Source organism: Capsicum annuum, chromosome 8 (genome assembly GCF_002878395.1).
Source record: "Capsicum annuum cultivar UCD-10X-F1 chromosome 8, UCD10Xv1.1, whole genome shotgun sequence".
NCBI classification, from domain to species: domain Eukaryota; kingdom Viridiplantae; phylum Streptophyta; class Magnoliopsida; order Solanales; family Solanaceae; genus Capsicum; species Capsicum annuum.
Genome location: NC_061118.1, coordinates 157,612,847 through 157,737,913, shown reverse-complemented (window position 1 = coordinate 157,737,913; position 125,067 = coordinate 157,612,847). Strand labels below are relative to the sequence as shown.

General features: G+C 36.1%; 10 protein-coding genes across 12 annotated transcripts; 2 read left to right on the top strand and 8 right to left on the bottom strand.

Moving 5' to 3' along the window:
* Positions 1–3,427: 3,427 nt before the first annotated feature.
* On the bottom strand, positions 3,428–19,113 carry LOC107879384 (disease resistance protein RPP2B). Its single transcript, XM_047395592.1, has 11 exons — positions 18,153–19,113; positions 14,925–16,026; positions 14,618–14,830; positions 10,740–10,970; positions 10,456–10,645; positions 7,352–7,976; positions 6,125–7,226; positions 5,644–6,045; positions 4,626–5,555; positions 3,849–4,536; positions 3,428–3,763 (listed from the first exon to the last, which is right to left on the bottom strand). The coding sequence occupies exons 1-11, from the start codon at positions 18,659–18,661 to the stop codon at positions 3,651–3,653; spliced, it is 6,105 nt and encodes a 2,034-aa protein (XP_047251548.1). The 5' UTR covers positions 18,662–19,113; the 3' UTR covers positions 3,428–3,650.
* On the bottom strand, positions 9,834–11,568 carry LOC107839802. The gene is made up of 2 exons (XM_016683435.2): positions 10,740–11,568; positions 9,834–10,645 (listed from the first exon to the last, which is right to left on the bottom strand). The coding sequence occupies exons 1-2, from the start codon at positions 10,863–10,865 to the stop codon at positions 10,430–10,432; spliced, it is 342 nt and encodes a 113-aa protein (XP_016538921.1). The 5' UTR covers positions 10,866–11,568; the 3' UTR covers positions 9,834–10,429.
* Positions 19,114–19,991: 878 nt separating the features above from the next.
* On the bottom strand, positions 19,992–27,807 carry LOC107839801 (NADH dehydrogenase [ubiquinone] 1 beta subcomplex subunit 3-B). 2 transcript variants are annotated; one of them, XR_001665134.2, is made up of 3 exons: positions 27,482–27,807; positions 21,301–21,354; positions 19,992–20,140 (listed from the first exon to the last, which is right to left on the bottom strand). XR_001665134.2 is itself a non-coding variant. In XM_016683434.2 (2 exons), exon 1 carries the CDS (start codon positions 27,706–27,708, stop codon positions 27,502–27,504), a length of 207 nt encoding a protein of 68 aa, XP_016538920.1. In that variant the 5' UTR covers positions 27,709–27,803; the 3' UTR covers positions 19,992–20,140; positions 27,482–27,501. The 2 variants fall into 2 exon arrangements, 1 of the variants encoding a protein (XP_016538920.1); XM_016683434.2 differs by lacking the exon at positions 21,301–21,354 and having other exon boundaries at positions 27,482–27,803.
* Positions 27,808–34,571: 6,764 nt separating this feature from the next.
* LOC107839798 (2-C-methyl-D-erythritol 4-phosphate cytidylyltransferase, chloroplastic) lies at positions 34,572–39,746 on the top strand. The gene is made up of 11 exons (XM_016683432.2): positions 34,572–34,966; positions 35,055–35,129; positions 35,551–35,606; positions 35,922–36,001; positions 36,164–36,246; positions 36,956–37,033; positions 37,258–37,326; positions 38,394–38,462; positions 38,534–38,580; positions 39,317–39,407; positions 39,513–39,746. Exons 1-11 carry the CDS (start codon positions 34,736–34,738, stop codon positions 39,570–39,572), a joined length of 939 nt encoding a protein of 312 aa, XP_016538918.1. The 5' UTR covers positions 34,572–34,735; the 3' UTR covers positions 39,573–39,746.
* Positions 39,747–39,988: 242 nt separating this feature from the next.
* LOC107839799 (protein STICHEL) lies at positions 39,989–46,176 on the bottom strand. Its single transcript, XM_047394811.1, has 6 exons — positions 43,465–46,176; positions 43,140–43,356; positions 42,023–42,541; positions 40,621–41,341; positions 40,373–40,439; positions 39,989–40,288 (listed from the first exon to the last, which is right to left on the bottom strand). Exons 1-6 carry the CDS (start codon positions 45,646–45,648, stop codon positions 40,187–40,189), a joined length of 3,810 nt encoding a protein of 1,269 aa, XP_047250767.1. The 5' UTR covers positions 45,649–46,176; the 3' UTR covers positions 39,989–40,186.
* A 4,149-nt stretch (positions 46,177–50,325) lies between these two features.
* LOC107839797 (histidine--tRNA ligase, cytoplasmic) lies at positions 50,326–61,899 on the bottom strand. Its single transcript, XM_016683431.2, has 7 exons — positions 60,334–61,899; positions 54,772–54,951; positions 53,441–53,698; positions 52,838–52,972; positions 52,328–52,606; positions 51,562–51,702; positions 50,326–50,799 (listed from the first exon to the last, which is right to left on the bottom strand). The coding sequence occupies exons 1-7, from the start codon at positions 61,732–61,734 to the stop codon at positions 50,500–50,502; spliced, it is 2,694 nt and encodes an 897-aa protein (XP_016538917.1). The 5' UTR covers positions 61,735–61,899; the 3' UTR covers positions 50,326–50,499.
* Positions 61,900–81,259: 19,360 nt separating this feature from the next.
* On the top strand, positions 81,260–84,004 carry LOC107839795 (pentatricopeptide repeat-containing protein At1g14470). The gene has a single exon (XM_016683429.2). It carries the CDS (start codon positions 81,406–81,408, stop codon positions 83,680–83,682), a length of 2,277 nt encoding a protein of 758 aa, XP_016538915.1. The 5' UTR covers positions 81,260–81,405; the 3' UTR covers positions 83,683–84,004.
* A 101-nt stretch (positions 84,005–84,105) lies between these two features.
* Positions 84,106–88,716, bottom strand: LOC107839796 (PHD finger protein Alfin1). Its single transcript, XM_016683430.2, has 5 exons — positions 87,881–88,716; positions 87,693–87,725; positions 85,687–85,915; positions 84,663–84,783; positions 84,106–84,570 (listed from the first exon to the last, which is right to left on the bottom strand). Exons 1-5 carry the CDS (start codon positions 87,966–87,968, stop codon positions 84,295–84,297), a joined length of 747 nt encoding a protein of 248 aa, XP_016538916.1. The 5' UTR covers positions 87,969–88,716; the 3' UTR covers positions 84,106–84,294.
* A 2,491-nt stretch (positions 88,717–91,207) lies between these two features.
* On the bottom strand, positions 91,208–95,828 carry LOC107839794 (PHD finger protein Alfin1). 2 transcript variants are annotated; one of them, XM_016683428.2, is made up of 5 exons: positions 95,150–95,828; positions 94,948–94,980; positions 93,200–93,428; positions 91,757–91,877; positions 91,208–91,681 (listed from the first exon to the last, which is right to left on the bottom strand). In XM_016683428.2, the coding sequence occupies exons 1-5, from the start codon at positions 95,235–95,237 to the stop codon at positions 91,400–91,402; spliced, it is 753 nt and encodes a 250-aa protein (XP_016538914.1). In that variant the 5' UTR covers positions 95,238–95,828; the 3' UTR covers positions 91,208–91,399. The 2 variants fall into 2 exon arrangements, with proteins under 2 accessions (XP_016538914.1, XP_047250766.1); XM_047394810.1 differs by having other exon boundaries at positions 91,208–91,877; positions 95,150–95,554.
* A 12,077-nt stretch (positions 95,829–107,905) lies between these two features.
* LOC107839793 (NAC domain-containing protein 35) lies at positions 107,906–110,696 on the bottom strand. The gene is made up of 3 exons (XM_016683427.2): positions 110,270–110,696; positions 109,648–109,916; positions 107,906–108,947 (listed from the first exon to the last, which is right to left on the bottom strand). The coding sequence occupies exons 1-3, from the start codon at positions 110,526–110,528 to the stop codon at positions 108,222–108,224; spliced, it is 1,254 nt and encodes a 417-aa protein (XP_016538913.1). The 5' UTR covers positions 110,529–110,696; the 3' UTR covers positions 107,906–108,221.
* Between the last annotated feature and the right edge of the window lie 14,371 nt (positions 110,697–125,067).

Below are 125,067 nucleotides of genomic sequence, written 5' to 3'. Positions count from 1 at the left end.
TGGGAAATTTTGAGTGGACAAGAATGTTTTTTGATGTAGCCAATCGACATTTCCTTTTTTCCTTTTTTTTTTTGTTTGCTAATTGAGATTATTGGGATTTGAGAAGAAATATTAGTACTACCTCCAATTTAATATGGAGAAGGACGATATTTCAAATTAAACTATTTCCATAAAAATGGTTATGAAATTTAAATTTTACTTTCTAGTCATTTCAATTTACTAGCTTGTTTTATACCGTTTCTACACACCTTTTATACAGTTTCTATACAAATCTTATACATATAAATATTCTATACAAAAATTATACAGTTTTGATATACAATTTATACAATAACTGTACATATTTTTTACATATTTTATAAAACAATTATATAATTTTCATACACTTTCGATATATTTTTTTTATATACTTTATACATATACATATTTGATAGAACTATACAATTTCTATATGTATATCTTATATAGATACATATTCTATTTAACAATTATATTATTTTTATATAATTTAATTATTATTTCTAAACAATAAAAAAAACAGAATATTTGATAAGTTAAAAAATTTATAGCAAAAAAAATTAAAATATTTTTAAAAGGATCGAATTGTCCAAGTTGAATATACTGTATCGGTATTGTATATAGACTGTATTAGTATTGTATATGGACTGTATATGGACTACGTAGACCCAAATGACCCAAATTGAAAAAGAATAGGAAATGACCATAAAGTGATATTTTTTTACCGACTGGACATTATATGTCCATTTGCCCAAACTTGAGTTATTTTTTTTAGGGAAAAGGACACCCCGTAGCTCTTTTAAAAAATAATGGACAATAATGACCCACGTTTCACTTTTTGGACAAAGCTAACACTTCGGCTGTTTTAAATGCCATTTATTAGCCCTTCATTTAATAAGGCACATGCTAAAGGGAAAAGGCTTACAGTTGTACACTTTCCTTTTTGAAGTTGGTTTCCGAATAGGGTTTTGTGACTCTTTACTCTTTCCATAACCAATCTTCTTTCTTCTTTCTCTTCTTTCTCCAATCTGTGATAGTTAAGAACCCAACAAAACTCATATCTCTTTTCTTCTAGTTTTTAATTTTTCTACTAATAACCCAACAAAACTCATATTTTTTTTTCTTCTAATTCTTAATTTTTTCTATTTAGGTTATCTAAATTGAATTGAGTTTGTGAATTATGTGGGTGGATGAAAAATGAGATAGAGGAATGAAAGAAGAAAAATAATGCAAAATCTAGAAGTTGATCGGGATGGAAACAAATGGCTATTGTGTTGAAGCTAAAGTAATAGTGGATAGGTATGTGACGAAGAAATTTGAAGGAAATGGATTGTTTTTGAAAAAAAATGTATTTATGATTCGAGATTGCATAGGATTGATTATATATGAAGATTTCAGAGAAATGAAGGTTTGTATATGATGTGTATAAAAATTGTATTTTTAAAGTTTGTGTATGATGTGTATAAAAACTATATAAAAAGTGTATATTTAAAGTTTGTATATGATGTGTATAAAAACTGTATGAGAACTGTACATTTAAGGTTTGTATATGATGTGTATAAAAATTATATATAAACTGTATAAAAACTGTATACTTAAGGTTTGTATATGATGTGTATAAAAACTGTATAAAAAACGTATATTTAAATTTTGTATATGATATGTATAAAATCTGTATTATATTAATCTGTATCATTATTGTATAGAATATGTATATCTATAGGATGTATATAAACTGCATAAATATTGTATAGAATATGTATCTAAATAATTATTTTACCTAAATAGTGTACAGAATGTGCATAGCCTCTCGGCAAAAATAAAAGACACGAAAATAATTTTAAAACATGTATATGTGTCATTAAATTATGCTATTTCAAAAAAATTATATTTCAAAAAAATATAAAATTTTATTTGCTTACGACATTATAAATTAGTATTTGATTGTTTTAAAAGAGAACTACAAAATTTTATTTGATTGTTTTGTTTATTGATAGAATTAACAAAATATATAGAAACATCAATTTTAAAAAAGAAAAAAAAAGGAGCACAACCAAAATAAAAGGGAAAAGGAAGAAAACACAACTACCAGAAAAAAAAATATATAATGTTTACACTTTATATAATAATAATAATAAAAGAAGCAAAAGGAGCAACAACAAAAGTAAAACAAAAAAGACAAAATCAGCAAAATTAAAAAAAATAAAGTCAAAGAAAGCGGCTTAGCTAGCGAAATTGCCAAAAAGTGGTATTTTGAAACATGGGGTATTTTCGTATCTTTTATTTTTGCCAAGAGGTTATTTTTGTCCTTCTCCCTTTCTTTTAAAAGGCTACACAATGTCTTTTTTCCTTTAAAATAAGGGATGTTTTTACCGTTTTGATTAAATACATGTAAGTCATGCATTTGAATTTAGAGTTGATGTTACATAATTATGATTAATTAACATATATTTTACTTAATTTAATTGCTTAATCATGATAAAGAATATTAATTTAATGTATGCACAAGTATGTGTAAGTTTTTACATTTCCATTTTATTTCAAAATAAGTACTTTCTCTCTATTTTTACTTATTTATTATATAAATATAAAAAATAGTTATTCAATTTTACTTGTTTAATTTAAAAATTTACCATATTATGCCTATTATAATCTTCTTATTAAATACTACGTCATCTTTTAATACAGTAAAGTTACTCTTTCATTTGTTATTTCTTTAAGGAGCGTGTCAAGTCAAACATGAACAAGTATAAATAGACGAAGTGAAGAGTATTTTACATAATCAACATAATATTAACGATTTTCTTTCAATTTACTCCGTGTACTAAAGAGATAAGTTATTTGTAAGTGTAAATTAGTAAAGTTACATCTTACCTTTCTAGAATGAGTACTTTTCTTAAAAGGGCATGTACAAGCTAAAAATGTTATTTCCTCTTTTTCTAAATAAGTGATGTTTTATCCTGTTTATTTTATTCATAAATTTGGAGTACCTTACATAATCAAGGAGAATTAATCTCTCCAAATTTGTTCTTCCTTAAATAAATAGAGTTTTATATAACCAAGAAATTACTAAAGAGTTATATATACTCTTTCGGTCCTTTCGTTTGTTTTTACTTGTCACTATTTTTTTAATTTGATTTTCATTTTTATTTATCATTTTTGACAAATCAAGAAAAGATAAAAAAGAAAATTCCTATTATACCCTTAGCATTAACTATGTTTTTTTCAAATTAATTTCAAGACACAATAGCAAACATCATTTAATATGGGTACTATGATAAAATAATAATTTTCTTAATGGATATCAAAATGTAACAAGTAAGAGCGAACGAATGGAGTATTTTGAGGTATTTATTAGGTATAATTTAGTAAAAACAATCTTTATTATACTAGTAGTTTCTTATGAGTATGTCGAAGCTAAAAACACCATTTATTTGATAACTGAGGAAGTACTTTACAAGACAATATTTTTGAAATTTGAGATGTGAAACATTCTTTGACCATTTGCGTGACTATAAATAATCGAAGGCACCAAGGAAGACAACCAATGCGTATGTCTTTCACCTCCAAGTATAACAAATCGTTTTAGCTCGTCAATGTGTAATCACTGCTGCAGCATTGTTCCATTTCTTTCACCAAGATCTTTCTAACAGCTCCTCTATCTCTGCCAGTGTAGCCTCGTCGTCTTCATCATCATTGGAATCAAAGATGCTATCATCATCATCCTCTTCTTCTTCCCCGGCCCCTACATTGTACGTGATTATCCAATAGTACATAAATGAGTAACTATCAAGATAAAGAGTTTGATATGCAAGATGTGAAGCACAGACCTGAACCTGCAATCTGCACATAATAATCCTCAAACAATTTCTCCTTCAAGATTGACCTCACAACAAAATCTGCATTGTCGTGGAACACATAGTAGTCAGGGTGAGAAAGGTAGTAATGATTAACCGCCAACTGATATGAAGGCATAAAGCCTTCCATGACACTTTCTTTGAATTGATAATCATGACTAATTGGAGTATGTCGCGTTGCAAGCACTCTTGCTTCACTAGGAGATGCTGAAGACTGGTCCGGTTCTGGCTTGTCATATGCAAGTGCAACTCCAAACTCTTTCATCTTGAAAGTTTTACTCCAACAAGGCAAAGAAACATTAATGTGATCACCAGCTTGTAAATACTTGCCAAACTTCCAGTGGCATAAAAACGTCAACTTGTTGTTCTCTCCTGGAATGCCAATGAATGATGGGGCATAAATCCAATTAAGACCCTTTGTAATGTTTTGGACATTGATATCAATTGTATGCGTACCCCCATATTTACTGTCACCAAAAAAGCGAAATATACGAGGACTAGAACGTGCATAGATGATGCAAATGAGCAGTCCTGTTATCTTGATATTAGGAAGTGAATCCACATTCAATGTCAGCAACCTCCGTTCACTTTTGTGACTGAACCAGCTTGGAACCTCATTTCCTGGAAAATAAGTACTGAAGATGCCAAATTCATAGAGTCCCTGATGTCAAAAGGGGAAAAAAAGAAGTAATTTACATTGGATTAGCTCAACAGGTTGAAGAGAAAGTTTACAGTAAGAAACAAACTTACCTGCTGTACTGAATATATCCTTTTTGTGCTAGTGAACCTATTAAATATTTCAACCACTGTATCTGGCGTGTTGTCATCTAGGTTAAGAAGAAGGCCTAGAGTATTCAATATTTCCACTTCAAAACTATCAATGGGCTTTAGTTTGAAAATTCCTGAAATCTCGCTTAAGCTCTCACTTTCCATGACATCTAAAAAGAGAGTTGTCATTAGGTTTGGTAGATTTGTAACTGTTTCCAGTGATGCGCATCTAACTGCCTTCAGCGTAACAAGGCTTGGCGGAAGCTCTGGCAGAGATTTGAGTCTCAGACATCCATCTAACCAAAGGTCACGGAGCATACCAAGATTTTTGATACTCTGAGGCAAGTTATAAATCAAGTTTTCACTTAGATTCAAGAAGCATAATGAAGGAAGGTTGCTGAGGCCAAAGGATAGAACGTCATCTGTTAAGTTGCATTTAGCAAGACTTAATCTGACGAGCGAAATTGATAAGGAAGAGAATGAAAACTGGTTAGAGCCTGGGGATCTTCTCAACTTTGATGACCAATTTTTCCAGAGGGCCCTCCAAGAATTCTCATTACCACCAACCGGGGCTAGCTGACCAAAATTCATTCCATCAGCCTGCAGGATTATCAAAGATTCTAGCTTGCCTAGCTCTATGGCTGTCGTAACTAGTCTAGAACATCCAGAGATAATAAGTTTTTCTAAGGATTTGAGCATACAAAAGCTTCCAGGGAGCTTCCTTAGATTCTTGCAGTCTCTCAAGTTCAGATAGACAAGTCCGTCAAGGCATCCAATTGATTCGTGAATCTTGGCCAACTTGATGCAGTCTTTCAGGATCAAAGTTTTCAGGTGCGGAAGTCCAGAAAAATCAGGAGTTGTTTTTAGAAAATGGGAATGACTAAAGTTGAGGATCTTTAATGATTTGAGAATCTGCATCATGAAGTAAGTGGTAAAGTTTAGCCTGATTCAAAAGTCATTTTCCTGCAGTAGATGGAAAGGGAACACATTCATAACATACCTTGATTCCCTCCCAGGCTTTTTCCAAGTAACTTTTTTTCATTTCAAGGGAAACCAGGCTCTCTAGAGGGAGATCGTCAGGGATGATCTTCATGTGAAATCCAGACCAACAGAGTAATCTTAGACTTTTTGGAAGCAAACTATAGAATCCAGTTAATCTTACATAACTAAGCTGGAGTATCCTCAGCCTCTGCATTTTCGAAAATGTATCAGCTTCGAATTCTATACCGTTTGAACCTTCTTCATTGGCATCATCAAAATGCTTACGGCTTTTTCTTGGATATCCATGACCTAACAGATCAGCATCTTCACTGAAGAAAAATGATCTGAAAGATTTGACTACTTTGGACAATTTGTTGGACATTCCCTTATCAAGAACTAGGCCTTCAATTTTTTCAGTTCCCTGTTAGAAGAACAACAATTGTTTATTTATTATAGATGATCATAACACATACAACAATACCAAAGAGCTAGATTCTTACTGTTTTTGCACTCAATACATTGACGGAATCTCTGTATCGCCAAACTCTGCTTCTTTTCCAAGGCTCCCAAGGGGATTCTTGGCGGATAATTTCTCTTCCCATATCTTGAATCAGTGAATGCACTTTCAATCTGTCCTCCATCTCGATCAAACATCTATCAGAAAGAATCTGAATTCCTATGACTGAGAAAAAACCACATCCATCGAGTATGGTAATTACATAATTTTTGTCCTTTCCAACAAAGAAACAAACAATATCGAGGAATAGTTTTTGTATATCATCATCCAGCAGCAAATCGTAGCTGATTCTGAGTTTTTCCAGGATCTTATTGTCAGGGATTGCCTTTAATTTCCTTAATGCACTCTCCCACACCTCTATACTTTTGTCACAAAGAGAAGAACCTAAGACTTTGAGAGCCAAGGGATTCCCTTTACAATGAAGTATCACCTTTTCTGAAAGGTCCTCGTGATCTTCTGAAGGTTTTTCTTTTCCGAAAGCATGCCAGCTGAAGAGTCGAATCGATTCTTGAGCATTCAATGGCGTGACCTTATACATCTTACAACTGCAGACCTCACTAGCATCAAACAGGTGCTGATTTCTTGTTGTTATGATTATTTTACTACCTGGATAAAACCATTCTCGCATCCCAAGAACAGCATTTAACTGATCTCTATCATCCACATCATCGAGAACAAGAAGAATTCTTCTGCACTGGATGGCCTCTTGAATCTTGATGACTCCTTCGTCGACATTGTATATCTTTTCAACCTTCTTCCCTAGAACATTTGAAAGAAGTTGTCTTTGTAGACTTACCAGACCATCATGTCTTTCGGAAGTTTTGCTCACATCAGCAAGAAAGCTGCTGCCATCAAATTTGTCAAAGTTAAGATTGTAAGCAGTTTTGGCAAGTGTAGATTTACCTATTCCCCCCATACCATATACAGCCATAATATCAACGCTTGTTGATCCATCCTGCAACCAGAGATTTATGTCTTTAACTCGAGAATCTATTCCAACGGGGTGGACAGCAACACTCAAAACTGCACGATTTAGTTTTCCTGCAACCACCTTCACAAGCTCTAGAATAAACCTTGACTCACACCTGAAAATTACAATCAGTTCCATTTTCAATCGCATGAAAGATCATCTTAGAGAATGGAATGAAACAATTTGATATCCACTATAGAAAATTACCTACATAAACATCGAAAGCTAGTAAGAGCTTACCCATCAGATTGATTCTGTAAAACCATTCCTCCCAAATCAGCAACTTCTGTTAGAGCAGCCTTCCATTCCTTCACTTTCTGCAACCATTCCAGTCTCCTTACTTCGATACCGGATTTATATCTCTCTTCATACATTAAAAAAGCTTGTTCAAAACACCCTTTTTGTTTCCTAACTTCTGATGGATCCACATCATAAAACACAGGTAGAACAAAACGTCCAAAAGCTCTCTTGCTCTCAACTATAAACACAAGTTCATCAAGGCACCTCTCTGAAGAGGGATAGTCTTCTGAGAAGACAACAATGAGAACTCTTGAATCTTGAATTGTTTTCTGCAATTCTTTGCACCCTTTTTCATCTATATCAAGTTCATTAACACTGAATGCGCGAATACCAGCATTTGATAAAGCTGAATGAAGATGATTTCCAAAGGACTTGTCTATCTTTGTTGCTAGACTCAGAAATGCATGATAAGCAAACTGAGACATTTTTCTTTTGCTGTTGTTTTGATCAATCACTGATAAAAGACTCTTCTTTGAGAAACAATTTTTTAGAAGCCTTGAAGAGATAAATAGGTGATTTTGAATCTGCAGGCTGTCTAAGAAGTAAGAAGGTACATGCATTGTTTCTACATGTCAAAATCAACAGTAAATATATATATTCTAAAGTTTACATAACCTAAGGTCTACAGATTATTATTATTAACTAATCTTGCACATGACAGCAAATTGGCAATACATTATACATAATGTAGTTATTATTATACAGCTTATCTCTTATTAATTGCAACTAGATTTGGACAACCAAGGTAAGAGGATGCTACTGCCTCTGTACTTAAATATTTGTCAAGTTTCGCTTCTCAAGAGTCAAATTATATGGACTTTTACCAACATTTGCAATGCATTTTTCGTCATATTAATACGAGAAGCATTGCTATTTAGTAGTACTTTTTATATATTTTTCGAATATCTAAATTTTTTATTTTAAAATACTAAATTAATTCCATCACCTAACCTCCACAAGTATTTTGGGATGGATGGAGTAATTTAAGTACATCTCAAATTCTCAAGAACAGGAGAGAGGTTCTAGGATGAGACTTCCTAGTTTCTACCTCCCATGTTCAAGCTTTCAGTGTGAACCTTATGAAAAAACAAAAGGCTTAAAGTTAACAAAATGAAAATAAAAAATTACGTTTACTTTTCAACTGATCCAGAGTACTTAAATTGGAAAAAATTATCTTGTTTGTTTTTCTTTCTTTCTAGTAATAACACCTTAGAGACCAAACGTGTCTCCCCCATTTAAGCTAATTTTGTTCCAACTCAAAACAGATTTGTCCTTCTAAGGAAAATTAAGGGTTCACCAATATTGGAGATTTCTAAATCACATACTTAACCTTATATTGACATTTGTAGATTAAAGAGGCTCTTTACAAGGAGCAAGAAGTAAAAATATGAGTAAGGTGTAATCCAACTAGTTGGTATCACCTATATGAGTTTATTATCTTCCATTGTGTTTGGTTTTTGAACTTTGAAAATCAAAGTATTGTTGTTAGATGATTTATAGTATTTATAATTTGTTTTAGATTATAATTTTTTTAAAAAAAATTGTTCATTCCTAAACTCTGTGCACAGTGAATCACAATCATTTAAATTAGGACTTTTAATAATTTCTTTTGACAAATATATAGCATCATTGAAGACACCAGTACATGTTACTTTGAGTGCAAAATTTTGCTTTTGACTTATGGTTTTTTTATATTCCACATTTAGATTTGGATTTTAGCTTCAAAATTCAAAAGGCACACCTTCTTTTTTACACTGTTGCTATTTTGGAGAAATTCCTGTGTCACAAATTTCAAAGTTTGTTAAAATTTGTATGATCTTCACATATATCTAGTATTGTGTGTAATACTAAATTCAGTTGAACCCATTAAAACAGGTTCTAAGCTATGAGCGGAGCTAGGGTATCGGAAGGGTTCATTTGAAACCCTTTGTCTAAAAACTACACTATATATATGATTATGATTATTTTTTTAAGTATACTCTATATATAATAGATAGTGAATCTCATTGACTTGTTTATATTTTGAATCTTTAGTAAAAGTTCAGATTCCGTCTGAATGTCTTTTGTAAATACTTTTGGATTGAAAACAGTCTCTTGTAGAAATGTCATGTAAGATTACGTACAATAATCCATGTAACTGGACCCTTCCCAAGACCTTGCGCATCGCACCGAGCTGCTTTTTTTTTTTTTTACTTTTGTATATTAGACTTCAGAGTCAGGAGGACAATTATTAGTGAATCCGATTCTGATAATTGTATTGTCATTTCAATATTGGCATATTATTATTCCTGTAATCCCAATGTGTGATGTTACTCGTTTGCAATAACAACTCGAAATTCCCTTTTTGTTTTTGTATTACCCTGGTGTTCTGAATTAGCTAGGTGCATATGCATTAATTTCATGGAGTATCTGCTGTCTCCCACTAACACAAGTACCGAATAATTTTATTCACGTCATACCCTTGGTAACCAGAGCCATCACTATTTCCCACTAAAAGGTAAAGACCGATGCAGAGTAAATAACTAATCAAATGATATATTCACCATGAATTAACTTCATGGAAAAGTTGGATATGGCTTGAAGCTCAAGAGCACCATTCATTCAGAAGCTTATTCCACCTATAAAATGGAAAATACTCTTGAGAGTACATGAAAGGTAATGTTCTGCTGTTTAATCAGAAATATGAATGAGGTAAAACTTTAGACATTTTTGGAGAGAATGGTTAAAGGTTACATGTTTAGTGAAACTATGCAGCTAGCAAGAAATGACCTTATGACTGTACAATAAGTTAATGAAACATAATTTACACCATCGCCGAGCTGAAGCTGATAAAAAAAGAACAGGACCGAATGCAACTCTATAACTTACAAATTTGTGCGACTAACACAGAATGTCGCTCAGATATTATCAGGAAATAACTCTGAGTGAATCCTGACTCTCACAACACTCTAGTATACCTTCTACCTCAACGTGATTAAGCAGAACAATGTTGGTTTCTCCAAAAGAAAGAAGGCATCTTCATGGGAAGAATCTTTTGATGCCACCAGATATTGGGAACGTCGAAAGAAGTCCTACAAAGCGCCTTTTCAACGAATGACCGAGGTATGGCAGAATGGCTATTTCTGGAAAACCTTGATAATATGGTCTTTTTGCAACATTAGGACCAACTGCTGGAACAAGACCATCTTCCGGCAGATGTGCACTTGGGAGTTCTCCTCCATCTGCATCACTCTCCTGTTCAACAAAAGATTCTGTGAGAGACAAGAACACTTCCGGAATCTACTAAGACAAGCTAGCTAATGTGAATAGAGAAGTTAAAGACTCTTACATTGTTTTCGGTCAAGTAATTTGACAGACCCCATTGGTTCAACAAGTTACACAATCTCTCGGGATCATCCGGTGATTCTCGACGAACAATTTCTTTCCCCATGTCCTGAATAAGTGGAGGCATCATCACTTTGTTTTCGTCATCAATGCTGATGAGGGATCTGTCAATGAGGTTCTGATTTCCAACCGTTGGGTGCAAATCGCGGTCCTCTAAGATGTGATAACATAATCTCTGTCCTTCCCAACAAAAAATGAAGCAATAAGGAGGAACAACCTCTGGTCATGATCATCTAGAGACTTGTAGCTTATCTCAAGATTCTTTTGAACTTTGCTATGAGGGATTGCTTCCGATTTCTGCAGTTTACTTCTCCATATAATTTCCATATCTCTCCGTGAAAGAAAAGAACGCAAATCATAGAGGGCTAACGGAAGCCCACCACAATGCTGTATTGCATCTGTTGAGAGCTCCTTCGAACTCTTTTAAAGGGTGGTCTTGTGCAAAGTCATACCAACTGAAAGAGTCTTAAGGATTCAACACTGAATGCGCTAATACCAACATTTGATAAAGCTGAATGAAGATGATTTCCAAAGGACTTGTCCATCCTTGTTGCTAGACTCAGAAATGCATGATAAGCAAACTGAGACATTTTTCTTTTCTTTTGTTGTTGTTTTCATCAATCACTGATAAAAGACTCTTCTTTGAGAAACAATTTTTTAGAAGCCATAAATAGGTGATTTTGATTCTGCATGCTGTCTAAGAAGGTACATGCATTGTTTCTACATGTCAAAATCAACAGGAAATATATAAGTACATTTCTAGAGTTTACATTACAGATTTATTAACTAACCTTGTAAATGACAGCAAATTCGCAATACATTTTACATATATAGAGTTATTATTATAAAGTTTTATCACTAAGTAATTGCAACTAGATTTGGGAAAACCAAGGTAAGAAGATGTTACTGCCCCAGTCACGTAAGTATTTTATCACATTTCGCTTCTCGAGAATCAAAATATGTGAATTTATAGCACTTTTATATACTTTTTGAATATTTAAATTTTATTTTTAAATTGCTAAATTAATTCAGTCACTTTAATTTCGAAGATTAATCAAATTTAATCTCGAGAAACAAAGCATGGCAAATATTTTGGGATGGTGAGAGTAATTTAGTACATCACACAGAGCTTCTACAATGAGATTTCATACCTCCCATGTGCAAGCTTTCAGTGTCAACCTTATGGAAAACAAAAGAGTTTAAATTAGAAAAAACATGAAAATAAAATTATGTTTACTTTTCAACTGATATGAACTTACATTCTAGAATACTTAAATTGGAAAAATTTATCTTATTTGTTTGCTTTCTTCTTTCCATGATTATGACCTTAGAGAACCAACATGTATCCTCTATTTAAGCTAATTTTGTTCCAACACAAAACAGATTTGTCTTTTTTAAGGCAAATTAAGGGTTCACTCATAATGTTGATTTTTTTAAAATCACATACTTAACCTTATATCGACATTTATAGATTAAAAAGACAATACAAATAGCAAGAAGTAAAATATTGTAATTACAACTAATTAAGGTGTAATCCAACTAATCGATATCACCTATACCAGTTTATTCGTTAGCTTCCATTGTGTATTTGTTTTTGTTAAATCTTGAAAACCAATTACTGTTAGTAGACGATTTGTAATCACACAAATATCATATGACTTGTTTTAAACACTAAGGTTTAAAAGTGTTCCTTTTACTTTTAAACTCTATGCATAGCGAAACACAATCATTTAAATTAGGACTTCTAATATTAAGGGTGGGCATGATATGGTATATACCGCAGGTCGAAACTGAAATTTTTTATATCGCGGTATGGATGTTATGGTATTTGATAGAAATTTTAAATTATTTTGATATTTGGTACGGTATTTAGTATTTATGCAATAAATACCGAAATACCATATACCGCATCGAAATTTTTAAATAACATATAAACCCCCCCCCCCCCCCCCCACACACACACACACATATATATATATATATATTATATTTAAGATTATTAAATATATTTATATATCATCCATCAGTCAATTGAACACAAAAGTAACTTTTTATTAAGAAATAAATTTTTTGGGAAGCTTATTATTTAGGAGTATTATGCTTAAACTTAGGTAATGTTGTTCAGAGTTTGCATCCCGCACTATTCAATAGTGATTGAAATGTTCTTTTTGTGTAATTGATTAACAAAGATAGTTGTTAGTCTAATATGATTGAGACCTTTTTAAAATTTAAAGTTATAGTTTTTTTTGTATGAATATATGTAAGGAGAAATCAAATAAAGTATGGTTACCGAATTACTATACCGCAAAATACCGAAATTGAATTTAAAAATACCGAACCATACCGAATTAATTTGATATGATAATGATATTTTTCTTTTAAATACAGAAAATCGAAATTACCGTACTAAAGTTTAAAATATTGTACCGTATCATACCATGCCCACCCCTATCTAATATTGTAGTTTCTTTTGACAAATAGACAGCATCATAGGAGACAATACATGTTATTTTGAGTGCACAATTTTGCTTTTGACTTATGGTTTTTTACCTACTACATTTAGGATTTTGGCTTCAAAATTCAAAAAGCACAGACTCTTTTTTACATTATGTCTTGCTATTTATCCTCGATGGACCGGCACCCATTAGTCCCTTGTCTTTCCAGGCAATTATTTTTCCAACTTTTTTTTTCTTGCTATTTTGGAGAAATTCTTGTGTAACAAATTTCAATGTTTGTTAAAATTTGTATTATTCACATATATCTTGTATCAGTTAAAAAAAAAAAAACATATATCTTGTATTGTGTCTAATATTAAATTCAATTGAATCCATTAAGACAAGTACCAAACTATGGGCGGACATCGGAAGGGGGTTTTTGAACACCTTTGTCCAAAAATTAATTTATATATAAGATAATAATACTTTTTAAGCATATCTTATAAATGATAGATGGTGAGACTCATTGATTTCATTATATGTTTACTTCTTTATATTTTGAATTATCTTAGATTTCTAAATGTTTTTGGTAAATACTATTGGATTTTAGACTTCACGGTCACTAGGACAATTATTAGTGAATCCGATTCTGATAATTGTATTTTCTTTTCAATAAATATTGGCATATTATTATTCCAACTCCATGTGAAGACACAAATTCCTGAAATTTCAATGTGTGATTTTACGCCTTTGAAATGACAAGTTGAAAACCCCCTTTTATTTTCAATTATGGTGGTGTCCGGAATTAGCTTGGGGCATATATACCAGCACAAAAGTACCGAATAACTTTATTCACTGTTGGTAACAAGTCGATATCCTCCTTACGCATTTAAGTTTTAGCCATAACTATATCCCACTAAAAGCTTAAGACCGAGCTTTTATTCCTAGTTCCTACTTACCATGATATATATTCACTGTGAAATAACTCATGTAAAAGTTGGATATGGTTTGAACCTGTATTTATTTCCTATAAAAATGAAAATACTCTCTGAGAGTAAATGATTAGAAATATGAAAGAGGTAAAACTTTAGACATTTTTGGAGACTAAAAAGGAATGAATGGCAAGGTTATAGTTTTTGTTCCTTCCAGTGAACTATGCAAGAAATGACTTTATGACTGTACAATGAAACATAATTTACACACATCGCTCAACCGAAGCTGATCAAAAAGAACAGGACTGAATGCACCTCTACAACTTAAAAATTTGTGCAACTAACACAGTATGTCGAAAGCATTAATCGATATTATCGGGACAGTTATTCTGATTAAGACCTGACTCTTCTAGCAGTACAGTGTTGGTTTTTCCAAAAGAAAGAAGCCATTGTCATGGGAAGAATCTTTTGAAGCCACCAGATATTGGGAACGTCGAAAGAAGTCCTACAAAGCGCCTTTTCAATGAATGACCGAGGTATGGCAGAATGGCTATTTCTGGAAAATCTTGATAATATGGTCTTTTTGCAACATTAGGACCAACTGCTGGTACAAGACCATCTTCCGGCAGATGTGCACTTGGGAGGTCTCCTCCATCTGCATCACTCTCCTGTTCAACAAAAGATTCTGTGAGAAACAAGAACACTTCCGGAATCTACTAAGACAAGCTAGCTAATGTGAACAGAAAAGTTAAAGATTCTTACATTGTTTTCGGTCAAGTAATTTGATAGACCCCATTGGTTCAACAAGTTACACAATCTCTCGGGATCATCTGGTGATTCTCGACGAATAATTTCTTTCCCCATATCCTGAATAAGTGGAGGCATCATCACTTTGTTTTCGTCATCAATGCTGATGAGGGATCTGTCAATGAGGTTCTGAATTCCAACCATTGGGTGCAAATCACAGTTCTCTAAAATTTTGATAACATAATCTCTGTCCTTCCCAACAAAAAACGAAGCAATAAGGAGGAACAACCTCTGGTCATGATCATCTAGAGACTTGTAGCTTATCTCAAGATTCTTTTGAACTTTGCTATGAGGGATTGCTTCCAATTTCTGCAGTTTACTTCTCCATATTTCCATATCTCTCCGTGAAAGAAAAGAACCCAAATCATAAAGGGCTAACGGAAGCCCACCACAATGCTGTATTGCCTCTGTTGAGAGCTCCTCAAACTCTTCTAAAGGGTGGTCTTGTGCAAAGGCATACCAACTGAAGAGTTTTAGGGATTCATCATCCCCAAGTTCCTTAATCTTGAATAGCATGTGCCTCTCATGGGCCTTCAACAATTTCTCACACCTTGTCGTTATGAGAATCTTACTCCCTGGATAAAACCAATCCCTTGTCCCAATAAGTGAATCTAAGACATGCAGCTGATCCACATCATCAAATACAATAAAAACCTTTTTGTTGCCAATAGCATCTTTAATTTTGACAATTCCTTCATCAGCATTGTATATTTTTTCCTTTCTGCCTTTCAAAATACTTTCAAAAATTTGTTTTTGCAAATAAACCTGACCATTTGGATGTTTCTCTAAGATTTCTCTGACATTAGCAAGAAAGCAACTGCCCTCAAATCTGTCATAGTTAGAGTTGTAAGCTACTTTAGCAAAAGTAGTCTTTCCAACGCCACCAAGTCCACAGATCACCCCAATGCCAACTTCACTGGATTCATCCTGTAACCATGAGTTAATGTCCTTCACTCGAGACTCTAACCCAACTGTGTATGAAGGTACACTAAGTACTGTGCGATTCAATCTTTTGAGTATCTCCTTGATGATCTTTTGTATGAACTTTGCCTCGTGCCTGAGATACAGTGCAAATGTTAGAGCTGAAACAAGATGAAAATTCAGTAAATCACTGCAACTTGCAAGTACTGGCAAACAAATAAAGAGAGTTCACTAATATAATACTAATACTTCACATACAGAGCAAGCATAACACTTACCAGGATGATCAGTCATGCTAAGCATCAGCGAACTACATAACCTGGTTAGTTGCCCAGGCACAATTCAGAACGAACGTGAAAGCATACCTTTAAAGCAATTTCTTAATGCTAAACCAATAAAACTTTTACATTTCCCAGGAAAGGAACAAAGAAGAAAATATGAGTGATATTAATTTAAATTATGTACTGTGGAGAATTTGACAATATTGTGGAGCAACAAAGAGGGAAATGGACAGCAAAATAAAGCGAGTAGTCGTACAATAAACAGATAACCATGAATTTTTATAGTGAACCATTCCAGTTTGGAAAATGATCAAGACAAGGACATGTTTAGCCTCATCATAACTGAATGAAGTATATTATACATAAATTTACAAAACTGATATAAAGTGCATCCATGCTTAGAGAATGGAATGTCATGACAACATTTCGTTCTTTTGTACCTTCGGACTTGTCTATTCAGCTATTTTGTATCCTTCCTTTATATATCGTTCACTATTTAAACAGATTATTTTGACATTGATAAGTTAACAAATAAATGAGGACAGAATGTCTTGAAGAACTGCTGACTGGTAAAGATAAAAACACATATAAGTCTAGAGCATTCACAGATGTGAAGGAAGATTACATCAAACACAAGAAACTATTGCTTCCATCTATCATAATGAGAACAATTTGAGAACAAGGTTTAAATCCAAGAATCCCTAGTTGACCAAGTTTTTACTTCAACTAGTCAGAGAGAGATCTTACTAACTTCTGGCATATGATAACCAGGAGAAGGAGGGAAAGAAGGGAAAAGTAATGATAATGGAATCTCATCTATGTTGTCTATGAGGACTACTTTCAAATCAGCATAAATCTAATAGGGAAAAGATCCTCTATTTTCAGTGGTTTGAGCCTTTGAGGTTGTAAAAATTGAGAAAGGATCAGTAATGAGACATCTCTAATGGAATCCACACAAAACACATTTAATAGCAACAAAAGACGCCGGAAGACAACACTCATCTGTCTCTAGAGTGAATGGCCAGCAATAAATTCATAGAAAAGGAATATATATGAAATCTAGGAATTGCTATCTTTTAGGGAAACCCCACGAGGTTCAATCGCTAATGGTTTATGCACAGCATTTACCATTTGGAGTACTCACACGTGAGTTTTCACATTTCTCTAGAATCTAACCTGATATAGCGTTTTATCATCTTTTGCTTTGAACTTTGTGTCTTTCATCTGATTAGTCTTTCAAATTAGATTTATGCCAACTTCGTTACACTTTTTAGCTCAAATTTGCTTCGATCTCAATGTACTATCTAAGGTATTTGCCATATTAAATCTCTTCCAAGGGGCTGTTCATAGTTAATTTTTCATGTCCTTGGTGGAAGATTCCTCAATCCTTCATTTAAATTTTTCCCATTTAGCATTTCCAGTATATCCTTGACTGAAATAACTATATGATTTTGCATGGACACATTAGTCACTTGGACATATATGACAGTCAAATGCATAGATACTACTATAAGTTAAGATTATGCTCTTCACTAGCAATTGTGAGAAAATAATGTTTACAACTGATCTGTTTACTCGTGGATTTTCAAACTGGCACAATTATGTCATTCCAATTGTCACAACTCACAACCTAAAATATAGGACAACTAGTACCGAGTGAAAGGATAATTTACGTTAGAACAAAACATAGTTCTTGACTATTATCTATAGTACTTCACTAACATCATCAGCCAAGTTTCTCTTCAAGTAAAGATTACAACAACATACCCAGTACAATCCCACACAATGGGATATGAGGAGGGTAGTGTGTACGTAGACCTTACCTCTACCTTATGGGGTAGAGAGGCTGTATCCTATAGACCCTCGGCTCAAGTAATTATTACCCTACCAATTTTGCAATTTCTTATTAAGTACAACTTTTCTATCACAAGAGACAATTAGAACTAAGGGTTTAAGGCTTTGGATAATTTAGGAAACTCACCCGTCTGCTTCTTTAGCTAAACACATCCCTTCCAAACCAGCAACTTCTTTCAGTGCTACTCTCCATTTCTCCATCTTCTCCATCCATTCCCTTCTTTTATCTCCAGTCTCGGTCTGTGCATTTCCTCTCTTTTCATGATTCACAAAAGCTTCAGCAAAACTCCCCGTCTGGTTCTCAACATCCTCAGGGCTGACAGTGTAAAAAACAGGCAAAACGGTATGACCCTCTTTCTTCCTTCGATCAAGAATGTTGAGAAGCTCATCAAGACACCATCTTGAAGAAGCGTAGTCTTTGGAGAAGACTATGAGAGAAATCTTGGATTCCCGAATACCCTTTTGCAGTTCAGATTCAATGTTTTCTCCCCTCCGGATTTCATCATCGTCTCGGAAAGTTCGAATTCCGGCGTTGATGAGAGCTGTGTAGAGATGATCTGTGAAGTTTCTTCGGGTATCTTCGCCTCTGAAGCTCAAGAAAACGTGGAAAGAATAACGGGGCTGTGGATTTGTCATTGGAAATGGTCCAAGAAAATGATGACCCAATTGAGAGATGTTAACGAAAGTGATAGCAGCTTGTGCAGAGACAGAGAGGATAATGATCCAATTGAGACTTTTGACAATTTGTGCTACTAAGAATGAAAACAAGAGACAGACAACAAGGGAAAATTCAGAGAGTAAAGTTTCGAGAGCTTTGAGGACTTTTAAGTCAATGGAAATGCCCGTGTGACTGAAGGAAAATAGTATGTGCAAGTTGTATACGCGGTTAGGTAGTAGTACTAATGTTTGTTTGTTTGTTTGTTTGGGTTCGGCAATATCGAATGTGGTCGGTAGTTTCTCTGACACTGATATTTCTTTCCAGCTTCCTTTCCCCCCTTAACATACGTCACAAGTCTTACATCAGAGTTTCACAAAATGAGAAAATTTGGCTAGTAAGCCTCATCAAGTTTTAATTCAGCTAAATGATCTATCCTTTTCAAGTTTTTAATTAGCATCAGCAAAATGATCTATTCTTTTCAAGTTTTTAATTAACAAAATGACCTATTCTATTTTCTAATTTATCAAATTGATAATCGATCTATCTATATATAAATCAAATCGATAATAGATCTGTCAGACAGATAATAGATCTGTTTAAAAAATGGTATCTTCCTAAATACAAAAAACCTATGATTCATTTTATTAAAAAATAGACTTTAAAGATCTATTTAATAAAGAGTACCCCAAAATAAATAAGGAAAAACAAAGGATATAACCTTTTAGAATTTATGGTAGAGGGGGCAACGTACATTATTTTTCTTTTTACGGTATATAGCCCTTTATTTATTTACGTTTTGGAAGTGACTAGCATTTGAGTTAACATCCCATGTTCTCTTTGACAACTTGCACACTATAAGTAGTTCACAAATGTTCGAGAACAAATGTCAAGTTTTGGAAGTTTTTTCTTTTCTCTTTTGACAAAAAAAAAATAAAAATCGGTTGAAGATGGTCATACTCGTTTTTTCAAATACTCTGAAGTGAGTATAGCTTATTTGGACGCTCTTCTGCGTAGTAATCTGAAGCTGCGTAGGAACGAATTAACAACAGGCAAGTCTCCAACATGCATCAAGGGTAGTATGCAGGACTAAATGACAGCAGGGCTACCGAGAAGGAGGTATAAGCAACAACTAATTTTATTACGGAACAGCTCATGATGTTCATTTTCATCTAGATTTCTACCCATAATTTGACTGGAAAACTTTCATACACTAAAAAATACTCGGTTTAATGTTTTCCCTACTGGACGTGAATGCTATGGAGAAAATAAATTGTGTACGAAAACCACAAAAGTGAGAGTAACACATTGTAAACCACAAAACAGCTCATTGATCTTGTTCCAACACAAGTCTCAACAAATTAGAGGCAACAAGTACATGTTTGTTAAATATCTTATTGATGACAGAAAAACAACTAAAGGGATGCATTGTCATCCCCGTTCTTGCACTGCCACTTCACCTGCACAATAAGAAGCTCGTAACTCAGTTTTCAATTTGCAAATTCTGCTACCAATTTATAACAAATACCACATTCCAGGAAAAGTACGATGAGATACAAAATATTCCAGATTAGCAGCATTGGCAAGCAATTTCATCTTGCTAAATCTTGTTTCTCAAAAATTAAACGCTCATGTGAATAGTTAGATATTGCTTCAAGAGCCAGGCTGTTTCTTCCTCCCCATTTCCTGCCTTGAAAAAAGCTCACTACATAGCCGAACAGTGGGGGAATATCTGGAGAAGCTATACCCTTTCTCAGTAGTTCATTAATTATGGTAGAAGGTTAGTAGATAGTCGAGCATCGTCCAGTTTACCTTATTAGTATTGCTATTATTACTCTCCTACTTATCTTTGATTTTATTATTACCTGTTGTTTCCTTTACTGTTCCCTTCTCCTTTAGTTTAGCATGACATCAGCATTATTGTATTTCCTTCCACACTTGTTTTTGGTATGCTTCACTTGAGCCGAGGGTCAATCGGAAACAGCCTACCTACCTTCACAGGGGCAACGGCTGCGTACACACCACCCTCCCCAGACCCAACTTGTGGGATTTACACTGAGTGCCTAATTAGTTGGAGGGAGGTGATTAGGCATGATATGGAGCAGTTACAGCTTACGGAGGACATGACCCTTGATAGGAAGGTGTGAAGGATGCAGATTAGGGTAGAGGGTTAGGGGGTAGGAGTGTGTCGGTTACAGTAAGGGGGCGTTCTTTATTTGTTTCTGAAGTTTCTCGTTCGTGGGTGGAGTGTTGTCTATGGTTTTGGATATATAGTTTTTTAGTAGTATCCTATGGCACTAGTATTATCTTGTGGCTAGCGTTGTTAGTTTATTTTGCTTGTACAAGTTTATATGCATTTATGTTTTGTGTTTGCTATACTATTATTGGTTCTAAGCCGGGGGTCTATCGGAAACAGCCTCTCTACTTCACCTTTTCCTCTCTAATTCACCTGAGGTAGTGGCACGGTGAGGTAGTGGCACGGTCTGCATACATACACTCTACCCTCCCCAGAGCCCACTAGGTGGGAATACACTGGGTATGTTGTTGTTGTTGTCGTCTTGTTGCATAAGTGAATTGAATGAAACAATGCTTAGATGTCATTTGATTCATGGAAACTTACCAGCAACTGTCTAAAACATTATGCAACTGAGATTGCAGCCCAGCAAATCAAAACCTTCAGAAAGTAAACTAAATCTTTCAAATCTTTCGCATGAGAATTTTTACAGGAGCAGACCATAGAAAAGACTATGAGCAGAGAATGTGAGTATTTCAGTTTAGGGAGATGTCCTATTGGAAAAAAAGTGCAGCACACTACAAGCACAACATAAAATTAAGAAAAAAGGTCCAGAGCACATACAAACTGTGTATGCAATGAACCTGAAAAAGAGTGTGGGTCAAAACACTAAGGGGAAGCGCTTACACACTTTGATGTAGACAATTGAGAGGAATGCTATAGGAGGACAGAATGGACTTTGAGAGCACTGAGCTCTCTTTAGCCCTCATTTACGTGTCATGTACTGGCCAACCGGAACAAGATTATACAACTCAGACAGATGATTAGAAGACTTATACAAGGAAAAGAGGTTCTTTCTAGATTTCTGTTTATCTTGAGAAGAGGTTATTTCAGGAATTGTGCATAGAGAACAACAGGAAAACAAAACATAGAGAGCTCGAAGGAAGTAATAGCAAACCCTGGACACCCTTTGACTCATACACCAAGCAAATCTAAGACACAGGCAGAGACAGTACTTTGCATAGGAGAAAACATCCTCAATTTTTACGACATGGACACATCTAACCACTTGAGCATATCAACTCTAATTGCACAAGAAGCAGACGTCCAACCGTTGGGTGAGATAAAGGACAAGTGAAAACTGGTGTACCCAGTGAGACAGTTGGGGATTTGAGATAGTTTTCAAGATTAATACTAAAATTGGTGGCCCTAGTCTTTTATCTTAAGCTATGCATTCGACACCTTCAGGACATAGTATAAGAGAAAATTTAACAATGAAACAAGTAGAGACCCAAGAGAGCTCACAGTTTAATTTTTGACAAGATACTCAAAAAAACACGCAGTCTATATTAAACATATCAAAAGATGCACTAGATTAAACCATTGTACTATAATCTATACACCTAGAACAGAAAAAAACACAATTGGCATAAGTATGGTACTTGAAAGCAATATAGAGAGCATAACACCACTTTTGGGAACACCAACCTCACCCCCTAATCACCTACTCAAATCAAATCAAGCATCCATTGAGCATCACCAAAGACATCTCTTAACATAGGATCATATGATTTCCACTCTATAACAACCTGAACGCATTCAAACACTTGAACTCTTTCACATCACCAAACGGAGCCAATTTCTATCACTTCCCTCATTTAATGACCATTCATGATTTCATTCTTTTTTATGACTCGTGGTTGAAAGATTGGGCATTTTTTCGCATCACCAAAGACATTTATTAGCATAGAATCATACAATCTCCAATCTAGTACAACATGAATGCATTTAAACACTTGAACTACTTCGTATCAATAGGACCCAATTCATCAAAATAACAAAAAAGTGACCCCCTTTCGGGTCAGCAGCATATCAGAAAATCAAGAAAAATCACAAACCCCACCTCATTCAAGCATATCAAATCAGATTCCACAAAACACAGACTTCAAACATTTGGTAAAACACCACAAACTCACAAAGGAGTAGTACCAAAAGAGAAAATTTGGTTTCGGATCAGTAGCATATAAACGAGACCAATTTCAACAACAACAACAACAACAACAAACCCAGTGTATTCCCACCTAGTGGGGTCTGGGGGGGTAAGATGTACGCAGTCCATACCTCTACCTCTGAAGAAGTAGAAAGGCTGTTTCCGATAGACCCCCGGCTCAAGACACGAGATACCACACAAACACATAGTAAAGCACAGCACAAGATTACATAACATAAATACGACACCCATAAGTAATATAAAACAGAGGAAAGCACACAGATTTATAATAAAACATGGAACACGGACTCCTAACAAGAAAAAAACCCCACCAAGTAATTCCCTACACTAGCGACTCAAACTGGCCCTAGTCCTCTGCCCTAATTCGCGTCCTCCAGACCTTCCTATATAGGGTCATGTCCTCGGTGAGCTGTAACTGCTCCATGTCCCGCCTAATCACCTCACCCCAGTACTTCTTCGGCCTACCCCTACCCCGCCTAAAACCATCCAACGCTAGCCTCTCACACCTACGGACCGGGGCATCCATGCCCCTCCTCTTCACGTGTCTAAACCACCTCAATCGGGCTTCCCGCATCTTGCACTCCACTGGAGTCACACCAACCTTCTCCCGGATGGTCTCATTCCGAACTCTATCCCCTCTAGTCAGCCCACACATCCAGCGCAACATCCGCATTTCTTCCACCCTCATCTTTTGGATGTGCGAGTTCTTAACTGGCCAACACTCCGCTCCATACAACATGGCCGGACGGACTACCGCCCTGTAGAATTTGCCTTTAAGCTTGGGCGGCACCTTCTTATCACACAGCACCCCCGACGCGAGCTTCCACTTCATCCATCCCGCCCCAATACGGTGCGAGACATCCTCGTCAATCTCACCGTTACTCTGGATCACGGACCCGAAATACTTGAAACTCTCCCTCTTACCTACCTCCTGTGATTCCAGCTTCACTACTACCTCATTCTCCCGCCTCACGTCATTAAACTTGCATTCCACATACTCTGTCTTGCTTCTGCTCAACCTGAACCCTTTAGACTCAAGGGTTTGCCTCCACATCTCTAATTTGTCACTCACACCCCGTCGAGTCTCATCTATCAGAACTACATCATCTGCAAAAAGCATACACCACGGCACCTCCCCTTGAATACGCCGCGTCAACATATCCATCACCAATGCAAACAAAAAGGGACTAAGAGTAGATCCCTGATGCAACCCTGTCCGGACAGTGAAATGCTCTGAGTCTCCTCCCGCCGTCCTCACCTTAGTTTTCGCTCCATCATACATATCCTTGATTGCTCTGATATATGCCAGCGGTACTCCACTCACCTCCAAGCATCTCCAAAGCACCTCCCTGGGGACTTTGTCGTAGGCCTTCTCCAGGTCGATAAACACCATGTGCAGGTCCTTCTTCCTCTCCCTATACTGTTCCACCAACCTCCGTACCAGGTGAATTGCCTCCGTCGTCGAGCGGCCAGGCATAAATCCAAACTGATTTTCTGAAATAGACACTATCCGTCTCAGCCTCACCTCGACCACTCTCTCCCAGATCTTCATAGAGTGGCTCAATAACTTAATCCCCCTATAGTTATTGCAACTCTGGATGTCCCCCTTATTCTTATAGAGAGGTATCATGGTGCTCCACCTCCAAGCCTCGGGCATCTTTGCCGTCTTGAAGATTTCATTAAACAATCCAGTCAACCACCTAACACCAGCCTCTCCAACGAACTTCCAAAACTCCACCGGTATCTCATCCGGCCCCGTCGCCCTACCCCCTCGCATTCTGCGAACAGCCTGTCTAACCTCTTCTACCTTAAAACGTCTACAATAGCTAAAATTCCGACACTCCTCAGAGTGCTCCAGTTCCCCTAACACAATAGCTCTATCCCCTTCGTCATTCAAGAGCCTATGAAAGTACGACTGTCATCTGTTCTTAATGTGGCCGTCCTCCACCAATACTCTACCGTCCTCCCCCTTAATGCACCTCACCTGATCGAGGTCACGACCCTTCCTCTCCCTAGCCTTAGCGAGTCTAAACAACTTTTTCTCCCCTCCCTTCCCCTGTAACCCTGCATACAAGCTCTCAAAGGCGACCGTCTTAGCTGCCGTGACTGCTGACTTAGCCTCCTTCCTCGCTAGCTTGTACTCTTTCCTGTTTACCCGCTTCTCCTCTTCGTCCTTACTCTCCACCAACTTGGCATACGCCCCTTTCTTGGTCCCCACTTTCTTCTCCACCTCTTCATTCCACCACCAATCCCCCTGATGGTGCCCGGCCCGGCCCCTAGAAACCCTCAACACCTCACTTGCATTCTCCCTGATGCACCTAGCCGCCCTATCCCACATACTATCCACGTCTCCCCTACACTCCCACACCCCCATTCCCGCCAACTTCTCCCCTATCTCCCATGCATTCACTGGCGTCAGGCCGCCCCACTTAATTCTAGGTCTACACTCTCTACTCCTCCTCTTTCTATTCTTCTTTATACCCAAATCCATAACCAAGAGCCTATGCTGGGTCGAAAGATTCTCACTCGAGATGACCTTACAGTCCTTACACCACGCCCTATCCCCTTTCCTAAGCAACAAAAAGTCAATCTGGGTCCTGGCTATCGCACTTCGAAAGGTGATCAGGTGCTCGTCCTTCTTCGGGAAGCCCGAGTTCACCACCACCAGCCCAAAGGACCTTGCAAACTCCAATAGGGTAGCCCCTCTTCATTTCTCTCCCCAAAACCAAAACCACCATGCACATCACCAAAGCCTCCCGGTAGCGCCCCGATGTACCCGTTGAAATCTCCTGCTACAACAATCTTCTCCGAGCTAGGCACGCCTCTCACCACCTCCTCCAAAGCCTCCCAAAACCGCATCTTCTCCTCCCCCTCCGATCCCACTTACGGCGCATAGGCACTACACACGTTCAGGGTAAACCCCCGAATGACCAACTTAATAGTCATCAACCTATCGTTGATCCTCTTCACCTCTACTACCTGACCTCTAAGCTCTTCATCTACTAAGATGCCAACTCCATTCCTACGCCTCTCGCTCCCAGAGTACCACAGCTTGTAACCATCCACATCCCTAGCCTTAGACCCAACCCACTTGGTCTCCTGAACACATGCAATGTTGATCCTCCTCTTCCTAAGGGTCTTCACAAGCTCTATGGACTTACCCTGAAGGGTCCCTATATTCCACGACCCAACCCTCAGCCTACCGTCACTACCCGCACTCCCTCCACTACCCCCCCCCCCTGCGGCCAAACCTTGGCCTCCCTCCCACTCCCACCCTTTCCTCATCCCCCGCCCCCACCACGGCCCCACGCCCCAACCCCCTCGGACATGCCCCTATCCACCCATTACCGCCCACAGCCACAGCTACACGAAAGTATACGAGAATATAAAGATAATATAAAGATATAAAGACATAAACGATGGTAATAGCAAAGCAGCAGCAAGTAATAAGTAATAGCAAGTAACAAGTAATACAAGGCTCACACAAATTCAAAGAACTACTCCAGCAACCAAACTATACTCAATTACTAGTATAATACGAAGCATGAAAGAATGCAGAATGAAGAATGAAATAACAAAGGTTAGAAGTCACCGAGTTTCGCTTGTAGACCGAGCCGGCAACCAAGCCCCGCGTCGACCTGCTGCCGGGGGATTTCGCTGCTGAGATGGATCTGCGGCTGCTGGCGACCAAGCGGCGGGTGCAGACGGAGTTGCGGCTGAAGACCGAGCTTCGGCTGTTGTACCGGCGCCGGAAGAGGGAGGGTGGGGGTGGGGGGTATGGACAGAGAAGGGTGGGGGGGTGACCAGCGGGGGGGAGGGGGGAACCGACGGTCGGCGACGGGGTCGGCGCCGTTGACCGGCGGTCGGGGCCGGAGGTCGGATCGGGTCGGCGCCGGCGACGGGGCCGGGGACCGGGGACCGGGAGAGAGAGAGGGTAGGGAGAGAGAGAAAGCCGTTCGGCCGGCGACGGCGGTCGACGCCGGGGACCGGTGGTCGGGGCCGGAGGTCGGGTCGGGTCGGCGCCAACGGTCGGCGACGGCGCCGAAGGCCGTGGACCGGTGCGAGGCGAGAGAGAGAGAGAGGGTAGGGAGAGAGTGAGAGAGCCGTTAGCACGTTTTATGACAACAAACTTTCTCAATTGGATTATCAAAAATCCACAAACCCCACCACATTCAAACATATCAAATCAGATTCCACTAAACACAAACTTCAAACCACACAAACTCAGAAAGGGGTAGCACCAAAAGAGACAATTTTGGTTCGGATCAGTAGCATATCAAGGATATCCATTTCACAAAATCACAAAAAATCCACAAACCCCACCTCATTCAAGCATATCAAATCAGATTCCAAAAAACACAGACTTCAAACTACAGAAAGGGGTAGTACCAAAGAGACAATTTGGGTTCGGATCAGTAGCATATGAGCGAGACCCATTTCATAAAATTACGAAAAATCCACAAACCCCACCTCATTCAAGCATATCAAATCAGATTCCACAAAACACAGACTTCAAACAGTTCGTAAAAAACCACAAAATCAGAAAAGGGATCGTACCCAAAAGAGAAAATTAGAGCTCAGTGCGAGTGAGAAGCAGAAGTGGAGTGAGAAGGAGTAGACATCTTGTTGTAAGCAAATTCGCCGACACAGTAAATGCTGAAAGCTACAACGGCGATGCCAAGTCCAGGGAAAGCGTGGCGGAACTGATTAGTCAACATAGGATGCTTCCTCCATTCGTCCCTTCTCCTGAAAAACTCTCCCGTATTTCCCAATGGCTTCCCCATTTCCCGATTGATGATTTACCCCCAAATTGATACTCCAATTGACTGATTGATTGCTGAAATGAAGTGGAGGTGGAGCACCTCCTTTTTGGACTTCAAGATTTGCTTCTTGAGCTTGGGCCTCTATATGTACACAATAATTTTGTAAGCCCAAATTGTTTCAACTTCTTCTTTCTTTTCTTTTTTTTTTTAAAAAAAAAAGTTACATAAACATACACCTTAACTTATCATATTTTCACAAATATCAACTAACTATGTATCTTTGTTGGATGTATCGGTAGCTAATTATGTATCTCGACAGACTCAAAATCAAAAAAAAAAAAATATCGGGAGTTAATTATGTGTCTTTACAATGAAAAAAATGTATCTTCGTTTGATGTATTATGTATCTTGACCTCAAAATTGAAAAATGTATCGAGAGCGAATTATGTATCTTTATAAAAGAAAAATTGTATCTTCATTTGATGTATTGGGAGCTAATTATGTATCTTGACAAATCCAAAATGGGATTATTAGTTATTATGCAAAATGTCAAAATTTTCTGTAACTAAGCTCCAAATTGTCCGGATTTATGTTATTTGCCCTTTTTTTAACGAATACCCAATGTTAGACAACTTTCAAGTGAAATAATATGTGACTGAAGCTTTTACCTTTCGACGTCATATCTCACTTGATGTTTAGCATATTAGGAAAGACGGGCACACAATCAAAGAGCCCGATGGGGTAGCAGCGGAAAATACCCAAGACTAAACTTTCCCTTTCAACTTGAACCAAGAGGAGACAAGCAAACCAAGTAAAACAAAGTAATATGGCAACAAATGAATTACCGCACACATACGATAGGGTAAGAATAAAGACAACCACACAAGACATCAAATTTACGTGGAAAATCCTTCGGTGTGAAGAGTAAAAAACTACGGGACCAAACCTCCACTATAATCACCAAAGAGTTACATTATTGTCCTCCAAAATGGCCACCAAACAAGTGTCAAACAACAAGAAACAATACATAAACCACAGCACCAAACACTAGAGAAATAAAGGAGTGAAAGCACAAAAAATGCAGATACTGTTCGGGAATGAAGAACAGAATCTAAAGGACACCAAATCAAGCTCCATTAGTTCCTAATCAAATATTGAGATTAGAGAAACAAGCAGTCCAAAAATCAGCTCAATCGGACAAGAAACGAAGCGAGAATCACAATTTGAAGTTGACAGCTGTTGCTGAAATTTAGGTGCGAAAATCAGTTTTGTTTTTCTCTCTTTGGCTGCTGAAAACTCTCTTTTGGTGATGGTGAATAAGACCTAAAAAGATCAATATATATGCCCCATAGTAATAGGCCTATGGGCAAAAGTGGGTTGGTACAAATTGGACTTCATTTATCCACATAGGAAGGGAAAAAGACCCAATAACCCAATAATTCTCCCCCTCCCAACTATGTGGAGGAGACCGCCATCCCGGCGATCATGCAATAATATTCAAACTTCCCTCTTGGCAAAGCTTTAGTCATCATGTCAGAACCATTATCATCTGTATGAATCTTCTCAAGTTCAAACAACTTAGAATCCAACACATCTCGAATCCAATGTTATCTCACATCAATGTGTTTAGACCGACCATGAAATGTAGAATTCTTGCCAAGATGTATGGCACTTTGACTGTCGCAATGAAGCACATACCTCTCTTGAGCACAACTAAGTTTCCCCAAGAATCTCTTCATCCAAAGCAATTCTTTACAAGTTTCAACGGCAGCAATAAGCTCAGCTTCTGTAGTAGATAGAGCAACACATTTTTGCAACCTAGATTGGCAACCAAATAGCCTGAAGTAGACTTGCGAGTATCAACATCACCAGCCATATCTGAATCAGTATAACCATAAAGAATAGGCTTCCATGTACCAAAACACAAACTCAGACTAGAAGTGCCACAAAGATATCTCATAATCCACTTTACAGCATTCTAATGTTCTCTTTCTGGATTAGAAAGAAAACGACTGACAACACCAACAGTATGAGTAATATCTAGTTTTGTGCAAACCATTGCATACATTAAACTACCAACAGCTGAAGCACAAGGAACTTTCTTCATATCTTCTTTCCCATCATCACTGGAAGAACATTGATTCGTGCTCAACTTGAAGTGCATAGCTAAAGGTGTACTGACAACCTTAACCTTGTCCATGTTAAACCTTTGAAGTACTTTCTGACTATACTTCTCTTGTGATAACCACAAATTCTTGGCCTTTCTGTCACGGACAATTTGCATGCCAAGAATCTGCTTTGCTGGTCCTAAGTCTTTCATAGAAAAGGACTTACTCAACTCTTCTTTTGAATCCTGCAAGCATTATGACCAACAACAAGCATGTCATCAACATAAAGCAACACAATAATAAAGTCACCATAAGAGAATTTTTGCACAAAAACACAATGGTCTGAAGTAGTCTTCTTGAAGCCCTGCTGACTCATAAAGAAACCAAACTTCCTGTACCACTGCCTAGGAGCTTGTTTCAAACCATAAAAGTTCTTCTTCAATTTGCAAACATAATTCTGTTTTCCCTTGACTTCAAAACCTTCGGGTTGCTCCAAATAAATTTCTTTATCTAAGTCACCATGGAGAAAAGCAGTTTTAACACCCATTGCTCAACCTCTAAATCTAGACTTGCAGCTAAGCCTAGAACCACACGAATGGATAACATCTTTACAACCGGAGAAAATATCTCATCAAAATCAACTCATTTTTTCTGGTTAAATCCCTTCACAACCAATCTAGCTTTGTACCGTGGAATTGGATTACCATCTTCATGCTTCACCCGAAAAACCCACCTATTTTTCAAAGCTTTTCTATCTTTAGGCAGCTTAACCAAATCAAAGGTATGATTATCTTGCAAAGATTTAATTTCATCTTCCATAGCATCAAATCACTTTTCTTTTTCTTCACTTTCCATGGCCTCATCAAGACTCTCAGGTTCTCCCCCGTCAGTCAAGAGTACATACTCACTGGGAGAATAACGAGATGAAGGTATTCTCTCTCTTGTAGATCGTCTGAGAGAACTCTCTGGAGCATCAACAATTGATTGCTGATCAACCATATCAACTTGCACTGGAGCATCAACAACTTCTTGCTGGTCATTCTGAACATGATCATCATCTTCATTATCAACTTGATTTTTATCATCATGAAGATTTTCTTCAAGAGCAATAGCCAAAGGAACTGGATCAACATCAACTAGGCTCTCACTATTCTGAGAATCAACCTTCTCAGCTTTGTCAAAATCTTCAATTATTTGGTTTTCAAAGAACACAACATCGCAGCTTCTAATAAGTTTTTTCTCAACTGGATCATAGAAACGATAGCCAAATTCATCTTGACTATAACCAATGAAGATACACTGCTTAGTTTTAACATCCAACTTTGACCTTTCATCCTTAGGAACATGCACAAAAGCTTTACACCCAAAGACTCTAAGATGATCATAAGAAACATTCTTACCAGACCAAACTCTGTCAGGGACATCACCATCCAAAGCAACAGTAAGAGATAAATTGACAACATAAGCAGCAGTATTAAGTGTTTCTGTCCAAAAGAAATCTGGCAGGTTAGCATCTGAAAGCATATATCTAACCCTCTCAACTAGAGTTCTGTTCATCCTCTCTACTAAACCATTCAACTGAGGAGTTATTGGAGGAGTTTTTTGATGCTGAATACCCTGCTCTCTGCAATATCTATCAAAAGGACCAATATACTCTCCACCATTATCTGAAAGGATGCATTTTAATTTCTTCCCTGACTGTCTTTCAACTAAGGCCTGAAAATCTTTGAACACATCAAGTACTTGATCCTTGGACTTTAAAGGAAATACCCAGAGTTTGCGAGAATGATCATCAATAAAAGTCACAAAGTAAAGTGCACCACCATGAGACCTTACTTTAAAAGGACCGCACAAATTAGAATGCACAAACTCCAGCAAATCGAGCTTTCTTGAAGGCGGATGACTCTGAAAAGAAACTCTTTTCTGTTTATCGGCTAAGCAATGAACACACTTCTTCAACTTTGCTTGTTTTGCTCCAGAAAGCAAATTTTTCTTAGCCAAACTATCAATCCTCTTCTCACTCATATGACTCAACCTTCTATGCTACAACTCTGATGAAGTATCATTCTTCACCAAGTTTATCAAGCCTCTAGAAGTAGAGCCCTGAAATACGTTCAAGTTAGACAACTTGTCACCTCGAGCCACAATCATCGAACCTCTAGTAAGCTTCCACTGGCCAGCACCAAGGGTATTAACATAACCCTCGTCATCAAGACTTCCTACAGAAATCAAATTCAGGCGAACATCTGGAGCATGCTTGACATTATTGAGAACTAGTTTGGAACCATTGTTACTTTCCAAACAAATCGTGCCAAATGCCAAGTACTTTAACTTCATCATTATAGCCCATTTTCAACATCTCAAAATTACCTGGAGTATAAGAAGAAAATAATTCCTTCTTTGGCGTAATATGAGATGTAGCACCAGAATCCACAAACCAGTTAGACTCATCGCGAACAAGATTAATGACATTCTCACCACAAGCAACAAGAAGATCATCATTAGCAACAATAGCAACACGATTTTCATTATCGCCTTCTTTCTTTTGCCGTCTTATATCTTTCTTATGCTTGTAACAATATTTTATGATATGCCCATTTTTGTTGCAATAGTCACATGTAACATTCTTGAATTTGGACCTTGACTTGCTTCTACTTTTATCTCTATCATTTGAATCTTTGGACTTGTTTCTCCCCCTCTCTTCAGTAACCAAAACTTCAGAGTGTGAAGATGAAGAAGATGAGGCCTGAGATCTTCTTCTCATCTCTTCATTCAAGACATCACTCTTAATATATTTCCTAGTTACAATACACCGGGAGCAGAATTAGTCAAAAAAACTCGAAGAGTTTTTCAAGAGTCAGGCAGAGTATGAAGAAGCCAAAGTACCTGAATTTCTTCATCGAACTTTACACCCATTCCGGACAGCAGGTCAAGGACACCCTGAAAATCATTAATATGATCAGAAATAAGACTGCCCTCTTTATACCTGATATTCATCAATTGCTTAAGCAGGAACAATTTGTTATTGCCAGTCTTCGAAGCATAAAGTGTCTCGAGCTTGTCCCACAAACTTCTAACATGTGTCTCATTCACAATATGATTTCTAACATTATCTTCAACCTATTGTCTGATATAGCCACAAACGTGTAAATGCTCAAATTCACAATCCTCATTTGTCATGGATTCAGGTTTAGTAGATGCAAACACAGGTAGATGCATTTTCTTGACAAATAGAAGATCTTTCATCTTGTCTTTTCAAGTATGATAGTTATTACCATTCAAACACAACAGCTTGCTCATATTTGCCTCCATCATTCAAATCTACAATCAACAACAATCAACTCTCTGATACCACTTGTTAGGAAAGACGGGCACACAATCAAAGAGCCCGACGAGGTAGCAGCGGAAAATACCCAAGACTAAACTTTCCCTTTCAACTTGAACCAAGAGGAGACAAGCAAACCAAGTAAAACAAAGTAATATGGCAGCAAATGAATTACCACACAAATGCGATATGGCAAGAATAAAGGCAATCACACAAGACACCAAATTTACGTGGAAAATCCTTCGATGTGAAGAGTAAAAAACTACGGGACCAAACCTCCACTATAATCACCAAAGAGTTACATTATTGTCCTCCAAAATGGCCACCAAACAAGTGCCAAACAACAAGAAACAATACATAAACCACAGCACCAAACACTAGAGAAATAAAGGAGTGAAAGCACAAAAAACGCAGCTACTGTTCGGGAATGAAGAACAGGAGTTACATGCCACCAAATCAAGCTCCGTCAATTCCTAATCAAATACTGAGATGAGAGGAATAAGCAGTCCAAAAATCAGCTCAATCGAACAAGAAACGAAGCAGGAATCGCAATTTGAAGTTGACAGCTGTGGCTGAAATTTAGGTGCGAAAATCAGCTTTGTTTTTCTCTCTTTGACTGCTGAAAAATCTCTTTTTGTGATGGTGAATAAGACCTAAAAAAATCAATATATATGCCCCATAGTAATGGGACTATAAGCAAAAGTGGGTTGGTCCAAATTGGACTTCATTTATCCAACATAGGAAGGGAAAAAGACCCAATAACCCAACATAACATTCATAAAATTACAATTTCAAATGCGACTGTCTATAGTTATAAAGTTTTAGACACGATTATTTGACTTCTTGAGGAAAGTGAATATACTTGCAAATAAAATTATGAAATGGGGTATTAGTTGAATGGCGGTATCAAAAGTGGGTATTAGTGCACTTTCTTGAAAATGTTGGCTGTTTTGGTCAAATTTCTAGGAAATTAGAGGACTTGTTTTTCAAAAGTATTCGTTTGGAAAGTTAAACTCAATCATATTATATTATATTACACACAAAAAAGGAGGATTTTGAGTAGTAACTCTTTAGTACTACAAATAGATACAAATACAGAGAGGGAGAGGTCAGTAAATAAGATGAGGTGGCAAAGTATCATTTTGTAATTTCTGATATGTATAGATTAAAGTTTAAAAATAGAAAAACATGGAGATCATCACATCAAATTCAAGAATTGAAACATTAAAAATTACGTCAAAACATAAGAAATAGATCAAAACTAGCAAAAAATTATTTCAAAAACTAAGTTGCACATCAGAAATAGACCAAAAATAGCATCAACAAAATGGGTCTGAATTTTTTTCTCTCCAACTCTTCAATTAAATATAACCACTAATATTTGAAAAAATGAAAGGCTTTCAATTTTGACAAATTTAATTGGGTAAAAGGTAATACTACTAAAATGGATTATTTTAATATCACCACAATCAGAAGAGAGCATTTTTCACATTTTTCTAGTACAAAGTCATCTCCAATTCATAAGTTTTTGTCTTTATTCAATTTGAAAGGATCACTTTATTTACTCCCTCTTCAGTCTTTCCCTCTTTGAGCTGAGGGAGTAAAGTACAACAAAATGTCTACTCTTCAATTGGGTGTCACCCTTTCATCTTCATCTCCAATGTTGTTGCCAACTAATTCTCATATACCCAAATATGGTTTTCCCTCACTCTCACTTTTTCCCACTTCAAATACCAACTTTTTAAAGAATCCTTTCCCCTTAGCTCACAGAACCTATAGTCATGGTGAACCAAGAATGGGTCTTTTCCAGATTATTTGCTCTGCCACCTCACAAATTCTTAACAAGGTTATGTAATGTAATTTTTAAAAAATCTTTATATTTTTTTTTAGTGAAAAATTGGGTCTTGAAAATTGGCACTTTTTTGTATGTTCAGGGGTCAGATGTTGTGGTGGAGGAGAAAAGTGTTTCTGTCATTCTTCTTGCTGGAGGGAAGGGAAAAAGAATGGGTGTAAGTACTCTGCACTTCTATATTTATGAGTTGAAAGAGGGAAATAAATTATTTCTTGTTTCCTTGTACTTGTAATTCTATCTTCAGTAAAGTTGTGGAAATAGCCTCTTGCAGAAATGCAGGGTAAGGCTGCATATGATGCAGCATTTTGGTATGCCCTTTCCCGGACCCACGCAGAGCAGAGTTTTAGTGCACCGGGCTGCTCCTTTTTTTTGTTTGTGTTGTTTAGAATTCAACATGTTATTGTCAGTAGCTTTCCTATCCCTTGGATTCATATCTTGAGCATCTAAAGATTGATGCACAATGTTGCTAAAGACTGTTCTTTTCAGGTTTTTGCATCTTTTATTCCCATATCGTCAATACCTACAGTGTTATACTTTCTTCTACCGGATGATGTTTTTATTATATTTTGTTGGAATAGGCAAGCATGCCAAAGCAGTATCTTCCACTTCTAGGCCAGCCAATTGCATTGTACAGGTAAAGTAAAACTTGGTCAACTTGATTCAATTATCATAACCCTTTTAAGTAATATCACAGTACTTGAAATAAGTTACATCTGTAAAGTTTGCACGAATTCACATTGGAGATAGATGAATATATAGCAGCATGGTTTAGCTAGTGAAGCCACAAAATCAGTATCCTAGGCATTGACCACCTGCAAAAACAAAATCCACTTAATGTAGAAAGTTTGCGGTGTTGAGACCACAGTTTGGAGAGAAATTTTTTGTATCCACTCAGCCAAGTTCAATCACAATTTGCCTTTGTGGATGACAATTTATTGGAATGTTGCAGTTTCTACACTTTTTCCAAGATGCCTCAGGTGAAGGAGATCATTGTCGTATGCGATCCTTCTTATCAAGACATATTTGAAGGTATGGAGTTCAAATGTCTTATAGTGTGTGTGTGCAGCCAATGGGAAAATGTCCAAGAAAGCAATGACCATGCAGTTACCTTCTTTATTCCGGTTGCAATTTCTATAGGAATTTGTGCAGAAGCTAAGATAATTATATAAGAATTCTTCATTTATTTTATAGATGCCAAAGAGAATATCCAAGTCGACTTGAAATTTGCATTGCCTGGGAAGGAAAGACAAGATTCTGTATACAGCGGACTTCAGGTACATGCTGTATGCTATCTCAAATTGTATAAGTCTCATAATTCCAACTTTCAAATACAAACTCGGTTGTGTTCAATAACTTAATTTCTCTATCTTTTACCAAGGGCCCTTTTTCAGCCTTCATTCTCCAGAATATATAGTTAGCCAAATATTCATTCATATCATGGTAGGTTATAATTAGTAGATCAACTTTTTTGAAGGTAGTTGAACTGATGTCTTGTAAACTTGGCTTCTATTGCTGATTTCATACCAAATAGGTCATGTAGCAAAGTTATTTACTAGTTATTTAGTGGTTCCTGTTTCATTTGGTCTTGTCTAAGGTGCTGAAGTGTCAGGCTCTTATGTGATCTGTCCTTGCTGCTCAGTTTTTGGCGTTAAGGTTCTTTTATCTCTTTTCCAAACCGAATAGGAGTGATACGTTGATCTCATTCCAAATGCGATTGAAATGTTTGACTTATTTAGGGAGAACAACAAGTGGCTAAAAATTTGAATTCAAGATTTACCTTTTTCAGTTAAACTTCTGATTTAAAGCTTTTGCATTCACTCCGTAATTAAAGCTGAACTTGTGAAATATCTTCATCTTAATATGGTTCCACATATTGTTTAGATTTGTGTCGTTATTATGTTATGCAATAAGACAATGTTATGGCCACGGTATTTCTCAGTAGTGGTTGTGAGTTTTTGAAAGTGATGATGCTTTGCATGTCAGGAAGTTGATTCAAACTCCAAACTTGCATGCATCCATGACTCTGCAAGACCTCTTGTACTAACTGAAGATGTAGAAAAGGTTTGATATCTTCCTCTAATCCTTTGGCTTTTGCAAGAGCTTTCTGGTGTTGTGGGGAGTACTTCTGCCGAATATAATATGAATTCTGCAGATATCATCGTCTTTATCTTTAATTCTTCATCACATAATATGCCGATCGTTGATATTTTATATAGGCCATGCGTATGTCTAAGATTCTGAAGGACAAATCTTCCTTTACTCTTTTCCAAGAATCTTCTTTGCAGGTCCTGAAGGATGGTTGGCTGGTTGGAGCAGCAGTACTTGGGGTTCCGGCCAAAGCAACAATCAAAGAGGTACCTCGTAGTTATTGTTAGTATCCTCACTTTATCTGATTCGTATTAAAATGAAGCTTCAGGTGTCCGACTTCTCCCATGAGACAATAAAATGATGGCAAGTTGAAGCATGTTCTTAGTTTTATCTAGTTTTTCTGCAAACAGATATTCAAGCTGATAGTTGCCCATTGGTGACTAATTGCTTCAGGCTTTTGCTCTGGAACTATTAGGGTGACATGTTACCTGTGTTTTATTTCATCTATATAAGTTTGCATAATCTCCTAAAAACATTTCAGGTTCTTCTAATTTGTAGCATGGTACAAAATCTCAATTTGGTCAAAATCTTTTTCACTTTTATTATTGACTACCATGTGTTATCACCATATGGTTATTTCTGTTTGATATTTGTCTAATAAGAATTATGAAGTATTTCAGGCTGTCCTAAAGTTGCTGTCTAATACGGATTCTCCCTTAATTTCTCTTGTTGACAGAAACTTAGGTGTATAGTTCTACTAAACTTTTGGAGAGAGATAAAATGCATATTCATTTAATTTAACAACAACAAACCCAGTGTATTCCCACATAGTGGGGTCTGGGGATTCATTTAATTTTTTTTTTAAAAAAGGGCAACCTGGTGCACTAAAGTTACCGCTATGCGCGGTGTCCGGGGAAGGGCCCCACCACAAGAGTGTATCGTATGCAGCCTTACCTTGCATTTCTGCCAAAGGCTGTTTCCAAGGCTTGAACCCGTGTCCTCCTGGTCACATGGCAACAACTTTACCAGTTACTCCAATAAAGAAGTAAAACCACATTTTGTAAGACCCAGGACCCTCATTATCCGTGCTGTAAGTTCAAATATGATAGTCAGATAAACTTAAATTTGGTTTGCTAGGAAACTTAAATATAGCCCTCCATCTGGCTCCTGCCCTGTTTGATCTGACTGGCATGGACATAAAACTGCTGACAAGAATGCTGATAAAGCATCTTATTTAGTGCATTGACATTGCACATAAGATTTTCCTCCTTATGTTATCTCTTTTTACTTGGTTCTGGTATATCTCAAAATTTTCTTGTCAATTCTGGTGCAGGCAAACAGTGAATCATTTGTAGTGAAAACTCTTGACAGGAAAACACTTTGGGAAATGCAGACACCTCAGGTAGTAACCCTTTCTCTTTTAGAATTTCTTCTGCATTTGCAGAGACCGTTACACAAATTTGTTTGGCACAGGTAATCAAGCCTGAGTTGCTTAAGAAGGGTTTCGAATTTGTCAACAGGTAATCTTAAATTCATGTCTCTTAACAATTTTTGACATTCAATATTCAACAAGCTCATGCTTCTTTATTAGAGTTTTCAATGAAACCAAATGTATAGGATATTGCCCAATACTTTTACCACAATTATGTGAAGAAGCATAAATTTTATTGTCGAAAAGTTTGAGAATGACAGGCAGTTTGAAACAGGTCATTTATATCTAGGCGGCATGATATTTCAACTTTCTTTGATAAGCCTGGGACAACTGGGGTTAGAAACAAATTAGTTCTCAAGACTTTCACGTCTTGATTAGGGACGTCATTTTTTCGCAGCCCTGTTACATATTTTCTTTTTATTCATCAAAATCCTTCTGATTTTCAAAGAAGCAAAAATGTTGTAATGTTCTTTTGATTGAAGGTGGTACTACATTTTCTTTTTCTTTTTTGGCAGGGATACCATAGTTATTTAAAGAATAAAGATTGTACTACATTTTTATCTTAGAGAAACCTTTGTCATTTGAATAATATCTGGATTACGTTGAGTTTGTTGCACTTACTCTCCCCTCTCCATTCAGTTGAGTTTGTGCGCGTACTCTCTTGACCTTTCAAAATACACCCATAACCTCCTCTGCTATGATGGACCAAAGTACCATTGTTAGTTTTCGCTTGAGTATCAAGTGGATATCTCTCGTCAAACATGAAAAGAAAAAGAAAAATGGAGGACTTGATTGCTTATTTTCTGTTTCATGTGGTCTTTTAGGGAAGGACTTGAAGTAACAGATGATGTATCAATAGTGGAGCACCTTAAACATCCTGTATATATTACTGAAGGCTCTTACACTAACATAAAGGTAGAAAATTAATCCATTTTGTCCTTTTGGCTCATAGTATCCTCTGCTACTGCATTTTGAGCTTCTTGTGGATGTGAATTATATGCCAACGTCGTTAATTCGCAGGTTACAACACCCGACGATTTGCTGCTTGCGGAAAGAATATTGAACATTGAAGAATCTTAGCTTTTCAAAAAAAATTTAGGCCTTTTTTTTAAAAACATTATATTTCCCTGGAAATTTGTACTCTGACTTAGGTGAAGTTGGCCTTTCAGAGTTCTCAGAAAATTTTGAGTCTAGTAAACTTTCTGGCAAATATTTCTCTGAGTTTGTTACTAAATAACAAATCAATTTTCATCAGATGCACAAAAAGGTAACGTTTGGTAAGGCATGGAATTCAGGATCGTTGTTGCAACAAGGCTTGGACAGATAAAGTGACCTTGCCTCGTTGGAATTTGAATTTAAGACCTCAATTCAACTTGTTTCGTTGATCACTAGGCGACACCCTTGGATTTTTTCCTTTTTTCCTTATCCTGCTAGTGTTTTGTGCACAATTCCAGACTTCAGAGGTAATAAAGATGTACTCAATGGCAAGAGAGAAATGTTCCGTAATCGACTTTTTATTAATTTCACAGAACTGGCTGGACTAGAGGTGATTTCAGAAGCCCAGAGCCATAACTTTACATAATCCTTTAATGAGCTTGAAATCCATGAAAGAATAGAATGGCCCCAGCAGATGGAATAAATACAGAAAGACCAACTAAAAGAAAATGAAAATTCTTAAATCTGGAGCTTCATTGCTATCTTCTCAATCTACTCTCTGTTCTCCTTGATTTTGCACACTCCCCAAACCATAAGAACCGGCCGCCTTTTGGTGGTCTCACAGGGGTCCCTTGTTTAACCTGGTAATGTTTGAAATGTTCACGTATGCTTCTAGTTGTGTGATAAAAGAAATAAATCAGTTAAGGATTGAACGAAACGCATACCTTGCCCCTTCTTTGGGGTCTGCTGTTGTTCCAACAGAAACAACCTCCGGATCCTGATTCATATCCCCTGCAGAACAAGCCAAACAGAAAGTTAAAGATGCAAAACACTCTAAATAATAAGAACTCATCCATATCTAAAGCAAGCCACAATATTGCATCAGGAGAAATTTACTGCATTATGCCAGTAGTGACGTGTTACCAAAGTGCATTCTGAGATAAATTATGAATAGATGAACCAAATAACTTACATGTTGTCTTTGCTGAAATTGCCGGCGTATATGCCATTATGCAACAAACTTGGTGAAATGGGATAATTGTCACTCTTTTTACTGGTCTGATCCTTCTGAACAGCCTTTCCGTCAATCATCTTCAGACTTCTAATTTCCTCATTCAGATCATCATGCCAATGTTGGGAGGACAGTTCCCTCGAATTAATTGATTCTAGTTGGTTGTTATGATAAAGACCATCTTGTGGCAGGACTTGGTTCCTCTCAGGTTTCAGGCGACTCATTGATCCAGGAGTCCCTTTCTCCATTGCTTGTAACCATGCTGTTTCTAACCTCTGCTCACGTATGATGGATTCTATTCTCTGCACAGGAATTTCTGAGATTCTCTCTTTAGAACTACTTGTTCCAGCATTTCCACTTGCTGACTCAAAAGTTTCAACCATCTTGCTTTCAGAATCATTAAAGCTTCCTCTTGATACCTGTAGTGGATCCTGATTCGAGCAAACAATTCTTTCCCTCTTCACCATATTTTGTGAACTCATCTGTTTCAAACCTCCAGAATTGATCGATGTAATTGGCTTTTCACCATCATCAGATGTTTCCCCATCTGGTAGCAGAACAAGTCTAACCTCTACATTGCTCCGTAAAATATTTTCAAATGAATTCGTGATACTGCTAAGAAACCTCTCTGCTCTCAATTTAACCTTGCTATCGCGAAAGGCAATATGAGCAACAAAACCACCTGCAGACAATAGGTCCAAACGGCTTATAAGTCATATGCAACAGTTTTGCACAGTATTGTGTAAGTTGATGAAATGAGTAACCCACAAGTAGATTTTCTCATTTAAGTCGCAGAAAAAGAAAAAGTTGAATTTAGCCTTGTTCGTTCTCTTATTCCTTGAAATAAGAGGCACTCTAATTTGACCTAGCTGATCAATGATAAGATATCTTTTAGTCTTAGAGACAATGCTATCTTGGTCTTCGTAACCAATTTTAATTAGTTTGTTTAACTGGATTCTATATCCACCACCTATTGAATCTCAATTTTAATTAGTTCATTTTAACTAGATTCTATATCTACCACCTTTTGTGTCTCAAATATTACCGACTTGATTCTTAAAAATTACTTTTTTTGCCTTCAATAGCGTTACACTTAAAGAGTTGGATTAGCATCCTATATGACATTTTGTGCAGCAAGTGGGAAACAAGTAAATATAGTGCCCACTGCCCTTCTCATCCATAGTTCCCTCTACCAGTAATTAAATTCTGTGAATAGTCAGGTTCAGCTTCAAGTTAACACAATGCAGTACAAAGTATTGTATATTCCTTATTAATTCAACTGTTAAACATTGGGAGAGCTGAAAATTGAAAGAGAACTAGAAGATCTAATTCAGTCTATACTTGTGGAACAAGAGAAATTTACCTTCCACTTCAGAGATCGACAGAAGTGTTCCACAAGTATGAAGCAGTTGCTTCAAAGTGTTGGAGTGGCATTTATCAATGCATCTGATCCAGATATCATCCAGCAAATTTGTGTTGGGGCACCTAGATGTTGCCTTGCTGTCCTTAGTATCATTATGTGGACCACCCAATACCTCCGCATTCATTGATGGGACGGCCAATTCTCTACTTGTTGAGTTTCGACGGTTGGCTTTTGCAAAAGATGAGGGAGAACCTAACTTACATGGTGCATGGTGTGTATCAGTTCTCTGCCTCAGGGATATAGCTTCTCTAGATGTACTAGAAGGGTCTTCCTCTGTTGTCTTAGCACTCAGCCTGTGACTGCTTCCTGAATGTGTCCGATCTAGTGAAGTAGCTGAACCCAGCTGCAGAAGGGTTGCTGTAAACCAAGTCGAACGTTCACTAGAAATCCTAAGTTGTTTCTCTGCCTCAGAAAGAAGCTTTAATGCTTGCTTCAACCCATCCAGCTCTGTCTCGGTCACTGACAGGTGGATCCAATCAATTTTAGAAAGTATTTGAAAAAAGAAGTCACAAGTGAAAATCTAATAACCTAGAAAAGAATGTCTAAAAGAAGTATACACATTTGATAGGTTCTGAATTAGACAGTCTACGACGTAATCTTTTCCTCTCAACCAATTTCACAGTAATATGAGCAACTACTTGGGTATTTTTCTTCTAACACTACAACATAAATCAAAGTAATTCCTTAATCTCTCTCTCTTCTAAATTGTCCAGTGAATGAAATGGAGGGAACAGCATCTTCAACTTATTCAATTCAACTAGATACTGAATAAATTAAATAAATATGGAAAAATTAAACCACTATTTGATTCTTCAAACTATGAAAATGGACAAAGCAGCCCCTCTACTTTGCAAAACCTTTTGAAGTTATACTACTACATTGCTACTCAGATAATTAGACAAGCAAAGGAAAGTTTTCACGATTGGCTAAGGTCGGGCAAAAGTTGGTAGATTTTGAGATACTGAAATTGCAATCAGAAGCATAAATCTAGTGTGTTTTGCATAATATAAGTCAAAGCTTGCGAATGAAAGATCAAACAGAGGGTGAAGCTACTTACAACTTTTACCGGCAGAGGTATCAGTTTGCTTGGCATCAACTATTGGATGAGTCCCTGCAATTATATCCATGATGAGTGTAGCCAATTGAGACATCAAAACTATTGGATCAACGCCTGAATCCAACAATTCCCGAGCTCTTTTTACTGTTTCTGCAGTATCAGATGACATGGCTAGCTCCAAAAGTTCCAGTAGCTTCTCATCTGAAACCACACCAATCTAGGAAAGGAAAGTTATCAGGAAAAAATGTTTGGTTTCATGCCAAGCATGGAAAAAGAAAAGGCAGAAATTAGTATAGAAAGGTGTAAACATACACATCAAACTCACCAGATCATTTACCAAAGAGGTAGTGATTCGTTTCCCCAACAAACTCAGCTGATCTAACATAGTTTCTGCATCCCGGAGTGATCCATCCGTATTCAAAGCAATCAAATCTAGTGCTTCTGACTCCACATCCAAATCCTCATCGGAGGAAATCTTCTTTAATCTGAGCACAATATCACCATCCTTGATTTTATTGAAGAGGTACTTCTGACACCGAGACAATACAGCACGCGGCACATTGTCAAGATCAGTAGTAACAAATATGAAGACAACTCGTGGTGGTGGTTCTTCAAGGAACTTCAGAAATGCTAGCCATGTCTTTGAAGGCAGCAAGTGACATTCATCAACAACAAATACCTTGAATCCTGAAGATGATTGCTGACTCGCTGCCAGATTCTTCAGAAGATACTTAACTTTATCAATTCCTTTTTTGTTCGTCCCATCAACCTCTCTAAGATTCTTACATTTCCCCGACATGAAATCCACACATTCTCTGCAGACACCACAGGGTTTAGTTTCTTCTGTGGCAAGACAATTTAAAGCAGCAGTAAAAATTCTTGCTGTTGATGTCTTTCCAGTCCCTCGTGGGCCCTGGAAAAGATAAACAGGGGCAATTCGTCCCCTGGAGATTGCATTCACTAAGGACTGAACAACAATGTTCTGCCCGATTAATTCCTCGAAAAACATTGGCCTGTACTTCTGGCTCAAGCTTCTGATATTCTCCGGGGAGTCCTCCTCTCCATCTTCTCCCTTCAGTGCCACCAGCTCCAGTCCATCTTGACTTCTGCAGCTAGTAGACCACCTCTTCCCGTCCAACCTACTCAGTGCCTCCAGATCAAGTTCCCCAAAGTTTGTGGAGAGCTCATCATCACTGTGTCCAGTTCCTATTGAGGACATTCCTTGTCCATCACCATTGGTTAGCAACGGAATGAGGCCTTGAGCAGCATTCCGTGAACTGTGTCTCCTCTTGGGGTAACCTAAAGATGATCCACGGCGTCTTCTTTGATACATAGTTTGACTTCCACACAGAATACTGCTTCCTTTCCTCCTCAAAGTATCAGAAAAGGATGGTGAATAACAACTCCCACCTCCACCCCTAGATTTTGGTGTTGACCTCCTGGACCAACAAGGAATCCCACATCCCTGTCGACCAGGCAAATCAAGCTGATCATCCACCTCATCATCCCCATCATTGAGAGAAGCCGTTGTGGCATCCCATGAACCAATGGTACTTGGATTTCTAATAGCATATCTGTTGAAAGAACTTATAGACAATGCAGGGGTACTATATGTATAAGATGAATCCTCCCTCCCACTATTTCTCAACTTAGATGACCAATAAGCCCGATTCCTATTCCTAATCTTAGCAAGCAATGGTGAAGCTGCGGAAATCCTCCTTATATCGTCAGAATTACAATAATCCTCAGTATCATCAGATTGATCAACCAGACTCGTGGAATCATCCCTTGCCGTACCTAAACCCTCCGACGCTCTTCTAGAAATCCTACTAGGAAGAATTTGCTGCTGCAACTTTTCACCGTGATGTCTTAAAATAGCACTAGAATAATTACTTCTATTCGATTTTTTCTTCATATTCCGTCTAATAGATGGCATAAAATTAGTATCTTTACACTTTAAAATCATTGAAGCATACCTATCACTTACATAAGTATCACTCTTGGAATCATTGCCACCATGCCGCGCATCGCTCAAACTATCTTCCACACTCTCCTCTGGAGTTGAAGAAGACTCCTCATGACCATTCCCATTTCCAATATCTTCCTCATCACCTAGCTTTCTACTCCTTTCACTCTCAGACTTTTGTGACCTCCAATTATACAGAAACACTTTTTTCTCTTTCCCATTATTTCCGGTGCCACCATTTCTATCAACTTGCTCAATAATAGTTGTTTTAGCATCAAGGGAGCCACTGACTTGATGCTTACTAGTATTACCAGCCTTGTAATGATGAAAGTAATGATGCTTGCGTGCTTCCGCAGCAGCAACAGATCTAGCAGAGTTAAGTGGGGAACGCCAAGAGGAACTGGTCCCTGGATCTCTCAACACTTTAGCAGCTTTCTTAATTTGTGTCAACTCTTTCTTCAAATGAAGATTACTTGGATCAAAACCATTACTCCCAACAACCCCACCATTGCCACCACCAGGCCTTCTCATTTCAGATGACATACTTTATATTTTTTGCTTTCTTCAAACTGAATACTGTATATCAGTTTCTATAAAAAGGGTTCATTTATAACACCCCATTGTATTCAAAAAAAGTGAAAAAAAGGGACCATACTAAGTGAAATCAAGAAGATAGAGATATACTCAGATCTGACAAAAATGACTTTTTCCTTTATAAAGAGGAGATGGGTATTTCAAGAATCATGCAAAAATGAAGAAAATTGTACAACAAAGTGAGTTAATGTAAGTAATAAGGACTAGGGTTAAGGTTAAAACTGGTTATTAAGGTTATGGCAATGGCAGCAGTCAGTAGTACAGCAGAACAACAAGTGAATTTTTTTTGTAGAAATCAAGAAAATGAAAAAAATGAAAGAGAAAATTTTTCCCTCCAAACGCGCTGAGATGTGTAATTTGGAGATTTTTAAAGAATCAATTGGTATTAGTACTAATAAAGATTCTTATTGTTTTTTGTGGACTTCTTGTCTGAGATTTTACTTCTTGGTCTTTGCTGCTTTTGTTATTGTCCTTTTGGTTACTTACTGTCTAAATTGTTTTAGTCCCCTAAAATCTAAATACTTTGTTTTCTAATGCAAGTAAAGTGTGCTTAACTTTGGGGCTTAATTTGTTTTTTTTTTTTTTTTTTCTCTGCCTAATACTTTCTCCGTTCCTAATATCTAGTTGTGATATTTTTTTAATATTTGTCTTTTTATAAAGCTAAAGCATAAGTAGTTGTAGATATTAATATAGCGTGAAAAAAAATATTAAATAAAGATAAACAATAACAAGGGTAATTTAGTCGATAAACTTTGATTTTTAATTTTTTTTTTGAGAATTATATAAGTAGCATTTAATGTAAACAGTACTATCAAATATTTTGGGACCATTTCAAAATGGAAAATATATCATTGTATATTTGTATCCAATAAACAAGAGAGTGGGAAAAGTATGAATAAAATGAGAATTGAAATTAAGGGTATTTCTTTTTGCTCCAACTTTATGTGGAAAAACAAGTTTAACTTAATTAGGGTGCACATGACTTAAGTTTAACTTAATTAAGATGCACATGACTTGAACATTCCATTGATAGAAACCATATACTAGTAATTTTAAAATACAGGAAGAATTGCCCTTTATTCATGGGGAAACTAAAGGAGTCCAAGTAAAACTATTCACTAAATTTTTAATTTAATTATTCATATTTTACTTTTAATGAGTGTAACTTATAAGAATGACATGATGTATGTTATTTGTTGTTATATTTTCCCTCCCATTTTGGTGTTTGTAAGGTAGTGAGAATTATTGAATTGGTTGGTCCATTTGCATGATATATGTGTAATAGAGTCAAATGCTTGTTCAGTTTTCAGACTACTGAAGCTGGAGCCTAAATGTAGGTCCAAATAAAAATGTATCCATACTTCAAAAAAATTTTCATTTTTTCCCCTTCTTTTTATTTATTATATATACAAAAATACTGTACTATAATATCTTATTATTTTGATGTGATAGATAGTGTGTTTCAACATTTATCTTCCCATTAAATCACATTGCTTTTTCAGCCAAATAGGACTAGTTGTTTCCAACCTTATTACTATCATTTCTTTATATTTCCTTAAACGTTTGAATTTAAATAACTATATTGGCACGTAATAAATGAATTCTTTGGACCACAAAATAGATGTTATAATCAAGGAAAATAAATTATTTAGGAATACTATTTTGATACCCTGTTCAGAGGTTATCTATTCCAAAATTAATGAATCCACCAAATTTCTCATGAAAATATTCAATTATTTCCTTATTTAGTCAAACTACATTTCTTTTCTTTTTTTTTTTTTTCAAATTGAATCATAAATGTATATTCATTTACTTTCCAAATTATGTGATTGTTAGAATCAATCAAAGAATCACGGCTAGGAATTTGGCTTTTTCTACATCATTGGCAGAATTAATTAGTTAAGAAGTAAATATTACACAGTGCATGATTGGTGGAGCTGATGATTATATAGCATCTTAAATGATAAGAAGATCAAAACCGTGTGAAGATATAAATAACAAGAAAGGTGGATTCAATTATACTATGAGTTGTAAACCAAATAAGGCAGTAAATTCATGATAGCATTTATTATAAAAGTGTCTACTTTTTTATTGACAAGAAATCATTGAAGAACATGTAATTAGAAGTTTGTTATGACAAGGCACTGTGGATTATAAGTAAAATGTTAAAGAAAACTTAGCCAAATAAAAGGAATTTAAAGTGCTCAAAGAGGATTAATTTTCATGGATATCATTCAACTTCTTTATTACATGAAAGTTATCAGACTTTTTTTTCATAAATAAAATGTTAATTTATTTAAGTATCATAAAAGTTGGTTAGTAAAAAGGATTTGGATTTTGTTTAGGTATATGTATAATAGAAAGTCACTAGGAAGAAACAATGAGTTCGGAGTAAAAAAAAGAAAATCACTTTTTGAAGCTAAAATTCTAAAATGAACAATTCCGCTAGAGAAAGACCAAAATGGACAATAAGTTGTACTTTGGGCAATAAACAAGTTTCATGAATGCCTATCATTACACTTTATTAATATGCCATACAAATTACCATGACTTATATAATTTGAATGAAGAAGAACAAAAAAGTCGTGTTATTGGTTCATATTGTGCTAATTTATATCTAAGTAAGAAATACCAATCACTTCTTAATCATTATCAAAGTTTTTACACGTGTAGAATAATATGTTACATTAGAATGGGGATCAATATACGAAAATTTACTTCTTTTTTTCCTCTTATTGAGAGCACAAATAAGAAATAAAACCTTTCACATAATTAATAATCAAAAATCTAACACAAGCTGATTCAAATATTATAATTTTAAAACACTAACTATCAGAAGTGGGCTATAGGCATGTTTGTATTTATTTTATGGGGAACCTCTCTGTCGATTATGAGACTAAAACACCAACTTCCATTTTCTGTTTGTCAAGATTCAAATCTTCAAACTATAGTGTGATTGGTTGAATATATGCAAATATACATAGTATTCAAACTATAAAATGGTATCAATCAACCCTTCACCTAATAATCTTTATTTTCTATGTCCATAGCATGTGCTTGCGCACAATAAAGTCATTTATCTGAAAATAAAATTTGTTGTTTTAATTTATTGGACTATATTAATCCCCCCCATTAAAAAAAAAAAAAAAAAAAAAAGATTAGACAATTGTTTTGCTAATCTCTTAAGCATGTGATTGATCCATTAGTCAAATGTTGGGGGTTATACAAAGATCTGTCTTAAGACATGTAAAGAGATAGTTAATTACTCTCGCTTTCTTTAAATATACGTTAATAGTAGCCTGCAAACAATTGCCACATGCACTGTTTTAATGTCCTATTCGTTAATCATTTCACCAACATGTTCTTAACATTTATGGATAAGTCTTCACCATTAGTTTAGTGAAAATTCATGAATCAACCCCATCTAGAAGTTCATAGTTAAGGGTAAATCTCGTGGTATTTGCATCATTGTACAAGGCAAGAAACAAATATTTATTTATGGGTACTTTATGGTGGATGGTTGGAGTCTCTCTACCCTTAATCAGAGGTCTCGAGTTAGACTCTTGTCAATGGAAAACATTATGTGAGAGAATTGCCCCAGAATGGGCTCTAGAACACGCGATCTGGACATAGTCAAACTCTATTAAGGATACCGTGCATCGGCTGGAAAAGAAAAAGAGAATGAAATATTGACTGATATAAATTAACGTATATGGTCGTAAGAAGCTTATGAATAAGTGGTGCAACGTGGGTATACGTGTATTAATATCTGCTAAAAGGGGTCTGTCTTTGATGAGGAGATTCTAAAAACAAAAGAAAAGGACCTGAAACACATATGCAATGAATATGAGGTTTCTTAGGGACATCAAGTTGTGTGCTAATATAAATGTATATAGATGATCCAAGGAGTAACAACCAATACATAGACATTACAACCTTTTAAGATTAGATTTTATTTTGTAATTATTTAAGGAGCTTATTCCATTTGTAATATTGTGGCTAATGATAATGATATAAAGTTGGAGTGAGACGGTTCGAGAAATGTACATAGGATCATGAGTCCCACACCGCAACAACTCTTATTCAAATGTTTGTTTGTTGGAACGAGCCTCAATCGGGCCGCACAAGTATAAATTGTAAGACACCAATTGCATACAACAGTCCACAACAATCAATGTAATTTTGTAAGTGGAATATACAGAGGATGATGTGTACGCAAACTTACTCTTACCTTGAGTAGCAGTCATACTAATTAAGTTTAATTTTTTGCTTGTCATACAAAATTTATTTTGTATTGTCATACTTGTTTTCTAAATATAAAAGCATCCTAGGAAAGGTGACTGCTCAGTGGCAAATGTAATATAAGGCAGAGAAGATACGAAACATGGTTATACACCGGAACATTGCTTCAGACAGACGAATGCTGCAGCTGACTGTTTAGTTACTTGAGCAAGGGACTGCAACCCCTAATTTTTCTTTCATAAGGGTGGATTGCAGACTCAAGTTTGCGCTGGGATGATCGATGAAAATTGCAAGTAATGAGTTCAGGCAACACAACTGATTCATAGTAGTTCTTTTGTACATGTTGATATTTGTCAACGTTAAGACTGTTAAAGGAGTCCTCAGTGTAAAATGCACTTCCATAGTGTCAAATTTAGTTTATCCCATGTAATGGATTCTCAAAATGTGGTACCCTCTTTTGTAAATTAACGGACAAGGGTGGGTGCTTCCACGTGGTGGATTTTAAACCCCCAAAAATGTAATCTTGTTTCAATCTACCAATACAAAGAGCTTGAGATATTACATGCCTAATCGTCTGCATATATCGTCCACAAGCTTACCTCTGGGAACCTCATAGTCAATAGCTGCAACAACATCCTTCAATTTTACAACTCCTTCGCTAAGTTCGCGTTCCCCAACAAGTACCATCCAAGGGATCTTCGCATCTCTGGCCCGATCAATGTGCTTCATCACTTTCTTGTGGATCATGAATTCTGCTTTCACTTTAGCATTCCACAGTTCACCAACCAGCTCAGCAGCCAAAGCACTGTCATCACCAAGAATGCTAACTAGAACCTGAGTTTCTGTGGCTCGGATTTCCTGGAAAATTGTTCAAAGAGAAAGAATGATATCAATGACACAGATTGTGCAAAAGTTACACTTTCAGAGAAAAACATGGAGAGAGAGAGAGGAGGTTTTGAAATAAAGCTAGTAGTAGTTTTATCGTACTCAGTAAAAGGATATCGGGTGTAAGGATCTAATTTAGTTACTGGGGATGTGGAAGATAGACTTGTACAGAATATTTGTTTAAATTCTTAATTTCTTCAAACTAAAAGTTTATTCTAGTTTTAATGGCATTTTTATAAATGCACTAGTGGTGGAAATGAAATATCTTTAGGATAAATATTAGTATTAATTTGAAGAGTCATCAACATTATATTCATATACCAATGGCAGCGAAAAATAAAATGTATAACCATAGTTAGAAACAAGTTTAGGACATCTTCAGACATGCAGACTGCACTTGCCATTGAGCAGATAAATAAAAGATTAAAAACCAAGAAAAACAGAAACAGTCTCTCTATTGTTCGCCACCTAACCCATTTTCATTCATTTTCAGTTTCTTGTGGGAGTACACTTGTATATTAACTGCATTATGTGCACCACGAAATGCTACTAGGTACATTCATCAAGTCCTGAGTAGGTTTGTGTCAGTTCTACTGCTTTGTAATCATATTGACTTATGCGAACTGTCTCATGTAGAATATTTTAAAAAAAGGCTCAAGATGCAACAAGTGAAAATGTGAAATACCAAAGTCCATTTCAAAAAAAAAACAGATATGCTTATTTAGCTATTATCACCTGATTCTTGTCTTTCTGAAGCTGCTCCATGATTGCAAATACTCTCTCTATTCCCAGACTGATCCCAACAGCAGGAACCTGTCGTGTGCCAAACATCCCTATCAGATTGTCATAACGTCCACCAGCAGCAATCGAACCAACCTGCAGGCATTTCCAGACCAGTGGTAGTGATCACATAAGAGATCATGCACAGATGGATATAATTGGAGGAACATAGAAGCAGGAACCGAGAGTAATATATAGGTCTATCCCATAATCAAAATACTAGAACTTCACTATCACATTTGATACTGCAGATGGAGGTCCTTTATCAAAATATAATGATGCAGAAGACATTTTAAGAAAACAAGGCTGCACTTGCAGGCTTGAGAGCCTGCTGTTCACCTTGGGAAGAGTCAATTACCTAGCTGACAGCATTTAACTCAACTTAGTACGTAAGACAGTAGAACCTAGAATAATGAAAACTGGTTACTCCAGTACCGATTACATTTCAGCAATTTGGAAGACAAAGCAACATCATCAAAAGTACTCGAGTGATACTTTCGACTCCTGACAATGTTGATAAACAATTTATATATTCTTACACGCCTAAATAAACAATGTTTTTTATGAGATAATTTCTTTTTTTTTTTGGAGATAAACGCCTAAATAAACAATGTTAAGAACTCGAAGCATTTAATATGTACGTCTTAGATGCTTAAATGCACATAATATGAATTGATAATCACCACGTTGACCAGCCAAAGTAGCACAGCATAAGATCTACCTGAGCAGCTCCTTTAAAGACAGCTTCAAATATGACTCCTGTATAGTAATCAAGGCCTCTTGCAAGGCTCAAGTCAAAAACCACTTTGTCAATACACTTGGACTTCTCAAGAGCTTTAAACATAATCTCTAACTCATCCAACGCTAGTGAAGATTCATTGTTCTCCAAAAAACTGCGTTCCTGCTTGAGCTTAGACAATAATTCCACAGGAGGTCCCCTCCATTTGACAAATGTACCAATTCTGTCGGATATCTCATTACTTAAGCCTTTCTCATCCACCTGTTATAAATGACAACAACATTAGAGTGCTCGTTACATGCTCGGTCTGTTTCAAAAAAATACTATTTGACGGATTCTTAACGGAAGTTTCTTGAGTATTTTGATTAAAAGGTATAGACAAACTGTACATAGTCTGTGCCACTACTAGGCAAAGCACCAATAACAGATATAATATGGAATAGCCATCTTAATAGAACGTACAACTTTATCCAAATGGAGACTATGCCTCACCATTTCTCTTTTTATCTGCTCAAAAGATTGTTTATCTAGCTTGTCAATGCTTGAACAAATGGTTCTGAACTTCTCTTGTGGCACCCCACATATAGCCAACATACCATCAAGCAGCTTTCTGTGATTAAGCTTTACCTGAATAAAGAGAAAAGCTTTACATAATTAGTGATGCCATATACCACCAATAAGATAGATGATTCGTTGAGATTGCATGAAAAAAGTACCAGGATGTTTTTCTTTAATAAAGGTCAAGTTAAAAGTACTAGAATGCTCTGGGTAGTAAGAAACATAAAGAGAATCTATACACATATGGAAATGGAAGAACTCCACATAGATATATATTGCAACAAAAGAAGTAGAAGATTTAGATGGTTCCGATGAAATAACCAAAAAAAAGATCTGTGGTAGTATAAGTTAATGATTTGAGAGGAAGAACAAAGAGGACGAGGGGGCACGAGTTCATGAAAAAATTATAAGATAAACTTTCAAGTGATCGGGGACAAAAATCTAAATAGTGTTCTTTCAGGATGAATATCATTCCAAGGTTAACTAACAAGCATAGATTGAATTTAAACGTGCCTAGAGAACCATCAGAAAGTTTACCTCATACTCTCCAATATCAAGCTCATCTAACAACTCGGTCAAAATCTTTATGACCTCAAAATCAGGCATCATCTTCTCAAACTGACCAGCTATATCAAAATCGCACTGGTAAAATTCACGGTATCTACCCTTAGACGGATTATCTCTTCTGTACACCTTAGCTATCTGATAACGCTTGAAAGATGTCAGACCATTCATTGCTACGTATCTAGCAAACGGAACTGTCAGGTCATAACGAAGAGAGCAAAGTTCTCCCCCCTGCAAATGTTATACGTGGAAGGAGAAATCAGTACAAAAAGATCAGGAATAATGCAGAAGTCAGATTCTAAATAATGTAACAATAAAATGCACCTCTTAAAAAATCTATGAATATTTAACACAATTGATCAGACTCGTATTTTGTATTTAACTTCTAAATAAAGACCTTACCCTATCCAGCCTAAATATCACTTTTGTCTTTTTTCAATAACGAAAATGCAAAGAAAAAATATCTCTTTTGTATTTAAAGAGCAGAAAAACATACAATTCTGCACTACGAGAAGTATGGACTAGACGAGCACAGTGAGTTCTAGAGGAAGACAAATTTCTAATAGTCATGCAAAAAGGTGAAGCCTTTAAAGGGAAAATAAAATGTAAACAAATATATACACCAATGCAATTATTAATATTCTAATTTATATAATTAAATGATTGATGGGACAAGTTGTTACCGAAACCTTGGTGAACAGAAATATGAAATACATTCAACAAGATCTCATGCAAATTCTTTTTGACAAACCAACTACCCCACACTGTTGTCCCAAGTATATTTGTATGTTTACTTATTTTTTGACAAAAGGGGAGCCTTGGAGTATCTGGTAAAGTTGTTGTCATGTGACCAGGAGGTCATGGGTTCAAGCCTTGGAAATAGCCTCTGGTAGAAATGCAAGGTAAGGCTGCGTACGATACACCCTTGTGGTGGGACCCTTCCCCGGACACTGCGCATAGCGGTAGCTTTAGTGCACCGGGCTGCCCTTTTTTACTTATTTTTTGACAACAGTGGGTTACAGGCAACTTGTATGCTCTCTACTGCCCAATCCACTAGGTATACCTCCCATCAACACAGGTTTTGTGGGTAGAGATCCGTTAAAGAAATAAAAATAAATCACCTAATGTTTTATGCCTCTATAGGAATTTAAACCATGATATCCCATGTTCATCCAGCTTCATTGATGCTAGGTCATACACTCTTTGACTGCACAACGTAATTATGTGCGCGTGTGCAACTCCCGTGTGACAAGATGCAGCAACAAAAATCAGCCATTAATTAGCAGCAGAAACAATTAATAAACCTGATCCGCAAGGTCATATATCAACTTTGAGTCTTCTCCATATTTTCCCATAAGAGTCTCTCGCATTTCAAAAGCAGGAGTATCCAAAGCAGAAGCCCCATGCCTTTTAAAAACCTCAACAATAATTGAGAAAGCTTTCTCTCTTACAGCCATCTGTTCCTTTGCAAAATCACGTGTTCCCTGTCACAAAAGAATTAAACATTTAAATTTCGCTCTAGATGAAACATTAACTACATCCATTTTTTGCACCTACAAAAAAGAGCTAAACTATTGATATTCCTTCTAAAGTTGATGTGGCAACGGCGAAACAATAAAGAATATTAGGAGTTAAAAAGAAGGAATTTTAACTCCCCAATTGACATTTTAACATTCCTCTAACACCTTTGGATACGGAAAGTAAATTACCTAGAGGAAAACATTGTGACAGTAAATTAAGGATCTACTTCCTCTTTCTGTCAAGGGGATGAAACCTACAACATTCAGAGACAAGAATCCAGCTTCGACAGGCAACGCTCCCAATAAAATAGGGATACACTATGCCTCAGCTTCTTAAGTTATTTAGCCTTCTAACTGATAATATTAGCCATAAAGCCAATAAAAAATCTTCCCCACACAGTCTCTCTTGGGACCAAAGGGATCTATAGTTGTTATGGCTTCATTACTTTCACTCACTTATCCAAAAAAAGAAAAAAAACAAAGGCTTTTATAGCTCAGATTCCACCTCTGGATCCTCTCAATCATCCAATCATTGCACCATCTAAAAGCTAGTGTACATCCTATCCTTCAACATTTCCATCCAGTTGCTAGAATTCCTCCGCCAAACTCCACACTGACAGTAATATTCTGTAAGTGCAGATATTGAGAGAAAGCACAACAATTTTCTTTACTAAATTGAATACTGAAGTGTTGACAAATTAATTGAGAGAAAGCACAAGGGTTAGATTAATTTTGTTTTCAATGAACTTGAGACTTTATTACAAGGATAATTATCAGAAGTTTATTCAAAAGTAGTAAATATTAAAGGAAATATATTTATATCCTAAATGCCAGCTGCCAATTTCTGATTTTCTTGCACTTCACAAAAATATTGTTTCCACAGTTCTGGTTAATCGCCAGGGTTGAACTAAAAGACTTTTAACTATTTCAGCTAAGTACTTGTTTGAATCCTTCAAAGTAGTAAACAAACAATTGATCTATATAGTGTATTACATAGGATACAAAAGGACATACACGAGTCTATATGGGTCTGGTATCATTCCACCATTGACGTAAGAATTTGGGCTAGATATTCATCATATCATTTGACCTGGTACCAAAATCAAATTTAGCAGGCCTAAATACGACACAGGGTTTTGGAAGGGGATAATAGCGGCTAAATATGAAACCCTGAGCAACTGGTGTTCAAAAAAGAGCTGAGACACTCATGGACTTGGCCTCAGGAAGCACATCAGGAGCGACCAGGAGGCCTTCTTCCAGCATGTATCATTCAAAATTGGCAATGGGTCTAAGGTCAAATTCAGGAAAGATAAATGGTTGGACAATCCTGCTTTACAAACTTTATATACTGGACTCCTATCAAATTGCCAGCAACAAAGAATGTTTTGTTATTCAACGCAGAGTCGCAATGTTTGGAGTCCCTTATTCAGAGAAACTTTCATGACTGGGAACTTAATGATCTAATCAGCCTACTATCCACCCAGTGTTTTGGATGACAAAATGTGACAAGGCTCTGCCTTGCCACGCGGCGACGCGATCGCCTTTTGGAAGTGCGGCGACAATTAATACCAAAAAATTAAAATATTTAATTGCATACATAAATAATCAAAATCTAAATAGCAATAATATATTAGCAAATATTTCAAGTCAAAAACTAAAAATAGAGAGTGGACAATGATTTTTTAATCTTTGTGATTTAAAAAAAAAAAACAGGGGAAGAAGAAAAACAGAGGAGAAAATCGGAGGAAGAAGTAGAAGAAGAAAAAAAATCAAGAAGAAATCAGTAGATTACGCATAACAACTGATCAGTGTAGAAAATAAGAAGAAAGTAGAAAAAGAAATAGAGAGACGACTTACCGGTCGCCGCCTGAAGGATTCGCCGCCCGTCGGAATCACTCACAGTCGTAGTCGGCTCGCAGTGGCAGCATCAAAGCAATTTGGAAATAAAGCCCTAAAATTACCTTTTAAACTTAAAACCCTAATTTTAAAAATAAAGATACAAAGAAGACATCGCCTTTAGCGCTGTAACACCCCACATTTTCGGGCTAGAATTTGAATCATCATTCTTACGTGTATAGAATCGAACCCAATGATTCAATGTCAATGTAAGTGTGATGATCAATTCTATAATGTGGGAACAAACTTTGGAGATGAATTGAGATCATAAAAATCTCCTAACTCAAAAATGAGTTGAGAACTTTTCTACCGATTGAGTTTTAGTGGATGTTTCAATTAGGTCAACTTCCAACGACCATTACTCCTAAAATATAATGAGTTAGATGGCCTACTATATACCAAATGAAATATTTTCGAGTCTTCTTTCCAACGCCTCCGATTTCATCTTAATCTGATATCGAAGTAGAAAGTTATGCCCATTTTACCTGGGAGTATCTGTCAGTTAGAAGGTGACCACTACGTTGACGAGTCGTCAACTAGATGACGAGTTGTCAACTCAAGTCGTCAACCTTAACCAATAAATGGCCAAATTTACCTACAGATTGACGACTAGGTTGACGAGTTCTCAACAAACTAACGGATTGTCAACCTAGCCGTCAACTGAGAAATTCCTGCAATTTTTCTAGTTTCCTTAGAGGAATTTTGGTCTTTTCCTCACTCAAACCCTACCCCAAGACTTAAATCACTCTTTAAATGCTATTTACTCATTAGTTAGTCAGTTTTTCAACGCTTCTCCTCTCCACTCTCAGGATAGAAAAGTCAGGGTTTCTTCCCCAAAACTCATACTTCCAAGGCTCATATTCAAGGTGTCACAAATTTGGTTCATCTAGAAGGCATATTACTCATTCCCTAACTTGTATTTTACATGGCGGCATAAATGTATTCAATATTCATGTGTTTTGAATGATTGGTTTGAAATTGGGTTGAGGTTTTTTGGTTGATAATACTTGAATTACTTTTCCCTTGTTTTAATGGGTTGTTCATGTTTTAATTAAGGGTTTTTGGAATTGAATTGGTGCATTGTTACAATGGTTGAAATAATGACATAGGTTTCACCAAATTGATAAATTTTTTACATAGTAATGGCATTAACCTCAAACCACTTTGTAATCTTGATTTTGAGTATGAATTTTTACATAATTTAACTTGTCTTTTGAAACCTTGCATTGCAATAAAGAATAAATGGATTAAAAGGTTTTGGAATGCTCTTGGTGGCCATAGTTTTGAAATGACCATAGTTTTGAAATGCCCTTGGTGGCTTTGGTTTTGGATTTAAAATTGGAAATTGAAGTCTAATGGTTAAATGGTTTCGGTTTGGCATAATTGGAAAAGCTTGCAAGCCTATTGGCATGACGATACCAAGTTGGAAAATGCCTTAATGAAAGACTCCTCGGTTAATGGTTGGTTTATGGGCAAATTATTTTAATTTGGGCTTAAAGGGAATTGTGTAGCTCACCGAGAAGGTGTAGTCCCCGTGGACTAACAGTGAAAACCACATTTGCCGACGTTAGGGAGTCTACATGACTATGTATCTAAGTACACATCATAGTTTGAACGGTTATGGCCTTGGTGTCTTTAGTCATTCCTCGATACATGTGGCTAACATGGACTGGGGACCTTTCGGCAGGGGAGCCAGACCCATATAGCCCGTGGGTGCCTGGAATGTCGGTACGAGCTACATAGTTCAGACTATGTCTTAAAATATCATGAAACCCTTGTCCCTATCCCGGCATCCTATATATATGTTTAAATGTTGTGCATGTGGTTTATGACAGGATTTTGGTAAATGAATTATTTTATCCCTTTCCCTTGAGTTACATGCCAGCACTCGCCCCACTGACCGTCCCCGGACGTTACATCGTTTCATGATGTAGGGTCCGAGGACTTTTCTGTTGCTCCTGTGCAGCGTTAGGTGGTTTGGTACTCCTGTTGATCAGTTGTGAAGTGATGAGCCTCCATCCTCGAAAACCCATTCATTTCATTACGTTTCCTTTATCATTCTAGTGTTTATGGATTTCTTTTGTCATAAATGTCCCGACTTAATTGGTATTCTTGGATTTAGGGGCTTTTGTGGATAGAATTGGGATGTCATTGATGTTTAGCTATGACTCTAGTTTCTTTTGGTTTTATATATCCTTTAGTGACTTGATTGGCTTCCACTGGGTACTCTTATTTTTGACAATGGTAACACATCCGCTGTTTACTTTTATTGTGCTCTTGAGGTAACGCAAAGGGGGTTATCTCCCGCCCTCTGTGGGCTTGAGATGCACGTCACGGCCAGGCACAGGTTCGGGTCGCGACAAGCGCCTTGCCGCCTTGGTGTCGCCTTTTGCAGGTCGCATCACCACGAAGGCATATGGCAACACTGCCTCGCCTCACCTAGCCATTCTCCATTGGAAACATGGCGCTCGCCATTGATAACAATGTATTCACCTTAGCAGATTATAGGAATGAACAGCTACATTCAGACAAAAAGGTTTGGGCTATCTCCAAGGAGGGGAAGTATACAGTCAAAAGGCAGCTACTACCTCATGTGCTCCAGAATGGCTTGCTGGATAATTGGCTATGGAAGCATGTTTGGAATATCAGGCTCTCACCTAAAGACTAAAGAAACATGCTTCACATGAGTCATGACTACCCCTTAATGATGCTACTCTTACATAAGATAATCTACGTAAAAAGAAAATAGTCCTAGTCAACAGATGTGATACGTGTCAAGCTTCAGAAAGTGTCCATCATCTGCTTATGCACTGTCCAGTTATAGCAGACATCTGGAATTGCTTCCTTTCTTTTTTTGGTCTACATTGGGTCTTTGCACAGTCCATCAAGGAAGCCTATTCTAGATGGATCCTTTGGAAAGTTAATAAAGCCATCAAGACAATCTGGAAAATGATTCCAGCAGTAATTTTTTGGCGTGTCTGGAATGAAAGAAATCGCACATGTTTCGATGGGGTCTCAACTTCGAATAATTCTCTAAAAGCTAGCTACCTAGTTAACTTGTTTAGCTGGAATATTTTGTCTCCTATAAATAATGTTGACACTTTTTTTGGATTTTGTAAGCTTTTGACTCTAGCTTAGGACCTTGAACTGGAGCTAACTCTCTTGTACATTTTTGCTAATAGAATCAACCTGATGCTTTTTAATGATATCTATTTACTTCATCAAAAATAAAATTTAGCAGGCCTACTCCTACACATCTTTTCACATAAACAAATAAAGAAGACGGCCTAGTGTTCAACCAGTTGCCAAATTATTGGAATTAAACAGGTGTGAATAATTCAATAAGGTGAGGAGGGGGTCATCATGAAGTAGCAGAAAATAGCCTACTTTATGCTCTAAAAAAGAATTGACAAATGAGCGGGTCAAAGATAACATAGTATGGTTCTCTACCTTTGGTAGTTTAGGCAAACGGCGGCTTTCATTGCTATCCACAATATCTTTCACCTTTTTCAATAAAGTGTCAAATCCCAAGTCCTTCGGTTCCAGTAAGGACAAGAAATTGCGAACCAAATTCTCCAAAACCGTGACATTCTGAATTGGCATGCTGAGCAGCCTATCCTTCAAAAACTGCACCAGAGCAGTGGTACCTTTACCTATCTTTTTGTTTCCTCCCTTTTTAACTGCCTTTGTAGTGTCCTCGCCTACACTCGCACCACCAATGAAGTCCTTTCCTTCGAGGGAAATGAAAGCAGCCAGAGCCTCCCAGGAAATTATCTGCTCTACCATCACCAGTAAAGAGTTGACATCATGCGAAAACTTGACATACTCCTCCTCCGAGTGAGCTGACACCAAAGACGCGAAAAGAGCTTTTAGCTGATCAGGGCGAGGACATTCTTCTTGCAGCTTTGCAGAAAATTCTTTTTGCAGGTTTGCAGAATCTTTTTTTTGCAAGTTTGCAGAATCTTCTTTTTGCGGGTTTGCAGAAAATTCGATATCTTTAGCAATGTGATAATCGACAATGTGCTTTGCTCGGTTATAACTGATGTTACCCAAATCCTTGAGCGCCACAGCCAACGAAAACAACGTAGTACACATAGCACTGACAGTACCAGAAGATCCCGAATTGGATACAACGGCAGAATTCAATTGAACACGAGTACCAGAATGCAGGAGACGGCAAATCTCCCTAAACTTACCGTGCACCACAGGAACACTAGCAACTGCAGGTTCATCACTCTTAGAGTTAACACGTTTCGAACCGTTAAGCAAGATCTTCAAGTCAGAAGCCACGGAAATAACGTCCTTGGCAGACGAACCATCTCCCGAATCATTCAAGTTGAAAGCTGAAATATCAGCTTGTAACGCCTCACATGACAAGGCAGCAACAGCATCACTAATAACCGACAAAGCCGAACTCCGATGATCCAATATCGTGGAAATTCCAGCTATCAGCGCTACAGAAAAATCACCTGGAGAAACACCGTCAATAGTATCCTGCTCCGACGGCGACACATCGTTGAGGATGAGATCAGAGAGCTGATTCACAGCTGTAGAAGTTGAAGAAGAAGAAAGAAGAAGCTTGTTTAGGAGAATTACGAGAGAAGCTCTAGATTCCTCGCGTGTTAAATTACTGAGAATTGAAAATGGTGCGGATATTGTAACCGCATCAGTTTTTGCATCGGTTTTGCTGGTTTTAGAATTGGACGACGACGAAGATGACGATGATACTTTGGAGAGTGCTGAAGAGTCCATGTTCAGACGAGCGAGTCGGTTGGCAATTTCATATACAGAAGAAGATGAAAGTGCTGAGCCTTTTCCGCCCAATGTTACCAGGCGTCTCTGGTCTTCCATGGTGTTGGATTTTCCGGCAAAATCGCCGGCGGCGAGAATAAGGGGTAAGAAGGTGACAGGTTTCGCAGTTGGGAAGGAATTAGGGCTTTTTGGGGGGGGGGGGGAAATGGGCTGTTAAGATGGAATGGGTTCAACATAAAAGGGTTCGGTTTGGTTTTGTTTTGGGTTCCGTTTGGGTTTGGGTTAACAGTCTCTTTAAGGAAAATTGAGGAAAAATATAAATTTGAGTACTTTTTTATAAAAAAATTATTTTTTTATTACCTAGATATACCATATTTAGAAAAGGTCAAACCCATCGATTGAGCCTCGAAATTGTCCCTAAAATTCACTTAGACACATAAATTAAGATTTGTACCTATCAAATTCCTAAACCTCCAAATTTTGTTCTAATTGGACTTTTTTGCCTAGTCAGCAAAATATACATAGAGTGTGTGTTACACTCGCGTGACGTGGCAAAAATGCCCAATAAAAAAAATACATGGCAAAAATAAATATATGTGAAATTGCTCAATTTTTTTTTATTTTTCTATTTAATTATCTATTTAATAATAGTTTTTAAATTAAAAAAAACACCCCCACCCACCAGTCGTCTTTTTTCACCCCCCCCCCCCTTCATCCCCTTCTTCTTCACACACACAGAGTATCCTCACACACAAAGCCCCCCACCCCCACCCTCATCGTCTTAACACACACAGAGATCGTCCTCATCCCTCTTCCCAATCGTCTTCATTTTTCCATTGTTGATAAGCAAAATCATCAAAATAACAAATAGTAAATCAGCAAAATGTCAAATTTTGCAAAAGAACCCATCATAGATTAAGCAAAAATCTTGATATTTTCCATTCTTGATAACCAAAATCATCAAGAGCAAATAGTAAACCGTCAAAATTTAGGATTGTGCAAAAAAACCATTATACATTAAGCAAAATCAAACCAACCCAAAAAGAAAATACAGTAAAATCATGCAAAATGGCTGTATTTCAACTTTTTTAAGTTCGATTCTCCATTCTTGACAATTTTGAGCAACAAAATTGAAGACATGATGCAACAATATTAGAAGCAAAATCAAAAAAAGTTTGCTAAACAAAAAGAAAATGAAAAATCTCCATCACCAACTAAAAGTATTTGATGAAGTGAAGAATAAAGTTGTATTACTTTCTCTTCTTCGTCTTCTTCATTTATTACTGTTGAGTTTTCTTCTTCTACTGTTTCCGCCATAGCTGCTGCACTTTTTTCTTTTTATTTTTTTGCTTTCTTGATTGTACTGGTACTATTGGAGGTTGACGACGATTTGTTGGGGGTGGAGGGTGATGAAGACGACGATGAATACGGTTGGGGGTTGGGGACGATCTGGGGGTGGGGGTTGATGAAGACGATGAATAGGGTGGGGGCGTTTTTCTTTTTTTCTTTAAATTAAAAAATTATAATAATTAAAAATTATGTTAATCAAATAATTTAAATATAAATTTTTTAATTAAAAAAAAAGTAGAATATTTTTTATTTTACTATTCACGCGTTCAAAGAGAGTGTAACACACTCTCCTTGCCAAATCAGCATTTTGTGCCTGATAGATACCAATTTTAGCACTTGAGGTGCCTGATAGGTACAAGCCTTAGTTTAGGGGGTTATGTGAATTTTCGGGACAACTTTGAGGTCCTATTGATGGGTTTGGCCTTTAGAAAATATTTATCATCTGTAACAATTGTACTATGATTAAAAGTGAATTATATATGTAATTATAGATGTATTAGAAGTGTATTAAAATCCGATCATACTTGTTTCGATAAGAAAAATACACCATATATTAAAAAAATAATATTCATGCAATGTAGATGTATTACACTATGTAATAAAAGTGAATTATGCACGCAATAAGATGTACTATAAATATTTTAAATGTATTATGTTTATTTTGATAAAAAATTTACACTATCTATTAAAAGTGAATTATGCATGCATTAAAATTATATAGCTACAAATGGTAAATATTTTCTAAATATACCTTAGTTAAGTTTTTCTATTAAGGTACTAATTTATCGGACTGACTTATATATAATTTCATAGAGTTTCGATGTAAATTAAATATAATTATATAAAAACTAAAATAAATTTAGAAAAGCACATTAAAAATTAAGAAGGTATTTTATTTTAATTTCCAGCACAACCTTTAAACTTTGAACACATATGTATATTATCTTCTGAATACTCACCTAGATATTGTATCAGGCTATCCCCTGCTAAATACTATCCATATTCACTTTTTTCGTAAAATAGGTGGATGTCATGTGGCTTTGATGGGACCCACCCACTGCTGCAAATATCCTCGTCCCTCTTGAAGCAATAATAGTGATCAACCAATTGACTTGTAAGCCACTTCACTGTATTCGAAACATTCTAAGAAGGTAATGAGTAACAATCAATCCTCCCTCTTTCTATTTAATCCCAATAGTGTTTTAACTGAATGCAACTCTTAACAAAGTATATTTCAATCAGATACTGTCAATTCTAATTTGTACGTATTTTATACGTTTTTTAATAATTAATTTAATCACATAAAATATATTATCATGAACGAATCGCTTAAACATTTTATTAGGTAGACTAGGCTCTAGAAAACTACTTTAATAATATATATCAACCACGAGTAAAAAATATTTAGGATATTTATGACTTATTGAGATAAATACATATAATTAAGTAAATGACATATTTTATATGGTTAACATAACTACGTAATAAATGAATAAACAATAACAACAATAACATACCCAGTATATTTTCCACCAAGTGGGGTCTGGAAAGGGTAAATGTATGCAGTCATGCCACTACCTCAAATGTGAGATAGAGAGGTTGTTTTCGATAGACCTCCTGCGATAAGAAATAGTGATAGAACAAGATACAATTGAAATTAACATATTCAATAATACCAAAAGAAAGATATTCCAAGTATACACCAAAACATACAACATTCTAACTCAGTCTAATCTTCTACCCTAATTCATTTCCTCCACAACTTCCTATCCAAGATCATGTCCTCAGTAAACAGAAGCTGTTCCATGTCATGTCTAATCACCTCCCTCCAATATTTCTTCGATCTCCCTTTACCTCGCTTGAAATGATCCCCAACCAACCTTTCACACCTCCACATTAGGGCATATGTGTTCCTCCATATCACACGATTGAACCATCTCAACCTCGTTTCTTTCATCTTGGCTTCCACCGAAGCCACTCCCACTTTATCTCGAATAACCTCATTTATAATCCTATCTTTTCTAGTACATCCACCAAAGCATTCTTATCTTCGCCACCTTCATCTTCTAGATGTGGGTCTTCTTAACAGGTTAACACTCCATGATGCGAATCAAAATACGAGAGATGAAAACAACACGAAAATATGAGAAAACAAAGAAAATGAAATAATAAAGTAAAAGATATGTAGATTGACACAAAATGGTAAAGAGAGAACAACCTAAGGATATATTAAACCCGAAAACCTTCCCATCGAAATATCACAAACACCAATCCCTTACGAGGACCTCACGGAAATGGACCCGAGCAACCCACATTTCACACAATCAATGAAACTACCAACAAGTTTCCATTACACTCACAAGTGTATTCAAAACATCATCATCATTCATTAACTATCTAAAATGAAGAAAAACCTAGTAATTTATAGTCTCGGGCTACTTATTACAAGATTGCCCCAAAAGTGATCCTAAATGCTATAGGGACTAAAAGTGACCCACGAGCCAAACAATGCAGTGGGCGTCAACACTCTCTTGAAACCCACGATATCATCCAAATACGGTGTCGTTCAATGCTCATTTGAAGAACATCTTCAAGTATAGCTTCTCCCGTATTTCAAGCTATCATCCACACACGATATTGTTCTTGTGGGAGTTTAACAAGGGTACTCCAAACATGTTTTGTAATCCTTAAGATACTTATGACTTGGAATCCCTTGTGTTGGCCTCAAATTATATGCTCAAATGTGTTGATGTCAATTTGGATCGTATCATCCTCCCCCTCTTGAAGAGGATTCGACCTTGAATCCAAATCTTTTGATGACGTTTCATCACACTTCTCAAGTTTCGAATCCTTTGTTAAGAACTCCACGTGACCTTCAAACATATGTTCATAAGGCACTCTTCTTGTCTTCTCCCTTGAAGGTGATGATTCATGATCCTGCACAAGAAGAGAAATAATAATAAGCAAAATGCTAGTATCGTGGTTAGTGAGTAGAAAGGGGTCAATGTAGGCATTGTCTTGTTCAATTTAGAGTTGGAGTAATTGTACAACAATTTGTGAAATTTGTGTCATATTTGGTAAGTTCGAGGGAGCCTGGACATGGGGTTGGGGACTAGGATAAGAAGCCTTTGAATTCTCCCCACTGTTTGCCAACCTACCATCTATCATTTTCAATCCACAATCGATGTTGAACAACTTCTCATTCATGCCCTTCATATCTTGCCTCATCCCTAGGATTACCTCCAAGAGGGTATCAAGAGCTACTCCGCCCATAACTTCTTAACACAATTGAGAAAAAATGAAGTAACTATTGATGATGTATTAGATGGTCTAATGACTTGACTCAATGAAGAAGATACGGTAAAAACACATACAAAAAAATAAAAGAAAATAGACTCAATAACCAATTAATCAAAGAACGACTCAAAAACAAAGAGACAAATGAATAAACAAACGAGAAAAACATGCAAAGAAAAGGAACAAGAAAGAAAACAAAATCAAGGACTCGAGAACTAATCAATCAACTTAGTAGATGAGTTACTAGTTGATAAGTAGTTTAAGAATCAAGGAAGGAATTTAAGAATCAAGAATTTGAAACAAAGAATCAAACCTTGAGCAATGGAGTTTTTAAAGTGATGAGATGTGTTTAGGACTTGAATTTGATTTTGAAAAGAGGTTGATAAACTTGGATTGGTGTTGTTGGGGCTGCTATGGACGAATATTTCAAGAGTTTAGGACTCTTCAATTGATTTTTCAAGCTCAAAAAGATTAGAATTTCTTGTGGTCCCCTCCTTTATACTCTCTTTTTATCTTTTTTCTTTGGAATATTCTTTTTTGTGACTTTTGATTCTCTTCTCTTTTTGCAAGATTGGAATATTCCCAAGAATAAACAAGTATAACACCTTTTTCTTGACTCTTTTTGGATCAAACACCACCTTTTGATAAGAATTCAAGATGAAAATTTGAATCTTCCTCAAAAACACCAAAACGTCGAAATCCTTTAACTCTTGAATTGATGGTCGGAATCCGATAAAATTTTGTATCAAGGCTATTTTCAACCTTCTAAACACATTTCAAGCATCAATTTGTTCAAATTCTCAACCCAAAATTCCAGATTTTTGAACCCATTTCACTTTCTTCAAGTTCAAGCCTCCAACAATGGTAGGACACTCAAAATAACTCTGATTATGCTCAAATTTGAATCCTAAACTCTTATAGTGTTAGAGAACACAAATCTAACACTAGAAACATAAGAAAAACACAAATTTCACGAGAATGGATCTGAGCAACCCACGTTCCACACAATCTATGAAACTCCCAACAAGTTTTTATTAAACACTCACAAGTGTATTTAAAAGAACATCATTTATTAACTATCTAAAATGAAGGAAAACCTAGTTATTTATAGCCATGGGCTACTTATTACAAGATGACCCCAAAAGTGACCCTAAATGCTATTGGGCCCAAAAGTGACCCAAGAGCCAAACAATTCAATGAGCGTCTATGCTCTCTCGAAGCCTACACTATCATCCAAATACAATGTTGCTCAATGCTATTTTGAAGGACATCTTTAAGTATAGCTTCTCCCGTATTTCAAGCTATCATCCGCACATGATATTGTTCTTGTGGGAGCTTAACAAGGGTACTCCAAACATGTCTTGAAATCTTCGAGATAGTCATGGCTTGAAATCCTCTGCCTTATACAACAAAGTCAGTCTAACTACCACTCTGTAGAACTTGCCTTTAAGTTTGGGAGGTACCTTTTTATCGTACAAGATACCGGAGGTGAGCCTCTATTTCATCCATACTACCCCGATTCGATGAGTGATATCCTCGTCAATCTCTCCATTCTCCTAAATCATCGACCTCAGATACTTGAAACTATCTCTCTTATTGATAGAATGAGTGTCAAGCTTTACAACCACATCAGACACATGAGATACCTCGCTGAATTTATACTTTAAATATTCCGTCTTGGACCTGCTCAACCTAAACCCTTTGGCCAAACCCATCGGTGGCCCTCTAAACTTGGCACAAACTTTCACTTAGGCACCTCTAGTGGATGTTGTTCACTTTTGGTACCTCAAGTAGCTATAAAGCGTGTCACTTTGACACCTTTCGACACCAGCACCAGTGAGTGTGTCTCACTCGCTGCCAACGTAGAAGAAATGGCCAATTAATTTGTGCCAACTCATTTAAATTGCCACATCACTATGTCTACCTATAATTTTTTTTTTTTTGAAAAAAAGACTAAAACACATAAAAAGGGACCAATTATAAAAAGACATTTGTCATTTTTATAAAAAGAATTTTTATATAATTAATTTAAATAAAAAATATTAATACCCCCCCCCCCCCCATATCATCTTCCTAAAGCACTCCACCCCACCCCATATCATCTTCTTCAACCCACCCTCAAATCTGCCGCCACCCTCGCCCCCAAATTGTATTCTGCCACCCTCTCCCAACCTACCCTTAAAGTGTTTGCCGCCACCCCACCCTCCTTTACCGCCACCCACCCACCCCCTCTATATTGTCTTCTTCAATCCATAAACCTCCGCCCCCAACCACTATAATAATCCGACTAAATTGACATCAAATTCACAACAACTTGACAATATTTGACAATAATTTTTCACTCTCCGTCCAAATTGACAACAATTTTTAATCAAATGGACAACAATTTCATCTCAGCAAAAATAAATTGGTCAAAAAAATAATTTTAAGAAGGAACCCATTTGGCCTCAATTTCTGTCTAGTTGCTTTGGTACGGTTTCGTACAGATATACTATGATATATTTTTGTTGGATCCCATTTAAGAATAAACTCAATTAATGAAAAATGAGTGAAGGTAAGTTTGATGGTGAAATTGTATTTAATTGTGGTGCAAAAATTGTGGAGGTGAATAACAAAATTAATGGTGGTTGTGCGAAAAAATTGGTTATACTATCTTTAATTTTCTACAAGAATCATGGAGATGTGATTTTTAATTTTTCAAATTACGTATGTGATTTTTTTCTTCTATGTTTTTCAATTTAAAAATTTGGTGGTAGTTTGGTGGATGATGGTGATGATGTTGGAAGGTGAAGCATAAATGGAGAAGAAGAAGGTTTAAAACTGATGTTGTAAGCTTTGCAATAGTTGTTAATGGTGGTGGAAGGTTGATGTAATACCCCACAAAATCGCGTGTCAAATTCAGCTCATAAAGCTCCATGAAAGATCCCAAGACTTAGAAAAATTTTGCTAAGTGTTCAAGATTTAACACTTAGTCTTATTTTAGACTTCCAAACTTCGGGAATTTATTTGGCGACCTTTCCGACATTCGTTTTTCAATTTTCAAGTTGCATTATGATCGAAAAAGCTCGTAGTATATCCCGGGTGAGTTTCGGAATTTTTAGAGTAGCGTAAGGGCTCGTTTGGGTGCTCAAAACAGAAGCCCCGAGCGATTAGCCCGCGCCGCCTGCTAACTCCAGTGCTTGCCCAGTTTTTTTTCTAGCATTTTAGGGTCAACTTTAAATGATTATAAATCCCTGTATATAATAAACTGTAGGAGATGCTATATATCAAATGAACGCTATGAGAGTATTCTTTCCAATGCAATTGGTTTCATCCAATTTGGGCATCTGAGTAAAAAGTTATGATCAATTTACTTCAGCCTGTCAGACAGTCAACAGAGGGACAACTACGTCTTTTTCTCTTTTCTTACGGGTATTTTGGTTATCTCCCACCCCATTTATACCCATAAACTTGGAATTAACTCCATTTTCAACCAAAATACACTCTTTTCTTCTATTTTCTCTTAAGAACAAGAAGATGGTTTTCAATTGGGGATTTAATTTCAAGAATCTTTCCATCAATCTTCCAAGAATCACGAACTAAGGTATGCGTGTGTTGATTTATGGATTCTTTTCATCTATAAAGCTAAAAAAATCATCTTCTAAATTATGTATTGTGATATTTATGATGTTGATGGTTGATGATCATGTTGGCGGAATTTGATGATGCCCAAGATGGGATCTTAGTATGTTTGTATGAAACTATGGTGATATATTGTAACACCCCAGATTCAAGTACATGTATTGGCGTATTCAAGTACGTGTATTGGTCTTATTTATATGAAATTAATTTTTTATTTTATTTATACCGGAATTTGTCCGTCGATGGTTCCATACGAAGGTTATTGAATAAGCTTTCCAACGATATAAAGATTTCCAAAAATGGATAAGTTTCGGATATAATCGAGCATGTTCGAAACTATAAAACGGTGGCCGGGATATGGTGAATAGTAAATGTGCAGGAAAATTTCCTGCACACAAACTACTGAGGACTGCCAGTTTTTTGGGTCAACTTTGAACGCTCATAACTCCCTTAATATAATGAACTGGGAGAGATTCCACCTATGAAAAGAAAGATCTTTGAGTCTTCTTTCCAATGCAATTGGTTTCATCCAAATCCGACATCTGAGTAATGAGTTATACTTGTTTTACTTCAGCCTCTCAAAACAGATTTTTAGGGTCAACTTCAAATGATCATAACTCCTTGTACAGGACGAACTGGGTGTCCTACTTTATATGAAATGAAAGACCTTTGAATTATCTTTCCAACGATACCAATTTTACCCAAATCCGATATCGTAGCAAAGAGTTATGGTCGATCTACTTTAGCTTATCAAAACAGTCCACCATGGACAAATTCAGATTTACTTAAAATTTTAAGGGCAATATGGTCATTTTCCATCACCTCATGAACGAAAATTGGTCATTATATACATATACTTAGCCTCATATCCATTATTTATCATCCATTATTGAAGACTAAGAAACCCTAGCCAAATTTCAACTCCAATTATCTTGTGATTCAACTGTAGAAAATCCAAATTGATTCCGTAGTTGTGTTCACCGTCTCGAGGGCTTCGAGAAGCATCCCTTATTTGTGCCAACAGGACTTCGAAATCAAAAGGGCCATTTTATGGTAAGGATGTAAATTATGTTGGTGTTATTTATATGGATATGTATATATATGCATGTGACCATAAGAAGTGTGTTATTTGATTGTTGTTGAAAGATGATTGGAAATGATGTTGGATTATTCTTGTGCATGGTTGGATTATGTTGAATTGTGAAGGGATTTGGTGTGATGATGTGGTATTGAAATGATGATTATATATATACACACACATAAACCTATTGTTCAAGTTGGTTTTTGGAATGCTTTGCAAATATTGGTTGTATGGAATTATGGAAGAGAATTATGGTGTTGGGTTGCTAATACTAGATGCCAAACATTTCATTGTAGATAAGTGATTTGTAAAGGCGGGAAGTTGTGTTGAATTGGTATCCGAATCTACGACGAGGTATGTAAAGCATACTCTAACAATGTTCTTTGGCATGAAAACACCAATGTTTCATCAAGTAAGATTCCGAGGTTGTCCAAAAACATGTATTGTTCTACGTTACCAACGATGTTGTTTCCATCCTATAAAGTGTCAAAATGTTTCATTGATATACCAAAAGGCTCTTATTTCATTGTTGTGATATTGATGATTCTGAAACACATTGTTGATGTACCAATGAGTCTTTATTACATCGTTATTATATAGAAGGTCTATTACTTGGTTCCTATTGATGTATCATTGTTTCAAAGTATCAAAAATATGGTGGCGACCGAAATAACAATCTCAAAGATTAATTGAACTAAGTGATGGAAGTTCTCTCTTATCGGGTGGTATCCTAGGGGCATAAGCCTAGCATGGGTCGATCCCTATTTATGTGTTTATGGGTGGTATCCCAGGGGCATAAGCCTAGCATGGGTCGATCCCAGTTGATATGTACTGGAGGCAGCCTAATGGTCACAGTACAGTACAGTAATGATTACAAAGACGATAAGAACGAAGGTAAAGTGATTGAATAAATACAATGTACAGGTTGTCACAAGTTCTAGTAAGTGTGGTCTACTCCTATTACGACTTATTCACTTGTTTCTGATTTCTATTGAGCTCCTATATCATATGTGATTATCTACAGCTTTACATACTCAGTACATATTTCGTACTGACGTCCCCCACGGGGACCTGGATTTTATGCTGCAGGCACAGATGCTTCAGCTCATTCACAGCATAGATAGGAGCCAGGTCATACAGCTATTGTTGGTGAGCTCCAGTTTGCTTTGGAGCTTTCCGAGTCGGTCCCGTATGTTTTGTTATTGTACAGGAGTCATGTGTGGGCGGGGGTTTGTCCCGACCCTAGTTATGTCATGTATATCCTAGAGGCTTTGTAGACATAAGGAAGGGTAAAGTCATGGAAGTTTATATAGTGATGTTATATTTGTATATGTGGTGGCCCCGACGGTCAAGTATTATATATATATATATATTTGTGCGTGTTGTGCTGATACAGGTAATTAGACCCTTCTATATGCAACGAAGTGCTGTCCAAATTTTTGGTGACATATAAGTGAAAGTACAGGTATTTGAACGGGTTCTCCCGGGCCTTCTCGGCTTCGGGTGCCAGTCCGGCCCGATGGGATTTTGGGGCGTGACATATATGATGTATAAACATGTGAAATTGGTGGTTGGATACTTGTAATCTTGATGAATCCACCTATGATAAAGATTTGCATGTAAGGTGTTTGTCAAAATACCTAAGAGACTAGAAATCATGCTTTTATGACATAATAGGTCCTAAATGACTAGTCCATGTTCTATGCTTATGTTCAACATGATTTTCATGCAAATTATTACGCATTGTTGTTGTAATATGGAATGCTCATGAAATTGAATTTATGCAAGTATTTACATGTTATATGCATTCCCTTTTCATGACTAAGAATATGATAGCCATGTGTAGTATGGAATCCCCAACTTATGATATTGTGGATTGTGGACTCTATTCTTATGATCAAGTCAGTCATGTGTGTCAGTTTTCTTCCATCGAGCCCTGGGGATACTTGTACCGAAAAGATATAGCTGTGTGCCTAGAGCCATGTTATGTTGTCATGATATCCTCAGTCAAACCATGCTCAGTAGAATTCAGTCAGTCATGTGACTCAGGAAATCTCAGTAATCTCATGAACTCAGTCATTTACCAGACATCAGTAGTAATTTCGTCAGTCAATGAAAATTTAGTAAACTCAGTACCAGTCCAGTTCAACTCAGTACTCAGTAACTTCAGTTCTCTCAGTCAGTCCTCAGATCAAAGTAGTATTTCGTCAGTCAACGGAACTCATTAAATTTAGCTTAGCTCAGCTAAGCAACACTATCAGTCCAGTTAATCAGTTCAGTCAGTCATGCTCAGTGTCTATTTAGGTGGGAGTAGAAGTTAGCATCGAGTGAACCCAAGGATGGGAACACACACTGTCAGATGAGGGTGTGATTCTTAGCAGTCATCCTTGCGTTCCAGAACTATGTAGCCAGCATATGTTGAGACATCAACACTACCAGCTTGAGGGTTGATGAGGCGGACATCCGCCGTCATCTTTTGGGGACACTGCCAAATTTGAGGGTCACTCACAGCTTGTATTTACCCGTGGTACGGTATTGACACCCTTCCAATCAGGGCAAGGATTGGACCCTAGTTCTGCTATATTAGCATACATGGGGCATGTCGGTTAAACTACTGCCTCCCATAGTTTCAGTCATTCAGTCTCAGTAAAAGAACTCAGATAGTTCTTCAGACTATCAGGACTGTCAGATACAGTCAACTCAGATATAGTACGAAACTCAGATAGTTCCATCAGATTTAGGGTTGTCAGCTACAGTCACCCACGTTATCTGTATCCAGTATCAAGGCTATCAGATATAGTCACTCATGTTATCAGCTATATCAGCTATCAGAAATTATTTGATAGACATATTAGATTTCAGTAAACTCATGCTATCAATACTCAGTTTCAGGACTGTCAGATACAGTCAATTAGACCAGTCCTTCATAATCAGGACTGCCAGAAACAATCATTCCTTTATCAGTAATAAAGTATCAGTCTCCTAGTATTCATTAATACAGTATCATTTCCTTACTTATTAGTGATTCACAGATCAATATCAGTAAACGCAATCATTTAGTATCTCGAAATTGGTAAACTCATGTTGTCAGTATTCAAAATCAGTAGTCAGTATCGCCACGAGTTTAGTAGAAGTTACTTATGTATGTATGAGTTCTCATGTTTATATCAATTAGCATTATTCATGCATACAAACCCTTTGCATTTAGCCTACCTCAATCGTATACTCAGTACTCTTAGTTGTACTGACGCATTCACGCTATGGTGCTTTCTTTTATGCTACACCATAGGTTCAGATACACGATATCTAGACCAGCAGTAGCAGTAACATCTCAGCTGTCAGAGTTTCAGCAGTGAGTCCTCGTCTCTCGAGGGCATGATCATTACTTATGTTATGGTTTATTTCAGTTTAGTTTTGCTAGTCGGAGTTAGTTGAGGACATGTTCTATCAACTCCCTATTCAGACAGTCATGTTAGAGGCTTTTCAGACTAGTATGTTCAGACTTCAGATAGTATTATAGTTGTTTTGGGTATTTTATACCCCGCTATCATGTTATGATTATTCTGTTTTGAAACTTATGGCCTTATAATATTACGTATTCCGCATTTATGTTCTATATTATGCAGTGTACAGGTACAGATATCAGCCATGGGTTAGCTTGTGGTTCCTCGGGGTCATGGGCACCGTGTAGCATTTCGATTTAGCAAATTGAGGCGTTACAAACTTGGTATCAAAGCCTAAGGTTCAATAGTGTCCTAGAAAGTTTGAAAACTGCATCTAGTAGAGTCTTGTACATGCGTGTATTGTGCACCACACTTATGTGCAGGAGGCTATGAGGTGTTTAAGAAACAATTTCCCTTCTTTCATGTCTCAGATCGTGCTAAAGAAATGTTTTCTAAGAAAACTCATATAGATTCTCATCATCCTCCACGCATGTCAACTCCACCTTACTTTCAAGGTAACAAAAATAGTGAACTCAAGGTCCTAAAGATAGGGCTTTCTCAGACAATCCCTACCGTCAGTTATGGGATTAGCTACAGACTCGGCAATGCCCTATTAGTCTAGTTCTGTTCCAAAGTTATATAGATTTCTTTCATGATCATGAGAACTCCTTCTCGCACCCAAATTAGATATGCCATCAGATCCCTTCTCAGAATTCTATGATAGCATAGACCTAGAGTTAGAAGCTTGAACTCAGAAGCTTAGCAGCAGTAGAGTTGGGATAGTATTATTCAGATTTATCAGATCATGTATTCATGGGGATAGTTATCCCAATCAGTAGACTTGAATAGTGCAAGCAAGATTGTAAGTCTATTGACTTGAAACTAGGTATGAAAGTATGGATGTGATGTTAGTAGTATATGAGGAAACCACAGAAAATGATGTGTTTAGTTAGACAGGCAGGTATCGAACAGAATGTAAGTATGTGATAGTAGATCAAGTAACCAAGTCAGGCTCTCAAATTCCAGTGATAGTGCCAGTATGAATAGAAAGCAGTAAGGGCAGATGATTCCCGACCCATTCTCATCTCAGTGCAGAGTTTTGCACCTCAACTATCACAAAACCCACTCAGGAGTTGCATGTCAACTTTATGGTCACGTACCATGCTCATTCATTTTTTCCCATAAATCATGTATGATTTCGGTTCCCAGCATAAGGAGTCCCAGTTTACTCCGCAGTACGAATCATGTTTCATGAACACAACTTACTTTCACGCACTTTCCACGGGATCATGTGTGCCTTCAGTTCCCAGCATAAGGGGTTCAGTTCCAACTCCCTTAGTGTTATGAATCATTTCCCACGAATGCAGAAACTCTAAAATCAGGTCATGCAGCTCATGACTCATGTACACATGTCACGCTTTACAGTATACTCAATTTCCATGACTTATGCTTTGACCCTATAGATCAGATAAATTCAGATTATGTCATATATACTCTCAGTTCATACCTTCTTGGTAAAAAAAAACATGTTGTTGATATTCTATTTCTCAAAGTTTCAGTCATGTTTCAAGATCATCTAGTATCCATTCACACTTCAGGTCCTCCTAATTTAATCCTTCAGAAACCTCTCCTTGTGAAACAGTGTAGTGATGAGTAGTTGCTTAGATGAAGGAGAGTAGATATTTCATGTTAAGAAAAGATTATTGCATTCTTGTTTTACACGAGGTTGTAGTTATGCAGATAGGCTTGAACGTCATGTTAGTATACAAAAAATTGGCTAACAAGGGGTTGTACTTAGAAGATGTGAAAGTGCAGAGTATGATTGTACGTTCAGATCCTTGACTTATGTCAGGACCCCTCACATAACTATCAACAATTCAATTACCAGTTACTCAGCTATCAGTGCTTCAATATCTCAGTCTATAGAATGCTTAGTCCTCGTGATCCATGTTGCGCTCCTAACGATCACATAAATTCATAATGTGTCATGCATACTCTCAGTTTAGATTCCTTGGTGAATCCATAGGGTAGATGTTTCATCCCCCAGTCCTCAGATATAACGTCAGCTCAGTAATCAATATTGAGTAAAGGACTCAGATGACCCTACAAGACTATGACTATCAATAATCAGTTACTCAGCCATCAAGATTCAGTACTTCAATATCAGTCTAAACTTCAGTTATCAGTATTCAATTATTCGAACCCGATACCAGTATGGGTTCCAGTTATAGTATTAGTTAGGATGTTACATTCAGATCAGTGCTCAGATCAAAAACTCAGTTTGGTTTCAAACTTGCTTGACCACAGCGTACAGTTATCAGCTACTCAGTTATAAGTATTTCCATACCTCAGTCTATGAAATATTTCCAACTTATGTAATGCAATTGGTCCTGCATTTTCAAACAATATAGCTTTCAAGAAATCTATGTCCAGTTACCTCATGTTACTTCGTCAGTCCCTTCTTATACCTGTGATACTCTTGGCCTCAGCCTAGCTATTCAGATTAAGTATAATTTAGTCTTTCATATCCAGTATTCAGCTATCAGTCCTTCAGTTAATCAGATAAGTTAGTGTATTTATGCACCCGTGTTCAGCTCAGTTCATGCATCATGTCTCAGTTTCAGATCTCAGATATTCAGTCACGACTTAATTCGTAAGTGCCTTGTGCATCACCTCAGTTTTCCTCAGTATCTCAGTCAAGTCAGCATTCTTCAAGGGACATAGTGTCCCAAGGGAGAGATACACTATAGCCCCCGAGCTTTCATGATTTAAATATGTCATTTTTTTTATGAATCTATCTTGGAGGAAGGGTTACTTATGAGCGGACCTTCTAACTCCAAAACTCAGCAGAAGCCATGTACTCAATGGCTCAGTTTAATCCATGATACCATACTCCATCTATGTCATGCATTACAGACTCAGTTCAGTTCATGTATCATGTTCCAGGCCCAGTTACGTCCTCATGTTCCCGCTCTTGCATATTAAGTAATTGATCTCAGACTCATCGGTATTTTCAGTTCAAGGTAGCATTCTTTCTTGAACTTACCCGTTCTCATGTTCAGATTTTAGTACCAAACTTGGTATTTAGTTCCATGCCCAATTTTTAGTTCAATCTTGGTACCTTTTACCATTGCATGTTCAATCGCATGTTCACGAGTCAGTTTAGTCATATATTCACATATCAGATATGCGTGATCAGCTTATCAGTGCTTCAGTCATGCATTCACGTATCATGTCAGACATATAATCATGCATCAGATATGCATAGATTCAGCTTGTCAGTTATGCATCAGATATGCATTCTCATTTTGATAAACTTAGTTCATCAGAGCACGCAGTCCTTCATTCATAAACCAGTATAATATGCTCAGTTTTCAGTCATGTCATTCATTAACTCATGTCTCAGTAGTGAATGTCTTGTACGTACTCCAGTTTATTATTTTTCCCCTCTCAGTCAGTTTCATTCGAGGACAATGTTCCCAAGGGGGAGATTATAATACCCCACAAAATCGCGTGTCAAATTCAGCTCGTAAAGCTCCATGAAAGATCCCAAGACTTAGAAAAATTTTGGTAAGGGTTCAAGATTCAACACTTAGTCTTATTTTAGACCTCCAAACTTCGGAGATTTATTTGGCAACCTTCCCGACATTCATTTTTTAATTTTCAAGTTGCGTTACAATCGACAAGCTCGTAGTATATCCCGGGTGAGTTTTGGAATTTTTGGAGTAGCATAAGGGAACGTTTGGGTGCTCAAAACAGAAGCCCCGGGCGATTAGCCCACGCCGCCTACTAACTCCAGTGCTTGCCTAGTTTTTTTTTCCAGCATTTCAGGGTCAACTTCAAACGATTATAAATCCTTGTATATAATGAACTGTGAGAGCTTCTATATATCAAATGAAACCTATGGGAGTATTCTTTCCAATGCAATTGGTTTCATCCAATTTGGGCATCTGAGTAAAAAGTTATGATCAATTTACTTCAGCCTGTCAGACAGTCAACAGAGGGACAACTACGTCTTTTTCTCTTTTCTTAAGGGCATTTTGGTCATCTCCCACCCCATATATACCCATAAACTCAGAATTAACCCCATTTTCAACCAAAATACACGCTTTTCTTCCATTTTCTCTCAAGAACAAGAAGATGGTTTTCAATTGGGGATTTAATTTCAAGAATTTTTTCATCAATCTTCCAAGAATCACGAACTAAGGTATGCGTGTGTTGATTTATGGATTTCTTTCATCCATAAAGCTAAAAAAATCATCTTCTAAATTATGTATTATGATATTTATGATGTTGATGGTTGATGATCATGTTGTTGTAATTTGATGATGCCCAAGATGGGATCGTAGTATGTTTGTATGAAACTATGGTGGTATATGATGTATAAACATGTGAAATTGGTGGTTGAATACTTGTAATCTTGATGAATCCACCTATGCTAAAGATTTGCATGTAAGGTATTTGTGAAAATACCTAAGAGACTAGAAATCATGCTTTTATGACATAATAGGTCCTAAATGACTAGTCCATGTTCTATACTTATGTTCAACATGATTTCGATGCAAATATAGTACGCATTGTTGTTGTAATATGGAATGCTCATGAAATTGAATTTATGCAAGTATTTACATATTATGTGCATTCCCTTTTCATAACCAAGAATATGATAGCCATGTGTAGTATGGAATCCCCTACTTATGATATTGTGAATTGTGGACTCTATTCTTATGATCAAGTCAGTCATGTGTGTCAGTTTCCTTCCATCGAGTCTTGGGGGTACTTATACTCGAAAGATATAGCTGTGTGCCTAGATCCATGTCATGTTGTCACGATATCCTCAGTCAAGCCATGCTCAGTAGACTTCAGTCAGTCATGTGATTCAGGAAATCTCAGTAATCTCATGAACTCAGTCAGTTACCAGACATCAGTAGTAATTCCGTCAGTCAATGGAAATTCAGTAAACTCAGTAACAGTCCAGTTCTACTCAGTACTCAGTAACTTCAGTTCTCTCAGTCAGTCCTCAGATCTCAGTAGTATTCCGTTAGTCAACGGAGCTCATTAAATTTAGCTTAGCTCAGCTAAGCAACACTATCAGTCCAGTTAATTAGTTCAGTTAATCAGTTTAGTCAGTCATGCTCAGTGTCTATTCAGATGGGAGTAGAAGTTAGCACCGAGTGAACCCAAGGATGGGAACACACACTGTGGTGTGATTCTTAGCAGTCATCCTTGCATTCCAGAACTATGTAACCAACATATGTTGAGACATCAACACTGCCAGCTTGAGGGTTGATGAGGCAGACATCCGCCGTTCTCTTTTGGGGACACTGCCAGATTTGAGTGTCACTCACAGCTTATTTTTACCCGTGGCACGGTATTGACACCCTTCCAATCAGGGTAAGGATTGGACCCCAGTTCAGCTACATTAGCATACATGGGGCATATCTGTTAAACTACTACCTCCCACAGTCTCAGTCATTCAGTTTCAGTAAAAGAACTCAGATAGTTCTTCAGAATATCAGGACAGTCAGATACAGTCAACTCAGATATAGTACGGAACTCAGATACTTCCATCAGATTTAGGGCTATCAGCTACAGTCACCCATGTTATCAGTATCCATTATAAAGGCTATCAGATATAGTTACTCATGTTATCAGCTATATCAGCTATCAGAAATCATTTGCCAGTCATATTAGATTTCAGTAAACTCATGCTATCAGTACTCAGTTTCAGGACTGTCAGATACAGTCAATTAGACCAGTCCTTTATAATTAGGACTGCCAGAAACAATCATTCCTTTATCAGTAATAAAGTATCAGTCTCCTAGTATTCAGTAATACAGTATCAGTTCCTTACTTATTAGTGATTCACAGATCAATATCAGTAAACGCAATCATTTAGTATCTCGAAACTGGTAAACTCATGTTGTCAGTATTCAGACTCAGTAGTCAGTATCGTCACGAGTTTAGTAGCAGTTACTTATGTATGTATGTGTTCTCACGTTCATATCAGTCAATATTGTTCATGCATACAAACCCTTTGCATTTAGCTTACCTCACTCGTATACTCAGTACTCTTAGTTGTACTGACGCATTCGCGCTATGGTGCTTTCTTTTATGTTACTTCATAGGTTCAGATACACGATTTCTAGACCAGCAGTACCAGTAGCAGTAGCAGTAGCATTTCAGCTGTCAGAGTTCCAGCGGTGAGTCCTCGTCTCTTGGAGTTAGTTGGGGACATGTCCCATCAACTCTCTATTCAGACAGCTATGTTAGAGGCTTTTCAGACTAGTATGTTCAGACTTCAGATAGTATTATAGTTGTTTTGGGTATTCTATACCCCACTCTCATGTTATGATTATTCCGTTTTGAACCTTATGGCGTTACAGTATTACGTATTTTGCATTTATGTTCTATATTATGCAGTGTACAGGTACAGATATCAGTCATGGATTAGCTTGTGGTCCTTCGGGGTCATGGGCACCGTGTAGCGTTTCGGTTCAGCAAATTGGGGCGTTACAGTTGAGTTGGTGGAAGAAGAAAGAGAAAGAAGAAGAAGGTAAAAAAATTACAAAAATCATAAAATAGAGCTCCTCACGCACCTTTAGTGTAGTGCAACACACACAATGTGCTGAATCAACAAAAGGTGTCAAAATGACACACTTTATAGCTACTTGAGGTGCCAAAAGTGCACAACGTCCACTTGAGGTGCCTAAGTGAAAGTTCGTGCCAAATTTAGAGGGCACCGATGGGTTTGGCCAAACCTCTTAGACTGGAGTATTTAATTGAAAAACTTTATTATTAGTTTAGGTGTTTTGAAACACGACTTAATCAACTTATCTAAAATTGAATATCCCAACAAATTTAATACTATATGATGTATTAAGACAGAGAGTACTAAATTGAAACAAAAGACTAGTTAAGTTGGTTAAGGAAAAAGTGCCAAATGTTGGGACTGAAATAAGGTTCTTGTAAATTGTCATGTCACATTTGCACACGGCTGCATTGAAAGCGACCAAACTAAAACACTTGAAACAGCTTCATGCACAACTCATTCAACACTCCCTCTACTCCGACAACTACTCGGTGGCGCAGCTCATCAATCTCTGCACGCGCCTCCACGCGTCACCCACCTACGCTCGCCGTGTTTTCGACTCCGTCCACCATCCCAATGTCTTCGTTTTCACTAATATTCTCAAGTTCTACTCACAACTGGGTGCCCACAGTGATGTTCTCTACCTGTTTGATAAAATGCAGATATGTGATGTTACCCCTGATGCCTTTGTGTATCCGATTCTAATTAAAGCGTTCGGAAAATGGGGGGTTGTGTTCCACTCCAAGTGTATTAAAATGGGTCATGATTGGGATAGGTTCGTCCGCAATGCGATTATTGATATGTATGGAAAGTTTGGGCCATTGGAGATTGCGCGGGAGCTGTTTGATGAAATTCCCAAGAGAGCTGTTGCGGATTGGAATGCGATGATTTCGGGGTATTGGAATTGGGGGAATGAAGTTGAAGCAAGGGGTTTGTTTGATTTGATGCCTGAGAAGAATGTGGTTACGTGGACTGCAATGGTTACTGGGTATTCAAGAAGGAAAGATTTGGAGAATGCTAGGAAGTATTTTGATCAAATGCCGGAGAGAGGTGTTGTGTCTTGGAATGCAATGCTTTCGGGGTATGCTCAGAATGGGTGTGCGGAAGAAGTTATAAGGTTGTTTAATGAGATGATGAGTTGTGGAGTTTGTCCTGATGAAACTACATGGGTTACTGTCATTTCTTTGTGTTCTTCGCATGGTGATGCTAGCCTTGCCGAGGGGCTTGTTAAGATGATAAATGAGAAGGGTGTTCGTTTAAATTGTTTTGCAAAGACTGCACTACTTGACATGTATGCTAAATGTGGGAACCTTTCTATGGCTAGGAAGATCTTTGATGAATTAGGTACATACAAGAATTTAGTTACATGGAATGCGATGATTTCAGCATATGCAAGAGTTGGTGATTTGGCTTCCGCAAAAGAGCTATTTGATAAGATGCCTGAGAAGAATGTCATCTCTTGGAATTCAATTATAGCTGGTTATGCTCAAAATGGACAATCTAAAGTGGCTATTGACCTTTTCAAAGATATGATAGCAAAAGATGTGCTGCCAGATGAAGTTACCATGGTTAGTGTAATCTCGGCCTGTGGCCACCTTGGGGCTTTGGAATTAGGCAATTGGGCAGTTAATTTCCTGGAAAAGCATCAAATCAAGCTGAGTATTTCAGGCTATAATGCTCTGATTTTCATGTATTCCAAGTGTGGTTATATGAAAGACGCTGAGAAAGTTTTCCAATCGATGGAAGACAGAGATGTGATTTCTTATAACACATTGATTACAGGTTTTGCAGCTTATGGCAATGCCATTGAAGCTGTTGAATTGTTGTGGAAGATGAAGAAAGAAAGTATTGAACCAGATCGAATAACCTATGTTGGGGTACTAACAGCGTGCAGTCATGGTGGATTGCTTGAAGAAGGTCAAAGGATATTTGATTCAATCAAAGATCCAGACTCCGATCACTATGCGTGCATGGTTGATTTGTTAGGTAGAAACGGTAAACTAGACGAAGCAAAATGTTTGATTGGAAGTATGGCAATGCATCCACATGCAGGAGTATATGGTTCTCTTTTACATGCTAGTCGAGTTCACAAAAGGATAGACCTTGGAGAGTTTGCTGCTAGTAAGCTCTTTGAAATAGAACCAGAAAATTCAGGTAATTATGTTTTGCTTTCAAACATATATGCCTCAGCAAGAAGATGGGAAGATGTAGACAGGGTGAGAGGGTTGATGACATTTGGAGGAGTAAAGAAGACAACTGGATGGAGTTGGATTGAACACGAGGGTGAGATGCACAAATTTATAGTGGGTGACAGGTCACACGAGCGATCAGCAGATATTTATAGAGTGCTCTCTGAAACAGAAAAGAAGATGAGGCTAGCTGGATATATGGCTGATAAGAGCTGTGCTCTAAAAGACGTTGAAGAAGAAGAGATGGAAGAGATGGTAGGGACCCATAGCGAGAAGTTGGCTGTGGCTTTTGCTCTTCTTGTTACTGAACCACATTCGGTCATAAGGGTGGTGAAGAACCTCAGAATATGTAGGGATTGTCACGCGGCAATCAAAATCATTTCAAAGATGGAGGGGAGGGAGATCATTGTAAGGGATAATAATCGGTTCCACTGCTTCAGTGAAGGGCAGTGTTCTTGTAAAGACTATTGGTAGTCGTGGCTTACCAACCAAACTGATATATGTTGTATGTACTTGGAGCAGCATATTGATTAGGCTGCAGAAAAATTGTCAGTCATGTGAAGGTATTGCAATTTGCCGGATCTTTCCAATATGATCGGAGTGATGGCTTTTAGAGACTGCTGATGAACAGCTCTATTTTGCTGTTAGTTTGTGTTTGAGCAGCAACATTTAGTTCGCGGATAGAAGTAGCCGTCGAGAAGGGTTCAGCAAAAGGCTATTATTAGTGGGATGAGTCAAAGGGCTATGACTGTTGGATTGTTTTTGTTCCAGCGGCAATTGAATTCGTTTCAATTTACACGTTTATGTTCGCAAAAGTTCTTGTCCGTACTACTGCACCGTAGTTAAATAAGCATTAAAGTTGAAGAAAAGGATGAGAATGGATCCTCAAACCCAAGATGATAACAGGCACACATTTTAATTAATCTAAAATACAATCCGAAAGCAAAGATTACAGAAAGCAAATGTTCATGAAATGGGCATCCCACAACAAACATTTAACTTCGAAATAGATGACACTTGATAACTGAGCTAAAAGTCCTAGACCTTCCATCATCACCACTTGCTTGATGCTAAGTTACAAACAAATTAAACTCTAGCTCTCTTGCTACTGCAACTAGGACACTTGTACTGCTTGATATGCTCCGCTTTTGCTGGAGTAATCTTCACACATTTGCCATGGAACCATCTCTCGCAAATATCACAGCAAATCCAGAATTCATCAGTGGCATAATTATCACCACAAGCTCCACAGAGAGTAGCCCCTTGTTCGTCTTCTTCTTCCTCCTCCTCCTCCCCACTTTCATCCTCCATTTTAGGTGGAGACACCTTTGCTGCCTTCGGCTGAGACTCTGGCTGTCGAGACTGCAAACAAAGACGATAGCAGAGAACACATGTTAAACAAAAGGAAAGGAAAAAAAAAGCTAATTGTACATGTTAGGTCAGTTTATGAGAACCTTTCCACTTGATTTGCTTCTGCTGCTATTGTTGTGAGTGGCATCGCGTGCCTGCTTAGCAACTCCAGTGACAACCTCAAACACTGTCGGGAGATCATTCATCATTTGGAAAAGCCTCTTCCTGTACACATGATTTACAAAATAAAACAACTATCCTCTCCAAACAAACATAAGATAACCATTTAACCAACGGAAGCCACATTTATGAGATTGGACTGGCTAGGAAAACTATCAAACACTTGACAAATATAAGCTAAATTTAAGTTGACATTTATGGACATAGCACACAAGATTATGAAATTCAATGCAACCAGTATATAGTCTTAACTTATAACAACTGCAGTAATAGTTTCACATCCAGAAGATTCTCTAACCCACAATAGCAGCTGATACAGAAAGTGGACGACTCAAGGGTGGAAAAGAGGGACAAAAGAACTGCTACACAAAAGTTGCTCAAGTATTATACAACATTTGTGCTGTCCTGAATGTCCCGACATGTTAGACATCCTTCGTTACTCAACTAAGCACTCACCTATGCAATGAAGTTCTACAACCAATAATAACAGCTGACGTTGAAACTCTCAAGATGTCAGACCTTTTACTGTTCACTCAACAGAGCACTATTTTACTCAAATGCTAATACATCCAAAAATATCAGCTGACAGTAAATGCCTCAACATGTCAGGCATCCTTAGCTTCGCTCAATCAAACATCATCTTAGCCAATGATGCCACAACTAGAGGTGGCAAAATTAGCCCATGAAATCATAACCCGCCCAGCCCGCTCAAGTTTGGGCCGATTATTGACCTGCCCATTTATTAGCTCAGCACAGTTCAACTGAGGAGGGGCAGCACGTTGCACAACACTTGTATGCAATTGCCAAAGGGAAGCCCCAGGCCTCCAATATCTTCTAACAAACAGGAAAAACATACACATTTAAATGAAATACAACAGCTAGGAGCAAGTTTGCAAGACAGTTACAAATGATAAAGGTGAAATCTAAAGGTAACAGATGTTACATTACCTTTCACTCTTGCCGAAACCAAACCGTGCACCAAAGTAGAATGCAACAGAAAGCAACCATGAATCACTGTGAACAGCAACAAGTGATAACCAGTCCTTCTCTTGCATTCCATCACGTGCAAAATTTATGCCTAATGCTGGCTCCGGAAGTTCTGGAGGCACCTCCTCCACAGGGAGGTTTACTTCCCATGTTTCATTAGGAAGCCCATAGAGACACAAGTTCTCCTTTTCTGAAAGTAAATACATGGTTAAATTCAGAACTGGACATAAGCAATTCACAAAAATAATCCGCATAAGAGATCTAAAGGAAAGAAGAATTGAAAATCCAGTGAGGGAAAATACCCAACAGGCCTCATAACAAGGAAAAGGAGAGGGCAAACTGTGAAGTGAAGGAGAGAAGAATGATGCTACAACACAAGAAAAATCTATTATCCTTACAACTTCCAGGTTGGAATAAACAATCCAAATCTCCTTATAACTATGTGATTGGACTAAGAACATTCAAAAGTGAGATATACTGACATGAAACCAAGATAACTGTTTGACATAGAGTAGTTTATAGATATACATTGTCACAAAGTTCATCATAAGAAGTTCTGCAAAATGGGAACAACATAAATAACAGCAATGAAATAAAGTATTTAAACCAGTTCTTCATACAGAGTTATTTACAGACTAGAGAATAAATATGAACAAGGTAGAAGCTGCATAAAATAAAGGAGTCAAGAGTTCCGGATAAAGCTATGGTATGTTTCTCTATTACATCAAATGCCTTCAAAAACAATCCATGAATGCTGGCACAAAAAGTCACCTCTAATACTGTCAAAATGCAAAATAAGGATTTCCAAATATCTGAAATTGTGTTCAGTGACCCGCAATAACAGAATGTCACCTTCACCACAAAAGAAAAATGACAAGGAGAAAAAAATACGAGAACATTCATTAATCACAAGATGACAACTATCCTCCCACACTGACCACAAACTTCGACCACTTCAACAAAACCGCCTCCAGACGCCTCAAGTATGTATACACCAAAAGCGTCTACAAAAGGTCATGAAAACATCAAAGTGCTTTCAGAACTGCAATCATATGCTCTTTTACCTTTATAAGTACACCAGCTGATACAATCAGGATAAGTCTTGACATTTCTTTAATACAACAGACATTGGGACATGCCTATTACCAATCAGAAACAAGATTAGTAATGGTTGGAGACACTTGTCACTGTGATAGGGAAATGATGATCACTGCTACATAAAAGAAAATTTTACATCTCGTCTTCCTTGAGAATTAACACAACAACAACAACAACAAACCCAGTGTATTCCCACAAAGTAGGGTCTGGGGAGGGTAGGATGTACGCAGACCATACCGCTACCTCCTTGAGAATTAACACACACCTTCAAAATTACGATGAAAACACTTCTAACATTGACACACTCACTAAATGACATAAAATTCTAAGTAATGATCTCATTTTTACAACTCATATTCTGGAATGCAGTTTGAGGTCATGATAATTCTGTTGTAAATGCAGAAGAATTTCTTTTTTCAACTGAAGCAACGATTAACTACTTAATAAAGATATGATTGTTTTCGTTCCTGCATAACAGCCAAAGAACAACATCAAATGACAAAACGATGCAAACAGTCAGAAAGCTCTAACCATGAGGTGTTTTAGCTTACTTTCAGAGAAAAAGACATTGAAATTACAAAACTGACACAAAAACTGGACAATAAGCAAATTATAGAATTCTGAAATATCAACATTAACAGTCAGTCACAAAGTCCTAATTAGGTGGCTTAATCACTCTAACCACATTAACAATGAAATTCCAAAATACAGCAGGAATATGCACAACAGAGTTCTCTCTCTCTCTCTCATAAAAAGTCCCAGAAATTAAAAGCTATAGCATATAGGAAAATATACTACATTTAAGAAATACACCTCAAAATCAGTAAAACAGAAGAACCAAATGAGCAAACTGAGCAAAAAAAACACACCAGGATCACACTGCTGATAAAACTTCTCAACATCTGCAATAATTCATAAAAAAATAAAATCACAATTAGCAAAATCAAAAAAATAACATCATAATTAGCAAAACCAACAAAATCCAGAACGTAATTATGCTTAAAAACTCACAACACTGCATAAAAATCCAAGATAAAAAAGAAGAAGAATTAGAAACCTGCAGTAAGTGCTTTGATTAGACCAGCTCTACGACCTTTGAAATCAGTGAATACTTCTTCTACAGTCCTAGGTACTGTATTTTCCATATTATCCTTATTTTCAAGCAATTTCTAACAACCCCACAAGCTAAAAATTGAGTCTTTGACTAAAAACAAGAAAAGGGTTGAAGCAAATTAGGGTTTTTTCCAAGAACTAGCTAGGGTTTCCTCTTCATATTGCCCAGAATTTATAATTAGTTTATTATATGCTGTTAAAAATGAAGATTTATAAAGAAAAAAAGCTTAAATTTTTATGAGAAAATTGCAAGAAGCGGATATGGAAAGCGAGAGAAGAAAAAAGAATGTGGAGATGGGTGGGTAGAGAGTTTTACTCTAGCAGCTGCATTCATTTTCTTTTTTCTTTTTTTGAGTAAATATAGCACTACTGTACAAGTACTTGGATCTATTGTAAAAAAAAAAAAAAAAAAGTGGCAGAGACATCAGAAATCTGATGTAAAAATGTCTTCTTTTTTTTCTTGTTTAAAAATTATAATGGTCCTAGTTGAGATTATTTTATTATTGGTTAGGAACTTGGGAAGGGGTTCTAGTATCTTCTTTTCTTCTTGTTTGATGACGAGGCAAAGATGTAAACAAGAAGGGTGTGGTTGTTGAGTTTTGAGGGGTTTGATTTTGATATTCTTGTTTTTAATGGGATTGAAATAGCACGAATGTCTATTTAGTTATCTAAAGGTCTACACTTTCTTTTCAAAGTAAATGTTTTTTGGATTGTGTATTCAAAAGATTTGATGTAGTAATGAATGGATTGAGAATTACAAGGTTATGGAAGACAAATTTTTATATGACTTTGTTTTGATGGATAAAATTTGCTGATATAGTGAGAGATAACAGATATTTCATAAAATTAGCGAAAGTTGTTGAGGAGATACAATGACATAGTCAGTATTATCTAATTTTTCTTATCAGTATTGTTGGTATAATTCTATGCCATTAGTATAATCATGGTATTTTTTGGTGAGTTCTTTCTCAAATTTCACTAAAAAAACTATGCTGGATATGTTGTTGATTGGTTACCCTAAAACTTAATCTTATTGAGATTATTTCTTTGCATAGGTACAAAATGGGTTCGAACAAATTTGGGATTAATTTTAGGGTTTGAGTGATTTGTTTATTAAGTACTAGTATTTGTTTTATCTTGCAGATCAACTGATGGGTGAAAAAGAGGAGCCGGTGTTAGAGAAAGAAAAATTTTAGATGTGAGAAAACAAGTGTAATTTTTCTGGTGAAATCGTCGCAAGGCAGTGAATTGAGTTTAAACACAATTGGTAATTTTGGGATGACTCCAATATAGAAATGAGGTGAGTAGCTTTTTTACTAGTAATACTTTTTTATAAATCAAGCTAGAAAATTTTTTTTTTGTTCATATGTGTATATGATGGGTTCAACATATGGGTGCCGTAGCTATGTTATGTCATCTGCTTCTGTGCTGTACTATGTGTTTGTGTGATATCTCGTGACTTGAGCCGGGGGTCTTTCGGAAACAGCCTTTCTACTTCATCAGAGGTAGAGATATGGACTGCGTACATCTTATCCCCCAGACCCCACTAAGTGGGAATACACTGGGTTTGTTGTTGTTGTTGTTGTTGTTGTTTGTTCATATGTGTATATGATGGGTTCAAACCGTGGAAACAACCTCTATCATGGGTTCAAACCGTGGAAACAACCTCTTGCAGAAATGTGAGGTAAGACGCGGAAATAGACCCTTTCCCAAACTCCGTGCATAGCGGGTGTTTTAGTGCACCGGATTGACCATGTATATCACAAGGTTAGACCCGAATTATAGACACCCCTTCGGACACCGTTGTTGAATATAAAATAAAATGAATAAATAAATATTTAGATTGAGGCGCGGATATCTAGCAATTTTGGTGTTTATGTGAATTTTCATATTAAAATTACAATATAAGCACCAACATCTACTAACAAATACTTTCCTTTTCAATTAAAGAAAAAACTTAATAGACTCCCCTGCTCCTCCATTGTTTTAAGCTTGATCTACTGGCCATTTGGCCTGAATTCGCCTACATGTTAGCTAGAAGAACATCATGGATGCTGGCTTTTGAATGATGCTTTTTGTGCTCTGCTTGTAGAACTGAGATAGCCCAAGTAATTGCTCCTACTAATGTCCATTTTCTTTTCTAGCCATGCCTTGTACGCTATTTAAAACATTTGTGATAGAACTCATGTAGTGTGATTATTGTAATTGTTGCAACAATCACACCTATCTACTAACTATAAAGAGCTAAATTGTGGTTTGTGTTAGTATAAATGAACAGATGAATGAGTAATTGGAGTTGGAGGGACAAAAGTTTTGTGTGTTAGATTCTTAGAATCACTTTGTAATGCTTTTTTGAAGTGTCAAATTTATCAAGCTGGAAGGGTCGTTGTAGCTTTAGTTTCCTCTCTAGGATACAACCTCTTTAGAGAACCATAGCATTGGCTCAGCTTTACGATCCCATGAAGTCTGTAAAGACATTGAATTGAAACAATTCAAAAGCATTCTGAAGTTGATTCACGACATCTCAGCTGATTTGATCACTATTATGCAGTACTAGTATCGAGAAGGATGTGGTTACTTGGACTGCATGGTTACTGGGTATTCAAGAAGGAAAGATTTGGAGAATGCTAGGAAGTATTTTGATCAAATGCCGGAGAGAAGTGTTGCGTCTTCGAATGCAGATATGCCATGTTGTCCGGGTAATGATCAAAATGGGTGTGCTGAAGAAGTTATAAGGTTGTTTAATGAGATGATGAGTTGTGGCGTTTGCCCAGATGTAACTACATGGGCTACTGTCATTTCTTTGTGTTCTTCGCATGGCGTGTTTGCTTGAATTATTCTGCTAAGACTGCGCACTCGACATGCATGCCATGCCGAGTGTGGGAACCTTGCTATGGCTAGGAAGATCTTTGATGAATTAGGTACATACAAGAACTTAGTTACATGGAATGCGATGATTTCAGCATATGCAAGAGTTGGTGTTTTGGCTTCTGCAAGAGGGCTCTTTGACAAGATGGAAGAGATGCAGGGACCCATAGTGAGAATTTGGCTGTGGCTTCTGCACTTCTTGTTACTGAGCCACACTCGGTCATAAGGGCGGTGTAGAGCGTAAGGATATGTAGGGATTGTCACACGGCAATCAAAATCATTTCAAAATTGGAGGGGAAGATGATCATTGCGACGGATCTGAATTCCCCATACTACCAGAGTGTAATATTTAGGTAAGTTAAGAGTAAAAGAAGATGAAAATGGATCCACAAACACAAGATGATGACAGGCACAAGTTTTTATCTAAAACACAATCAAAAACCAAGATTACAGAAAGCAAATGTTCATGAAATGGACATATCATCAGCAAACATTTAACTTTGACATAGATGGCATTTGATAACTGAGCTAAAAGTCCTAGACCTTCCCAACATCACCACTTAACTGATGTTGCTCTTAAAGTTACCACAAGAGTTTAAACTTTAGCTCTCTTGCTACTGCAACTAGGACACTTGTACTGCTTGATATGCTCAGCTTTTGCTGGAGTGATCTTCACGCATTTGCCATGGAACCATCTCTCGCAAATATCACAGCAAATCCAGAATTCATCAGTGGCATAATTATCACCACAAGCTCCACACAGAGTTGCTCCTTGCTCGTCTTCTTCTTCTTCTTCTTCTTCCTCCTCCCCACTTTCGTTCTCCATTTTAGGTGGAGACACCTTTGCTGCCTTGGGTTGGGACTCTGGCTGTCTAGACTGTAAATCAAAGATGATAGACAAAATAAGGAAAAAGAAGAGTAAATTATTTATGTTGATCCAGTATATGAGAACCTTTCCACTTGATTTGCTTTTGCTGCTATTGTTGTGAGCGGCATCACGTGCCTGCTTAGCAACTCCAGTAACAACCTCAAACACTGTTGGAAGATCATTTATCATTTGGAAAAGCCTCTTCCTGTATGCAAAAATTCCAAAATGAAAGCAATTATTCTCTCTAAATAAATCTCAGATAACCATTTAACCAATGGAAGCCACATTCACGAGATGGGATGCTAGCTAGATGAACTTATCCAGACACTTGACAGATATAAGCAAATTTAACATTACATTTCTGGACATGTACGCATGATTATGGACTCCTCCGAAACTAGTTTCGCAGTATAAAATCCAGCTTATAATGATTTTCAGTATAGTTTCACACCCAGAAGATTTTCTAGCCTACAATAGCAGCAGATACAAAAAGTGGAGGACTCAAGTATTATACAGCATTAATATTGTCCTGAATGTCCTGGCATGCTAGACATCCTTCAGTTACTCAACTAAGCACTAACCTATTCAATAATAACAGCTGATGATCTCTCAAGATTGCCGACCTCCTATTGTTCACTCAACATGCTATTTCATTCAATACGACACATCTAAAAACACCAGCTGAAATAAACATCTCAGTCATCCTTAGCTTCTCAATCAAACATTATCTTATCCAATGATGCCACAAACAATGCCACTATGATGATTCTAAATACTGAATCCTGGAGAGAAGAATCACATACAGTAAATCAAATCCACCTTGTTTGGGATTTGGCCCAGAGCATGGTTGATTGATCGTTGCGTGAAAATACCTCAAGAAGAGGCAACAAACAGGTCAAACACAACATGGTAAGCAAAAAGACGACAAAAAGGAAACATATACCTATTTCTTCAACAGAGATTTGAAGGGAAAAAAGGGAGCGCTACCACTGTATGGTTTAGAAAGAACAATTCTGGAAAAGAGAGCCTTTCAATACATGATTGTTGACTAAATTACTTAAGTGATTTTTCAAGGAAAATTATCCCACCTATGGAACAAAAAAGGGACAGCAACCACAGAGGCTCATCTCCCTAAATCAATCAATGGAGCACACAAGTTCTGGATGTTCTAAATGATTGGGGAGATGAATTTAAGCAGCATGAGGGGAACTACAATGGGAAAGAAGTAGCTCAACTTAAGCCACTAGATACACCCCTAAAGATAAAAGAGACACAAGCAAAAAATACCTAATAGACACTACAAAGATAGAATTTAAAACGGAGGGTGGGAAATCCACACAGAATTTAATAGGACAGCACACGATACAACACTAATTTACATTTCCCTAAAGATAGCCTAGGCCTCCAATGTCTTCCATCAAACATGAAAAACATACACATTCAAATGAAATACAACAGAGAGGAGCAAGTTCGAGCAGTTAAAGCGATCTAGGTGAAATCTAAAGGTAACAGATGTTATACTATTACCTGTCACTCTTGCCGAACCCAAACCGTGCACCAAAGTAGAATGCAACAGAAAGCAGCCACGAATCACTGTGAACAGCAACAAGTGATAACCAGTCTTTTTCTTGCATTCCATCACGTGCAAAATTTATGCCCAATGCTGGCTCTGGAAGTTCCGGAGGCACCTCCTCCACCGGGAGGTTTACTTCCCATGTTTCATTAGGAAGCCCATAGAGACACAAGTTCTCCTTTTCTGAAAGTAAACATGTGGTGAAATTCACAAATTGCCATAAACACTTAATAATTGATCTGCACAAGTGATCTAAAAAACAAGATTTGAACATCCAATGAGGGAAAACACACAACAAGCCTCAAAAGAAGGAAAAAAGAAAGGGCAAACTGTGAAGCGAAGGGAGAAGAATAATGCAACACAAAAGCAAAATCTATTATCCTTACAACTCCCGGGTCGAAATAAACAATCCACAAAACCTTAAATAACTATGTGCTCGATCAGATTAAGAACGTTTAAGAGAGAGATATCTATCATAAGGACTGACAACTGTTTGATATATAGGAGTAGTAGTCTAGTGATATACATCGTCACAAAGGTCAAATCAGCAGTTTCTGGGAATAAAATAAACAACAGCAATGAAATAAATAATGTAAACCAGTTCTTCAAATAGGATTCTTTACAGAGACTATAAAATAAATATAAACAGTTACACTGTATAAAAGAAAGAAGTCAAATGTTCAGGATAAAGCTTCAGATATGTTTCACTACTATATCACAAATACTTCAAACATAATTCACAGAGTGCTGGCACAAAAAAGCACCTCATAACTGCCAAATACAAAATAAGGATTCCAAATTGTTTTTTTCACAGCACATACTACCCCCCCCCCCCCCCAAAAAATAAAAAAATAAAAAAACAAAACTTACCAAGAAAGAGAGAAAAAGAAGACAATAATATTTATTAATCATAAGGTGACAATATAGTATACCCCCCATATTGACCAAACACTTCCACCCACTTTAACTACACAACCTCCAGACACCTTAAGTATGTGTACACCAAATGCATCTACCTAAAACAGTCATGAAAAAATGCTTCCAACACTGCATTCATATGCAACAGTATGCTCTTTCATCCACATTATTAAGTACAAACAAGATTAATGATGGTTAGGGACATTCCATTCACTGTGATAGAGAAATGATGATCACTGCTACATAAAAGAAGTTTTAAATCTCTACTTACTTGAGAATTGATACACAGGATTACGAAGAAAACACTTCCGACATTGACATTCTCACTAAGTGGCATAAAATTCTAAATAGTGATCTCACTTTTTCAACTCATGTTCTTGAATGCAGTTTGAAATCATGATAATTCTGTCACAATAAACTACTTAATAAAAATAAGCTCTTTCCAGTCCTGAATAACAGCCAAGCAAGACATCAAATGTCAAAATGATGCCAACAGTCAGAAAAGCTCTAACCATATGTCTTACGGCACCGCCTGGAACAACAAAATTGAAATTACAAAACCGACATAAAACAGGACAAGAAGCAAATTGTAAAATTCTGAATTGGTGAGAGCCACAAAGTCCTAATCAAGTGGCTTAATCACTTTTATCACATTAACAATGTAACTCCAAGTTACACTAACAACTTTTTTTTAACTCAAGCTTAATAAAATAGAAAAACCAAATTTGCAGAGATTGATAGAACACAATAATCCAATCTAAAAAACTGAGCAACAGAAACTCACCAGGATCACACTGCTGATAAAACTTTTCAACATCTGCAACAATAGTTTTTTCCCCCAAAAAGAAAAAAAATCATAATTAGCAAAACCAACAAATTCAAGAAACACCCAGAAAGCACTTATGCTTAAAAAAATAAAAATAAAGCATAAAAGCACATGCAATTATTATTTTTTTATTTAAAAAAAGGAAATAAAATTTACAAACCTGCAGTAAGTGCTTTGATTAGACCAGTTCTACGACCTTTGAAATCGCTGAATACTTCTTCAACAGTTCTAGGTACCGTATTTTCCATGTTATCAGCAATTTCTAACAACCCCACAAGATAAAAATTGAGTCTTTGCAAGAAAACAAGAAATGGGTTGAAGCAAATTAGGGTTTTTTCAGCTAGGGTTTCCTCTTCATATTGCCCAATTTTCAAAATTGCTTTGCTATATGGTATGAAAATGAAAATTCATAGAGAAAAAAGATAGAATTTTTATGAAAATTGTAAGAAGTGGAGTCAAAGAAATTGTAAGAAACGGATATGTTATGGAAAGAGAGAGAGAGAAAAAGAGAAGAAAGAGAGTAAACAGCGGGAAGAAAAAGGAAAGTGGGGTGGGTGGGTGGGTTGTGGGGAGAGGGTTTTTAATAGCTGCTTTTATTTTCTTTTTTTTCTTTTTTGGTACATTTTTTCCATGTTGGAATAGTGTACACGTACTTGGATCTATTGGTTTTTCTTGAATTAAAAAATTGTGGAAGAGATCAAAAATCTGATGTGAAAATTTTTTTTTCTTCTTTTTTTTTTTTTTAAAAAAAGAGTTTCTTGTTAAGATTATAATAGTCCTAGTTGAGAATATTTTATTGGTGAAGTTTTTGCCTCGGAGAATGCAAAGGGTTTTGTTTATCTTCTTTTCTTCTTGTTTGATGACGAGGCCTTTTGTGGGTTCTGATTTTGACATTGTTGTTTGTTGGAGGTTGGGGGTGGGCGTGGGAGTGGGGGTGGGGGTTTAAAGATTTTTTTTTTTTTTTTTTTTTTTTTTTTTCGGGTGAGAAGCATAAAAAGTTAATTTATTTGAATTATACATTAAAGAATAAGTTTGATTTCGCTTGAATCATGAGGTTTTAGACTTTAATTTCAATTGAAGTCATTTCTGTGAGTTCAAATTTTGATGAATAGTATTGCGTAAGGCTATTACATAATTTAATTGCTAACCTAAAAATTAATCTAATTGTGATTATTTCTTTGAATAGATCCAAAAATGACACCACCTAATTTTGGGATTAATTTTTTGGGGTTTGACTGATTTCTTTGTTACTATTGTTTTATTTTGCAGATCAGCTGATTGGTGCAAAAGAAGAGCTTAAGTTAGAGAAAGGGGGAAGAGGTTAAAGTAGATTTTACTAATACGTGACAGGATAAGTGTACCGACTGGGTTGTGTAGCAAATATTTTTTCTGGTGAAATCATAGCAAGGCGTAGTATAAGATCTACAAGTATGTAAATTGACCGTAGTTGTTGTAATTTATGTAAGTTTTACTTCTTTTTTTTTTTATAAACTTTGCTAAGCGTAGATTCTTTTTTCATACGTATATCACAAGCTTGTTGACCCCTTCACCTACAAAAGATAATCTTACTATAAAACCTTCCCCTGCTCCTCCATTGCTTATAAACTTCACATGCATGTTGGCTTGAAGAACATTATACGTGTTTTCTTTAGATTGATGCTTGTGCTCTGCTTGTTGAACAAGTTTAGCCCAAGTAATTGCTCCAACCTGTGTCCATTTTCCTATCCATGCCTTATTCGCTACTCCATATATTTCGCGATTGAACTCACGTAGTGCAATTGTTGCAACAATTACTGTTATCTAATTACTGTTATTTCCCACAATATGGTCGGGTATGCAGAATCTGTATATTACAACAACAACTTCAACTAGAGTTCAAGTATAAACAAGAACACAATGAAGTATCAAATACCCTCAACACAAGATCAAAATGACCTTTTCAAGAGGTATATTTATTTTTCAGGAAAAATAAGATGAAGCAGAAATTGAATAGGCCAAGTCGTCCGAATTCACGGAATTTCCTTAAGGAAATAATTCCCCTCATTGTACCCGAGGTTGTGGAATTTTTCCTCCCAAGATAAAATAGCCTTCAATCCGACTATAGCGGTACCTCAAATAGGCGGATTCTTCGAACGCACAGAACGCTTTGATTGATCACACAGAATATTTGTAAAGAAAAGAAGAGAATTTTTATTCTGAAAATTTCATTACCTCAAACCTGTTGAAGAAGATAGATTTTTATAGCCATAACATGCCTGTTCGAAAAGGTGGCATTGGTTCAACTTAGAGGTGTGACTATTCTGAAATTGTATGGTTGTTTTCCCCCCAAATAATGCAGTATTTTTGCTGAAACATTACACCATTTCGTGAAACAGTGCACCAGTTCACTGGAACAGTGCATCTGTTACTTTAACAGTGCATCTATTTATTGTAACAGTGCATCTGTTCAACGTTCACTGAAACAACGCATCAATTTAGAAAAACATCACCAAAATGCATATAAATGGAGTATCGAACACAGAAAATATATTTACTGTGTCATTCCTTTTGGCATTTTTTGGAATTCAAATAAAGTTTGTCCAAAAAGATAGATCTCATCGATCGATCATTTGACAAATCTAAATCCAAATCCGAAGCCGAAGCCGAGCGACGACGACGACGACGGCAGCACGAGGCATCATCTAGTTCTTGCCTCACTGTCCATGTAGAGTTAGTGTTTCTCAATATAAACACTCTCAAGTTCTCTTCTTCCACCAATGTGAGAGAAAGAGTAAACTTGCCAATTTGGGAGTACACTTTTCATTTTTAGTGTCTCCTTCCCTCCATCCTTTTACTCTCCATTTTTTCATTCACACTTCTTTCATCTACTATGAACCCAATAATCCCCCACATGAATGGGAATGGCTATTCTTTGTAAAAGTTTTACGGACAAGTATGTGATCATCAAGCAAAGACTTATTGCATCTGGATAAGTGGGTTTCCTTTTGAACTTTCTGTAGTGAACATGCATCAGATGCACTCGGTCAATCGGTAGATTTGATATCTTTGAACCGTTGAACTTTACTGTACACTTAGACAATACATGTCACACAACCAGCCTTTTAACGTTTATGGTTCTCATGGTTTTATTCTTTTTAGTCATGAATACGTCCCGGTTTCATGAGAGCTTAGAGAATAGACCTTTACTAACATTCTCCTTGAAACGGCTTTCACTTCGCCCTCACATAGGTGATTTCTAAACGTTCAATCCTGTAGATTAAACTATTTGGTCAAATCTGCCAAATTTAGATAATCATTAAAAGACTTTTCACCTAAAGTCTTATCCTTGTTTACTAAAGTCTACATCATGAGAATGGGTTGGGTATTTGACAATGTTGAACCTGTCTAACACAACTTTTTTGATCTCCTTGAACCTAGCTCTTGGGATCTCCAGTCTGCTAGGTAGAGTTAACACCATGCTGACTCGTCCTAGGACTTAAACCCATTCCCTTAGATGTTCTTTCCACTTCTTCTCTAGATAGACCTTTTGTAAGTGGATCTGACACATTATCCTTTGATTTTACATAGTCAATAGTGATAATTCCACTAGAGAGAAGTTCCCTAACGGTATTATGTCTCCATCGTATGTGACGAGATTTACCGTTGTACATCATGCTTTCAGCCCTAGCTATTGCCGCTTGGCTATCACAGTGTATGCATACTGGTGCCACTGGCTTAGGCCAATACGGAATATCTTCCAAGAAATTCCAGAGCCATTCTGCTTCTTCACCGGCTTTATCTAATGTGATAAATTCAGATTCCATTATAGAGCGAGCGATACAAGTCTGTTTAGATGATTTCCAAGAAATTGTTCCTCCACCGATAGTAAATACATATCCACTTGTGGATTTTACTTCGTTCGATCTAGTGATCCAATTTGCATCACTATATCCTTCAATTACCGCAGGATATTTATTATAATGCAAAACATAGTTTTGAGTGTATTTAAGATACCCCGAAACTCTTTTCATTGTCATCCAATGAATTTTGTTGGGATTACTTATGTACCGACTCAATTTACTAATAGTACAGGCTATGTCTGGTCGTGTATTGTTCATTATATACATTAAACATCCCAATACTCTTGCGTACTCCAATTGTGAGTCACTTTCACCTTCATTCTTTCGAAGTGCAAAGTTCACATCCAATGGAGTCTTGGCAATATCGAATTTCATATACTTGAACTTGTCAAGTACTTTTTCAGTATAATGAGACTGTGACAATGCTAACCCTTGTGGAGTTCGATGTATTCTTATACCTAACATCATATCTGCAACTCCAAGGTCTTTCATATCAAACTTGCTCACGAGCATTCGTTTTGTTGCATTTATGTCAGAAATGTCTCTACTGATGATTAACATATCATCCACATATAAACAAACAATGACTTGGTGATTTGAAGTGTCTTTAATGTAAACACATTTATTACATTTATTTATCTTGAATCCGTTTGCCAACATGGTTTGGTCAAACTTTGCATGCCATTGCTTAGGTGCTCGTTTTAGTTCATAAAGTGACTTAACAAGTTTACACACCTTATTGTCTTTTCCTGGAACCACAAAACCCTCAGGTTGTTCCATGTATATTTCTTCCTCCAAGTTTCCATTTAGAAATGCGGTCTTCACATCCATTTGATGGATTTGAAGATCATATACAGCTGCCAAGACAATTAACATTCGAATCGAGGTTATCCTCGTTACTGGCGAGTATGTATCAAAGTAATCAAGGCCTTCCTTCTGTTTGAAGCCTTTTACTACAAGTCTTGCCTTGTATTTGTCAATAGTACCATCCGCCTTCATTTTTCTTTTGAAGATTCATTTAGAATCTAAAGGTTTATTTCCGGGAGGAAGGTCAACCAATTCCCATGTATGGTTGCTTAAGATTGAATCTATCTCACTATTGACTGTCTCTTTCCAAAATGATGAGTCTGACGACGACATCGCTTCTCTAAACGTTTGAGGCTCATTTTCTAAGAGAAATGTTACAAAATCCGATCCAAACGAAGTTGACGTTCTTTGACGTGTACTACATCTTGGATTTTCTTCATTATGTACATTCTCACTTGGTTCATCTCGAGATCGTTTAGATCCTCCACTAGACTGTTCATGTCTAATTTTATACGGGTAAATATTTTCAAAGAATTCAGCATTGTCTGATTCAATTACCGTATTTTCATTAATATCCGGATGTTTGGATTTATGAACCAACAATCGACATGCTTTACTACTTTTCGCATATCCTATGAACATGCAGTCCACCATTTTAGGTCCTATCTTAACCCTTTTAGGTATAGGAACTTGAACCTTCGCTAGACGCCCCCATACTTTGAAATATTTCAAGTTGGGTTTTCTTTCTTTTCATTTTTGGTAAGGAATTGATTGTGTCTTACTATGGGGAACTCTGTTGAGTATACGATTGGCCGTAAGGATAACCTCTCCCCATAAGTTTTGCGGTAAATCAGAACTTATAAGTAAGACATTCATCATTTCCTTCAAAGTTTGGTTTTTCCTTTCCGCAATTCTATTAGATTGAGGTGAATATGGGGCCGTAGTTTTATGGATTATTCTATTCTCTACACATATTTGCGCAAAGGGAGATTCATATTCTCCGCCCCTATCACTTCTTATTATTTTGATCTTTTTGTCTAACTGATTTTCAACTTCAGTTTTATATTGCCTAAACACATCTATTGCTTCATCCTTACTTTTAGCAAGTAGACATAACAATATCTAGTGCAATCGTCAGTAAAAGTTATGAAATACTTTTTCCACCACGTGATGGTGTTGACTTCATATCACAAATGTCAGTGTGTATTAAGTCTAAGGGATTGAAATTTCTTTCAACAAACTTATAAGGATGTTTTGCATACTTCGATTCCACACTCGTTTGACACTTTGATGTATTGCACTCAAAGTTTGGCAAAACTTCTAAATTAATCAATTTTCGTAATATTTTGTAATTAACATGGCCTAAACGTTCATGCCACAAACCATAAAACTCAAGCAAATAAGAAGAATTTGAACTTTTATTTATTTCAACAGTCATTACATTCATCTTATAAATACCCTCCGTGAGATAGCCTTTTCCTACTACATTTCTCCTTTGCTAACTACAATTTTCTCAGAAACGGTTACACATTTGAATCCGTTCTTATCTAGGAGTGAAACAGAAATTAAGTTCCTACGTAACTCCGAAACATATAACATATTTTTTAGTGTCAAGACCTTGCCGGAAGTCATCTTTAAACAAATGTTTCCTGTTCCCTCCACCTTAGCAGTAGCGGAGTTAGCCATGTAGAGCATTTCTTCTGCTTGAGCCTGAGAAAATAACGAAAACAACTCCTTGTTGGAACATACATGGCGGGTGGCACCAGAATCCATCCACCATTCGCGAGGATTCCCCACCAAATTTCATTCTGAGAACATAGCACACAAATCATCGTATTCTTTATTGGATTCAATCATATTTGCTTGATCCTTTTTCTTGCCTTTCTTCAGAGCTCGACAATCTATGGACTTATGGCCAATTTTGCTACAATTGAAGCATTTTCCCTTGAATTTTTTTTTCGGTTGATTGCTTCCATATTCAACTTTTTTACTTTTCTTTGAATTATTTTGGTCATCTTCTACAATATGTGCTCCATTAATTGTAGAATTCCCCTTTGACATTCTTTCAACAGCTTTATTGTCCTCTTCAACACGAAGTCGGATAATAATATCTTCAACAGTCATCTCCTTGCGCTTATGCTTTAAGTAGTTTTTGAAGTCTTTCCACAAAGGTGGTAGCTTCTCAACTATCGCTGCTACTTGAAAAGCATCATTCACAATTAAACCTACAAAACAATTTATGTGAGAATTAAGAGCACTTTTAATTTGTTCACCTAAGGTATTTTTCAAAGATATACCTTCTGCTAGGAGATCATGTATGATGACTTGCAACTCCTGTACTTGAGAGACAACAGATTTGCTATATATCATTTTAAAGTCTAGGAACCGTGCAACAAGAAATTTCTTAATTCCCACATCCTCCGTCTTATATTTTTGTTCAAGTGCCCCCCACAGTTCCTTTGATGTCTTGGTTCCACTATAAATATTGTAGAGGCCGTCTTGGAGACCATTCAGAATATAATTCCCGCAAAGGAAGTCCGAATATTTTCAAGCTTCTACAATAACGAAGCGGTCTTTGTCCAAGGTTTCCTTGGGCACCTCAGGAGCGTCTTCGCTAGTGAACCGTTGCAGACATAAAGTGGTGAGGTAAAAGAACATCTTTTGCTGCCACCGATTGAAGTCAATGCCCGAAAATTTTTCGGGCTTCTCCGCCGGTGCCATTGTTGGCGGAGCATTTGTGCGGCTTGATGAAGCAATATTGTTTGCCTCCATAGTCGTAGCCACATCATGCATTTGACTTTCAGTTGTCATTTTTCCTGTCACCACAAGACAGAAAACTTAGTAATTTTTCAGAATACTATTTATAAAGTTAAATAACTTAAAACTCTTCTTCTTGTTTCTAGTTAACGATGAAGTTTTTATTGCTTCGAATCGTCAATCGAGTGAACCTTAACTTGTGAAGAAGATTTTATGTTTTCTAATCACTAGTTAAATTCAAGCGGAGTAGAAAGCTTAAGCTTTAATCTCCAAAAACAAGCAATACAGATTCTGTAGTTTATTTCCTTAAGGTTGTTATTTCCCACAATATGGTCGGGTATGCAGAATCTGTATATTACAACAACAACTTCAACTAGAGTTCAAGTATAAACAAGAACACAATGAAGTATCAAATACCCTCAACACAAGATCAAAATGACCTTTCCAAGAGGTGTATTTATTTTTCAGGAAAAATAAGATGAAGCAGAAATTGAATAGGCCAAGTCGTCCGAATTCACGAAATTTCCTTAAGAAAATAATTCCCCTCACTGTACCCGAGGTTGTGGAATTTTTTCTCCCAGGATAAAATGGCCTTCAATCCGACTATAGCGGTACCTCAAATAGGCGGATTGTTCGAACGCACAGAACACTTTGATTGATTACACAGAATTTTTGTAAAGAAAAGAAGAGAGTTTTTATTCTGAAAATTTCATTACCTCAAACCTGTGGAAGAAGACAGGTTTTTATAGCCATAACATGCCTGTTCGAAAAGGTGGCATTGGATCAACTGAGAGGTGTGACTATTCTGAAATTGTATGGCTGTTTTTCCCCAAAACAGTGTAGTATTTTTGCTGAAACATTACACCATTTCGTGAAACAGTGCACCAGTTCACTGGAACAGTGCATCTGTTCAACGTTCACTGAAACAACGCATCAATTTAGAAAAACATCACCAAAATGCATATGAATGGAGTATCCAACACATAAAAAATATTTACTGTGTTATTTCCTTTGACATTTTTCGGAATTCAAATAAAGTTTGTCCAAAAAATTAAATCTCATCGATCAAATCCAAAGCTGAGCGACGACAACAGCTGCGCGAGGCATCATGTAGTTATTGCCTCACTATTCATGTGGAGTTAGTGTTTCTCAATATAAACACTCTCAAGTTCTCTTCTTCCATCAATGTAGGAGAAAGAGTAAACTTGCCAATTTGGAAGTACACTTTTCATTTTTAGTGTCTCCTTCCCTCCATCCTTTTACTCTCCACTTTTGCATTCACACTTCTTTCATCTGCTATGAACCCAACACTAACTAGGAGGAGCTAAATTTGTGTTTTTTTTTACTCTTAATGAACAATTGAATGAGTAACCGAGATTGTATTGTAGGTACAAACGTTTGCATGTTAGTTCCTTAGAATCACTTTGTGATGCTTCTGGTGAAATGTCAAATTTATCAAAGCTGGAAGGGTCGTTGTAGTTTTTTCGTTGTCCTCTGTAGGACAACTTCTTCAGAGAATCACAACACCGGCTCGATCAGCTTTAAGATCCCATGATGTCTGTAACTACATTGAATTTCAGAAGCATTCTGAAGTTGATCTGTGACATCTAGCTCCACTCAGATTACTTGAATGATCGTTGTTCTGCACTACTAGTATGAGAATGCTCTCTGAAGTTCTCTTTTTGTCCTTGCAACTTGGATTTGTCTGACACGGCTCACTATTAAGTGGTATAACCGACTCCAACTTATTTGGATTGAGCTGTTGAGCTTTTGATGTGCAAAAACTGGAAGAAGCTGGGAAGTATGACTGTATTTTGATCAGTTTGACGGTTATATATGCTTTTCTCCTCAATCGATTACGTTCCGCGCAAATTGTGACTTTGTCTCAAGGGCTATCACCTGCTAATTTGGATTCTCATCAAAGTAGTTTGATCAATAATGCCGATGCAACAGGAGTTTCAGTATAAAATGATGGTCAGTAGGGGTATATCTCCATGTCATCAGGAGGAAAGTTGTGGACTTTTTTCATCCCAAGATGAGTTTTCTGATCTTGTGGCTTCAGATGTTAGATGTTTGATTTTAACGTCATATCACACACTACTAGTCATGCTGATTAACTTAGTACTATGATTTATATCAAGATGCTCTCACAGTTTGTACGTTCGTTTGTAGGACGTCCTAATGTAGGCAAGTCAACATTAGCAACATGAGATTCCAATTACTCGTCCTTTTTAGTGCAATGTGACATTCTGTTTGATATATGTCTAGTATTGTAGGATTTGATTTGTCTGTGTATACAAGTTACAACACTCCTGCTGAGCATGTGATAGGGGAAATAGCCAAAGTAGGGTGATTTGTGGTTAATGGTGCTAGATTCTGTTGGTTGGCTTAATTGCAGAAACTAGATCTCCAGTAGCACTCCTTTTTTTGATCATTAATCCATTCAGTATTGATATTGACATTTTATAAACATTTCAGTGTCTAATACGCTAGACTAGAGGGAAGCCCATTTCTGATTATTGTATTGGGCTAGATGCTGAAAAGGTACTAGGCCCAAGAACCTTAAACGGGTCAATAAAAGGGATTTTGTTGGGCAATGCAACTTCGATTTAAAAAAACAGGGATTTTGCTAATTAATAAAAGGGATAGGAATTTTATTTAGTTTAGTAAAGATAAGTTATGTAATTTTACCTTATAATATTTCACGAAGTATACCTCAGCAAGGCTTCAACTTATGCCCAATAGGCAAACGTTCGATTGGAAAAAAATATATTAAAAGCTACCTCATTTAAAGGGAAAAAAGTTTTAAAATGCTTGAATCTACATTTTTAGGGGGGGGGGGGGGGGGGGGGGGAGTAAAATATGATTTATACCCTATAATTTTTTAAAAACTATCAAAATCATCCCTACTACCTATCTCAAACAAACAACCCAACTTGCTTATAGAATCTATCAATGCTTAGCTAAACAATAATCATGTATTTACCAATAAGCTGAAGACAAAAAGTATCATTTTTACTTAGTTCAAATTATTTAAGATAGATAATGTTCATGCAGGTTCAATCATTTCAAACGAAAGAAACAAACGAACTAATACTCAAACAAAATTTGTATTAGTATTCTTCATTTTTTTCTTTTCTGATAAAAAAATTTCAGTAGATATGCTACATGGGTGAATCTAGAGTTTTAGATATGGATTCGATGTAACCCAATAAATTTGGCCAAAACAATGCATTTGTGTTCAGAAATTCACGAAATTTATATCAATAATTCATCAAGAACAGACTAATAAGTTGGTCTTTTTTAGAATCAAGCCCATAAACTTAAAATTCTGAATCGTCTATCACGTACGAATTACATATCAAACAACACTAAACGGGTCATTTTCCTCTTGACTTGTCCTAGACTGCTAATGTCATACTCGTTGTTTCCACATTTTAGTTATGGTGAAGTCTACCTCCCTTCTAGATTTCATATATCGTTAAAAAAGATATTTTTTTAGTCAATAAAAGGACTCAATCTTACTCATATAGACATATTCCAATAGTCAATAATAAAATGACTCAAGGTTTCTGTCACCTTCCAAGAAGAAAAAATGACTCAGTCGTCCTCATACATATTCAAGAACTTTTGTGTTTCAATTCCTTCCATTATAATTAATTATATTTCATTTATGCTGAGAAATATGATGTTCTCCATTTAGGTAAAAAAATGACAAAAAAAAATATAACAGTTTGTGAGAAAACCATTTATCCAGAAATTAATATTTGCAAAACGCAAATTCGCAAGTTGTCTATGGTAACAAATTTTGAATAAAAAAAAAGTACCTTAGAGTACGAGAAAGTTTTTGTTTTTGATGGATATATATAGGGCAACATTTTGGTGGAACTAGCTAGGAATTAACATGCACGACCTACATCCACGAGGAGTTGAATAGGGGCAGAAAAAGTGACACAACATGCACTATATGGACTATGTATTTCTCAAGTCGATTAAATTAGCTTACGAAAATATGATCCAATCTATTCAAATTTGAATGGATTTAGCTGATTTAGGCTAAGTATGTAGCCCGAATTAATTAGTGAGAGACCAAGTTAAAACATTTAAGTAGTTCTTTTTTTTTGGGCGGGGGTGGAGGGGAGGGTGGGGGATATGTTATATATATAATGAAAACGAAAAAGGATATTAGGGTTTTTTTGGTAATTAAACAAATTATAAGAATAAATGAAAAATCAAAATTGGTCAAAGGGTTGAACAAGCTAGATTATGATTCGTAGTTTAACTTATTTTCATTTTGACCGTCTCACTCCAAGTAAATTTTGGAAACGATTGATCCATATACGTCTCTCGTTCATTGATTCAATTCATTTTGATTTGCTCAAATTTAGCTCGAAATGCTCATTTGCCCCTCATAGACATCTCCAGATTAACCTAGACTTCTTGTCATGTCTCCACATTAGGTGAAACAACATATTTAACGATTCACCAGTGTGATGTCTCCACATTAGGTGAAACAACATATTTAACGAGTTACCAGTGTCATGAATACTAATCTATAGCTAAAGAACTTTTGAGGCTAACCAATAGGACAGATAATCCCAAGAATTAATGTCTAGCTATATATGGACACAACCAGTAAAATTTAATTCTAATACTGATTTTTTACTTAATGAAATCTTTGTAATGGATTAGTTACTGCCAGAACTATTTAGGCAAATCTCGACACAAAGTATTTGTCTTCTATTTAGATGTTGGCTTGTGAAAATATATTTATGGGTCCAAGTCCAACTCTTTTTCCAACATTTTGCATTCTAGCATTGTTACTTCATAATGTGAATCAATAATTGCATATATCATTATTAATTCTCATGAATAACAGTGTCTTTGTTGGAACCAGGCAGCCTGCTTTCCGAAAGCTATATACAATGTGTAATGGGTAACATGAGATTGACTCTTTTGTGTTGTTTTTGCTTCTTCTCTCTTGTAGGAATTTCACCAAGACCAGTTGATAGAAAAGTCATTTTGTGTCATTAATAGGAAAGATATCCATCCTTTCCAATTTATGTTCTACACAATGACAGATTAAAAAAGTAAAGTATACATCACATAAATTGAGACGGGAGGGAGTAATTTGACTATGGTCAGTGATCTGAATAACAAAAAAGAGACATCAAGATACATTGTTTAGATTCCTAAAATATTTATTTAGGTAAGTAGCTGGTTTTTCATATTGCTTAATTAAGTTAAATTTATGCAAATATTATTTTATTTGATAAACCACTGTAATTATCCAAAATAGGGAGACTTTGGATTTTATCTCTTTTGCTCTGTCTCAATTTTCCTCGAACCATATCAATTCGTTATGCATATATGTTACATCAATTCGCTCTGATACTAATTGATACATTGATATATTGATACATTTGCTAATATGATTGGTAATAAAGACTCAAATTCCCACTATTTTTGAAATTTCCTCTTAAGTTATAAACTCCAAACCATAGTGTACTAACTTGCACACAAAAAGGTGATATATACCACAAAAATTAAAATCAAACCCTAAGAAAATGAATTAACCATTTCCACAAAAAAAGTAGAGCTAACTTAGCACGTCTAATTTAATCAAGCACTAAAGTAATTAGAGAGAGATTACAACAACTTATAATTATAATAGTACCCTAAACAAATTAGAGCTACCCAAAACCCTAAAAACGGTACATTATTTTGATCATAAAACTAAGCTATAGTAAAGCTAAAATATCAGTAGATAATATATAGAGAACTATATTATATAATATCAATATGAATATATGCAGTTCAGTGATGAAATTACTTGAAGGGATCATTGGGCTGGTACGGATCCTTGCAGTTTGCATTATCTGCTTGATTGATAGAATTCCATTCCCACAATCTGTCCGAAAAAGCTGCTGCTGCCGACGACTGAAGAGATCCTTGAAGCAGTAAAGATTGTGGCTGCTGTGGTGCTAGGTGTGGCTGTTGCAATAATAGTGGAGGAAATTGTTGGGCTGCAACAACAGAAGGATGATTAATTGGATTATGAAAATGGTGCTGATTATTATGAAAGGCGACGGCCTGCTCTAAGTTGATTAGTCTGTGGAGATCATCAGCATTATGTGTTGTTGATACTAATGAAGTGAAAGGTGTCAAGGTGGATGATGTGGTGATCAAGGATGAAGTGACCGCGCCCCCAATATTTGGGTCTAACGCGATGTTAGTGTAGGAATTTGAAAGGGAATTGAGCCCGAGGGATGTAGCAACATGATGGTGATGTTGATGGTGGTGGTGGTGATCAGTGCTAGTACTACTTGCACTTGTTTCAGTACTTAGTTTTTCATCCATTTGTTGTTGTTGTTGAGAAGATTGTCCTACGAATAACGGAGAGACTAATGATGAATCTTGTTGCTGTTTCTTGATGGAAGTTGTTCCTCTTGAAGAAGAAGAAGATGATGCCCTTGTTGTTAGAAGTGATCGTGGGAGAGATGGATGGTCTTCCACTCCAGCTCTTTTGTAGACACGACAAAGTGAAATTTCTGCCTGAAAAATGAAACAAAAATGTAATACGTTAATTTACATAACAATCGGAATTTGACCTCCTGTGCTTATGACTTTAAAGAGGAGGCCTTTGAATCGAATTCACATTCATCACTTTTCATGCATTTCAATTGCTTGTATGTTTTTGTGATTCGTAGTTAAGAAACTCAATAAACTCGAACGCATTACTTCTCTTCAAAATAAGAATCTGGAGTGATCAATGAAGAAAATATTGCAGAATCAGAAGTGATCCTATACTTCATGTTCACATGAATGAACCGCCAGAGTTCCTACAAGAATAAGTTTCACCCTAACCATGACAGAATATTTCCAAGATAATGTTAATGAATTTTCTTCTTGATATATATATATATATATATATGTTGCCTCATCTTTGCTTTATCATCAAAGCTTCTTTCTGATCATATAATTAAGTAACTAGTTTGTGAAACATGAGATCTCGAGATAGTGAAGAATGAGTAACTAGGTTTTCTAATGAGCCATTTGACGCTATAACATACACGTATATATTGAGTTCTTTAGCTTCCCACTTGGGAATAAACAGAAAATTCAATAGTCAAGCTTGATATGGACATCAAGAACATAAAAAGAAACCATCAAAAAATGAAAGGATTTGTGAAGTGTCTCATATTTTAGAATTTAGAGCAAGTACATGGTGAGATCGAATATATATACAAGATACCTTTTGTAGGCGTTCAGTCTCATGTTGTGGAAGACGATATTCGTTCATAATCCAACTACTTCTTATGCCTTTAGGAGCCTTGCCGGAGTAGAAAACCAATGTCTTTTTCAGGCCAATCGACCGCGAATTTTCTGTTCGAATCATTCTATCAGCTCCAGTAGCCTTCCAATACCCTGAAGTTGTCACCCTATTAGGCCTATCCCCATTTCTATACTTCCTATCTCTTGGCACATAGAAATACCATTCCTTCTCTCCAATTGCTGCCAAAGCTAAAACCAACAAACCAAACAAAGTTATAACAGAATTAGCTTCCAAATATAAACTCAATATAATCCAAATTATGTGCTAGCTAGCTAGCTAGAACTTTAGTACAATAACGGGTTCAACTGAATTCAACTTCTTTTTCATAATACTAAAATTTCAACAAAGATATCGAATTATGAATTCATAATTACAAAACTTCAGTCTAAGAACTTTAACGCTCTTGAACTTATCAAATTTAAATTCTGAAGAATCTGCTTCTGACCGATACTGACCATTATATTACATAAGAAATAAAGAAAGAAAGAAATTGGAAATCGGGAGAGAAGAAAAAGGAGAAAATGACTAGTACTGTATATACCAGGAAGCTCCCAAGGGTCATAGCGATAAAGATCAAGAAAAGTGATGAGTTCCACATTAAAACGTTTGCCTTCAACCTTACGGCGAAGGTAAAACTCAACAAGTTCTTCTTCAGTAGGATGGAATCGAAAACCAGGCATGACCATGTCATGTTCATGATCATCATCATCATCTCCTTTAATGGTGTTGTTGTTGATGTTGTCGTGATCTTGTTGTTGTTGGGATTGGCTCATGGTTGTAGTAAATGGGACAATTGCCATAAAATAGCTTTAGTAACAGTAACTTGTCATGAAGGGAATCCAACTCCCAAAATGATAGTAGTATATCTTTTAGGCTAAAAGAATAGGAGTATCTTCGTCCATTTATATTATCTGGAGTTATTGTATTTTGTACGATAAATGCAAGTTGTGGACGAGAGACATTGGTAAAATTCAGTAATATACAAACTCACAATAAGTCAAAGTGTTGATTAATTAATTATAGTATCTTTTACTCTAGAGGGTACATATAAGGAGAAAGTGGAGATTATATATATATATATATATATTTATTTATTTATTATTTTAAAAAATAAAAATATTTAATTGGATTGGGGGTGGGGTGGGAGGAGGAGTTAATAGAAAGATCTACATAGCCATCGATGAGACCCTACATGAGAAGATGTTGAGTTAAGATGAGAAAGGGACATCACAAATAATATAGGACAGGTTGGCTAGCGGTGGTTTGGAGCTTTCTTAATTCTACCATTAATAGAGTTATTTTGTTTAGTTACTATTGGAGTACTACTTTCATTTACAACATTTTACTATTCTGATTTGATTTCTTATTGATTTTTATGGTAGTACTAGGTTATCTTGAGGTAATTGTTGGTCTTTTTGTTAATAGTTGATAATGCAAAGTCAAAAATTCATTGAGCTTTTTTTACTTCTATCTTCTCATGTCATATTACGTGAAAGACAAAATTCTCTTGTTGATTAGAAATAACTTTTCATTTTCTCCTTATATTGAATTATCTTTTTATTGAACTTTTAAAGAGTAAGGAGCTAGTGATCCCGAGGCCATAAGAAACGAGCTTGAAGATAAAATTGGTCGTTTTGTAGAACAATATGTCCTATATTCTCGTGATTATAATGTTTTTTTTGCAGGGTCATTCGTACGAAATGGCACTATTTTAACATGGCCTTTGATTTTGGCCCATCAAATTTGTGGTCTTTAATTTTTGTTCTTCAAGACTTTAAGTACTAAAAAGGTGACTAGAATTATCTCTAATATTGATAAAACAAAGAACGCAAGACAAAAAGTTTATATTTTCGTAGCATAATATAGCTCAAAGTTATGCTACTTATTAATCCCTACAAAAATATCCAGTTCGTAACCTGAAAGTTTTATGCCTTACAATTCCTATAGAACTAAGTATGTCAAGATTCAATTTCAGAACGTTATGCCTCGAGGAGTTATAATCCACAAGTTATGTCTTACCAGGCATAACTTAATTTCTACCGAACATATGCCGATGAAGGCAGAAGTTTAGTTTTAGAACTCAAAATTATGCCTTAAAAGGTATAACTTATGCCTATTAAACTTTTTCCAGACTACGTGGAAGTTCTCTAAACTCATGTCTTGTGAATTAGACACTAAACGACTACTTATCATGATGGCAAACAAGGAAAGAAATCCCTCAACGTTCCCCTTGCTAAATTATTAGGTCATAGTTAAAGGTGCTTTGACTCAAAAATTTCATTAAATGAAGCAATTTGATACCACCAATTTGAGGGGAATAATTAAAGACTAGCCAAAATAAGGCCAATCCGTGGGAAAAGACTTGATTTTTGCATTTTTACTTATTTGTGAGTTAGATGTGGCTAGCTTGTCATTTGAAGAAATTTGCTTTGGCCATCGTCCAATCAGTTTTCGTTCGTTTAAAACACTCACAAGAACGCGCATGCATGGTGGAGCCATCTATATCGATTATCGGGTGCACATCCTTCATCGGAAATGTTAGCTATTATGAGGGTGTATTTAATTTTTCACACCCTTAATGCAACTGAGAAGAAAATTTACACACTCTTCGTCAAATTCTTGGCTCCGCCAATGCGTGCATGCACACGGATTTAACTTCATGTATACACGCGCAAATTTTTGTTAGAAAGAAGCTAAATTGACGCAGGAAAAATAGGTAGCAATTAGCATATATAGAGCTAGCTAGCTAGGCTGGGGATGGGTTGGAGTCCACTTACATTAGTGTGTGTGTATGTGTGGGCAACGCTGACATTGTCAAGAGAAGCCCGTGACTCTCTCTGCAACTAATTACCATGACTGATGAATAATATCACACGGCCTTAATCTAATTTTATTTCATCTGGAAATTTATTTAAGGGAAAAGTACTGTTGAATGTGTATTTGGGGGGTGGGGGGTGGGGTTGAGGTCAAGGACATGACCCTTGAAGGATTGGTAAAAAAGGTAAATGCAATAAATTGTAGAAAAAACAATTATTGAAAGCTTGGATTGGAGCACAAGAATTGTAAGTATATATGTTGACGCTATATTCCTTATAATTATTATGATATGCCTTTATATAATTGTGTTAAGACTACTAATTATAGGTTACAAAGCTTATACTTTAATCAATGGAAAAACTCCACTAATACTGCCATAGCTAATTAATAAGCGTTGATTACATGGTAATTTCTTTAGCAATTTCAGCTAATAAGCTAATATTTCTTTAGCGTTGATTACATGCCACGGATCCTTTTTAAACTTTACCACGTGTACAAGTTACTTTTTTTCAATACAAAATTTTAATAGTTCAGTTGATTGATTATTGAACTTTCACCGTTTATGTGAGCAGTGGTGGAGCTAGAATTTTCATTGAGGGAATTCAGAAGTAAATATGCGTACTAGCTGAAGGGGTTCAACATCTACTAAATATACATAAACATATTTTTGATCATTTAAAAGTAGCATAATTTTCTGACGAAAATAAATCCCTGAATTCAATGTAGCTCTGTCACAGTATGTGAGGATTCAATTCTCCACCATGCAATTCCCTCCTCCATTTCTCCTTCCTTGCTCCCAATTCTTATTAATTTTATTTTTTTTAAATGATTTTATCTTGCATTGTTATTTTATTTTTAACTGTGAAAGAAGAACAAATTAAACAACTAGTGTTACTATCGACTGTTTTGCAACTACGTATAAATAATAGCAACTAATACGTGCAGCACATATTAATCTTCTAGACACAACTTTTGTCGAATGCTTATACAATTAAACAAGTGATTAATTTTCATTGAGATATATAGTTCCCTCCCCCAACCCCAAGAAAAGAATATATACATTTGTTTTTTTGCAATATGGAAGAGTCAAAACTCAAAACGGTGTCTTCTTTGGGAGAAGAACAAGACATTCACACGGGCCTTTTGGAATTTTTAAGAAAGAAAAAAAATTAGTTGCTCTATGGTCACGAGTATGAGGTCACAGTTTCTCCCTTTCTTCGTTGAAAAATAAAAAGACAAGAAACGAAGAGAATAGAATAGAAATTCCAGAATATTTATATCACTTTGAAGTTTGAACGTTTCTTTATTTATAGAATTAATTATTTGTTAATATCGGTCATTCATCTCCTCACCTTTGAAATAGTGGTATGAATTAGGTGCAATCTGACGATCGATCCTACTGTGTAAGAACATATTAGATATGTTTTTATTGTAATTTCGATCATTAAAGTATGATAGTTCATGAACTAATAGGATATATACTGCCTTCCTATCACATCATTTCTTAAACTATCTTAATAATTTTTATTTTATAGTTCAATTAAAGGCGCCCTAGCTAATTAAAGTCATTGTAATAGTTTAATCGATGCAACTAGAAAACAAATGGAGATTTGATTTGCTTTTGATTGCAATTAGGTGACGTGCGTGCTTTAACAAATATGATGAAAGTTAGGCTAATTATTTTCACCTACTTCCTATAATATAAAATATAATAGCACTTTATATATTATATACACACTCCATATATATTGACACTGTTAATTATTTTTATTAGTACTAATTTTTCTTGATTAGGAGAAATCAAGAAAATCCTATTGGAGACTAGAATTTGCCAATCCCCCAATCATTTTCACTGGACCCCATTTATTGGACTGCTCAGTTGGCCTCCTACTTAGAATTATTCAGATTAATTATTTTTTCTGATACATAATATTCAGCCATGAGAAATTATTTGTCTTGTCTACTTGAAATTTAATTGAAGCCCCACACCAAAAAAAGACCTCCATGCATGTTTTCTGTCTCGTGAAAGTAGCTTCCAATTTATATGGTTGACTTCGTATTTATATACATATATTTCCTTTTTATTTTATACTAGTATTTACTCTTTCATACAAAAAAATATTTGTCATTTTTCAATTATATTAATTTTGATAAATATTTTAACATGTATTAGTTTTTCCATATCGGCATGAGAAGAATTTCTACTTGTAGTATTTTCATAGATTTTTCAAATATTTATTTTACTTTAAAACACGAAGTTAATCTAATCTATTTTAATTTTAAAAGTTAATTAAATTGATTTTTAAAAAAGCAAAACGTGACGAATATTTTGAAATGAATGAACTAACGTCTACTTTCTATTGTTTTGTTTTCTTTTTTACCTTTTCTTGTCTTCATCTTACCATGATGTGTCTGTCATAAGTCAAAGCTTAGGAGAAACAATATTTCATGAAACATATATGCCACAGGCTGTATATTATGGAGTTTCAATAAAAACAAATCTCAGCATATATATAATATATTATTTTTATTTTTATTCTGCACATATAAAAATTCAATTTTTTTAGCAATATTGAAATCAACTTCTCTGAAATTTTCTTGTGAGTTGATTTGATCGGTCTCCTCAATTGTGTATATATCAATCTCAAGATAGAACAACCGCTACCTCTAGCCTTTTAAAGAAAATCAACATCAGATAGAAAAATTAAAATTGTTTTTACATGTATGTATATTGTTTCGCAACTTCATACCTGGACCAATTATTGGAGAAATCAATCGTAATCATAGAAATTTTGAAAATTAGAAAATAAAATTAGACAATATTAATGTATAGTTAACCATCATGTTTATCACGCGATGCTTACGTAGAGGTTTGTTGATCAAATCTTATACTAAATCTTTTTTATTTCTTCACCATTCTAACAAGGTGGTTAATTATTTATCTGTCACGTAATAAAATTGGCCAATCATAAGTATGAATATGGAAAGATTTAGGTTAAAGAGGAAAAGTAAGTAGAACGATCATTTCCCTAATTGGAAAATTGTGATTAGTTTATTATATTAATGAGTGAACAGCAATTTAAATATACTTCTCCAATATTCTTTTGAATGATCATTGCTTGTAAAATTGAGGCAAAACGATTTATAGTGTATAAGTTGCATGCTAGATTAAAATTTGAGAGCTTCCGTATCTGAGTAGATGTGACACATAATTAATTAACGATGAAAATTATAAGATATTGACACTTGGAATTCCAGCAAGAAAATGTATCTACAAAAAATAATTATAAAGACTTGATCTAATTTTTATATAAGCATTGCATCACCGGTCGTCAATAACAGTAATATTGTTAAAGTCCTTCCACAGTTTCAAGAATATATATAAAAGCTCTCAGCATGCAATGCTTACATACCATGAAAGAGAGATTTGAGATTTTAATTTTTTGGGTTTAATTTTTCATTGAACTTATTATATTATTTTAAAAATATTTTAGTAATTTTTTACTAGAAATTTTCACAAATTAAATATTTTTCTCGGTTATTTTTTAAAAATAGATAATAAAAAATGAAAAGGATAATTTCAAAGTTGGGACAAGAGGTGTAGTGCTCACCAAAATGAACATTAAATTTTACAAATGAAATTTCACGATATTAATTAGTACCATGAAATTTCACTTGTAAATTTTGAAACTTTATGAGTGTGATGACTGATATTTTAACTTAAGATAAGAGTTCCAAATTGGCAAAACACATAAGATAATGTTGGATATATAAGTAAGCATGACTTACACCTAGTGACGTTTTTAAAAGTTGTGTGGACCTAAATCTAAAGAGAACAATATCACTAACAGATTGATCTGTTACGGTGACATTAATTATTTGTTGCATGATTACAAAAGTGTATTATTTGTGAATTTATTCATTAATAGAAAAGGTTCATTTTGGTGTGTTCCTAAATGTATCGACCTCATTTTCTGCTAATTCTATCGTCCAAAAAATTACAGAAACAATTTTATATATATATATATATATATATATATAATAATATAAAAATATATATATATATGTAAAAAAAATAAAATCAGAATGTTGGCTGCTGGTTTTAATACTGTAGAAAATTGGGCCCATCAATAATTAGTGTAATCCCACACGAAATTCCCGTGGCCTGGACCAGTTTGGCGGTTGTCAACCCTTTCTGTTCGTAGTATCATTTATTTAAATATTAGCCAATTGCCATCATTTTACTAGACATCAATTTTTCTGGTCTACTACTTTCTTAAATTATATGTAGGCATACATAGAGGCACTAATTTGATAGACTACAAAATATTCATTCGATTGGAAAATCCTCAGTGTTTGGAGTTATAATGAGTTTACGAAGACCTCCCCCTAGATTTAAAATAAATCAGAGATCAGTTTTTATTGTAATAATTTACGGTAACACATCTTTCTTGTAGAAGTTTTTCTTGAAAGAATTAAATTTGCTATTTGAGACTTTAATTTTAATTTGTTAAAAAGAAATTGGTATGTTTGAAAAGAATAGACTACAAAAATATAAAGTATTTCTTTTTAGTTTCTGCGCTGACAGTAAATTAGAGTTATTTTTAAATGATAGTGATGTTCAAACTAGTTCGCACAAGTATCGAACAATTTCTCTCGTAAAAACTTAGCCAAATGAAAAAATATTATCCAATATTTCTCGTATCTTTGAAAATTGAACTTCAAATTTCATGATACTCCTCTTATTTGACAATTAACATGAGCTTTTCTCCAAGAAAATCCATAGGAATTGAAGTTTGTATCCAAAAAAATATCTTGACAATTTTATTTTTTTAAGGATAGAAGCCAACTAATCACCGACCTTTTTGGGATAATAAGCCGTCCGTCCAATCTATTTATGTTTCTTTTAGGGCATATTAATTTGTCACCATGCATATGTCATTTTTAATCTTTCTACTTGGGCCATTACCAAACCACAGATTTTTTTCCCCTTCACTTTTAACTTTTATTGCTTAGAATATGATTGATGTTTCCTATTTTCGTTTGCATGCATTACTTAGTTAGCAGGCCTAATTAATGTACCCTTTTACATTTATTTATATCCTCACTTTTGTAAAAAGTCCTAATTTGTAGTTTTCTCTGGAGTGGCATGAATCTTGATCTAGACACTATTGCTAATGACTTGGATCTTTTTTAAGGCTCATATTTTCCCTTGGGATATTTCAAGATTTTTGACCAAGTCTTAGGTGAAGAGTTTTAGATTTGGTTAATTAGTCTTGTGAGCGACACATAATTGGTAACCCAAGAAGAAGAAAAAAGACAAATTAATAAAAAATTCCAATTTCATTTGATAGGGCAACCTGCAAGCTTTCGAGTGGATTCACATTTATGTTGTCTTGGTTAAATCAAATTTTTCGTTAGAGTATTCATTTATGGTTTTTTTACGCTAGTAATTAATAATATTTCTCGATGATGATTATTTCGTTATCTCGGACAGTACATTGCTTTTCACGATACAAATACCATCAAGGATTGTGTTGAGATGGATAAGTTCCTTCTCTCTTAATCAGGGTTTTGAGTTCAAACCCTCAATTAAAAATAAAAATTCAACTCCTTGATCTATTTCAAAATAAATGAATTGTTGAGTTATTTTTCAATGTTCAAAATAAATGAATTGTTCATTTTTCAAGAGGCATGTTGCAAAATTTCTTTCAATTTTACCCTTTCATTTAATGAGGTTCTTAAGATTTCACATTTTCTAGGAGAGTAATTTAAGAACAATTAAAAGGATAATAGTGGAAAGTAACTTACAATTTATGTTCTAATTTTTTTTTTTCTTAAGAGGTGTGTCATACCCCAATAATTCAATTATTTTAAAATGGAGAGAGCAATAGGAAACACTTCCCCTTTAACAGGTCTTACGTGACACAAATAAATTTAGATTAATTTTGGGTACAATATTATTTGGAATTTATTTTTAAAAACCTATTGGGGTAAGTAAAATATTATAGTTACTTAAATGTCGAGATTTTGAACAATTCTAATTTCTTCAAACATGAAACTCTAGTTTAACTTCATAAACAAAATTCATATAAACAATTAGGAACTTCCAATTCCAGTAGGCATTCACAAATTAAAGTAGAATGTTGTTGCTACTTTTACATCTGGTAAAATAAAATAAAGTATTGGATCTTTAATTTCGTACTAAATAACAAAATACTCAGAACACAACAAGTTTTAAAAAGGAGTTCTCTTTCAAAGGTATGAACTTTAAGTAAGGTCTAGCTTAAGATTTTAATTTTTTTTTTGTTTTACTGCATATTATTAATGTAGTATATTACCATGTTCCTATTTAATTAAATGCACAACTATTTAGTGGCATAGTGATAGAAAATAAAATACATCAAGAAATTATACCAATACTTAAATGACAATATTGAGCAAATAGACAGCAATTACTACCTGATTTACTAGAACGTTCTGATACATTTTATTAATTATATTAGCTCCCAGGTTTCCATGCCAAAACAAGGTTTTGAATTTAATGAATGATATAAAAGTCTAGCTCTAATTTGGCATTTTTCTATTTCAACTTGAAGCCCATCTCTTTCAATCAGTTACAAGCAAATTTAATTAAAACACTTTCTCTATTCCAGTCAAATTCAAGTTCAACAATATTGTTGATCTCATCGTCAGACATTTAATGTAGGGTATGTAGATATGCCTAGACAATTCAACCCTAATTTCCTTCAGGTTTTTCTCTCAAACTAGGGCAACCATAAGGTGATGCTTAATTAGTATCCAGCAACAACATAGCCAATATAATATTATGTGGGGCCTGGAGAGGGAACGATGTGAGTAAACCTGTCCCCTACTCCTGTAGGATAGAGAGACTGTTTCTCATAAGACCCTCGGCTCCACAGAAAAGAAAAGAATTCGAAGCAAGGTCTCAAGAAAATATGGCAACAATAGCAAGATACAAAGCAAATAGAACAACAATTAGTAATACAAATAGAAAAAAACGTGATTGCTAAAGAGGTGAGGATTACCCAACTCCATATAAGCAAACCACTAGTCCATTCCCCAACCAATGTGGGACTTTCACCCACTCTAACACCCCCTTCACGCCTAGACCCAACTGGCACTGGCGCGTGGACCGGGAGAGCCCAAAACGGGGATGGACTTGGCTTTGATACCATGTTAATAGAACTTTATTGAAAGAAAGAAAGGCTAAGGTTTACAATATAATCTGAAAAGCATAAAAACTAACTAAAACAAAAGTAGGCTATATATATACATAGCCAATAACCTAAAGGTCCATAAACTAAAGGCCCAATAACATATGGGCTAACAGGTGTTATTATGCATTTTAATATTAAAATCTTAATTTGCATGATAATTTTTGGACATAAAGTGGAGAAAGTGGTGTCATTATATTTTGATAACTCTTGTAACTTCTAACACTTTATTTGTCCATAATAATCTACCACATTATGTCTTGTAACTCATATAACCATTAGTTGTTGTAACTCTATAGTCATTTGTTGCATGTAACATATGTAACAACAAGACTATTTATCGGCCCACATTACTCTAATTGTTAATAACGGTAGAATGTGGCCTTTAGTAATTTGTAACTTCTCTCATTATTTTGTTGTAACCTATTAGTGCCATTAGTTTCTTGTAACTCTTGTAATCTAAAGACTATTGATCTTTCCTCTTTACCACCTCTCTTTATTCTTCCTATTCAATACAAGGATGAATACCTCACCTATAAATAGAGGTGGTCTTGCGTGTACAATTATAAAATATGATAAGTGTGAAAAAGATTATAGTGTGTAGTAGTGAAAGAGAGAGTTGAGACAAAGAAAATATTCTATGTCTACAACTATATTCACTATACAAAAGAGAGTAATTATTTTAGTGAAAGAAAGAGTTGAGACAAAGAAAATATTCTAAGTCTTTAACTATATTCACTATACAGAGAGAGTAAATATATGTTGAAGGAAGGTGTTCTTATGGTGAAAATTTGGACTCTTCAACTAATCCGAAATTGTTTGAGTTGTACATCATTGATGGGCTGTTGTATCCTGCAGGGGACAAGTCACGAAATATATTGCTGGATCATTGTAGATTATGTCGCAGTGGGCTTAATCTCCTTAAAGAAAGCGAGATATCGGCGCCTCAGCCAAGAAGAAGATTATATTATTTTCTTCAATTTTTGTTCAATTTATTATTTCAACTGTAATTATTGTAATTGTGGTATATTACACCAACACTACCTATAGGAGAACGGTAGATTGAGTAGGCTATCCTATGTCTCTCTACACAAAGAAAGACGACATTCAGCTACATACTAAGCTTCTAGTCTAATCCTCGACTTCTAACCCTTCCTATCTAGTTCAAATCCTCAGTAAGCTAAAGTTTACCTCGCCACCTCCTTCCCCGGTCCTTCCCCGATTCTGTTTTTTTTTTTGCTTACCTCTACTTCTCCTAACTCATGTTACAACCAATTACCTCTCCACCTCCTCACTGTTGGCGTATCCATGCACCTCATTTCCATACATGTTCGAACCATCGATCTCAACCTTATTTTTCTTATCTTGTCCGCCATGGGGCCACTCCCATCTTTTCCAGTATAACTTTCTTCCTAATCATATCTCTCCAAGTATGTCCAAAAATCCATTTGAACATCCCAATTAATCTTTAAATGTGGACGTTTATGGCTGGCTAGCATTCTGACCTATGCAACAATGTCGGTCTAACCACCACTTTGTAGAATTTATCTTTAGGTCTTGGCGACGTATTCTTATCGATCAGTACCCCCTCAACAAACCTCATTTTAAGCACCACATTCTAATACAATGTCGACATCATCATCAATCGCCCGTCTCCTTAGGTTATGGACCCAAGAGACTTAAAATTTCTTTCTTGAATATGACTTGAGCATCGATCTTCACTTCCACCTCTGCCTGATACATCATGCCACTAAACTTGCTCTACAGATACTCTATTTTAGTGCTCCTTAATTTGAAACCTTTAGACTATTGGGCATTGTCGCCAAACTTTCAGCCTATCGCAAGCTCCACCGCGCGTCTCGTCAATCTATTCTTATGTCATCAAATAGTAACTTCCAGCCTATCGGTTAATTAGTAAGCCTTCATCTACAACAACAACAAACCCAGTATATGCCCACCTAGTGGGGTCTGGGGGGGTAAGATGTACGCAGTCCATACCTCTACCTCTTAAAGAAGTAGAAAGGCTGTTTCCGATAGACCCCCGGCTCAAGGCACGAGATACCACACAAACACATAGTAAAGCACAGCACAAGATTACATAACATAAATACGGCACCCATAAGTAATATACAACAGAGAAAAGCACACAGATGCGTAATAAAACATGGAACACGTAAGCCTTCATCTAATAATCAATATTTAATCTGTAATATAATAGTAACTTCCAGCCCATCGGTTCATTAGTAACCCTTCATCTAATGACCAATATTTAATATGTAATATTTTTTTATGCAACAAACTAAATAAACAGTAATAAATAGTTCTTATATTACTATTCTTGTATTCTGAATCAATGCATAGAAATCTCTATACATACTAATCTATGCATAGCATGCTTAGCTTCTACACTGTTAGGCTTTTCGCAGAAAAAAAAAAAGCATAACGACCAAAATGGTAACTATTCTTTAAGTCCTAAATAATTCTCTCATATCACCCTTAAGTTTTTCTTGATTCTAATTTTCATCAACAAAAGAAATGATTTTTTGAAATAATAACTATCAGTTGAATGCATGCATAAGCGGATCCGGAATGTGAAGTTTATAGATTTCTGCAACGTCCTTAAGTTAATACTATAATAATAGCTAAGGTCAATGTCAAATATTTATGATAATTTAATTTAATTCTTATTATATTAAAAGCTACTATATCCGTACCTGAACTTCTAATTTCGCCCCTGATTGAATGATCATATGAAAAATCAACTCGCTTAAATACATCCATGATGATGAGCCCAACTTGCAGGCTTTCAATAGAATCAATACGCGTAATGGGACACGAAGCGTGCAGAATAGGGCAAAATTATTAGTTGAAAATAAAGAATCAAAAACAAATTTGTACTTGTGAATTAGGTTTGTCACAAGTTAAAAGGTCATGAATATTTTTTTCAACGAAAACAAATGACACTATACTATAATATATTTTCTTGGCTTGTGAATTTATTTCTTGAACTTGACATCTACTTCGTAAGAATGCATTTATATTACTAACTAATAAATATACGATTAGGATCCAGCAATCGCTTATAATCATGCATATTAAAATTCATAGCTGATAACAAAATATCGAACAACTTTGTCTTTTATTATAAGTAAGCCCGGCAGACAAACATCATGTTCGATCATAATTCTGACTCATATAGCATGTTACTATTAGGAATCGAACCCATAACCTTGATATATATATATTATTTTTGAATTAAGTGTTTTCTAATTCATTAAGTTAAAGGCCGTTCCCTATTCTACTTTGGATAAGAACAAAATTAGTTATAGCAACCAGATGGTTCTGCATCTGGAAATAACTATATATGCACGAGTGGTTCCTATGATTTATTTTTTTCTGTATCTTGTAATAAATGAATGGGCTAGTTCTATTTGTTACGTATCTAACTCTAACCTAGTTAGAGTAGAGGAAAGGTAAAGTTTCCGTTTGGAACAAGGTGCTAAATGTCTAATAATATATTTAGATAAATAAAAGTAATCTTCCTTCGAAGTTCGAACACCTTAATATTTAGATAAGATGGTTCACTTCGATATGCATGCACTAAAATACCGCCCTAGGTAATTAAACATGGTGTTTTTTATATATTGATCAATCGCATGTACTATTGTCTATTGTATGTAGACTTTATATGTTTATTTTCAGTGGCATTACACGAGCTTTTATACAAAAAGTATCAAACTATTACCACAACTCAATGTCTTCATGAATTTAGATTTGAGGCTATGATGTTCTAAGACGTTATTTCTTGTCTCAGTTTGAGATTAGCTTTACGTCATCTTAGACAGTATAATTTTTCCGGGGAAATATATAGTTGTGAAGTGTCTCGCATTGGTGGTTTAAGGGATGACTGATGAGTGGTTCTTTAATATTGTTTGGACAATTTTCCCTTACCGAGCTAGCTTTTGAATTGAGTTAGGCTCAAGATGTGACACATCCCAATTTTCGTTTTCCGATGTAGGGTCACACCAGATGTTCAGCCCATTTTTTCTTCCCGATATTGAATAATCTACATATTAAATTATCCACACACCAAACCAGATATTTAGTCATGAATGTATATTTGGGGTGGCGGGGGGGGGGGGGGGTGATATGATTTGGACAATCCCGTTGTTTATAGTTATCTTTTGAGATTGAGTTATCTTCGTTACTGTTCCTTTACATCTCCATAAAGCAACTTTGCGAAACAGATAAGTATAATATTCAGAAATGTAGTTTTCATTTGATATTTAAAGGTGATAACAAAGTATGATATGGTTAAATATCTCTGCCGACCCTTTTAATGCCAAGTGGACAATGCGGCTGCTATTATAGTTATACACACAAAACAAATTGGTGATATTTACAGTCACTGCTCGAAAATACTTTGTAGTTTGTACTAGTTATAAGACCATATCACAAAAGACAACACAAATAAAAAGAATAAATGTGAGGTGATTTAGATTTTAGAGTACTAGAGTGAGTGGACCAAACCATTGCAGCTGAGAGGTGTGGTAGCTAGGATCATCATGGTTCTTTCACAAGTTCGCAAATTACATATTTGTAGAACGTTTAATATGAAACACTTTACTTTAATTTCCTTAATTAACACTTTTTTATATATATAAATTAGTCATCACCATTAGGTTGTGAGCCTAGGGTGTGGAGGGTTAGGCTTGACCCCTACTTTCCTTAATAAGACAACTCTGAAGTAACCGTTGATTAAAAAAAATAAAAATGGACCTGATAATCGCAGCAAAATGGTTTAGTGGGATGAACGAGATTATTTCATTTTTTATTAAATGTCTCGAGTTTAAATTTTGAAATTAATGATATTTTGACACAAAATGTTATACTTTCTTCGGTAGGCTTACCCGATATGAATCTTTGCACAAGACAACACTCTCCGAAAATATGAAACATCAAATAATTTGGTTAGAATATCTACAATGGTGTATTTGTTAGTTTTTTTTTTCGATCGAAATAAGAAAAAGATCAATTCAATTTTCAATGAAAATGGAGTTTTGTGAATTCTCTCTCGAATATTTGAAATAGTTGGATTAATGTGCTAAATATCAGATTGTAGTTAAATCCAAAAAGAAGAATAGTACACTAGTACTGGACCAAACCGCTATGATATTAAACTCTTGGGGACCCAATAGACCAAAACCACCGATGCAATTTTATTACAAAAATGTGGCCCATTTTGTAACATTTAATGAATCACCGATGCTAATTAAAGTTTTAG

Coding starts and splice junctions, on each gene's coding strand:
- LOC107839802 (XM_016683435.2), bottom strand. CDS start 10,865: ATGATGCCTCCACTTATTCAGGACATGGGGAAAGAAATTGTTCGTCGA. Junction 10,646..10,739: donor ATTACTTGACCGAAAACAAT/GTAAGAGTCTTT, acceptor TTTGTTGAACAG/GAGAGTGATGCAGATGGAGG.
- LOC107879384 (XM_047395592.1), bottom strand. CDS start 18,661: ATGACAAATCCACAGCCCCGTTATTCTTTCCACGTTTTCTTGAGCTTC. Junction 10,971..14,617: donor GCTTCAAAAGATTCTTCCCA/TGACAATGGCTT, acceptor TGGGAAGGACAG/AGATTATGTTATCACATCTT. Junction 3,764..3,848: donor TGTGCAGATTGCAGGTTCAG/GTCTGTGCTTCA, acceptor CGTACAATGTAG/GGGCCGGGGAAGAAGAAGAG.
- LOC107839801 (XM_016683434.2), bottom strand. CDS start 27,708: ATGGGGAAGCCATTGGGAAATACGGGAGAGTTTTTCAGGAGAAGGGAC.
- LOC107839798 (XM_016683432.2), top strand. CDS start 34,736: ATGTCTACTCTTCAATTGGGTGTCACCCTTTCATCTTCATCTCCAATG. Junction 36,247..36,955: donor CTGTATACAGCGGACTTCAG/GTACATGCTGTA, acceptor TTTGCATGTCAG/GAAGTTGATTCAAACTCCAA. Junction 37,327..38,393: donor CCAAAGCAACAATCAAAGAG/GTACCTCGTAGT, acceptor ATTCTGGTGCAG/GCAAACAGTGAATCATTTGT.
- LOC107839799 (XM_047394811.1), bottom strand. CDS start 45,648: ATGTCATCTGAAATGAGAAGGCCTGGTGGTGGCAATGGTGGGGTTGTT. Junction 41,342..42,022: donor GTCGATCTCTGAAGTGGAAG/GTAAATTTCTCT, acceptor TATTGTCTGCAG/GTGGTTTTGTTGCTCATATT. Junction 40,289..40,372: donor GACCCCAAAGAAGGGGCAAG/GTATGCGTTTCG, acceptor AAACATTACCAG/GTTAAACAAGGGACCCCTGT.
- LOC107839797 (XM_016683431.2), bottom strand. CDS start 61,734: ATGGAAGACCAGAGACGCCTGGTAACATTGGGCGGAAAAGGCTCAGCA. Junction 54,952..60,333: donor GTTTGCCTAAACTACCAAAG/GTAGAGAACCAT, acceptor CTTTTGTGACAG/GGAACACGTGATTTTGCAAA. Junction 53,699..54,771: donor TATATGACCTTGCGGATCAG/GTTTATTAATTG, acceptor TAACATTTGCAG/GGGGGAGAACTTTGCTCTCT.
- LOC107839795 (XM_016683429.2), top strand. CDS start 81,406: ATGTCACATTTGCACACGGCTGCATTGAAAGCGACCAAACTAAAACAC.
- LOC107839796 (XM_016683430.2), bottom strand. CDS start 87,968: ATGGAAAATACAGTACCTAGGACTGTAGAAGAAGTATTCACTGATTTC. Junction 85,916..87,692: donor TTATCAGCAGTGTGATCCTG/GTGTGTTTTTTT, acceptor ATTTACTTTCAG/AAAAGGAGAACTTGTGTCTC. Junction 84,784..85,686: donor GGTTTCGGCAAGAGTGAAAG/GTAATGTAACAT, acceptor TCATGTGTACAG/GAAGAGGCTTTTCCAAATGA.
- LOC107839794 (XM_047394810.1), bottom strand. CDS start 95,237: ATGGAAAATACGGTACCTAGAACTGTTGAAGAAGTATTCAGCGATTTC. Junction 94,981..95,149: donor AATCAAAGCACTTACTGCAG/GTTTGTAAATTT, acceptor CTATTGTTGCAG/ATGTTGAAAAGTTTTATCAG. Junction 93,429..94,947: donor TTATCAGCAGTGTGATCCTG/GTGAGTTTCTGT, acceptor GTTTACTTTCAG/AAAAGGAGAACTTGTGTCTC.
- LOC107839793 (XM_016683427.2), bottom strand. CDS start 110,528: ATGGCAATTGTCCCATTTACTACAACCATGAGCCAATCCCAACAACAA. Junction 109,917..110,269: donor TGACCCTTGGGAGCTTCCTG/GTATATACAGTA, acceptor TGTTGGTTTTAG/CTTTGGCAGCAATTGGAGAG. Junction 108,948..109,647: donor AGACTGAACGCCTACAAAAG/GTATCTTGTATA, acceptor TTCATTTTTCAG/GCAGAAATTTCACTTTGTCG.